Source organism: Oryzias latipes, chromosome 14 (genome assembly GCF_053564925.1).
Source record: "Oryzias latipes strain Hd-rR chromosome 14, Olatipes_Hd-rR_3.1".
Taxonomy (NCBI): Eukaryota; Metazoa; Chordata; class Actinopteri; order Beloniformes; family Adrianichthyidae; genus Oryzias; species Oryzias latipes.
The window spans coordinates 11,266,179-11,388,939 of NC_136250.1; the positions used below are offsets into that span (position 1 = coordinate 11,266,179).

Sequence of the window (122,761 nt, forward strand, 5' to 3'; positions counted from 1 at the left end):
CTGGAAACCTGTGGCTGACAGTTGAAATACAGAAATACCCCTTTGTTACTAAAATAGTCTCAAAGCCATTGTGTTCACCTTCGAAAGGGTAAATTAGACTCAAATAAGTACCGGTAGATATCTAGAATATACCTATAGGACTCCGTTCGTCCCTCTCATACATTTTTATTATTTGTATATTTATCTTGAAATAGCACAGTCCTTTCCCTCTGATAAAGGTAACATTTTATGCACTGGTTGAGAAAACAGTATGTCAATGTCTGATCTCTCACCCTAATCCTTAACTTCTAAAAACTATACAGTGTGGGACTATGTAGTCCCCTGGATTTTAAAAGCAATTCAGACACAATACTCACTACTTTTATTTTTTTTAATAAACAATGAATATGACTTCATCTATCTCAAGAAGTGAAAATCTAATTAATGTGCGTTTTGTGATGACTATTTATTCACTGTGTTCTGAAGATGAAAACATTGCTTTATTCAAAAAGTACATTTAAGTAATTTTTTTGCAAAACTTGTTCAAACGCAATGCATTGTGGTCTAAATGTGGCCAATCTAGTGAGCATCATGCACACTGGTTTTTTGCAGAGACTTCAGGGAAATTTCTAGGACACTCAATTTTAGAATTGTGGATTCAGACAGCACTACAAAATGGCAAACACACTATATAGTGCACTATGAAGTGAGTAGTGAAGGAATTTGGATACAGCCTATGGCTTTTAGAACACAGGCCTTTTTTGGGGGACACTTTCTATTTTTTTTAGCTCTTGTGTGCTGAATTTGCTTATCAGGTATTTGCAGTTTTTTTTTCTCTTTTGAGTAAACAGCTAAGCGTAAACATGCTGCTGCATGCAAAGCAGCAGTGGTAGTAAAAAATATATTTTTTTTTATTTTTGCAGAACTTTACTGCTTGAGCCAATTGTAAACTTTTCGTATGGTATATTTCAGTGGTTTTCCCACACCACTGTTACCTCAGTAACTTTTCACACCACCAAAACGGAAAATAAACGGGTGCTTTTGAAGCTGTGCATTTATGAATGACTGTGCAGTCTTGTTGTTAGGTTTTATGAGATTCAACAGATGGTGAGCTTCACATCAAGGTTCAAGGAAACCCAAGAGAACAGGAGGAAGGCTGCTTCTGCAGCACAGCAAACAAGCACCCTCTCCTCCTGTGAAATGTAACAGGCGTGCTATTCCGATGAAAGCATCAAGTTGGCAGTGACATCTCCTTTTGTAGCATGTCCCCTCTGTCCCTCTGCCTTCCCTCCTTGCATTTTTTCCTCTTTCCCATCACTCCGTCTTATTCTCTCGCAAGTCTTTTAACAATGAATTGGCCTGATCCCTTAATAGGGTGCATGTCTCTTTCTTCCAGTTAAGTAGAAACACATTGACAGGCTAATCTATTCAAAGGCTTCTGAAGCTGAATGTTGGTCACCCTTTTTCGGAGTCGCACCAGTTTTTTGTCAACATCATGATTATATAACCCTCAGGTTTTCAGAAGCCCCATTCTCTCCTGGGTGCATCCGTGGGAGTTATGACATATTTTAGATTCTTTTTACTCTCATTCTCTCTTAGTGAATACTGGGTAATTAAAAATGATCGTTTTTTTATGAAAGCTTCTTAAAAGATGCAGTGAGTACAATTTTTCAAGACAAGGGAGAGCATTCATTCAGTCATTCATATTAGCAAATGCTATGGAATTGCTGATTTAGCTCCACTGACTTTTATGTCCCAAACTTGTTTCTCTGTAGGGAAAAAAATGCAAATATATCATTTCCAGTTAAGTACATCTTATGTGTTTTTTTGTGCTTTTTTTAGTGATTGTCTATAAGTACAGATTTGAATTATCTTTAAAAAAAAACATTTTGTAGATACCTAGCCCGATAAAACGATTCATTCGGCTCTGATTTTCACAGTCACATAGTAATGTTCAGTACTGCTCCTCTAATTGGAGCTGGTTGCTCACTCTCACTCCTTCATCATTTCTGTTTCTTCTTAGTGACATTCCCCAGTTTGCTGAGGCTCTAGACTCAGAGTTTAAACTCTAACAGTCTCTGTGAAAGCTTTATGACAGCTTTGGGCCGCACTCTCTGTTACATCATCTGTTGTTTATAGATTTATTTCTAATTCTCTACAATCTTCTGTTAGTTTAATTGTAACGCAACATTTTGTGGTAGATTTTTTTTTGTCTTTTAAAGCTTCTTTTAACATTTCAAGGATTTTTATTTTTCAGGAGCTATTTTTCTGAAATGTAAAAAAACAAAATAAAATGCTTTGACACTCTGTCCTTATGTATGTTCATATTTGGGATGTGGGCCACTTTGTTCATTTTAGTTGCTGTGTCTCGTAAAAGGCATTTTTTTTAGGTGGCACTGTCAGTCATCTGTGTTTCTCTCGCCTACATTCATGGTGGCAGGGTTTAATTAAGGCATATTTACACTGACAGGTCATATCTGCACCAAAATACAATTTCATGGCCGATCTGTTTCAGTTCGACAAGTGCAAAAGGCTCACCTGAACTCTGGGTGAGGGCTAAACAAGCAATCTGTGGTCTCAGTTTACTTGAAGATGAACTAACGTGGGCTTTGCTTCCATGTGAGTGCTCTGTGGACTTTTCAAAGCATGAGCAGAAAAATGAAGGAGCGAAAAGGTAACCCAAAGAAAAGCACAAATCACAGAATAGTTGGAAATGCCTTGATCAAAGTACCAGCGGTAAACAAAACTTTTTTCCCCCTACTGTATACCTAAGGTAATTTTAATGTAACCATTGGGGTTAAATGAGTGTTAGAGTGTATTTATTTGAACTCCTGTAGTCTATTTTTATTTCTTATTTTATTTGTCTATTTTTGAGCTTAGGCTGACAGAGGAGAAAGGTAGCGATTTGGGCATAGTAGGTGGAAAAACTAAATAAAGCAGAATAAATGAATGAAGACCAAGGGAAGTCCTCCTCTTTAAACTGATGCACGCTGGCAGGAATCTTAAAATCATGGCCCAGGGTTACAGATTATCAGGTTGCCCAACCAAGGCAAAGGGGGTAAAAACCCCCACAGCCTCCCGAGCCTGAACAGAAAATCCCCTCTATCTTTTTTTGAGGACCCCGGGGATCTGCACACTTGAAATCTAGGCTCTTGTAAATTAAAAAGGCGCCCACTGCAATGGAGTTTTACATGCCCTTCAACTTAGTTTGAGGTGATAAACAAGAGCCATCCCCAGGCACCTAACACCTGACCCACATCAGTGCTGAAAAGTGGCCAGCGGGGGTGATGGGAGGTGCCACATAGATGGGAGAAATGGACTGGTGGAAGGCCAGGGGTTAGCAGGTAAAGAATAATGAGAACAGATAGTAGTGCTTTAGCTGCTTGATACTCTTTAGCACAGGCCTGATTTTCACACCTGCAGGCTGTTGTCCACCACTTCTGGTGTCAAAGATAAAGACTGTTCAAGGCTTCTGCACCCAAAGACACATTTTCCTTTTTGGAGCATTTATCTCCTTTCCTAGTGAGAGCTTTTATTTTTCACAAATGAGCAGCTGTTGGAACTGCACACATTTTGTGGTGATTCGGTTCACTTCAGTTCTTCAGACGCCTCTGAAAGTGCTGCTTGGAAAACCAAACGAAGATTTCCAATGCATCAGAATAACCAATTCGAACCTAATCAAAACCTGCCCGAGTTGGTTTTCTGAAAAAAATAAATTAAAAAAAACTGCTGCATTGTCTGTTTTATCTCACTGTATTGCTTACATCATCTTTTTCTTCCTTTTCTTCATGGCTGCCTCTTTCTTTTCACAGGAAAGCATCACCAACATCCCCTGTGGCCAAGTAGTTCAGGGTTTCTGTCACCACAAAGAATCATTCAAGTACGTTTTGTTCAATCTCCAACAAGCAGTCATGTTCTCATTTTTATTTTTTTAGGTCTATTGTAGACTTTAAATGCAGATACCTGCCATGTTGCTATGGAGCGTGTTCCTTCTGTGATGTTTTTTTTCTCTCTCAGGTACACATTTGTTATCTCAATTAGCTTGCTTGATATCCAATCGAAATCGTTTTTCTGATCAAACTGCTTGACTTTGTGACCTTCAAAGGTCTGTAAGCTTTTCTCTTGAGCTTAAACAGTTAAAATGGTCCAGATTAATTAATTTTGCTCAAGCATGTTGGAGTGAAAAACTGCAGATTGATAAATGTTTCTGCAGAACTTCAGAGTTAGTAAAATAGATTCCAAATCTATCTTATTTGCACATGACTACTGCGTATGTGAAATATAAACAAAAAGCATGCTTCCCCTGCAGTCTTGTCTGGTGTTGTAGACTTTACCCTCCATTGCTCTAAGCTAGTTCTTGTGCTGCTATGATAAGTGCTCCATTTGTGTCTGCCAACCCTTTCCAGCCCCTGGAAGAAAGAAATGGTACATGCCACACAGGGGCTTGTGCTTATGTCCTCCTTATACTTTTCTTCTTAAAGTTCTGCTTTTTAGACTTTTGTTTAACATTCAGACTTGAGAAACAACACTTTTAAAATTAGAGTTTTCATTGGGAAGACATACATGTATTTTATAATTTGGGAGAAACCTTTAGGAGCTTTCAGATGCTACATTCACACCGGCCTCTGCAACACATGTCTAAAAGCGCCTTCAAGAACCCGGGTCAAGCGCATTCTAGAACATGTGACCCAGGCCCGGTGTGAATGTAGCATCAATGTCATTGGCTTCTATCTTCTCCAGTTGCTATGGTGATTCAGTCTAAAATCGATGAGTATATTACTTAGATTTTGTTCAACTTTAGACTTTATAGACTTTGATGTTGTGGTTAACTTATAAAGAGGAGCACGGTTGTTTCAGTTTGTAGTTTGTGTTGCCTTCTCTGATACTTCTTTCAATTCCTGTCTGGGCTCCACTCAAGAATTTAAACATTTAGCTTCTCTTCTTAATATTCCCGGTTTCTAACCAGTTTGTTAATGCTTTCTATTGATTTTCCATGCATTGATTTAAGGAAGTATCTTAGCTTCTGAAACAATTTGACCCTTCATATTTGAAACTCTCACTTGAAGATCTGGCACTGTCTGACCACTTCATGTTCTGGTGGATTGCTGTTTTAGATTTAGCTTATTCTCTTTGACTCTTGCTAATGTTTTCAGACTGTGTTTTTCAACCTTTTTGTGCCAAGGAACAAAAAATCTCACATCACACTGACAACTGAAAATTAAAAAGAAATTAAAAAAAAAAATTCTGTAGTCTGTATTAAGAACATAGTCATTCTTACCAAAGAGTCTATCTGATCTTTCATGTTCTACGTTCTGTGAAACTTAGGGCTGTTAGGTTGAACACAGAGCTGATATCCTGGCAATGGTAAATGTTTTTTCGACCGATTGGATAAAACGTAGTAATTTCCCCCATCACACGTGACCATCTCTTACGGCACCCTGGTTAAAAAACCCTAATATAGGCAAGAGCTCCAAGTGTTCGGTAGGTTGTAGAGGTTTTTGGAGCTTTCTACATTTTTTTCTCTCTGTGAGGGCTACTGATGTTTTTCTCAGTGAGGGACAGTGTATGGGTTCTTGAGATGCTTATCGTCTTTCAGGAACTGGCAGTGGAGGACCCAAAATGCAGGAGACCAGGCTTGGTGACAGAAAATAAAACATTTAATAAACAAACTGAAAAATGACAAAATCCTGGGGAGCAACAAAAAGGTGATAAAGTAGAAAAGAGCAGATGATCTGACAAGGATGAACAGAAACAAGACACTTAAATAGACAATTAACTGAACTGAAGACAGCTATGGATCATAAACCAAAAACTTGAACAACAAAACCAAACCAAACCACAGAATCCCTACAAGTTTTTCCTTTTTGTTAGATGATTTTTCTTGTAGACCTATGTTTCTTATATCAAAATCTACAATAACTTTATTAGTTGTTCTATTTTAAACTCCAGTAATTTCTTTGCTACTTTAAATTTATTTATAAAGTTTTATTTAATTCAAATTGTTGTGAATATTTTCAAATTGTTGTGAATATTTGATATTATTAGTGAGTAAGCAGCTCCTCTATAGAAAATACAAACGGCAGCAGGTTTACACTGCCTAACCTTTTTCTGAACCCTAAAAGGAAAATAAAAATGAAGAATGCTACAGAAAGCACGTTCTGTCCAAACACATCCTGCAGTACAATACGTAATGACCACAAATGGGGACATTTTAACTGTGCACCCTTTATTTCTCTGCTGACATGTTCCAAAAGCACAGCAGCTATCTATGAATCTATAGCAGCTAAATTTAACTTTTTTTTTTTACTTTCCAGTTTCACTAATGGTCAATGAGCATTTGGGTCAAAAGAAAAAATTGATGTCTTAAGGAAGGCTTGAAGTCTCACACTCCTCTAAAAGGTGATGAGGAAGCATGTTCTTACACGCTCTTTTAGAGTTTCTCTGTGTAATTTGAGCTCAAAAAAAGTCACCCAAGAACATTTAATCGCTCTCAAAGCACTTTAGTGAATTTATACTGAAAGAGCACATTGCATTTATTTTGAATCCACAGCTGTCCTTCTAGGTGGCATGACCTGCCACTTAAATTGGATGCATCATTTTTTGCTTTCAGAAGCAATTTCATTATAACATTGCCAAGACATACATTAGTAACAACTATTGTGTTTTCTTCATTTTTGTTAAGAATGTAACAGTGTGACTTTGTTTGTGGCAGTTTTTAATTAAAATAAATATTTCTGTATACCTACTTTTGCACGGTTGAGGGCACTGGTATAATCCATCACACCCACAAGAAGTGCCATCAAGAAAGGCAGCTTTTTCAGTTTTATTGCAGTATGAGATTTGGCTTTAATTCATTTTACATCTCCATCTCCGCGTAGCCAAAACGGTGCACTTACTGTCAAGCGTTTAAGCATGGGAAATGAAACATTTCTCACCGTGTGTCATCTTGAAAGGGGGATTTTCCCCAAAGAAAACTGTCATATATATGCCACAGTGGGTAAAAACATGTAGTTATAATCTTGGCAGTTTAATTGTCATATCTAGCTTTTTTTCCCGAGCCTTCTAGCATTTATTTCTAATCATTTAGGGTTAGAAAGAAGCGACTGCAGCTGTCAGTTGCTGTTACATGCGCATGGTTGCTCTTTAGTACCTGGTCATTTTTAATAATTGCATAAAATAACATTACTATTAGGTACCAACATTACAATGACAGAATACTTACAAACCTGACTATGTTGTCACATGTTATTGACTAAGTTATCATATCTACACAATGGAATTAACCAGTTTGTCTCACATGTCACACCTATAACGGCCCTTATCTCACAGAAAGCTGTCTCTCGTGAGTAAAACAGCTTGGACAAAGGAGAAATTAGTTATTAGATCGATTCTATCAAAAATGTCTTGTCACAAATAACATAGGTCTCTTTAAGTACTGGACTGACTTCTTGTGGCAGTAAGAAGTCTAGAAAACTTTCAATCATGTGAAAGAGCTCAACTGTTGGCTTGCTTTTATGCTCACAGCTATCAAATTGTTTGTAGCTGCTTGTATAAGTCAGTCTAAAAGGGACAATTTGTGAAAACAAATGTGTTTTTTCTGTGGTTTGTTTTTTTAAACCAGTACTTCAATAGCAGTCTCATAAGAATTGGCAGACTGTGTGACCACAAGAGCAATACTAGCAATGTAATACAATCAATACAATCTCTTATCAGAAAAGAATCACTCAATTGCTACAATTTTTTAGCTTCATGAAACACATGTTAAGTAAAATGAATATTAGGCTTTACTGACCATATTTAAACCACAACAAAATCTGATTTAAACCGACAAGCCTGTTTTATCCATTTGTGCATTAAACACAGACTTATAAAGACAAATTCGTTAGCCTTGGCATGGATCACCCCCATTAATTCGAGTTTAATGAGGTTTCTTGCATCCTCTCTTTTTATTTTTATTAAAGGAAAGAGCCAAAGGCCGCTACATTTAGAAGTTACTAATGGGTGGTTTATTAAACTGCGAGCTTAAGAACTCCATTAATTTTGAGCATTTGTAATTAACAGGATTTAAGAAAAGAAAACATCACAAACCATAGAAATAAACATCAAAACACAGCTCGATGTACTACTATTGATTTTAATTGTACAGTGTCATAGTATAGAGGGCAATTAAATGTCAAAGAAATATATCTGTTTTGAACTAACTTTAGGATAAAAATGAATAAATGTCAGTAAATACGTTTTCTTGGACTGCAAAGTGTTTTTGAAACATCTTTTTATCATTGTTAGTCCTTTTCCTTTGAACGATTTTTTTTTAAATATGTGGGACAAATAAAGTAGTGAAAACATGTGTTTTTTGTTGTTTTTCATTTTTTTTTCTTCATTACAGTGAAGATAATACATATCCAGTCTTTCGTCTTGTGCCTTTGCAATTTGAGAAATTAAAATCTACAAAAGAAAAAAAAAAAAATCATGCTGGATTGGATGGATTAGATTTGCATGTATCTATACTTTTTAATTAACTTACAAAACTCCCAAATGACCATACTTTAACTTAAGCACAAAATATTACATTTAAGAAAACAATTTACAATTTAAAAGGACATTAATATTTCTTTTTAGAATGTGGAGTTTCAGTGTTCTCTGGCATTCTCACACTCTGAAACATTTACATTGGGATGATTGCTGATTCTTAATCTGCCATAGGGGCGTGCATGCATGGTTGGTTTTGTCATTTACTGTTGAATGGGGCTGTGATGGAAAAGTGATCTGATCAGGGTTTACCCTGTTTCTCTCCAGATCTCAGCTGGACGAGCTCTTCCTCATGTGACCCTGTGTGATGGCTACAGAACAATTTCGAACCCAGACACTGGAACCCGGAAGAAACAGAGGAGGACGAGCATGGCAGGTAAGTAGATTTAATGGACAGGTAAGTTAGACGAGCGTGAGCAGGATTCGTGGATATCACTACACATGAGGCAGACTTTGGTGGCGTCACTGGTGGGTTCCTCCGCAGGTCCTGAAAGAAGTTGTCGTCGGCAGTGGAGATCCGGGGACAGGAGAAACAGCAGAGGCTCGAGGTGTGTCTAGAGCAGTGTTTTTCAACCTTTTCTGAGCCACGGCACACTTTAACCTTAAAAAAAATCCCGCGGCACACCAGCATCCAAAAATTTAAAAAAAGAAGGAGAAACTCATAGTCTGTATTGATCTACAGCCCCTCCACAATCTCACATGCATTTTTGAGATAATTGTTGCAGAAAAAGCTGGAAACTGCAGCTGTTTTTTTCTAAAAGATTCAATAAAAGTTAAGTTAGAAGATTTAAAAATAGTCTATGTGTGTTCGTTGGTTTCATGACGTCTAACGACAGACCTCCTTGTGCCCTGTCACTCTCACAACCCAATGCATCATGGGAGATGTAGTGCATAAAACGGCCGGAGATCGGTTTTCGGAGCTTCATTGTTTTGTTCACTTGTTCCACGGTCTGATACCGGATTCTGTGGAAAGCTACACCGCTAAAGACGAGCTTTAGCTGGTATTTTTGTTAGAACTGAGCGACTTTACGAGCTAAATCGGGACAAGGAAGTGAAGACTTTAACCACTTCTGATTGGTCAGACTGATGACATGTGATTAAGCCCCTCAAGAATGATTGGTGGAGACAGTCAAAGGGACGGGACTTTTCCCAAATACAGCCGGAGCTGCAGCTGAATCGCGGTACGGTCATTCTTATCAAAATGTCTTTAATAAAATAAAATAAACGCAAAGAAAAAGTATTTTACGATCTTTTATATTCCTAACTCCTCAGTGTTTTATCAGGGCCTGTTTGGATGAACACAGAGCTGGAATCCTGGAGATGGGAAATGTTTTTAGATCAGTTAATGAGGGCAATTTTCCACGGCACACTTGACCATCTCCCACGGCACACTAGTGTGCCGCGGCACACTGGTTGAAAAACACTGGTCTAGAGGAGTAGGCAGAATGAGGGTTCCGGGCTGAGGCTGATTCAGGCGACCACTTGTGGCTATGGATTCCTGGGGGTGAGTAGACAGAGAGATTAGGCGCAGGCTAGGCGTAACGAGAGAATAAAGAACTTGACTTAGAGACCAAATATGCACCATCAGGGGCAACAGACTGGTGAAGAATACTCATCCTGGAGCTCCTTATGAAGGCAGGTGATGAGATGAGGTAAGTGGTTGCAGCTGGGCTGAATCAGGAGCCAAGCGGAGAGGAAAGGGGGAGGAGTCTGACAGAGGCACCATATCACCCTGACCAGAGGGAAAGCCAGTATAAATAAAGGTTAGAGGACATCTGAAGGAAAATGTTATTTTTGTTTGTTTTGTGACAGTTAGTCTAAAGAAAAAGAGTGTAAAAGGAGGATGAAATGAACCAACATACTCCAGTTACTGTGTACTGCTGCACCTAGTGTGTGCACATGCATCAGTGAGGTTTACACACGTGTGCCTTAATCATCTATATGTGTGTGTTGGGTTGGATGTCAGATCTTCTCACTTTTTTGGAAAATAATGTGTGAACATCTGTGCACCAAGAGAGCCAACAATGTTGCCTCCTGCTTCACTTCTATCAATAAGGGTGACGGAATGAGGAGTTTTAAGTTCTTTTTGGGAACAAACACAGCAGAATGGAAAAGTCGAGATACTCAACTTCCCAAAAACAAGCAGCAAAATGCAATGTGCTGTCCTGCTACACGCATTGTGCAGACCCAGACCAACAGTTTGGTATAGCTAAGTGGAATCCTCTGTGTTTTCTTCTCTATACAACTTCTCACCTCTTTTTATCTAAAATACAACTATTGATTTCTGTGATTGCCATTGTTTCAGCTTTCTGTCTGCCTGTCGATTCAGGCAGCAATCCATTTTAAGCATCCTTTATGTTTCAGTCACTGAAAAAGGATTTACGGCAATCCCACATCCTGAAAAAGAGTCACTGCATCAACGTATATCACAAAAAACGTAATTAACTCCATTCCTTTCTGGAAGGTTTGATTTTTTTTAAATCCCACCATAAGTTTCACGTTTAAAACTATAATGAGAGAAGTCAGTCATACTCATTTTGTCATTCAGAAAATGGGCACATTAAATAGATTTTCTTAGTCTGGCCATTATTAGATAAACGAGTTACTGAATGCAGCAATGACATGGGCATTAATGAAGGGTATAGACAAGTGGTACAGTTGAAGAAGACACCCATAATAATTTATCATCAATAGGTATTTAAAGCCCTCATAGAGCTTTAAATACCCAGGCACTTTTTTGATTGAAAACATTGGTTTCACATATAAAGATCCTGTCTCTCATCCATCCATCGCTCCACTCATTAGGAGCAGGGAAGTATTTCAAATAGAGATGCCGGGTCTTTCCTCTTCCCAGCCACTTCCTCCACCTCCATAGAACTCCAGAGGAGTTTCCAGAACAGCCAGGAGATGTAGTCTCCCCTCTGGCTCTTCCTTGGAGGGTCTCTGCCTGGTGCAACATGCCTGGAACACCTTCCCAGGGAGGCAGCCAGGATTTCTCCCCTGTGGACCCACCGCCTGCAGGAGAGCTCTTGAGGGGCTGGTGTAATGTGGCTTGGAGAACAGTCAAATGCCTTGGTGGTCAAACCCTTGGTCATAGTAATGGAGGAATTGTTTTTTTATAAAAAAAAGGGGGAACTATGATGCCATTTTACATATTGAAGCTTGGCCAAAGTTCAATCATGTGGAAACTGATTGTAGATTTGCTCATATCAGTCAGGAGAAGCCAGCTGAGGTTGTTAGGACATTTGGTGAGATTACAAAATACGCAACTTTCTTTCACATCATGACTTGCAGAAACAGCAATGCATAAAAGTCCCTCCTGGCTTTATTAGTATATTAGTATCCCCTCCATTAAGTTCTGGATATGGTAACTGACAAAAAGAAGAATCTGAGCATCTTTATGCAGTGACCTTCACTTGAATAAACTGTAAAATATTGATGGATGGATCTTTAATCTGGATTTGAAAAACAGAAATTGCAAGGAAAAAAACAGTTTTTTGTATATTGCTTTTCTGTTTGTTGTATTTGTTTTTTTTCTAAAAAATGTTTTCAATAAATCAAACAGGGTTAACGTGTTCTTTGAGCTGTTTTAACCCTGACTTTTTTAATTTCACTGAAAACATCGCTTGTGCACGCCTGGTGCACATGATGTTGAAGGGACTAAACACTGCTCCGTTCAAAAAGAAGAAGCCAGCACCCTTGTATGCTAGCAGACTTTGAAACCTAACCTTTCTGATGTTCAGCACTCAACCTTCTGTTACTTTCTTTGCAGAAAAATAATTGGACTAGAGTACGGCCAAATACACATCTGTTGTTTTCAAAATCATTAGACAGTGTACTTCTATCCACTTGGACTATGTAAAAAAGAAAGTAGATTTTTGGTGCAATCATTTCTTTGGATTCTTGTGCATGGAAAAGGGCCAAAAATTGTGATATTCCTATATAGAGATTTAGCTCATCTCAAAGGATTGCAGTGAACTAATTCAACATAATCATTTGTAACTTTTATTTGTACCTGTTTCTTACTTATTCTAGCTCCTTTTATGAGTCTGTTCTCTGTTTTACTGCAAACACAAAAGGCAATTTACATCTGTGTAATGATGTTTATTTTTTATGGCAAAATCCTGTTTGGCAGCACTGTTAAGATTTTATAAAATGAAGCGTATCCACTTTGACAAAAGCAATTAGAACAAATTCTGGCTGGTAATGCTGACAAGGTTAAGGGATTTGTTCAGCTTTTTCTAAAATTGATCCAATCATTGTTTTAATTTGTCTTAATGTGACAAAGATTTAAATAGTCGTTTGTCTATTTTCTAAAAGAAAATATTACAAATGCTAATTTTTACCAAATTGAGGGGATATTTTTTTTAAGTTGGACTTGAGCACAAACTTGGGTAAACACCTAACAGTTGTGTACTACAGAATCATCTTTTTTCAGTAACAAGCGTTTCATAGTTCTACTAGTTTTGTAGATTGTGGTATTTAAAGGAATTCTAATTTCTTTTGAGTCAGTCTTTAGTGCAAACTGAAACAGTATTTGCTTTACATTTCATACATGAACATTCATTTTATAACACAAACCACATTGAGATTATTGATGAAAGAAGCTGATTTTGGAAATCACATGATTTTAATTGCTGCACATGGTTTTACACGCACAATTACTCTTTTATGACACACTGGTCATTTTGTTCTTTTTGTTAAAATTCTGAAATTTGGCCAACAGATGTCTCTAATTTTAACGTGTCAAATATGACTCAAACCCTGAACCATTTCAACACAAATTTATTCATTTTGGTTCTGTGGTTCACAAAGCTTTGGTTTCTCCATCACTAACTAAACCTGTCAGTACTGGTGGTGTTGGACTCAATATGCAGGGGACCAGGCTTGGGGGCAAAAACTTAAACATTTAGTAAATAAACTTGAACATAACAAACCCATGGTGAAATAGTAATGTGACAAAGCACATGACCTGACTTTGAAGAAATGAAAACTAGGCACTTAAATACACTGAGGATCATCAACTCAAACCAAGACAGCTGTGGATAATTGGCAAACTAAACCAGGCAGAGGGAAAACAGCAAAAAGAACATGACCAAAAAACAAAGTCCCTCAAACCTCACAAAAACATTACAAATTCTTTAGGCAAAGGACTAACAAAAGTGGGACAAGAGCTCTACTATTTATCAGTTAAGACCATAGTCTTCAAAAATGTTGAGGTTACTAATTAACAAAAACTCAACGTGATTAGTGACTGATTAGTCACTACTAGTGACTACAACTATGGGGAATAAAAAAAGAAAGTACATAAGCTGACAAAATCCAACAAACCAAACATTTTATTTTCCTGTTCAGTCTGAGTTTTTGGACATGAAAGAAAGCAGGCCACACCCACACAGCATCACACAGTGATTACTAGGGGTGTAACGGTACACGTAGTTGGACCGAACAGTTTCGGTATGGCAATTTCGATTCAGTTCACATTTGTACCGTTTCGGTCTTCATCCCCCCCCCCCCCCCCCCAAATGTATTAACTTTGCGCCGAGGCAGAACTGATGTTAACCATGAGTTTCCGGCGAGACGCTCAACGGTGTCTGCGCTTGTGCACGTTTAGGAAAGAGGGCAAGGGTGTGTGTGTGTGTGAGCGCACGTTCAGGGTGTGCTGCTCAGTCTGGTTCTTTTATCAACCAGACTGAGCCGCTCTGGAGGCTCTGAGGGTCTGAACGGGGAAGTGAACCCTGAAGGAAGACCCGCCTTCGGCGGAGAGGATCTCCCCTTCATTTTCCGACCACAGTCAGAAACATCATTGCAGGAGGATTTGGATTTGTTTGGATGAAAGAAAAAGAAAATTGGATGAGTTGAATGCTGTGTTTCGACATTTTAATGTTACACGAAGATAGCATATGCCACAGGTTACATATCTAATCTGTTAACGCAACTAAAACGGCATCACCCAACTGTAAAAATCGGGTCTACAAGAAAACAAATGTGCAAGTTAAAATGTTGTTTTTTTTCGGGCCAGTGTTAAGTATCCAAAGTTTTTGGTTCCTCACAGCTAATAGTTGTATTATTTTATTTAGCAGATCACCTACATAGGTTATTTTCTTTATTGTTATATAAAACCAAATGCATTTTGCAAGAAATTTATTTCTGCCTTTTTTGTACCGAAAAAATACAGAAAATGTATCGAAACAAGCCCTATGAAATTCTGAACCGAACCGAATTGAGATTTTAGTGTACCCTTACACCCCTATGGCGATTACTAAGCCCTTTCAAAATAGCCATTAGGGGCAATTTCTAGTCATTATTCAAGTTATATTTATCAACTTGAATGTCAGTAGCAATTTTTTATCATGGAAAATAGCATTGTACAAGAGTTCATGACAATGGAATTACACACAAAAAAGGTTGAATAGACAAATGGCCCCTTGTATTTTATAGCAAATGATCCATTTCTGCAGACAAAGAGATTTTTTTCTTTTTCAGCCCAAACCCTTCTGAAAGTTTCATGTAACTTGACTGAGTACTTTTTTGTTGTTGTCTAAGTTTCAAATGCAAACAGTATTTACTTTGGCTGACTGTAACGTGTGGCATTAGCGTGTGCAGTGATGCAAGTCATGACAAGTTATGGCAGCATTTATATTCTTATTTCATGTCAACTCAAGGTAATTTTCTTTTTTTATAATACGTTGAAACATACCAGTAGTCTCAGTTGACCCGTGAGGGAATTAACCAACGCATGATGCACTGGAAATACTAAAAAACATTCGGGTGCGCTTTAAGAGGTTGTTAAAGTTGATTTTTTTTTACACAAGTGTGTAAAAAAAGTGAGCTGATGTGGTGCTGCAAGCTACTGTATTTGTAAAGTCCCTGAGGTGAACTGAAACATCCAGATTTAATCACTTCTTTTGTGTCTTCACTGAGAAATACAGTAGCTTTAAATTTTATGGTTCCTGGTCCTGCCTTTATACTTCCACCTTATGGACTGCATATCCAAGACAGGTTCTGGCATTCCAATGATTTTTGATTGATGAACAATATCCAGCAGACTGGCTTGTTCTCTGCTCATGATCAGAAAGACACGCGCTCTCCATCTCACCCATCACTGACAGAATGAGTGTGCTGAGAGCTGGATGGCATTGAAATGAGAATGCAACCATCAGATTCTGAAAGAGCAATTTGAACAAATGTGGACGTCAGTGTCATTAAGCCTTGCGGTCTGCCCAGTGCGGATGCGGCCCCAGCAAATGAGATGATGGACATAATGATGCTGAATGGAAGTTTGAATGCAAATTACTGCATTCATCAGAAGAGAATGAAATTCATCTTCAACAGTCAGACCTCAAGATGTATAAATACACATCAATCCTTTCTTTGGTGGGGTTTTTGAAACAAACCAGACTTTGTGTGTGTGTGTGTGTTTGAGTGTGTGCTTTTGTGCATTGGCAAATGTAAAAAGAACTCCACAAAAATTCTATTTTTGGCATTTTTATAATTTTTTGTTGCATTTTTTTGTTATGATAGGAGACAAATATAAAGAATATAAGCTTAAAATTGCACTATGTGGTAGTTCTTTTTCAAATTGTAGTGAATCAGAAGCAGACAAAAAATATCTTTGGAAAAAGAACGTATTTTTTGCATGAAAAATACACAAGGCGGGCCACAGGCTGCCAGCTCTGCTCCATTCTGATGCATCCACTTGTCGACAAATAGATTTGTGTACGTCTTCTTTTTTCTCGTCTGGATCTAGCTCAAAATTGTACGGCTGGACAGCTCCAATACTGTTCACCATTTTTGTTGCACTGGTAATGGGCTGGGAGTGTTAGGGGCTGTAAGCTAGCAGGAGAGCATATAAACAGAGAGCTCTAAGAAGTAACAGGGAGGGTAAGGGGGGTTTACTCTATGTCAGTGGTTCGCCCAGAGGCGAGTTTGTAATGAACTACTGCCGCAGTGCAGAAAAAAGGTGTGACGAGAAAAACAACTTTGACTAGTGAGACTAGTGAGAACACATTACTTGACCAAAGTACAACATACTGAGTCACTGGACATCGAACCATTTCCAGTGGGTGAGTAGATGTGGTCTCCCAGGGTTTTACAGCATGGAACCTGTGCACTGCTTTCAGCCTACGCTCTCGTAAAGGCAGAGTGAGAACATGGGTGGGAGGGATTTTTGCTCTTTCTTTTGTTTCAGAAACCACAAACATCACAAGAACTTTATGATGAAGCCAGATCATCCTTAAAATGCACAGGCAGCAAATTTTATGTTTATAATTACATCTACATGTGCCTTCATTTCACCATATTTATCAAAATGTGTTGTTTCAGGTTAGGATTTTTGGTTTTTACTAATTCCTCAATAAATCAACGTATTAACATATTTTATTGGTTACAAGTATCGGAACTTCCTTGAGAATAATCTGTTTACAACCTTCACAAAACCTCCGCAGCTCTGACATTTTCACTGTGTTCTTAATCACTCCATTATAGTCTGCTGTTCTTGCCTTCTCATACTGGAAACATACTCTATATTTTTCAGTAAGTGATATAAATTCCAAAGAATATACCCCCATGTCACTAATATGATTATATGTATTTAATTTGTGCATGTATCTTTAACACATTTTAAAATTTATACTCCTTCTTATAACAGTTCATAAATGCAGACATGTGATACACATTGCTTCTCACACTGATTTCCTGACAATATATATGTCATAAACACCGTAGCGTACCTTCCTCAATAACAGCCTGCTGGACCATAGTTTATGTAACAAGTGTTGAGCCTAATGTTGACATAGCCACTCAAAACTGGTCAGCAAACTATGAAGTTTGAAAAAGTGAACTATCCCGACAAATTCTTAAAAGTTAGGGTTTCTTTTTTGATAGGGTCAAGCACATATTCATATTTTTTTTTTACCTTTCCGCATTTTTAGCATTATATATTTTAGTAACTTAAATAATAGTAAGCAGATAGAACAAGCTGTGAGCTCAAAGTAATTTCTTTTATTCACAGAAGAATCATGTAAATGTTGAGTTTGTTCGGTTTCCGTTTTCTTGTTTTTTTTTGTTGCTCCGGTTTTAAACACCATCATTTAATAATCTTGTAGTTTTTCCTAAAGGAAATGTTTTAATACTTTTTGATTCAAATACTAAAATTTGGCAAAAACTACAACTTTACATTAAAGCCAGCGAGTGTGAATTAGAACTGACTGATTCCACCCCCTGGCGTTACAAATATGAAGAGCACGCTGGCGCCAAAAAAACAAAATCTCATAGGCTTTTATAGATAAATATACAGATGTTAATCAGTCATCATATTTATCAGAATAACCACTCTTGTTCTGCTTTTAACATGTCTTGCTTATCCTTATGTATTTTTTCCCTTTTTGTAGTGCAAATTATTCAGTGGTAGGATGTTGACTTCCAACAAGCACACTCCTGGTTGCCATAGAACAATGAGACAGACTTGAACCAATCACTGCTTACTGACGTCATCTGGCTCCAACATGGCGGCTACTGTGTCACTGCAAAATGGCAACTGAATTGACTTTATTTCATTGGAGCCTGAAGTAAGTCATTTTCTATAGATGATGTCACACTCGCTCATTCCGTGTCTTTAGTACAGTCAATGGTAAAAACTCAAAAATTATTGAAGTTTCAGGTTTAGCTTGAGCAAAGTGTAAATCAATAAGATAAGGAAAGGAGAACTTTGGGATATTTTCAATCTCACATTCGTGTCTAGACAGAGCTATTCATCTAATGATTGGTTCTTGGTGTGTATGCCCAACTCTTTCATCCTTAAATTCCTTTGTGGTGCCTATGCTTTTCAGAAGAATGTCTAGAACCTGTATTTTGGTCAGTAGTTTAACCCAGTGTTTGCTTCATTTTCCTTAATTTACTGGACTCTGCTCCTAAATGTAAAGACACATTTGTCATTTTCAGACAATGAGGGGAAACTCATCTCCATGGTTACCACATGCAAAGGTAATGCAAAAAGCTGGCTGGCATTCAATCTTTGAGCAGTCGTAATTGTATGATCTGACCGTCTGTCTCGGCTTGCCTCCAGTGACGCCAGGTATGGATGCAGAAGTGTGTGAAAGGACGCCAACGGTTTGCCTCGTAACAACATTTATTTAGCCATGTCCTTTAGATTTACAACAGCTTCAAATTTCTTGAACGAAAGGTTAATTATTGGATTTCTATGCTCCTTCACGGTGACAATTCACGACTCTTGACAAGTGTTCTCGTGGAAACACGGTGTTTCCAAGAATCTCCTTCCCCTATGTTATTATTAGTCATCCCAGAGGGCATGTGGCATATAGTACAAGCACATTAAGTCAAAACACTTGCTTCTTTTGCACCACAAGAGCTTTTTTTCTTTAATTGGAATAGAGAACAACAACACATTCTGCATATTTAATGATGTTAACAAAGCATTAATGATAATAGCAGCAAGGCCTTGGGGCATGGGGAATATCCTAAGCACTTTCAGGTTGCCGCAGAAACCACAGCTGGTACTTCAACCAAAAAAAAGCTAAACCTAATTCTATGGAAATATGTTAAGATGCCAGGAGGAAAGCACAAACCTGCAACACTGTCACAAGTTCAGAAATGAAGCAGACAGTATACCAATTAAATAAAAAAGGCAGCTAAAAGAAGATCAAATTTAAAACAAAAAGCGTTAATTCCGTATATATAACAAATCAAGTGAAGGTAAGATGGAAAATACACCAACAGATGCTGCAGATTCAGACAGATGGCTGTACAAGAATCTGTTGTGACTAATACTTTAAAACTTCTAATATTTGATCACCGGTTTTCATCTGAGAGTTAAACAGCTTAACTCTTTATTTATACCAAACCTTTTGTGCAAAAACTGTTAGTTTTCAGAGTAAAGAGGTTTTGGGGGGAGTCTCCGGTTGTTTGTTACAATTAGCATGCTTTATCTTTACAAACTAATGAGTAGAAAAAGGAACAAACAGGCCATGATTGTCATGGAGAGTTTCCAGCTATGACTGTTTTAGGTGCTTTATGTAACATCGGGCACGAGTGGTTCATTTAGGTAGTCCTTTTGTTTTCCTGTTTTGCTGCGATTTCTGACAAAACACATTCGTTATTGTTCTGCATGAAACCACAGAAACTAATATTTGAAACACGAGAGGGATGTCTCATTCTCTACATCCCAAACCTGAGACCTTGCATCGCATCACCCTTTTCTTTTAATTCATAATCATCTGACGGGCATCACAGGGCTTTAAATACAGAGAAGGGAATGGGTGTAGTTAGTCTCTTCTCTGCTCATTATTGTCTTTTTCCTTAGCAATTATAGAGGTGGAACAAATGTTCTTACAGATTCTTGCTACTGGTAAATTGGATTTTCTTTAGGAAATGTGCAAGCACAGAATCAGAAAAAGTCCTTTAGGCAATAACGATTAAAAAAAACAAAACTAAAATGATGAGTAAAGTTGTCTTTAGCTAATCTAAAATGCTGAATGCCAGATTCATGCATTTCACAGATATTTCTGTGCAAACTTACAAAACCTCATTAATTAAATGATTTCAATCTTTTTTTGTGTTTAAGAAAATTGACAAATTAACCCGACTCAGGAGGTGTGCTTTGCTAAAATTTGGAAAGACAACAGCAAATTCAGTAATGAAAGTTTACCCCAAAACAAATATATTAAAACTTTTATTTTACATAGCTTTATAATTATGGCATGACAGGAAAGAAATGTCTGCTTGCTTAGTTAAGGGGAGTGTTTTGGGTTTTTTCAGTGGTTACGCATCATGATGAATGACTTTCCTTTTTATTTCTTTGCCAAAGTAAACAAAAAAAAGGCTGCATTGAAAATTAAATTAGATATGGACAAGATAGACTAACACATTTGTTAACTGAGTTAACATGCTCATGTAAAAGAACTGTTGCCCAGAATAGGACGTGGTTCATTTATATTACAGCCAAACAGACATGGTGGCAGACTGCCTTTTCTTGGCTCCAGGATCAGCGCTGCTGCCTTTTTCTTTAGGCATATTGGCACACTTCACTTTATTTACTCATTTTCTCCTTTAAATTGTATTTAGCAGTAACCACTGAGTAAGATAAATATCATTTGGTAGTTGTCAGGGTCGTTCAGTTGAGAGAACTGCAATTTGTAGTGAAAAATCAGGAAATCCTAAACCCTTTCAGGGTTATTTTTCCAACCATTTTAGAACGACATTAACACAAACAGTTCAGGAATCAAACCCCACACACTGGCTTTGCATTGTTTAATTTATTTCAGGGGTTCAATGGGTTTCTGTTGGGGTTAGACTATTATTAGAGAGCCCATGATCTGTCTTGTTGGTTAAATAAGTCTCAAAATGGTTTTAGTGGTGTTTAGAGGTTTGCTCATAATGTTTCAATTTGAAGTACATGTCGAACTAATCTCTGTAAAAGATTCATGGAAACTATCCGCAGAAGGTTGCTCAAGCAGATGTGTGAGTAAAGTGTTGTAAACATACATAGAACAAATTAAAATTGAATTCACTTGGTGCATTTCATCTTATCACCACACTGGTTTGATGTGGACTTCACACCACGCTCCCTTCATCCGTTCCATCGTCAGATCTCCTTACAGCCCATAGATCGTTGACAATCAGTACAATTTATCGATCTAACACTTGAGCTGATGCTCACATCCACAGCACAACAGATAAACTGCGAGACCCAAAAATAAAAAGAAATAAAATTTAAAAAAAAGCATGCCCAACCACACCAGATGGCAAGAACTATACTTTGTTGTTGCACTCTTTTGACCGTGGAGTCTTATGGTTAAAGTTCCAATAGTTGTCATACACTTAACTGGAGAAATTTGAGACATTTTAGTGGTCATCCAACCCAAAATGCTGAGGGTCAAGAAGGGAACAACTTTTTTGAACCGCAGATCTGATTCAACTGTAGATTCAAACCCACAATCTTTCTTAGTTTCAGGGCAGACACTCCACCATTAGACCAATAAACTGGCACTCTGCCAAACTATAACTTAAATTGCTGTTTGGAAGTCAAGTGTCATATCGACTTCTCCACAATCCAGGGACAGTAAAAGTCCCTTATTTTACAGATTAGACTTCGTCTGGGATTGTTTTGAACCAGACTTGGTCCTGTAACTTTTTAAGTGGAACACCAAACCAATTTTTTAAATAGACAAACCAGTGAAGAGTATATTTTATACAAGACACGAGACATGCACCAATAGCAAAATAAAGTAGCAGCAAAACACAGACATTGCTCGACAGGTTTAAATTAGTTCTACATTACTAAAATACAGTAGGTTTTGAATAATAATCATTGCTCCAACATGGTTAGACATTTTGAACCCATTTTAACATTTAAAATAAACTATTTAGTATTTATGGTGAAAACAACAAACAAGTTAAAATAATAAACCCCACAAAGAATTAAGATAAGCTAATAAGTCATTTTGACAAGTGACGATGATCAAGAGACATAAGATTCAAACATTGGCAGTACAGTATAAAATATGAGAACAAAATGAGATAGTTTTTAAAAAAAGAGAGAAAAAAATAATGAAAGTCAATGCCTGCTGACCATGAAAGGCAGAATTAATCAGCAGGGAGTCTGGAGGTGATCGAAGCTCTACAGCTGAATAAAGCAAACTGAGATTGGGAGTTGAAGGAATGACCAGCCAGAGAGGATCAGAGATGTTTCTGAGTATGGAGAAAAACTTAAGTTAAATCAAGCCGTAATGATGAATTTGTTACATTTATTGCGTTTATGCTGATTAAATATACAAAGGCATTGGTATAAAAATAAAAGAAAAACACGAGCATTGACAGAATTTAATACCACCATCATCTTTGTCTTTGGATTGAAGATGAAAGCTCAAGGAGAAATCAAACTTCCCACGGAAGCACTGCAGACAAGATTCAAAGAGAAAGTTGTCTTGGGATGAGGCAACAGCCCAAATCACAGTGTGAACACCTTCCCCTTAAAGTAACCGAAAAGTCATGAGAAAAAGTATTTTAGTTTGTAGCATACACAACACTGCAATGTATTTTGAGACCTTGTGTCATACATTTTCACGCAAAATAAAAATAAAAACTTGTATATACAGACAACGTTCAGGTCTTATAAGATGAGGTTACAACAGTTAGGGGGCAAAAATGAACACAATCAGCTCAACAGAATCATTGCGGAAATACAAGTTGATGGTAATCAGGAGTAAAATAAAAACATGTGGCCTCATGATTGTGTTTGACAAAAGAATGTTCCAATGTGTCTGGTTCTATGGAAGATGCAATGAGGTCCACACACATTATAGATGAGTAAAAAATGGACTTTAAACCGTTCATTATAACCATCATTACTAAGTGCATGACTTGCACATTATTTTTCTACAAGACTCAACTAGTGTAAATGTGTTTTTTTTATACTTAGGACTGATTTGTAGACATTACTAAATACTGTACTTTTACATCTTGACACAGGATTTGATGCACATCTGATGTAATACGCTTCTCCATTTCTGTTTGCTCACAATGTTCAGTGTAGGCATTTCAAAATGTTAACAGCCTTATCCATCACTTCACTGTGAGGCAACACAAAAAACACACAGTCTCAGCTCTCTTCTGCGCAATAAGATTTCAGTTCTTTACTAAGCAAATCTGTTCATTTTAGTCAAACATTTTTCCTGGGTCTTCTGCAGCGGAAAGTCTCTATAATTTCCCATGAGCACTTTTGCCCTTTAAGCCGGATTCAGCTAAACAATTAATCTATAGCAAATGTATCCAACTTATCTGTCCAATCTGGTGCTGGTATTTTTATAATTTCGCATTATTTCCAACAACCAAGATATTTTTAGTTTATAACCATTAAAATAAGATGAAACTGTCCACTATGATGCCTTTTTGGTATTTGATTTGGCCATTTAACCATTGATGTTTTGTTTGTTACTTTGAACAAATACTTACTAATTGCCCACGTTGCTAAATTTGATCCAAAATAAGCCTTGGATTTGCTTTATTTGCAGCTGTCTTAGGCTTTGTGAAATAGCACACTAGTGTTTAATTTAAAGGCGCTTCCCTTCCTCCAAGCATTCCTATGCCTTTAACTGACAATGTCATGACAGCATAACAGCGTAGAGTCCAGCAAGCAAAACCTGCCCAGAAACTGAAATATTTAATGCGTCAGCCTTTTCTGCCACAAACGTGTAGGTGTAATTTATCCTTACCTGTACACAGAAATGCTCCTATAACACTACTTTCAGGTGTGTCCAAATTCTTTCTTAAAGGTTTTAAGTTAAAAAAAAAGAAATTCCTTTCCATTCCATTAAATGTTCATTTAGTTTTTGAACAAAATAATCCTTTCTTTGTTTATTTTTTGTTTAATATCTGCCCTGCAAAAACAGATCCCCTAGAAATAAGTCAATTTTTTTTATAATTTGAAAGATTTTCTTTAAGGGGTGAAAGTAAATCTGTCAATGAGGTGAGAAAAATGGTCTTGCCATTATTTTAAGAAACAATTCTATTCACTAAAACCTTTGTTCTCAAAGATTCTCAAAGATTATTTTGCTATTGAAAATCTTTCTTGATAAGATAATGTTTCTTGTATAACGCAAATTTTTCTTAAAATACAAGTCTTTTTACTTTCTAGACTCCGTTTTTGCTGTGTGAGATAAAAAGCATAATATGAAGGCATTTCTATGTTACAATTGAGACTCATTTAGGCTTTTACATAATTCTTGGTTTGAATTAGAATGGATTAGATGAAAAAACTCATGCAGGTTTTTCCACATACAGCGAGATTCAAAGCATTCCCTGCAAGACAACTGCCCACTGAGCAGTTCCTCGTTCATTACTCAGATCATCAGGTTTCAAAATGCAGCGTACAATTTCACAGCACAAACACACGCCGACACAGCAGCCATGCCGTGTTTTGGACACAGCACAGATTTTCCTCTTCTAAATATAGACACCATGACTACATCTGAAAAACACAAGCTAAAGGATATCGGGATGAAATAATTGGACTCTAATTGCTGCTTAAGCTCTCATCATGTGAGAAATGCTAAAGTCAAAACAAGACACAAACACATTTGATGAACACGTATCTTTTCTGCACAATTTTAATGCATAAACATGAGAGGTAGGGATTCTGAAATCTGAAAGGTTAAAAAAATGAAAAAAGCATTTGTATTACAGATAGAGGCAAGGAAAAATAATCCAACCAAAATCTGAAAAATACTTCTGCAGCAACGTCGAACTACAATCCAATACATGAAAGGATCTATTTAAATGAAATAAAGAAAATATACTTAAAGAGTAATACATAAAAAAAAATAAGATCAAAAATCAATGCTGAAACTAAAAGTTTCTGAAACTAAAAGTTATTGAAACACTTTTAATGACTGAAACAAAAGAAGCCTGATGCAAAAAAATGGCAAGAAGAAAATTCAATTTTTGAGGATAAACTATGTAAAAAACAATTTTAAAAAAGAAAGATAAAAATGAAACACTGCAAAGAAAAAAATCCACCTTGGAGAGAACAAAACGATTGTTTTCCATTTTCAACAAGAGGGTAAAATATTTTTCCTGTTCACATCAGTCATGTTTTGCTTTTGTAATAACTCTGAGACTGCTGAGCATGATGGCGCTATTTGCATCGATTGTGAAATTCTGCATGATTCTGAGTGACCTTTGAAGAATACAAGAAGGGGCGGAGTACCAGCAGGGCCCTCGCCTCAGCTATTATCCTTCTCTGTGATGAAAGGCAGCTTAACCCTGAGAACAGCCTTCAATCTTGCTTTTTTGGGGGAGGACAAAGAGAGACAGATGATAAACGGCAAATTGGATGAAAATTTTTGGCGAGATGAGCAGAAACAAGGACAAAGAGTTCCTCTGAAATCATAGTTGCACGCAAATGTTTTAGAAGGCACAAGCTGAGAGAGAAAAGTGGCACTGATGGTGGAAGAGTTAGCGTGGGTTTAAATGAGAAAGCATCCACATTTTCAGGTTGTTAAGGTTGACTGTGAAGCAGTCAAACCTACAATTATGTTTTATTTGTTAGAAGAGCAGACATTTAAACACGGTGTTGTAGGAAGTATTGCTTCTAAATGCACCTTTTCTGAAAAAACAATTCAGACATGCATTATACAAAAGCACTCTAAAACAACATTACAGCATTTAACAAAATAGTATATATTATTTTCTGTTTAAGTCACGTTAAGTTTTATTATCAGATATTCTGTGACACGCTTGCAAAAAGCCTCTTAGAGATATTAAAAGAACTAATTGGTCAAATAAATTATCAACTGTGCATCAGCTAAAAAGCTTTATTTACCTTTTTTTCATTTACTGTGGAGCTACAAGGAACAGACTTCAATTCTTTTACTTTATAGTTTACACAAGGTAGAATATTTTGTAAGGCTTTTGGCCTCCTGCTGTCTTGAGAAAATTGAATCAATCTGACAGAATTTTTTTGGGAATTTTTACTTTGTCACCAAACTAAAATCTTTAAAATAACATTTTGTGGTTTGCATTTGCCATTTTGCTTTAATAACAATCACCATGGCTTTTTTTTCTTATTAACAAACTGTTTTCCATTTCTCCATTTCACATCTTCAGGTCCTAATGCATCCTTTCCACTGCCTTGTAGATATTTTGATTTGAATTTATAGTATCACCAATCCAAGGATGCAACAATTTCATTTTATTATGTACAATGACAAGAAAGGCTTCTTCTTCTTCAAGCTCCATCCCAGCAATATCTGATACTTTCAGAATGAAAAGTGTAATTAAAATAAAGGCTTGTGTGCTTTTAGCTGTTGCCCTTTAATGTGCTTCTGTCTTAATGTCACTTTGACATCTCTATGCTCTATGGGGTGTCAACATGTCAAAGAATGACATTCTCATGGAGATTTATAGTTATGCTTAGCATGACAAATAAGGGTTATTTTACCAATTAATGGTTATTCTAAGAGGAACTCACAAAAAGTTTAATTATAAATGAATTATTATTGTATATAAAAACAGTTTTCACTTTCTCCCTGAGCCATGAATTGTACTATGTCTCTTAATGTCAGGCTCAGTTAAACCAAATAATGGACAAATGACACATAAATGCATAAACATTAAAATAATCCATGTGTTTTTGAGGTAATGTATTTTCACTCCAGAGTGTCCCCGGCAGTCACTTTTCAGCACACACCAAATGTATTTTTAAAGATTGAAAGCAAATGTTTTAAGTTGCTGATCCAATGAAGTTGTCAAGTGGTGGAGGACTGTATGGCAGAGAACAGAAGAAGTTAGCTCAAGAGAAGCAAATCCAATAAAATTTTAAAAATATTAATAAATTGACGACGTTTACTTAGAATTACAAGTTCAAAAAAAGCATATTTTGAATAATGTATTTTGAGTAAATTTAACATATGGCTTTGAAACAAAGATTTATTTTTTTATTTCATTTATTTACCTTAACCTAACCAAGGAAGTCCTATTGAGATTAAAAATCTCTTTTTCAAAGGAGCCCTGGGGGTGAAGTGGGAGTCACTCATAAACAGACACACCAAAGGACAATCAACGATTGAATTCGTAAAACTATTTAAAACATCCAGAAACAGTAAAATACTAAAACAAGATTTTTTTTATATCAAAGTTTTTTCTACATCTGTTATTTCCTTTACTTTATGTTTTTGTGACGGAAAAAAAAATGCAAATGTTGCAAATGCATTATAGTGGTGTTAAGTGCTTTGAACAGTTTGTAATAATAATGACAAACAGAAAATAGTGAGAAAACAAGATTGTAGCATGTAAGAACAAATATTTTTAATGAAAATTGAGGGTTAGAAAAAAATGAAATTAGTAAATAGATAAGTCTACATGTGAAATGTCATAATATGTTTTGAAAGTAAGTTTTAATATTATTTTTGTCTTAAAAAACATAGTTCTGTGTTATGATGGAAATGATAGTTCCCTCTGAAAGTTGCACTGGAATAAGTGTTTTAAAAGGTTTTCTATTCTGGTTCGAATTATAATCACTATTAGGAGGAGAATATCCAAATGTTTAAAAAAATGTGTTTAGAAATTTTCCGGGCCATATTTGACTTTAGTTGAGGGCTGACAGATGAAACTTTACATTGACTTATATAACATTTTTACATAAAGAAAATAAAACATTTTTTTATAGTTTTCTTTTTTTTAAAGACCGATTTCCAGTAAATTTGGTTACTATCTAACAGAGATTTGCAGGATTGTGTGTTGTCAATTTTCATGTGTGCGAGAGAGAAAACAGATGCGACGTGATGTAATCATATAGAAATTTGGGTACCGGTACTAAATGCATCAGTGGTTCACATTTAGCTCTGAAGATATCCTTCTTCCTTTAGGCCCACTGGGGACTTGTAAATCTAAATAAATCTGTCAATAATATTAATTGGAGTTTCAATAACACACCTTTTGTGAGTGTTTCTACAAAATTTTACCTTGAGAAGCATCTGGACATGGTTTGGCAGAGCTGCAGTGGCGCTTTACTTCTCTTGCACTTTGAATGTTAAAACAGGCTCGACTCAGTCTCTGATTCAACTAATTACGGCTCAGTATGCAGCGGATTATGCAAAATAAGTAAACATTAGAAGAGTGACGGGGGGGCAACCTCCTGAGGTGTAAACTTCCCTGGTTTTCAAATTTTATAATTCATTATAAATTAAAGGGACATTCGGATTTTCAGATCAAAATATTGCAATTGCTTGATATAAGTTACAATTTTTTGGCACAATACTGTCAGATACTGTCAATACTTGCAAGGAGGTTGGAGAAACATTTTTAAAACGTAGTAAGAAACTAATGGGTAATTATAAACTCAACACATTTGAGTATTTTCAAACCTCGAGGTGATGGTTTGATTTCAAAATGTCTTTTTTGCCCACACAAAAGCTCATTTTTCCAGCAAAGCTGACAAGTGTTTACAGATTAAAAATTTTCTGTAACAAATTCTCTAAAGAAAGCATTTTAAGCATGCACCTCCACACCCCCATTTCATGAAAGGATGATGAGTTTTTTACTCAACAAACTCAACTGTACGGGGATGTGACAGTGAGGCTGCGAGGGTTGTCTCCGCAGCAGTAACTGAGCTGCGGAACAGAAACGATAGCAATAGAGGGAATTATTCATGTTCTGGAGGCTGCTGTTTTCAGATTTTAACAAACTATGAAGTATTATTTGGGTCACCATCTCCTGCGTATTTGGTAACCTCTTGTTCCTGTGGTTATACTTAATCAGATGACACATTACGATAAATCTACTTTTGACAGCAGTACAGCAGAAAAAGCAACAGTTCAAGAGGGCATCAGAGGGTTTTTTTTTATCATGGCATCAATCATTCCATCCGGAGTCGTGGTTTTTTCATGTCCGTGCTTTTACTTTGAAGACAATAAAATGAGAAGCTTTTCAATAAGACAGCTGTTTAAAACTTCTGCAATGTCGACACATGAACCCAAACCTTTTTAGCTTTCATGTGAAATCATGATTAGTATTATTTGGAAAATTGAAAGAAATTAGGGAGAGTGGGTCACGAAAATCAAGCAAGTGTATTCGTGAGTGGTTTGTGTGAGAACGTAACAGTGCAATGCTGCAAAGTTCACCACAGCTGAAGGTCACGCCGCTCTAAAAACACTATCTTTCAAAAGCTTTCATTCAAAGTATAACACAATAATACAAAAGCTAAATGTCAAGAAATGCCAAGTCATCTGGCTCCCTCCAAAAATGAAGTTTTCTCAGGTTTCTGCATCTTATAAATATGTGGATGACAACTTTAAATATTTGTAAATATCAAATATTAGTTGACATTTTTAATCTAAGATCCTCTAGTGTGAGATGATCGAATGTGGCTCAAAAAAGCTGTAGCAATCAAATCTGAACAGACCTAAAGGGAAGAAAAAAAATAACATTAAAAGTTGTGTCACATAGGGGTCTTATCTGTCACAGTGACAGCACAGGGATGTGAAGCATGGAAAATAATCTTGGAAAACTACAAATCTTATATTCCTTCAGAACACAACAACTTGAAAATATGTCAATATCTCTTCTGATCAGCTAATACAAACATCTCATCAGAAACCTTAGGAATCATTAGACAGACAGTCTATGCTTCTGACTTAGACTGCCTCCATTTACAGCTGTTTAATGGTAAAATAACATCATCATTTGAGAGGTTTTACTGTTAGAATCTGATGCATTTAAATGTATTTAACAAAAAAAAAAGAAAACTCAAATACTGACTACTCAATAGGAGTATTTACTTTTTTACATTTTTTATCAAGTTTTGCATAGTTCACTTTCAGGTTTCAAGCTACATTCACACCACCCTTCCGCCACAATGAAAACTATACTAATGATGGTGGGGGCCATTCCAGCCTCAACAACTGATGTGAATGTCAAATTTACCAGTGAGTTCAAAAACCACTGAGAATTAATCTGTTTCTAGTTGTATTTAGAAACACATTGGTCCCAGGATTGGTCCCAGGGATCAATCATGGGGCCCCTTTTGTTTAACCTCTACATGCTGCCACCAGGTCAGTAAATTCGCAGTAATAACATATCTTATCACAACTATGCAGACGATACTCAGATCTATGTGTCACTGACAGCAGGTGAATATTGGCCAGTGGATTCACTCAGTTGTTGTATCCGACAGATCAGTGCGTGGATACAAAACAACTTTCTCCAGCTAAACTCAGACAAGACTAAAGTCATCGTCTTTGGTCCACAGAAACATAGAGAAAGTGTCAGCAGTTACCTTCACTCTCTGAAAAGCTTCAAATCAAGTCAGAAGCCTAGGGGTAATCAACGAACCTGAACTTTAACAGCCATGTCAAGTCAGTAACATCGGCAGCATTTTACCATCTGAAAAACATTGCCAAAATCAAAAAAATTGTGTCAAAGCCAGACCTGGAGATAATTATTCATAAATTTGTCTCCAGTAGGTTAGATTACTGTAACGGCCTGCTCACTGGCTTCCCCAAACAAACTGTACATCCAGAACGCTGCTGCTCGAGTCCTGACTATAGAACCAGGAAGTACCATCACATCAGTCCTGTCCTCAGGTCTCTGCACTGGCTTCCTGTAGCTCAAAGAATAGACTTTAAAGCAGCTCTGCTTGTTTACAAATCTCTCCATGGCCTTGCACCAAAGTACATCTCTGACATGCTGGTGCCATATGAACCACTTTGGGCTCTGAGGATCTCAAGGACCAGCCTCCTGCGGGTGCCCAGAGTCAGGACGAAACAAGGGGAATCAGCGTTTCAATCTTATGCTGCTAAAAGCTGCAAATCTTATGCTGCTAAAAGCTGCATAAGCTGAGGTTGTGAAACAGGCCTCTACTGTGTTAAAGGTTCAAATCCAGACTCAAAACATTCTTGTTTAGCCGTGTATATAACTGAAGGGTCCTTATCGACACCTCTTTTCATCTACTTTTCTCTTTCCTTTCTTTTAAAGTAAATTTTTTAAATATTTTGTATGTTTAAAATCTTTGCACTGTTATGTAATGTGATTTTAATGCATTTTCCTGTTTTGTGAAGCACTTTGAATTACTTTCTGTATGATTTGTGCTTTACAAATAAACTGGCCTTGCCTTGCCTTAAAAAAGTCTAATTTTTCTCAGTTAAAATTTTTGCACTGGACCTTTTACCAACAAACCATTTTAGCAAAGCCCTTTACTGTTTTACAATTTTATTATCCAACTGAAGAAAATGTTTTCATCTCAGTTATTATTGTATTTGAAGGTGATTATGACTACATTGGAAAATTGATTCTGCTCCTATTTTCCCCTTCCATCTTCTTTTTACTTGTGTACCTCACATTTGTACAGTATTGCTTAAAGTTTGCAAGTAATTGTATCCCACACAGTTTTGGAGAGAAGAGACCAGTAAATTTTATATTTTTTTCTTTTAATGCATGCACGGAACATTTTAAATATTCAAAATAAAAGTCTTGAATCTTTTTCTTTGCAAGGACCTTCACTCCAGGGAGGACTGGCAGATGTCTTAAATCTTTTTCACATGTGAATAATCTTTTTCTCTCAGAGGTGGCAGACTGAACTTTCTTTGACTGAGGGGGTATTCTATTAAAATGAGTGTTGAGGCCCTTTCTAAATGCTTAATTTTAGCAACCTGTCACATCAGGGATTCACATAATGCTGTTTTCTTGGCCAGAACTTGCCCTCAAACCTTTTGTCAACAAGATGTATCAAACCTTTAAAGCAAAAAGCTCCCGTAAACCACAATCAAGGACAAAGACAGAATCTTTTTTAATGCTATTTTTCATGTTTAAGGAAAGAAAGACCTGATGAATAACTTTTGAATGCTTTGTCACAACTGTGTCTCTTCTTTCTGTTGCCTGAATCATGCTGTGGATTGTTTTTTTACTTTAAGCACAAAAACACATGCAGCTTTACATGGGACAACATTCTCATAAAGTACTGCATAAGGTTGTGAATTCTGTCCTGCCTTGTTATTTTCCTGGGTTTGAAGATTCTCTACATAAAATATTCTTCCTCATTTAAATTTTTTTTCTGGGGTATCTAAACAACTAAGATCTCAGAAGTGGGTCTTCACTGTGAGTCTGTGTCATGAGTCTGTTACCATCCTCTCTGCGTGCTTTAATTACACTGCATGTTTCTGTACGTTTTTTTTCTTCCTAAAGCCACTTATCTAAACTGTACTTCTCATAATTCATAACTAAAGCAGGCTCGGGATTTCATCTATCCATCTATCCACTCATTCTTAGTTACTCACAGTTTTTCACTGTGCAAGAGAATAGGAGTTAAAATTGACAAGTTTAATTGAGATGTTTTAGAATGTACATATAGTCTTTGTCAGTCCTGTGCCAACTCTTAAGACACACTCCATTTGTAAACACATGGAGCAGTATTTGAGCTCTTTCACTTACTGAAATCAATGATTCTTAATCTTTATAACATCAGAAAGGAACTAGTTCCTAAAATTATTCAGATTTAACCAGATGCTACATTTGGATGACCAACTCAAATTATATTGTTAAACTATTGGTGTATCCCTTCTGGGGTTGCCACACCAAAAAATTATTCACTGTTTTGTGCATGGGGGTTTGGCAGAGATGTTTGGATGGGTTGAGATGCCCCTTCTTACGCAACGCTGTACTTTATCCGGGCTTGTGACCAGCACAGCAAAATCCAGATTTGGGTCCCCCATGGCTACATAGGTAGGCTTAAGGGTCTTGCCAGAGGACCCACACTGGATGAAGCTCATGGCGTTTTGGGAAACAAACCCTGATTCCCCATTTGCCAGGTCTACACGCAGCCAACTGAGCCATCCAGCCACCACTCATCAGAAAAAAAAGAGAAAAAAAACTACAAAGAAAAGCAGTGTCATTTGAAAAATAACATTTTAAACACATTATTTGATTTGATTTGAAATTGTTTATTTCAAGCAATTAAGTAGAAATTATACACAAAAGCAATATAATCATCAGTTATACATTCATACAGTAACTAATCAAACTTAAGATAATTAGACATATTAATAAATATTGCTTGAAAGGGAGTGGAAGGAAGCAAACTTATATAATTCCACCCCGTTATACTATAACCATTTTATTACATGATTTATCAATATCCGGTTCCTAGGTTTTATCAGACAGAATTAAGAATCATAAGGTATTGATAAAGCACATGCCAAAGATGAATTACTTAAGTATTACGTGAAAAATAACTATTTTAGAAATCAACATGGCAAATGCAGATCAGTCATCTAAAATATATGCAGATTATGTTACTTATAAAAGTCCTTCATATGATTAAAACATAGTACTATATCAGTAAAGTAGACAACACTGTTTCAGGAATTTTTATAGCAAAATTTCATCAAGTATTAAAAGTTAAAAACATGTGCAAAATTATGCTACATTAGGAAAGATTTTTGAATCAATTTATCAATTTTTGGAGCAAGTGAAGTAATATCATTAAAAGGCAATCAATTTAACAATTTTCAATAAGTGATTAAGCATTTGTTTTACTTTTTTTAAATTTTTTTGTATTTTTAGTTTTTTATAATAAAGTAATGCTGTAAGGGAAAAATAAAAAGGGTCCATAATCTGTCGATTGTCCAAGGTTGGTATTATTTTTTTACAGTGTACAAAAAAATAACTTAACTCAGTTTCACTTATGTTTAAAGCATTGTTCAGGTATTATTACGTTGTAACAACAACAATAATAATAATAACCATAAAGAAATTAATTCATTGTGCACTCGTTCTTTGAGTGCGCTTTTTTGTTGTCCTTTACGGTAACTTCAGTCATTGCTGCTACCGATACGGATGCCTGTCTGGAAAAACGGAGGGTTGTTTCTTATTTTCTTCTTTTTTAAATTTCTTCTTTAAAAAAACATATATGAAATGACCATAAACGTGTAAAATAAAATAAAGGGACAGAAACATTTTAAAACTAAAAACTGACAGAGATGACGTGTACGTCCGGGTCCTTCAGACTTCCGGGTGTCGGTATAGGTGGTGAAGGGACTTGCTCGTTCAAAAAATGTTAGTTTTACCTGGCTTTAGTGGGATTTTCTTTTAGCAAATACATTTAAAAAGCAACAATATTCACTGTAATGGTAACAGCGCTGTTTTCATTTCGTTGTTAGGTCCAAAGTAACGTTTAAAATCACGCTGACGTCGGACCCCCGGCTGCCATACAAAGTGTGAGTACAACACACACACAGACAGACACCACCTCACCAGTCACAATTTAAATTTCCGTTTAAAATAAAGGCGGAATTCAAACATTTCCTTTTGAATCTGCGGTATTTTGAAGCGCCTATAAAGATGATGCAAAAAATGCGCGGCGATCTAATGTGTTGCAAAAGATCGAGGATAATAATTCACCGGTTTAACATGATGTGGCCATAATAACTGACCTTTTCAGCTTTATAAGACAGTTATCCTTGTGTATTTTTATTTTCAGAGGTGTGTTCACGGTTAAATAATGTAGATTGAGGTTTTTGAGTACTATACTTTATTGTAGGGTTTACTTCTGACCTTTCAATTTTATTTGGAAATTTATTTAGCAGACGGTTAAAAATTGATAACCAAAAAAACAAAAGTGCAGAATAATCCCTCTTATTGGGGGTGTTCATTATGACACAGATTTTTGTAATAACCTGCAAAGCCAGTGACTAAATTCAGTGGTTATAAAAAAAAAATCAAAAGTTCAACTAATCTGTTTTCAGGCCAATCTATTAGCTTCATGTCTGGGAAGAGTTCTACATCAGTGCATTCTATGTTTTATTGTTGCTTTCTTGTGTTTATGCACTCATTTTAAATTCATCATCAGTCTAAGAGCCTTTATTTTCTTTGGCACTTGCTAGATTTTTAGAGAAGTACAAACCAGATGGATTTAATAATCAGAATGGGATTATAGAAATTCACCTCTTTTTCCAATCACCCTTACATTCAGTAGATTGACATTTTGCATGTATTAGTGGAAATGTGACTATTTGGAAAGTCTGTTTATGACTATGAGTAATTATTCTGTCAAAATGACATCTTTGTTCATTCTGCTTTGTATTCTAATCAATGTATTTCTTCTATATTTTGTCATTTTTTTATTGCAGTATTCACTTGTGTTTAATGCTGGGAAGAAATCAAATAAATTGATCTATTTAAGTTTGAGAGCCGTTATAACTGCATTATCATTAGTGGATGTATAACTATGGAATTGTACCTTTCACTTTTTTATTTTTATCTTTCAAAAGTTTAATTATCTCAGGTTTTAAATGTAGGTAGAAGGGAGATTGATATATATTGTTGGTGTTCTTTAGTTTTTTGTTTTGTTTTGATTGCTTAAAAAAAACAGTTGCAAATACACGTTGACTCCAAGCCAGATATTTTGATAAAATACTTTGATAAAATATAACATCTAATAATTGATGTAGGATGCTTTTTATTTTTACTATTGTATTATACTTTAAATATAATATAATATAATATTTTCAGTTGTCTTGAAACTGATGCCAAATGGATAGTTATTGTTGCCTCACTTGGGATCTATTTGGTTGAACATTGTCTTTTTTTGTGACTGATAAATATAGTTTTGCTCTTCTCTCTACTTCATGACTCCACCTTTCCACCCAAATGTCCTGGTATTACTATATGTTCTCATATTTTTACTGTTTTCAACTAATTTCTTTATTTATTTTTAATTTTTTAAGGGGTTTACTCCTTATTTTGGCACTTTCTCCTCTGGGGAAGCAGCCAACATAAAAGTACATTGAGTTTATCACATAATTCAAGTTACATATGGATTTATATTCTCCTAATAGTAAGTTAATGTTCCCTCACTTTTCTCTGTCTTCCGATTCTCTGTATGGTAATCAGCATTAATGGAATGCTGCACAGCTGCACATCTGGGGGCTCTTTTAGTGTAACTGGCTGAAACGTTTAGAACACTGTGTGCTTTTTAATCAAGAACGAAGACACCGGCCGGGGACAGTAATTGCTTTTACTCAAGTCCATTAAAAGCTCAGGACAAAACGCAAGGAGAGGGAATATCAAGGAACCACTTCTTATTCCCTAAAGTTATTCCCCACATTTATTTATGTTGTTTTTTGTTTTTCTCCAGATTAAGTGTTCCAGAAAGTACGCCATTCACTGCAGTATTGAAGTTTGCCGCTGAGGAGGTAATCTCTCCGACTTTTGCTTAAAAACAAAAGACAGATTTTTACCAGAATAAATGAATGACATCAACGTTTCTATGTTTTTAAGTTATGCGGAAAAAAAATCTCTGTAGCAATAATATATTTTCTAGAAAACGGAGTATTAGAGTTGCCGTAAAAATAAACACATTTATGAGAATAAGGTCCTAAAATTATCGGAAAATGTTGTATTTTATTACAAGAATAAAGTTGTAAAATTATGAGAAAAAAAAAGTTTAAAAAAATTAGAATAAAGTCATAATTTCACAAGTTATAGGTTGAGAATCTTCAAATTAAAGTTATAAATTTATGAGTCAAAAGTCTGTTTACTAGAAAGAAACTAGGCAGTTACTTTAGCTTTGGTTTCACACACAAGGAAATGTTTAGTATTTCAGTGAGTCAACGTTTTATTATAAGTATAAGGACATTGAAAAGAATTTGCAGAAAAGCTGCACCGCTTCAGACGAAGATTCTTGACCCACAAGGAGTGGATTTCTAGCCACTCATGCCGTGGAAGATATAGATGCAGAGGTCCAAATGCATTATGGCACATGGATTCCTATGATGAACCGATGGCATCGCCATAAACGGCTGCATTCATGCATTTGATCAGCAAGTGATGCAGATGAGGGAAGGATTTTCTGAAAAGCATGGCCTTTCCCATGTAAAATCATGTCTTTTTTTTCACAGCTTTACAGCTTTATTCTCGTATTTCAATGTATTTTTTTTTGTCTGTCATGGTGGCACTAACACTCATCGTATTTCTGCGACCCAAAACTTCATTCATTATTAAGAGTAATGTATGAGTGAGCAGTATTGCCTGAAAATCCCTAATGAATATCAAAAACCAGCAGCTGCTGAGACAGGCAGGATGTTCTTCTGGTTCAGCTCTGAAACGGCAGCTTTTCCTTTCAGATCAATTGGGAAGTTCTGCTCTTTAGAAGCAATCTGGAGCTAGAACCACAAGTCCTGCTGTAGTTAATTATGATGTTCATTGGAATTGTTTTTTTCTTAATGTTCAGATCAGCTGATTTGCTGCAAAGAATTGAATGCCACTGTCATAAGACTCGACCCAATGGATAGATTGAACAGTGAAATGACAGCATTGAGTGACAGGATCATTCAGAGCCCCCTCCCTGATTGAACTGTATCTTCTGTCTGCTGGCTGTGCTTCCAGGCACTTCTTTCCTAACCTTATCTGTCTGCTGGCAGACTGCTCCATCCATCATTCCTCCTATAAATCCCACCAGCCCCGCATCCTCCCTCTGTTGAACACTAAAGTAGGACATGTACCGTAACCATGCTCAAGGATTTTTCAGCCCAAATTTCAAGCATGTCTGTGTTTCCCTGGGGCTCCCAGAAGTGTTGCTAGTGTGAGTCTGCTTGTGAGTGCCCTTGGGATTGGTTTTTTTTTTGCGCTTAACACGTGTGACAGTTGGCAGACAAAACTCTGGAAATCCAATCTGTTGCCTTTTTCTGTCAATAAATGTCAGCAACTTGGAATCTGAAAGCACAACAGCTCGAAAACCTTCAACTTTTCCTCCAAACGGTCAGAAATCTGTCTTTAGCAGTTTTCATGTTTTCCCGTTGCTTTCATGCTAAAGGAATTAGATCGACTTGTCATCTGATGTTCTTGGAGTCAATATAAATCAGAACATTGTTGAAAGACAATCTGAATAATTGTGATTCCCTTCACAGTTCAAAGTGCCAGCAGCAACAAGTGCAGTTATAACAAATGGTGAGTTTGAGAAAAGATCTTTTCTACCAGCAAACAAGTGATGGGAATGTAAAAAAGACATCAACTGCTAAGCATGGCAGACATTTCATCAGGACTGTAGATGGAAAATAACTCAATTTGGCCCAAAGAAGCTCTTCTAATATGAGATTAATGTATTTGTACGTCCATAACAAATAAACATTATTATTATTTTGCGCCGGAAAGTATCTTTACATTTAAATAGTATGTTGTCAAGCTTCACATTCCTTTTAATTGTTCCCAATTCTTCAGACTGCAGTCAATTCTTGAGGTGATTGATAAAAAAATAAAAATAGAAAAGTCTACACAATTATTTCTGTTATTAGACTTGTCATCAATTATAGTTGAAGGCAGGGATTGTTCAGCTTTTCTGTATCGGAAGTCTCACTGATTGAGTTTAGCTGATACAGCGGAGAAATCAGTCAGTTGAATCAAATCTGCTCAGATTTCTGCAATGCAATGCACTCCATCTAAATCAACATAGCTGTATATAAACACTCCTGGTAAACAACTCCAGATTGTGTGTTTAATTTAAAACAAATCTTCATTATTTGATCCCTGTGCTTTGTGTTCATGCAGTAACAGGTGGTTAGAAAGCAGGAGAAAGCCTCAGCATGGCATCAAGTAATGCTGGAAAACAGTGTTCCCTCGGAGGAGATTCATTGACGAGGTCTACAGCCAATCAAAAAACAAAACAAAACCAAAAAATCCACAGAACAGCTAGACTGCAAAAGGTGAACTGTCATTTAGCGAGGGAACACTGTGTGTTATGTGGGGCCTACATGTTCTCTCATTGTTTACATTTGGCCCAATGATGTAAAACAGAGCAGACGGGCAGCTTCAATCTTCTACTTTCTATCACTTTATAGCTCAAATTTCCATCTCATTGTTCTAAAGTAACACAAAATAGTAGTTCTTTAAATGAAGTCCCTTTGTCGTCTTAACAAAAAGGCAGCAGAGTGTGCTTTTAGTCAAATGTTTAGAATAAAGCGGCCGTTTCTTCTCTGGTAACTTTTAAAAGCTGTTTTGAGTGAAAAGGAATTAATTGAGCCGTGGCGGTTTCATTTCCTCTTTTTTCTAATCTAAAATAAAAAACAACAACTTCCTGATAAACTGTTTATTATGCTGTGATTCAGATTTATTGTCCTATTTCTGGTTAGTACAATTATGTAATTATCCTATTATACTAGTTATTTCAAGAATTGTTTAAGTTATGTAGTGAAAAAATGTGAAGACTCTCATATAAATGTTAACACTGACTTAAAATAACCTTCATCTAAAAATGATACGACATTCAGCTGAAGTTATTTGACAATGACAATATAAACTGACTTTTGTTTTTGATTTTTCTTTTTACCAACTATAGTTCTTATCACAGAAACACCTATTAGTGCTGAGACATTTGTATTCTAGCTATTTTCCTCCTTTCTCTTCCGTTTGTGTGCATGTCTGTTTTTTGAGTCATCTGGTTCTTTCATGGTTTGTTCTGCAGATGGAATAGGGATCAACCCCGCTCAAACTGCAGGTAAGCTCTCATCCTATTATCCACTCCTTCCCTACATCAATGCTTATTTTTATGCATTTAAATAATAATGCCGAATATCAAAATTAACTACAGGCCTAATATTTATAACATTTTGCATGGTTTTTTATCATTTCTTATTTAAAGGAAATTTGCGATTGTATTCATTTGTGATTAAAAAGAAATCAATGAAAGGTCATTTTTAAAATTGCTTTGGAATGATTGGAACTCTGACCAAAGAAGAAGAAAAAAAGTTTGTTCTAAATGTTTATCCCAAGACATAAAGGCAATAGATGTGGTTTGGATGCAAATGTTCGTAATAATAAACAACAAACATACTGACTCTTTAGCCCACTCTGTTCAGTGTGTTTGGGATGAATTGGCTTTTTAAATGTCATCTTAGTCTACTGGGTTGTAAAGGACACAGCAGACAAACAACAGAAATGCTATTATTTATTGATCACAAATGAAGCTGCAGAGAGCAGAAAATAATGAGCAAACACTGAGGATTCCCTCAACGCTCTTGCAGGATTTGAGGTAGGCGCCTTAGAGCAGCTGCAGAAAATCATCAGCCCTTAATGAATTCAAATTTAGCACGTGTGGAAAATGCTGGAAAAGGAAGCGTTGACTGTTTTTTGGGCTGGGAGTGTTGGTTTTTACCAAACAATTATGGAAAAGCTCATTTTGGGACATGAATGTAAAAAACTATGAAAATAGGGGGAAAATATATTAATGTTTCAATGAAATAAAGTTTAAAGTAAAACATTCCATCTATGTAACTACCTAAAATACAAAAAAAATATAATACAAAATATGAGCCATAACCCTACAGGGCCGTGACCGTACAGTTAGAACAACACTGAAGTGGTTGATTGTTTGTCAGGAGAAAAGAAATTCCACTTCAGGGCCATGTCAGTTATTTAGAAGATAGAGACGCGGAATGAGCATCATTTAGCGCGGAAATGCAGAGGTGAGGATTTGACAGGATCTGGGGCATTTTCTGTTGCTGAGTCACCTCAAGCTCCACTGTGGGAGTTTTTGGAGGCAAATGTGAAGCCATCTGTCCACCAGCTCCTCCTTCGTCACATCTAGGGAACATAGCAGGCCAGTAATGCAGAACCCACCAGAACGCCTGCTAAAGAAGACCCCAACACAAGTCAAGCAGCCTTAGGAGAGCAGTTCAGAAATGTCTAAAACCTTCAGGCAGTTTGGAATGTTGACCAATGTGCCTTGTAGTTCATAAAAAAGCTAGTTATTTGTTTGATTTTTGAAGTGATAAATAATCTTTTTAATTTTTTCTGCGTAAATGATAATTTAAAAAATACCCTTTTGCGACTTGGAAAAGTAATTCAACAATGACTAAAAGTATTTTATCTTTTTACACATGATAAAAAATAAATAAATACATTAAATAATGTGTCTAAATATCGGCTCAATATAAAACTTCTTACCAATATATTTTAAAAGTCCACTTGGATCCTGATTGCCATCTGTCCCATTTCAGTAAAAAGTTTGTTAAAACTTGAGTCTGAAAACAATTTTCTTTTCAAAAACATTCCAAATTTGGAAGCATTCCCATTCATGAGACAGTATCTGTGTTTGCTGACTCATTAAAAGACAAAAGAATATTAAAGCCTGAAGACACATTTTTTAATATCGAGTCAAATTATCAGATTTCTGACTGACAACGCATGAGAGGATCTCGTACTTTGTTAGAATTCGTTAGGTTTGATTATTTATACAGGATTTGAATATTTCATTGTATCCCTTTTTATTTGAATTCACTCTTCTGTGCAAGTCATTTCTCATACATATATATAAAGAAAGTTATAGGCATTGTATCTCTGTTTTTACCACAATAGGCTCAGTTCTCTTAATGCATCAGTTTTTTTGTTGCTGCATCTTTATGATGCTTTGATGTGCCGCTCTACAGTCTTTTTTCTGGACCATGTGAATGACACCACACCCACCAAAATAGAGGAGCTGAAGGCCTCATTTAGAACAATCCTGGATCATCAACATACCTTTGCTGAACTAATTCATGCAAAGAAAACTTCTGTCAGGGATTGAATGTTGTTAAATCTGAATTGAATTTTGGGTTTTTAATCATGTTTTGGTTGTAATCATTAAAATGGAAAATAAAGCACTTGAAAACTGTCTGCATGTAATTAAATAAATGTAACTTTTTACATAGATTTATTGACAAATATAAACTGTGATGCTATTTTTTGTTTTATGATTTACTCGTGTAAAAACAAACTGTCAGGTAAGTCGACATGTTTTGGCTCATGTGTTATTTTTCTAAAAGCAGATCTTTTATTTTGGTGCTCTGTCCTGTGTTGCAGGGAATGTGTTTCTGAAGCACGGCTCCGAGCTGCGCCTCATTCCCAGAGACAGAGTGGGAGGACAAGGAGACTGACTTATGCTTTTTTTTTTTTTTTTTCTCCTGCTTTTTCTCGTTGACGTTCAAATGACTCACACAGCAGAAGCGTAGAACACTTGAGGTCCGGGAAACACCTCGGGTGTCATATTTATTATTTGGCCCACAGCTGACAGTGACTCACGAAAGAACATGTATCATTAGACATAATGAAGGCCCACATGCATCCTCATTGTAAGTCCAGCCCACTAGTTTAGAATAACATTGGAAGAAATACTAAGATGCTGACTGATAACGGTAACAGCATGTGACCCAGTGGATTCACTGACATTACAAAGTCAACAGTAGCTTTTGGAACCATGTAAATGTTAATTCATTTTCATTATGATCACAGTGTAATTATATATTTTTCTTTTTTGTAAAAATGAAATATAAATGGATTAAAAAAATAAAGTGCTGAATATACTTTCATGAATAATTGCATTTGTTGGCAGCAGCAATGTTGTTTGTCATTTAAAAAAATACATTTTTTTGTTGTTTTGTTTTGTTCTTTTAAGTCAAATAAATCATAGATCTGTGCTGAACGTGTGCTCTGGACCCGATCAAATAAAAGTAACATCTGAAACATCTGTCTCCTAAACCATAGCTCTTTGCTGCCCCCTGTTGGGCTATTTACGAACATGCATTTCTGGTCATGTTATGTGGCATGATTTTGATGTGATGTCAAACATTAAAACTGAAAGTCCAGCAATTTTTCAAATATATATATATATATAGTGACTATTTATATCTTGATAGAAGTTTGTAAACCTGACAATTACTCATAATGCAGAATACGTCACCAAGTGGATGATAAATAGCTTTTTGTTGTGGCAATTAGGAAATCCAGACTGTTTTCTGCGTCGATGCTTATATATACTAAAACAATCTAAATTCACGTCTTTATTTCTAACTAAAACAACAAATTAAAAAAAACATTTTTTTTCTCAGATATCATGTTAGCAGTCATTCATTCTAGAATTGGTTCTCATTTTCTTCCCTAAGAAAAAAGAAAATCTGTACCCTGATAAAAAAAAATGGAGCAGAGAATAATTAGATGTTTATCTTGTGCTGGAAGACCCAGAGCTGGGATGCGTACTTGGATGAAGGAGGGAGCAGGATCATCTTGAATGGATTTTTTTCTTCATTTTTTTAATCAGTCACTGCAGGGTGTATTTGCCATAAATTTCCTTTTGTAATGGATAGATACCACAGAGAACTGTGAGAACAGATCTGGCCTCTCCGTGCATGGCTGAAGATCTGCTGCTGGTCAGGAACGGCTTCTTTACGGCAGGATTTCTCCCCAAGACAGGATTTGACACTTAAATGTTTGTGTTACATATTTGCTTTTATAGCACAAACATTTAAGTGAAGTGGCAGTATTAAAATTTTCTGAGGATGAATTCTGTTTTTCCTTCATTTATTTATTTGAAAAAATATGGATTTGCTATTTAAAACACAAGAGTTTCATTTTTAGCACAGTGTAGAAACTCCTGCTAATCTAGTACAGAAAGAATAATTACATTTTAAAAAAGTTTAAAGACCGCCTCAGGAGAAAATTGTGCTTTGGGTGTTTTTAACATGTTCTGGTGGTATTTTTCTGTTAATAGAGATCAAATATAAAGAAAATAAAGCTGAACATTGTATTTCTGAGTATTTATTTAAATTCTTGTGAAGCAGGAACAGACGAAAAATGCTGTTTGAAAAAGATATTTGTGACGTAGCCATGGGCTCCCTGCCCCGAGCTCTCAGCAACGGGGAGGGGAATGGGGGCGGGGTTACTCCTCGCCCTCAACTTGGAGGCTAATTTCTAATGAAACTATTGGCACTCTGCAGTAACTGTCCTAGAAAACAACAGGTTTTATTTTATTTTATTTTGAGTCAAAACAGAATAATCACATTTAAAAGACTGTTAAACTTTTAAAAGACTTCAAAATATGATCAGAGTGAGCCTTTAACAATTTGACACAAGACTAACTTTATAGCCAGTGATTTGTTTTTCTTACAGTTTTTATTTTATTTGCAAAATATATGAAACATCACTTAGATGCTTGGTTGGTCTGCAGAAACTTTGAAGGGTTTGTATTTAGCATCTTCTACATTTTGCTTTTAACACTAAAAGTGGTTTAGTGACAGCAGCAAAGTGTGCGTTTTTCTATTTTTTGTTAGAAGATGGCAGATCTCTGTTCATGAAACTTAACGTGAGAAAGAGAAGTTGAACAAAGTCAAGCCTCTGTTAAATGACTTTTACATTGGGTCCTCTGTTTGCCCCCAACTCTTAGCCCCCACTGCTTTATGAATGTCATGTTCAGCATGCACCTTGGCCTTCCATTAAAACCAGCCAATCTAAAATGAGATCTGGTTATCCTTCACAGACTTAGTGATAAGCCCACCGCTGCAGCCTCAGGCCGAAGAGCCAGAGAAAGAAATGGAGCACAGAGAGGAAAAATGGCCTTCCACCGACAACCTCTGCCACTAATTTTCTCTGTTCCTTCACACATCAGTCGCTCAGAAACATGCAGCACTTGTGTATGCACAAGCTGTGCAAGCGATATCCCAAAGGAGGAGGGCTTCAATTATCACATGTACACCAAAATGTTTCACCTTCTGAATTTTGATCAGTCGTTAATGGTGTTAAAATTAACTCTGCATATTTAAAAAACTAAAGGAAATAAATCTGCAGGCGTTTAATTAGTTAAAAAGATAATTTGGGAACTTGTGTTATCTTATCTTAATGGAGATTTTATCTGATATACATTATGTTTAGATTCAGTAATTTTATTTCTACAATCTTATTAGAAACTGCTTGTATCATTTTAATTATGCCAGAATTTTTAACTTAAATCTCAAACACATAAGAACTACTCATCAGTGCAATACCTCTATTTACTATAATTATAATTTACTATAACACTAATAATCATTACCTATTTTTATTCATCAATTTGAATATAGAGACAGTATGTTTTACTTTTTTTGGAAATCTGATGTGTTTGACAAAATCTGCAGCCAAACTGAATGCTCTTACATTGAACAATGATTAATATGAGAATTAATGAGTCCAGATATTAGTGTGTTTAGTCTATAAAATTAAGTGTCAACTTGAAATTCTCCCTTTAAAAATGAAGCAAAAGGGATGTTATCTATTGGAGCCATGGAGCTGATGAGTAATAATGACCCTTTACTGTTAATTCTTTTGCCCAATGCCACATTCTTATCTTAATTAATAATGATCTGTATAAAACAGATGCTCTGTGACAAATCCATTCAATTACTAATTCATTAAGGTTTAGATTTAAAGCTACTATTTTTTAGCTTTGCGTTGTAATTGGCTGATAAAACAAGATAATAAATACATTTGAATATTTTTACAAACAAGCTAGTAAAAATGGGATGGGGATTGTTTGGTTTTAGACCAATTTGTTCCTGTAAATACTATCAGAAACTCAAAAATGGGGACAAAAGAACATATGAAAGGAATTTTAAAAAGAAACAAACCACTGAAGGACAGAAAGGACTCACTAAAGGATACAATTGTTCATTAAATTTATCAAGGCGTGAAACATGTTTTTGACTTTTCTCATTGTGTAAGTTCAAGTATGATGAATCGTTTAACTCACAAGTGTTTTGTAAAATTCAACTTGAAGCTGCAGGTTCAAAACAAAAGGAAAAACTTTTTTTCACTTATCCAGCAACAGCGTTTAGCCTTGATTGTACTGTGAGTCTGTGCTCACACAGCACAGATATAATTCAAAGGCTTCAGGGTAGATTTTTACCCTCCTGCCTGAATGGATCTAAGGGTTATCCCTGATTTTTTTCCTGAAAGGCTTCTTTACTCTTCTCTTCTTTTGCTGAAGAATTGCTGTGGAAAATGAATTAAACTCCCTGTGAGATTGCTTCTTTTTTGTGTACTTTGTTGTCTCTGAATTTGTTTACTCATAATAGTTAAAGGTCCTTAAAGTACAATGCAATTTTAAAAAAAAATGTTTCAGAACAGTGAAGCAGCATTGTTGCCTCACAGCAAGCAGGGTCCAGTTCAAGTCCCAGCTGGGACCTTTGTGTGGAGATTACACGTGTACCTTGTGCATGTGTGGGTTTTTTCTGCACACAGGCTTCCTCAAACAGTCCAAAAACGTGCTTCATAGGTGAATTGATACCTCATAAATTGTCCTTATATGAATGGACATGTGGTTGTGGTATAGGTACCGGATGTTCTCGGGTTGCCGGATGTTCTCGGGGTTCTTCAGGGTCCTTCAAATGAGTTATATCACTAGAGGAGACATCACGTGGTTCCTCATGGGAGGAGAGCACCGCCATCTTGGTGAGGTCAAGTTTTGAAGACCAAACCACTTTTATAACATATAATAAAGAGCTCTGTTTTTGCTTTCAATCACTTCATTATATGAAAAAGAAGAATGGCTTGAAATTGCTTAGTTTTGTTCAGAAATACAAACTTCACGAGTACCCCTAACTACTTAGATTTTTTCTATGTTCCTTTATTTTATTTTACTTATGTTTTTATTTATTTGTGTGTTATGTTCATTGTTTCTTTTTTCCCCTCTATTCTTTATTTTCTATGTCAATATGTTATATTTGGCAATGGTGACTGATCTTCGAGGCAATATTGATTACATCGTTATTGTTTGTTGTTAACGTTAATGTCATTGTTAATGTATGATACTGCAATTGTCAATAAAGTTTTTTTTTAAAAACTTAGCGACATTAACTCATTGGTCGTGGCAACTTACAGCCAATCAAATAGTGTGACGTCATCATTGGTCGAAGGACCCCGAAGGACCCCGAGAACATTCGGCAACCTGAGAACATCCGGTACCCACAGTGGCCCTGCAACAGACTGGCAACCTTTCCAGGGTGTACCCTGCCTTCACCCAACAGCGGTAGCCCTGTAACCCCGTAAGGCAGGGGTGGTCAAACTCATTTTCACTGAGGGCCACATCAGCATAGTGGCTGTCCTCATAGGGCCAGATATAACTTATACATGTCGTTAAATGTAATGAAAAATAAATGTAACTACTCCTTAATGTTAAATAACTCATTTATTTACCGTATTTTCTGGACTATAAGTCGCCCTTTTTTTCATAGTTTGGCAAGGGGTGCGACTTATACTCCGCAGCGACTTATATTAGAAATAAATTGAAATAAATACATTGTTAACCCTCCTGTTATGTTCATTTGTGAGGAACAGAGATGATGTTCCTGGGTCAATTTGATGTATGAGGTATGTTAAGTGTTAAGAGTATGTTAAGTGACTCAGAGAATCAGCAAACCTTTTTTTACAGTAAGATCTTGAAGGCTAACAACATAATATTCTATTTTCCAATGATTTCATAGATTCAGAAATGCAATAAAAATTACAACTGTTTCTACAAATACAGGATGAAAACAGAGAATTATTTGCCATTGATGAAAGGAATAAATAAATAAGTATGAGAAAGAATTACTGTGAAGTTATGAGATAAACAGTCTGTTGTGTCATATGAGTTTGTGCAAGTTATTATATCTTGGTCTCAGATTTTGTCAAATACATTTCCCGTCAAAATGCGACTTATAGTCCAGTGCGACTTATCTGTGTTTTTTTCTACTTTATAATGCATTTTTGGGCTGGTGCGACTTATACTCAGCAGCGACTTATAGTCTGGAAAATACGGTATTTATTATAACTTTTTAAAGTGACAATTACAGTTGCATAGAAAACATATTTTTGCTTGTTACTCTATCATAAATCCTTTTAAAAAAGTCCTAATTTAAAGTTGCCCAATCCGATATTTCAAGTCAAAATCCCCCTAGAAATGACTAAATACACACCAATTTTTGCTTTTTATTTTAAGAAATTTAAAAACTTTCATGCACTCATAAAATGACATGGCGGGCCACATTTGGCCCTGAGTGTGACACATGAGGGATCAAACGGAATCAGAAAATGGATGAAACTATATCACGAGAAAACAAAGTTTTTTTTATTAAAGTTCATAACTGTAGGCTACAGTTAATTACCTTTCCCAAATACATTGAAATTGTAGCTTAAACAATGTTTTTTTTGTGAAAGCTCTCAATTAGTTCAATATTTTACTTATCATTAGTCAGATCTTAATAATACTATTATGCTTTTAAAAGCAAACAAGCAAATCATTGTTACATAAAATGTTTTTAAGTTAGATATGTTTTATCTTTTTAGTAACAGAAATCAAGATAAGCAAAATTGTGTGTAAAGCCTTATTTTTGATCTAATATTCAAATTTTTTTCTGACTTTAAACGTTTCACATTGTATGAGATAATGTGCTCAAGTTTGACCTGGTGAGATTAAACTACATTTGTTAGCAAAGATAACTTTTATTTTTATTTTTTTTAAGGGGACCCTATCGACTGGACAGCCTTGTTGGGTGTCAGGCGTCCAACCTGTTAAAATGACTTCAGCTCAGTTAGGTTTTGCAGAATACTGATTCACTTTTACCACCAGAGAGCAGTAGCATATAAAGAAATCAGAAAGTGTTGCTTCTTTTTTCCTGTAACTAAGTTATGCTGCATTTGATCAATTAAAAATGAATTTGTTTATTTCACTTGAGGCAGAGATACCTCAAGAGACAAATACTAACCCCAAAAATTAATTTAGTTTACCCTTTTTTGTATCAATTCATTTTAACAACCAAAGTACTGTGTTGTACTTCATTTTCCCTTATGGTTCTCAAACATTTAACAGTGAAGATTTTGTTTTATAAATGTAAAAAGACTTATGACTTTCTTAAAATCCTATTTTGATCCATTAAAGAATTGACCTTAACAGTTCAAAACTGCTAAATATTTTCATGCACACAGCTGCAGCAGCCAATAAGCTGCTTTCCAGGCTGAGTGCTTTTTGCTCTTGTAGCAGACTGGCTCCACATTAAAATCATTTCCTTTGTAAAATCACATGAAATAGGAAGCAGGTCTTTAAAGTTCACGGACAAACAAACCACCTTTCTTCTGTCTTCAAACTAAAAGCCTGAGCAGTGTGATTCAACAACAAAGCACTTTTGAAAAGGATAGTCATGAACGAAAAAGCAATTTATCAAAAAACAGATAAAGAGAGAGGGTTGAAAATTGTTTTACTATAAGAGTCAGGCTTCTTCTTGCTTCTCGGGATTGAGGCAAGACCAAAACAATGACAGCTATTTTCTATATTAGCAAAGGTGTTCTGTAATTGATGATAACATTCCTTTATTTTATATCTGACAGCAAAAAGGAAACAAAGACAGTGTTGTCTGTGATGAAACTGAAGTATGGGAGACGCAGGAACAAACTGGGAGCTTCTGCAGACAGTAAACATTAACCTGAATGGCACTTTGTGTAAACTCACACAGTCATTGTGCTGATGATTACAGAGCAGCACTGATGCTAACGTTCCTGTCTTCCTGAATGCCTGCATTTCCACCACTGTAACACGGGAACAAAGACAGACCAGATGTGAATCCTTGTGCGCACTTGTGTGAGTGTTTGTGTACAAATTGCCACGTATAGGTGACTTCCCTTTACATTTCCAGCTGACCTGAGCAAAATGTAATTTCAGGTTGTGGGAGAAACATAACCAGTGGTTTTTGCATGTGCAGGAATTGCTTTCATCTGTGTGTCCCGTCGGGAAGAAACTGTGGAGATAGTGAAGACAGAGCAGAGAGTGACAGGATGCCTGCCTCTTTCATTAGGATTGACTGCAGAAAGCAGAAGTGCAGCAGCTGTGTGATGTATGCAGATGGAAAATCTGTCTGAGACTTTGCTGGTGTTAAACCTGTTCAAAATGTTAAACGTTTTCTGACATTACTTTTTGAATATAGTTTTCCTCGCTGACCGAGGATACACTTGGTAAAAAAAAAGCTGTAACAAGAAGAAGGGAAAACAACACCTAAAAGATATGTATATGAAAGAAAAGAATGACTGCATCATTACAAATGTGTAATGTAATGGTAATTAATGTATTGTTAAATTGAATCTTTGCTCTTGTGTATTATTAGATAACTTTGTTATGTATTCATTATGTCGTTTTTACTTGCTCACTCTTGTCCAGAGCTCAGAGAAAGTTCTGTTGTAGGTTGCAAACAGTGCAGGTCCTTGGGCAAGACCCTTTACACTATTGCTTACCTATTAAGCCATGGTGAAGGGTACACACACACACACACACACGAAAATATATATATCCAAAAAATGATACACACCTAATTCTAGAAAATAATCTTTTTGGTTTGTTTTATTATAAACAAAGTACATTTTATATTGATTTTACATGTCATACATACATTTATCAAATCTAACTCTAATGAACTCAACCCGCATGTTGGTTAGTTGTTTGTGATGATTTACATAACCATCAGAACAGATCTGTACCAGAATCAGCCTTAGTGTGTGTAAACCCTGCCAGACAGTAAGGTGTAAAAGTGTTTTGTCATGGTGTCTGTGTGTGTGTGTGCATGTATAGCATGTTTACACTGCAGTTGGGGTTTAGAATGCTCAAGGATCACCTGTTTTGCTTTGTTTGTAGTTATTTGGGGATTTTTTTTTTTTCAACGGCACTGTAGGCTTTTTATCCCTCTTCATACCCAGAGGCGGTAAAAACTCAGCAGAGCAGGAAGGACAGGTGGTGGTTCAATCCCTGGTTTACTTTGCTTTGTCTGGACGCTTAACAATACATTATGATTACGTCTACCAAAGATTCAGTGAAATACGAATTCCTTAAACGGTCAAATTAAATAAAAAAAGGCTAAATAAGAACTCATTTTGTGATTAAAGGTGAAGAATATTCAAGCAGCTTTAATATGCCAGTTTTATTAACCTTCTTTCAAGTTCTCGATAACTGATGTGTAAAAAAATGTTTTTCTGTGACTGAATAATTCGTTTCGACTTTTTTTCTTTATTATTTGGCGCTTAGCCCATTTCAATCTGATGTTTTTACAAAAGCAGGAGCATATTAAGTGACTTTTTTTTCTCTCTCCACTTTTTGGCATTGATGTCAGGATTTTATGCAAATGCAACAATTTTCCAGAAACCTGACCCTCACCCTGTCATTAGCTGACAGTGGGAATCTTTCAGTGAGCCATTCACACTCAAACACCAAATCTCCAAGCGCTGCCTTATCACAGCAGCACAGCTGCTGAACAGAAGGAACCCCATCTTCTGCAGTGTGTAAATGTGCCAGAAATATGAGGCTGAAGCATCAAAACTTTCCTGTTAAATGATAAAAATCGGCTGCAGATTTTAGCAATTTTTAGTGTTAATGAGTCATATTGGAACAGACCATCACCATCAGATATCTGTATTTGGGGCAGTTGAACTGACCTTTCCTATCTATTTTCTCTGGATTTATTGTGGGAACGGAGCACAGTGGTGTGAAGTTCCAGGTGAAAATGCATGGGAGTCTCTAATTTTGTCAAACTAATCATGATCTTTGTGTCCTTGCTTTGTTCTGCCTCACACGCCCCGTTTGTCCTTACACTTTGGGATTCAGTATAATCTGCTTAATGGATTCCCACAGTGCACATCCAACGTGCATGGATCTGAGTGGCTTCTGTCGTATGAAGGCACAAAAAGATTGTGTTTGTACAAAGAAAGTTAATGACAGATGGAAAAAACCAAGGTTGCCTTTTACTTTGAAATCAAAGGCACTAAAATCCTGTAATCATCTGGCATTTTAATGAAGCTGGTGGAGACTTAAGCACGAAAGGTAATCATAGGAAGTATTTTCTAAACCTTGGGCTGAGTAAACATTTAGAAGAGTCAAGGCTGTCTACTTTGTGAGAAAACATTTTAAATCAGGGTTTTAAGACATTTTACCTTTATAGCAATATCAAATTTATAAAAGGGAATACAAGAAATACATAAAGGTGATCTTAATTACTTTTTTTCAAAATGATTTATTAGTCTGATGCTCATACTGGGTGTGCTTCCACAGTGCTTCAATAAAGTTGTAGATTTTTAGACCTACTTGTCTGTTATTAATGGTTGCCATTGTTGAAGCACTTGACTGGCACAGTTACCAAAGCAACAGCACATTTGGATTTACAGATGCTGATTAAAGTTGCTGTAATAAAGTCAAAGGGCAGAAACACCATCTTTTCAAATGTCATTTTTCATAGTACATAAAAAATAAAATAGACAAATTGTTGCAAACTATTTTAAAGTCCCAGTCCAATAAATATTTTTATCTGTTCTAAGACCATTCGCAGTGGTCTTTTAATTATGATGTTTTTAGCCCTCGTTAGTTATGTTGTTTTTGTTGCCAGAATTATTGCAGCGGAGTAAGCCTGCCCACACATCCCATAACTCTTTTGTTAACACTTTCTTTAGACACAGACCCTCATACCACCAACCAACCAATACCGCTACAACAAAAATTGTGAGCAACATTGGAGCTATCCAAGTCAGTTCTTAGTCAGATGCCAGCTAAGACAATAAAAACCAAAACGTATATGGATCAATGTGTCTGCAAACCTATGCACTGAAATGGAGCGGAGCGGGGAGCTTGTGCCCCGCCGATTGAAAATTTTACGTCACAGCTAAAAATATTTTCCAATGGCATCTTTTCATCTGCACAACAATTTGAATAAAAAAAACCTCAGAAATGCAATTTTACGCTTAATTGTCTTTATATATGCCCTCCATCATGAGAAAAAAATGCCACAAGAATGTGTTAAAACAACAAAAACATTGCAGTGGGCCTTTAAGTGTTGATGAATATTCTTACTTTTAATTAGCCAATCACATGGCAGCAACTCAATACATTTAAGCATGTAGACATGGTCAAGGGGATCTGCTGCAGTTCAAACGAAGCATCAAAATGGAAAGGAAAGGTGATTTAAGCGACTGAACGTGGCTTGGTGTTGGTACCTGATGACTTCTAAGGATTTCAGAAACTGCTGATCCACTTGGACTTTCACCCACAACCATCTCTAGGGTTTACAGAGAACAGTCTGAAAAAAAAGAGAAAATATCCAGTGAGCGGCAGTTCTGTGGGCGGAAATGCCTTGTTGATGCCAGAGGTCAGAGGTGAATGGTCAGACTGGTTCAAGCTAGTAGAAGAGCAACAGTAACTCTAATAACCACTGCTCACAACCAAAGTCTACAGAAAAGCATCTCTGAACACACAACACGTCGAACCTTGAGGCATATGGGCTACAGCAACAGAAGACGACACTGAAGATTGGAAAACAGTTGCTTGGTCTGGAGATTCTGGATTTCTGCTGTGATATTCGGATGGTAGGGTCAGAATTTGACGTCAGCAACATGAAAGAGTGGATCCATCCTGCCTTTTATCAACAGTTCAGTCTGGTGGTGGTGGTATAATGGTGTGGGGGATATTTTCTTGCCACACTTTGGTGCCCCTTAGTACCAACTGAGCAGTGTTACAATGCCACAGCCTACTTGAGTATTGTTGCTGACCATGTTCATCCCTTTATGACCACAGTGTAACCATCTTCTGAAGGCTACTTCCAGCAGGATAACACACCATGTCATAAAGCTGGAATCATCTCAGACTGGTTTCTTGAACATGACAGTGAGTTCACTGGACTCAAATGGTCTTCACAGTCACCAGGTCTCAAGCTAATAGAGAACTTTTGGGATGTGGAATGGGAGATTGGCATTATGGATGAGCAGCCGCCAAATCTGCAGTAATTGGGTGATGCTGTCATGTCAATATGGACCAAACTCCCAGTACTTTGTTGAATCTATGCCACCCATAACAAAGGCAGGCAGTTCTGAAGACAAAAGGGGTTCCAACCTAGAAACTAAGCTCACCTCCTCTCAAAATTGCTTCGACATCAGTAAACACAACCAGAATTTATCTACCGGCGCTCTGGATTATAAAACAAACTGTCGTTTTTGGAAAAAAAAAATGTTTTTAAGTGTGCCTTATGGTGCAGGAAATACAGTAAATACAAACATTTTTACCGTTTGGTATTGGATTGTTTTAGCATATAAGCAGATAATTTGCCTTTCTTACTTTACTTTACTGAAGATTAGTTTTTTTTTTCTTATCTGAGTCATAGCTGCCTCCAAACACAGCTAAAAGAAAGACACAGAAAAATGCATTTATGAATAAGAAATAAGCAGCTAAGAGAGTGGCTGTCTGCAAGAAACAGCAAATAAAGTTATCATAAACCAACAACACATGAAATAATGACAGAGTCTCTTAAATCATTAGTTTTTGTTGTATATTTCTTGTGCTGTGTTTTGTGGTCAGACTATTCTTAAGTTAAGCATTCATATGTATGTACTCAGGAAGAAAAATAAAATCAGAATAAAGAACAAGAATATAACGGGCGACTATTGTTAAATTATAATGATCTGCGTATATTCCTCTTTTTTCTCCAGAAGTGGGGTGACGCTTAATTTTCGTTCCCATCTCCAACTTCAGCAATGAATGGAACAAAAAAAAAAAACATGCAAGTTTTTTATTTTTTCTCTTTCCACGTTAGCTTTGTTCTTGTTTCTGCTCAAACAAATGTCTCAGGCCTCAACAGTTTTGATAGCTGCTTTTTCCATTGATGTATTATTACAACATAATTGTGTTTTCCTATACTTCTTATAGGTCCAATACCCACCAGACAGCCGGCTTGTCAGAAAAATCAATAACTTTCTGCAGTTTTTAATTTAAAAGTGTCACTATTATTCAGCGGATACTGATTTAGCTTTCAATGTGTTGGGGGGTGGCAAAATATCATAAAAATCTGATTCTACAATGTTGTGTTTAGGATAATGATTGCATTGGTAACTGTTTTGTCAAACATAACAAAAGAGGAGCCACAGAGGAGACTTTTACTGCCTTTTCAAAGCCGGCTTTTTGGATGTAAATTATTTTTTTAGTATTTTATAAAAACCTATAAAGGTGAAATGTAAGAACAACTCATTTGGTATGACGGTTTTCGTTGACAAATATAGCATTGTTTTTGTCTTTTTTCTCCCTTTTTCAGGAAAACCCAGACCAGGAGAAAGTAGGTGAGTGATGTGCAGCCTCCAACAAATTCATCTCCTCCTCTTATCCCCTCCTCCTTGTGACTGCCAACATCGCTGTCCACTGGCGACATTTCTGTGGGGAAAAAAAAGCTTCAAAATCCTCCAATATATGCAGAGATGGGCGGCAGCGCTTCCATGCAGCGTTTTCCGAGTGTCTTAAGTTAAAACTCGTGCGTGCTGCTTCTGCTGAGCATGTCCGGCGGAGCGCAGATGGATCACGCCAGTCACCGTGCATGCGTTCCGCTCCATCCCAACACTTTGGGATTTTTATTTTAATGCATTTCTTGTGCAGACACGGGATTTTTTTCTCCAGCAGCACCTCGGCAGGTTGTCAGTGAAGATGTTGCTTCGCGGACTTCTTTTCTTGTGCTTTTCCGTAACAGGTATTGTTCTCGCGCAGCGCGACAGCTCCGGATTATTTTACGCACTCAGATCAGAGCTATCAGAAGATGCGATCTTGGTGGCCAACAACGGATTGCGAGTGCCTTTCGGGAGGTCTGTTTTCATCGACCCTATAAATGATTTGGTGATCCAGACGCAGCCGGGGGACCGGTGCAGCATCACCGTCCTGGATAATGATCCGCTCTCGCAGAGACCGGGACACCTCTCTCCAAAAAAGTTTCCCTGTGATTTCGGTCCCAGAGATGTGACATACTTTCACTACGGCTCCAGAAGTCCAGCTAAAGACAGAGTGAGGCTGCAGCTCAGGTATGACACACAAACTGAAACCATAATCATCCCGTTTATGATGGAGGTTGACGTCCTTTTTACGCAGCTGGAGTTACTCACCAAAAACATGCCTCTCACCGTTGTGAGGCTTCAAGGGATCAGCAATCCCATTGATAAGAAGATTTTAGAGTTTACCTATGACAGAGACTCCTTTAAATGTGAGGTGGGACTCTTTTCCAGCGAGAGCTCACTGCCTAGATATGGAAAACTCCTGGATGGGGGGAAACTTTCCACCATGACAGACTGTGATGAGATCACTCAAGCTGGCATCCGCTATCAGCACACCTTTAACCACAAATCTCCAAATAAGGATTACATTCCCATGGTTGTAGAGCTGCATGATAAGGAGGACAACTTAGTAAAGCAGGAGTGTTTTCATCTCATGGTCCGTATTAAGGAAGGAGAGGAAAACACTCCTCCTAAACCCAGCTTTGCTTCCATGATGATGTTGGAGGTGAGCCAGTTTGTGATGACGGCTGTCACACCTGACATGCTCGCCGCTGAGGATGCAGAGTCAGACCCGGAAGAGCTTATTTTCAACATAACCTCCTCCTTATCTTATGAGGAGGGCTACATAGTCAGTACTGATGACAGGAACCTCCCAATCACATCCTTCTACCAGAGAGACCTGCGTGACCTGAAAATAGCGTATGTGCCACCTTCTCTGGACTCAGACACAGAGAGGATTTTCCAGCTTGAGTTTGAGGTGGTTGACACTGAAGGAGCCGTCTCAGATCCCTTTGCTTTTATGATTGTTGTGAAGCCGATGAACACACTGGCCCCCATTGTGACTCGCAACACAGGCCAGCTGCTGTATGAGGGGCAGTCCCGGCCCCTCATTAGCTCCCACAACTTGGAGATCAGCGATGAGGACAACCTAGATGCTGTCACCATCACAGTTGTGGACGGGCTGCGGCATGGGGACCTCTTAGTTCTCGGTTCACACAGCAAGTTCTTCACATCTGCCGACCTTACAACAGGGATTGTCTTGTACCAGCATGACGGAAGCGACACATATAGCGACAATATTGTCTTTAAAATGACAGATGGGAAAAATGAGGTGGAATTCCTGTTCCCCATCACGATTGTTCCCACTGATGACGAGCCACCGATTATCAATGCCAACACTGGTCTGGTGCTCTTCAGAAATGAAATGGTGCCTTTATCTCCTCACATGCTCAGTGCTGCTGACATAGACTCTGAGGACTCAACCATTAAATTCACCATTGTTCCGCCTTTTTCCACAATTGGCACAGTGCTGCTACGACAGTCGGATGCCCCAGAAGACCCATCTTCGTGGAAATTCAATACAGAAGATGAGGTGTATGAGAAGGAGGTGTCAGAGTGGCTTCAGAAAGACATCATAGATGGAAAGCTGTTTTACAGACACACAGGGCCTCACAGCTCCGGCACGGTCACAGATCAGTTTGTGTTCACTGTTCAGGATGACAACGACCCCCCTAACCTATCAGGCGAAAACTCATTCATTATCCGAGTCTTACCGGTTGATGATGTACCCCCTGAGTTATTCCCTGGTACCACCCTGCAGATGACTGTCGAGGAGTACAAGGTCACCCACTTTAGCAAAGAAGTGTTGCGCTACACCGATTTGGACTCTGAGGACCGTGACCTCAAATACACGGTTATCCAGCCCCCAATGGATACGGATGAAAATAACCCCATTACGTTTGGTTCTTTGGTTTTGACGGACAACCCTGACATTAAAGTGACAGAATTCACACAAGCTCAAGTCAACCACCATAAGCTATCCTATGCCCCCCCAGATGTTGAGTTGGGAATCACAGCCCATGTTGTGCAATTCCGTTACACAGTTGAAGACACAGCTGGAAACAGCGCTGAAGGCGCCTTTACCATCTACCTGCAGCCTGTCAACAACAAGCCCCCCCAGATTACAAACACTGGCTTTGGTGTGTTTGAACGAGGGATGCATATAATCACCCAAGCAGAACTGGATGCTGTAGACCTTGATACAAAAAGTGAGGAAATAACCTTTACTCTGAGCCAGCCCCCTAAGCACGGCCATATTCAGTTTGCATTTTCAGACTTGGATAAAAAAGGAGCTTTCAGACTTGCAGATATCTCAAATGGAAAGATATCGTACATGCATAATGGAGAGGAGACAGTGAATGATGGATTTCTGTTGGATGTCAGTGACGGGATTCATGTGGTAACTGTGACAGTCAAAGTTCACGTAAAGCCAGTTGATGATGAAACTCCAATAGTCACCCTACCCGCGGGAACCGTCGGCTCTCGAATAGATGTGCTGGAAAATGGTGCCACAGAAATCACAACTGATGTGATTCAAGGACATGACGATGACACAGATGACCTCCAGCTGACGTTCATTGTGGAAGATCCTCCATCCTTGGGTGAAATATTGGTCAAAGGATTGCCTGCCACTAGATTTACCCAAGCTGACGTTATTAATGGGGTGGTTGTATATGCACACACTAGTGGGGAGATAGGTCTCAACATCCTGCAAGATGGATTCAATTTGACCCTAACAGACATGTCTGATGATTGGACTGTAGGTGGCAATAAAGTCAGCGGAGTCCATGTTCGAGTCACTATTCTTCCTGTAGATAATCAGGCCCCCCAGGTCGGGATTGGAATACAATTCAGTGTCATTGAAGGAGAGAAATATGCCATCAGCCCAGAACATGTGAATGCTGAAGATAAGGACACCCCATCAGATGATATCCTTTGCACCATCATTGTTCAGCCCACTGCAGGTTACCTGGAAAATATATCTCCTGCCCCAGGCTCAGAAAAGTCAAGGTCAGGAACAGCCATCAGTGCTTTTACCATCAGAGACATCAGGGATGGGAGTATTTACTATGTGCAAAGCATTCACAAAGGAGTAGAGCCTGTGGAGGATAGGTTCACGCTAAGGTGCACAGATGGCATAAACTTTTCTGAAAATCACATCTTCCCAATTGTTATTATCCCTGCAAATGATGAAAAACCAGAGATTTACTTGAGGGAAATCGTCTTAATGGAGGGGATGAACATTGTCATAGACACACCAATTTTAAATGGAGCTGATGTTGACGTTCCATCTGAAGAACTTGTATTTATAATTTCCAAACCTCCCAAACATGGCACAATTTTAAACCAGCTATCCACAGGCTCAGTTCTAGTGACTAATTTCACTTTAGAACAGATCAAAGAAGCCTCAAGTATTATTTATGAACACGATGACTCAGAGGTAAGTGAAGATAGTTTTGAAGTCATTCTGACAGATGGAAAGTACTCTGTGCAGAAAACAGCCATGGTTATGATCATTCCAGTGGATGATGAGACCCCTAGGATGTCTATCAATGATGGCCTTGAAGTAAACATTGGAGAAACAAAAGAGATTAACAACAAAGTGCTGAAAGCAACTGATTTAGATTCAGATGACAGCACACTGTCATTTATCGTTCGTTTTGGGCCAAGTCAAGGTCACCTTCAAAGAAAAACCTCATCTGGGTCTCTGGAGAATGTCACACTCGGCATGAATTTCACACAAGCTGAAATCGATGCTGGTCTTGTGCTTTACACACACAACGGACAAGAGGGGATTCGAGACCTCATCAAATTTGATGTGACCGATGGCATCAATTCACTCATTGATCGTTACTTTTACATCACTGTTGGAAGCATTGACATGGTTTTTCCTGATGTGGTTAGTAAAGGTGTCTCTCTGAAAGAAGGTGGTAGAGTGACTTTGACCACAGACCTTCTCAGCACCTCTGACATCAACAGTCCGGATGAGAACTTGGTCTTCACTGTCACTCGGGCCCCTGTTAGAGGCCATCTGGAGTGCACGGATACTCCTGGGATGCCCATTGTGTTGTTTTCCCAGCTCCAATTGGCTGGAAGTAAGATTTTTTACGTCCACACTTCAGACGATGAGGTCAAAATGGATAGTTTTGAGTTTGAAGTCACCGATGGCTACAACCCGGTTTTCAGAACCTTTAGAATCTCTATAGTTGATGTTGATAACAAGAAACCCGTCTTGACCATAAAAAGTCTAGTTGTGACGGAAGGACAACTTAAGTTGATCACACCATTCGAGCTGAATGCTGAAGACCAGGACACAAACGAGAAGATGATCAGATTTACCGTCACCCAACTGCCAATTCATGGCAAACTTCTGTTCAACAAATCAACACCTGTCGCCAGCTTCACCAAACAAGACCTTAATGAGAATCTCATCAGCTACAAACACGATGGAACTGAATCATCAGAGGACTCTATTTCCTTCACCATCACCGATGGCACACACACAGACTTCTTTGTTTTCCCTGACACAGTTTATGAGACCAGACGCCCTCAAACGATGAAGATCACTATTGTAGCTGTCGATAATGGGGTCCCCCAGATTGTGGTGAACAAAGGTGCGCTCACGCTAAAGATTTTGACCACAGGTCACCTGGGATTACCCATCAGTCCCAAAGTACTGAGGGCAGAAGACAGAGATAGCAGACCGGCGTCACTGCTTTTCCACATCACTACTCAACCCAAACATGGATATGTTGTTAATCTGGGGCATGGAAACAACTCTGTGGACACATTTAGTCAAGGTAAGATGAAAACAAACCCTTCACTAAACTTTAAATGTGTTATCTACATTCTAATATCAAACTTACTATTTCATTCTTTTAATCAGCCTAGGTTTCTTAAACAAATTTGGACAATTTGAAGCAATATTTGTCAAATCGGCTAATTACGGCATTATACATAGAAAATAAATGGTCCTATCAGAGCTGCAAAACACCATTCTGATAGTTTTTAATTACACTTTCTGTGATCTAATAATTACATTTCTTTCAAGTGTGATTTGATACAGAAAACCAGTAAGTTGCAATCAAATGTTCACACTAAGGTTCTTTTGAAATCATACCTTTTCTGCTATATACAGTAAGAGGCACATGCCTGGGAATTTCAGTAGGTAGTATAAGGCTCTGATTTAGATGTACCTAACATATCAAATTATAAATACTCATCCAAAGTCTGAGGCTGATGTTTTGTAGACATTAAAGATAAATAATTGATCGTTCGGCATCTCAGAGGAAATGTTCCCATCTGATGTTCAGTACCAAGCTCTTGTTAAATGAAGCGAAACAAAGGTTGAGGATTGTGTGAAAAGGTTGAAGTGACATTCAAGTTGTGGAACATTCTAAGGTTAAGACAATAATGTTGCCTGAAAAATTTATGGAGGAAAGTAAGACCTTGAAAAAAAGGTCTAACAGACTTGATTATCAACATAAAAAGGAAAGCTTTGCCCACTATTTATGAATTTCAACACATTGTTGAAGGAGTGCCTGTTATGCTTACTGATACAGCAGGGAGAATTGAGACTTAAATGCCTCTGATTGTGGCTTAAAGCGAAGTAATCATCACGCTGAGGCAATTAAAGCAACAAGTAAGGAAATTCACCTTCTTGTGCACCAGCTTGGTGTAAGCACAGACATGGGCTGAGGAGTTGGAGTGAGAAATAGCTCTTAAGCCTGCGGGAGGTAGACACTTCTGACAGTCACTGCTCGACTCCAGCCTTTGAAACAAAAAAAGGGCAAAGATGAGACAAGAGTGCTGAAGGAAGGAGAGGCAAGCGAGTGCAGGAAAGGGGGAAGAGACTGCATGGGAAGTGGAGGGGGTAGTTGACTTGAGAAAACATTGAGGAAAGACTCTTTGGAGGTTGAGTCAGAAGGAGCAAACAGGCTCGTCAGAGGACTCAGTCAGGTGAAAAAGACAACCCTTTTCTCTTTATTTACTCGTCCTGTTTCCAGGGCACATCCCAGGAGGCCTTCTCTTTAAATATTGAATGAACATTGTGCCCTCCATTCACAGTTTTGGCTTTATATTTTGAAGGTCTTCCAGTTCGAGTCTGTGCCACAGACCAGGTCCTTCCACCTACAACACCTACAAAAATCTTTCTGAATACAGAAAACACCCAGGAAAAAAACACTTTATGACAGAAATAGAGGGGCAATAATCAGGGAAAGTGCAGTAGCAGAAGGCCACATGTAGCATGAGAATAAAGTCCCAGCCAGGAGTCAAGGCTTTATACTTTTATGAACTTCCTTCTTGTGACATCTATTATTCAAGGAGGTGGTTTGCAGAGGCCAAGCCCTCTCACACTGTTGATGATTTTTTTTGTCCAGAACTGTAATCGATGTTGGCTGAGAATGTTTTTAAAAAAAGGGTTAAAAAAAAACAAGCACAAGCCTGTAATCCAAAGATGTTAGGGAAACAGATGTGTACTACAATCCTGTGTTTAACATTCCTGCCCCGTCTGTCATTTAAAGAACCATCATCACCTGTTTTTTGAGACTGATGACATGAACAGTTGTTGCTCCCAACATTTCATTAATTTTTATTAAGTGTTTTTGTTAACTCTGAATGTAGCAAAAATGACTTGGGTTGTCTGATGGATTACAGAAGGGTTTTTTTCTGGTGAAAAATTGTTCAAACTGAGTGCTGATAGCAAGGAGAGAGTGTATTGTAGTAGGGACATGCTGCTACTGTGGTTGAAGTGGGACAGCTTCCATCTTTGAAAAGCTATTTGACAGAGAGGAGTGTTTGAACAAGCCATAAAGCAGTAATACAACTTCAAAGTTTCTTTGAGGCTATTTCTGTAGTGAGCATGAAACGTCACATGAAGGGTTTTTAAATCCCCAAATGCAAATCCTGACAAGGACAAATCTGTCCTGCATACAATTTAAAACGCATCCACCAGTTTGTTTTAACTTGTCATCATGCCTGACTTCGCATTGACTTCAGAAAGCAGTCAAAATGGCCGGCATTTGTCTTCTTCAATGAATGAATGTGAAAAATTCGATTTTTATAAAACGGTCTTTTTGTCTTAGTTTTGTATGCATTCCATCTAATTTGTATTGTTTCCAATATATTGCATGATTTTAAGTTAGCAGATGAAAAACTAAAGTTATATTTGTTTTACAGCCGACATTGATGACCTGCACATCTGCTATGTATTGCGGAATGAAGAAAACGCAACATCTGATGTCTTCTATTTCTCTGTCGAGGATAAAGGTGAGCTAAAACCCTTCTCACATTTGCTAAGTCTCATGTTTCCACATCTAATGTTTGTAATGTTGTCACTGTGGCTCAGACAATTCAGTTTTTTGTAAACTTAATAGACTTGAAAGTCAGATGTCAGCCACTTCTTTCCAGCTCAAAAGGATATTAATTATGTAAATTACACCAAGCAGGTTTAATAAACAGATCAGTGAAGTGTAATTGAGTATTTTGCACAGATTTTTTATTTTTCCATTTGGGATTTAAACATGAAATGATCTGTCACTCAAAGCTCTTGTGATGAAAGGCATGTATTCTGAGAAATGTGCAGGTCTATTTTCCATAAATCTTGGCTGCAAATAATGCTATGTTGGATTCATTTACTTGGGAAAGGATAAGATGTCTACCTCATGCAAAACAAAAAACAAAAAAAAGGAAAACAGCCTTCCTGATTGCAATAATAACACACAGCATTTTTTTTACGGTTCAAAGAATAAACGAGATGACCTGTAACGTATGTAAATGTGACAGCAGGACCTGTCAGATTGCATTAACGCTAAATTCTGTAATGCAGCAGTCAAGACTTTCACAGAGCTTATATGTCAGCCCAGCTCTGCTAATGCATTCCTGTTTTTAAGTGGAATGCATCTCTGAACTGAGACAGTAATTTTACTCGAGCTAATTAAATGATGACTACTTGTCAGTCTGGTGTTAGGGTTGGACTGAGGGACAGATTAGAGGTGATGGCATCTTATATATGTATGTATGTATGTATGTATATATATATATATATATATATATATATATATATATATATATATATATATATATATATATATATATATATATATATATATATATTTGCAGTTGGGTTGCATCATGGTAGCGCAGTGGTTAGTGCTCTTGCCTAGCAAGAAACAGAACACCAATGTGGGACCTTTCTGTGTGGAGTTTGCATGTTCTCCACCGCCCAGAAACATTATTTATATGTTAATTGGTTACTCTAAATTGTCCATGTGTGTGATTGTGGCCCTGCGACAGACTGGCGAACCGTCCAGGGTGTCCCCTGCCTTCGCCAGCAAGTGGCCGGGATAGGCTCCAGCAGCCCCGTGATCCCGAAAGGGATTAAATGGAGTAGAAGATGAATTGATAAATAGACTTGCAGTTGTTGAAAAAAGTACCAAATGTGTATCACAAGTTTCCATTTTAGAAGAAGTAAATAACTATATTACATTAATATTCTTGATTTTTATTTTCTTTTTGATGAAAACCACAGTTAAAGCCTATGTAAAAGTGGTGCACATTTATGCCAACAATTCCCCACATACACGAGGAATATAAGCACTGAGGGATTGCTGCAGGCGAAAGGGTGGCCAAGCCTCCAGCAGAAGGAGATGTTTGATATTTAGGACCCCAGGCAGCATCTGCAGTAATGAGAGCCCTGAGCGTTGGGGCTGGGCAGACCTCTGAGGGAGCCACTGGTAATTATGCGGCCCTATTACAGGCTCATCTGCAAGGAAAGAGCGTCAGAAGGAACCTTTTCTAACAGGTTAAGACCAGCCGGGGTCTCTATATTTAACTCAAATTGGCTGAAGCGCAGTATCTTTCTCAGGCTTTTGTTTGGCTTTGGGATCATCAGAAACACATGGCAATGAACAATACAAACTGCAGCGGAGATTGAGAAATGACTGGAAACTATTCATAATGAAATTGCTTAAAGATTTTGGCGATTATTTGAAGTGATAACAAAAACTGTTATGTAAAAAAAGAGGTCTTTAAATTTGAAACACAAAAAAGAAAAGAAAGTAATTTAACTCCTATAACTTTTAGAACATTCATGGATTTGGCAAATTAAATGTATTTCTTAATTCAAACCATATACGGTATATATTAATCTGTGTCCATGATCTCTGCATCTACTGCAACAACAGGTAACATTTTACATTTTACATTGTACATTTTATTTTGAGGTATTTCCAGCAGACACTGATCAGCTGCATTTTAATGTTCATAATGACATTGAGTTTTACATAAAAATTGGATTTCTTCAGGCTTTTCTAAAATCTGTGCTTCCATGTATTTCACTGAAATACTTATTTCCCGGAATAATAAAGAGCAAATCAGTAGTTGCTTTAACTCTGTCATTTTGATTTTTTATTTGAAAGTCATAATTTTTACATGGCTGGTTTAGCTCAAGCTGCGCCTTTTGGACAGACGATGTGACATTAAGCTTTAGCTATTTTTTTATTAATATTTAAAGGAAGTTAATTGAGAAAAAGAAGTGAAAAGTAATTTAAAACTAAGTAACTAACTAACTCAGCTGATCTTTATTGTGTAGCAGCGGACCATTTTTTTAATTTTTTTTATTTTATTTTATTTTTTTTAGTTCCTGCTCTTCCCACTGTAAATATGAATACCTAATTGTTAAAGCAGTAGCAGCAGTAGTAATTCGTGCTCACAAACACACACGAGTCAAGCTTCCTCATTAACTTATTTTTATCCTGTTTTTCCGCAAATTCTCATTACACCTGATTCATAATCTATCCATATCTTTCTTGATAAGAAAAAAAACTCTGTCCCAAACTCTGTTTACAAGGTGACCTAAGTAACATTAACATAGAATCCAACAAGGCACACATGGTTCTCACCGCTATATGTATTGCAAAGAAAACTATCCTCCTAAACTGGAAATTTAAAAATAATCTAACATTAATCACTACAGAAACCTCACGTCAGACCATATTAGTTTAGAGATAAAGTCCACTTCCTCTACACATTATCTGTCGACTTCAGACTCTCCCTGGTCCCAGCTGATTAGTCACATCAGCTAGTAGGGGTGGGATGGTGATGGGTTGAGCTGGGTTCTGGCTGGTCCGGTGGGCTGGGGAAGGATTAGGGGGCCTGGCCCCCGGGGTCAAAGATGCATCCACAGCAGAGGGATACAGGAGTTAATTTATTGCATTTATTTTTGGGTTTCTCTGGGCAAAGGGCTTAATTTATTTATTCTCACTTTACTTAATTATTTTACCTATTTTTTAATTATTATTATTATTTGTATTAATTAACTTATTTTATTTATTTATTTATTTTCTCTTTCTTCTTATTTTTTCTGGGGGGGGAGGCCCTGGGAGGGGGAGCGGGGGCGTAGTGCTAGTCCCTTAGAAAGGTCAGGGGTATGAGTGGAGGTGCTGGACCTTCTGCCCCTCAGGTGCGTCGCTGGGCCCCTTCCTTGCTGACTGTCTCTCTGCGCTGGCGCTGTCCCGGTTTCTATTTGCGGCTGGCTGGACTCCCTCTGGTTTCCCAGTCGCCCTGGGAGGTGAGGTGCGTACTGCGGCTGGCTGGGGGCCAGTCGCTCAGGGGGAGCCTTCTTCCCCCGTTGTGCCCATCAGCCTGCTCCTTCCCGCTCCCACCCAAAAAATTTTGCAAACATACACATAGGGCCCTGGGAATCGGACGGGTGAGATATGCTGGCGGGGCTGGCCGGGAGTAACTCTCTTTGGGGCAACGTCGGCACCGGCCCTCCACTTTTACTCGCATATTAGACACCTTGATTCATGTAGGCCCAAGATTCTAGGGTCTGGCGAGGAGGGGTTGAGGAACGTGTTGGGTGAGGGGGCTGTATAGGGTAGTGTTGTGTGGGGGGAGGTAGGGGTGGCGCTGTGGTTGCGTCGTAATCTTTGGGCTACTTGGGTCGGACACCAGGGCTGGCCTGCGGTGACGAGGCTCCGGCTGGGTGGTGGGCTGCTCCTGGGCCCTCTGGGACCTGGCCTCATCCCGGTCCCACCGGGCGCTTGGTGTCCAGCGCCCGGTGACCCCAATGGCTGCTGCTCTGTACGGCGGAGCACGCTTGTCATGTGGCCTGGGGGTCCTGACACTGGGCTCGCCTATGCCTCCCGGTGTCGGATGGGCCCCTGTAGGGGGGCCTCCTCTGCACCTGGCTGACCCCCCTGAATCATTTTAACCATGTAAATATTTTTTTAGAAACTTTAAAGGAGGGTGTTTTGTGGCTGGACTATAAAAAAGAAAAAGCATTTCAGAAAGAGAAAGCAATTTTCAAAAACCAAAACGAGATGTTAAAAAACAAAATACAATGAAAAACTGTAATGGGATATCGCTGATTGGGGAGGACATTTGTACATCATTTCAACTGAAAGTATTTTGGAATGAAGCGATGTTGGATACAATCATCCCTCAGCGATGTCCCATAGTACCAACCTTTTGTGGTTTCTCATTGTGTTTTGTTTTTTAACATTTTATTTAGATTTCTGGAAATTACTTTTGTTTTCCGAAATGTTTTTTGGATTTCTGATATTTTGTTTTGTTTTCTGAAATATATTGCTGTTTTTTAAACATGTGTTTTGTTTTTTTTATTGTCATTTTTATGAGTATTTTGTTAATGAATTTGCACTTCAGGGCCACCATACCTTAAAAAAAGACGCAAATGTATAAGTTCAGGTAGCTGTGACAGATTCAAAGGGGGTGGGGTCAATCTGGGAGGCGTCAATGCCAACCTGCAAATAAAACAAACCAAAAAGAAAAAGAATTAAGACTCAAGCAATGATCAAAGTCAGCAGATATTTCAGGTTTTAGGTCACATCCTTTGAAGGACATGTCTCAGGGGAATCTAACATTTTCTGTAAAACATTGAGCACAGATGAAATTTTACATAGTTGAATTCAGCAAAAAATTTACTTCTTCCCTGGCTTGAGGAGCAAATTCCCTTTGTCTTTATAGAGTGAAGACTTGACTATCACTCACTTCTCTTAAGTCACAGCTCTCCCATTTTCATCCTCTTCATCGCCTTCCTGTCAGTTTGAGATCTTTGTTCTTTGTGATTTATTCATTTCCCTACAATGTGCAACATCTGCGTTCATACTATAGTTTGTCCTTTAGTGTTATTTTTGTCTGTCTGGCAGTCAATCTGTATCCTTTATCCTCTTGAGATTCAGCCTTAAGGTTGCTATCTCATTAATTTCAGTGTGGTGGTTTATTATGACAGGAATCGACTCACTCCCAGTTAACAGTTTCAGGTTTTGCTGCCTTCCGTTATCAATTTGTCAGAGTGCTGATGGATCTCTCATTTGTAAGATGCTATACAATCTGCAATGCTCTCTATTATACACATTTGGTCCTTACCTTGAGTGAAGGAGCGAACCCCCTTCGATTCGGTATTCCCCGAGCTTGACAGATGATGTGTGAAATGTGAACATTGGAGTATGACCAAAGAACCTTCTGATCTTAGGAAAGCAATGAAATCAAATGTTAGGATTTACATTTTTGACATTGTGAATACACTGCACCCAACTATTGGTATCAAATCTGTTTTTTATTTTTATATCATCTAGTCCATTACCCTGTTTTCCTTCTAATTTATAACCTCATCTTCTTATGTAAAATGTATATTCAATGATGAAACAAAACTAAGTTTACCCAAAAAAATCATTCTCACCATAGCAATTTCCTTTAATCTGCTTTTTATTTAGATTTATTTATGAAGGTTCTGCACTTCAAAGCACACCTCATGTACAGTCTTTACTCAGACCACATCTTCATCTTCAAAGTACACAGTGGATAAAAGCTCCTTTTTCTGCTGCTTCAAAGCCACTACTTTCAAACTATTGGCTTAAATGTAGATGCTGTGTAAATAAGTCAAGTCCAGATTTAGCCAGCCCCACTATGGGGTGCAGGCATTGACAGTAATAACAATGGATGAGTAGGTGTGATGTCACCCATAGAGAATCCCTTACCTCCAGCTTTGCAAAATTAGGTCAAATCCCTCACTATTGCCTTCTGATAAGGGCGAAACCAGTCGACATTGTTTGGTCCGAGTCGCTCTGAGTCAACGTATCTGTGACAGTGGCAACAGTAGTTGCCATGGATACGTTGACTCCGAGCAATCGGCTAATCTCAGTTGACTGGTTTCAACATGGCGGCGCCTGTATCACAAAGCAATGCTCCTTCCAATTTGGAAACAAGGGGTTTAGCCGTCGATTGTTTTTACAGTCAATGGGTGCAGGTAGAAAATCGTGGGGAGGGGCCAAGTTTGGGTGTGCTGAGAATTTGGGGTGTCATATGCTTCCTAGCCCTTAAATGCTTAGAAAACCATCCTGTCACCAAAATATTTCTATCTATCTATCTTCTTCTTTAATCTTTTTAATATGACTTGTAAGTGTTTATTGGGCTTGGGACGGGCACAGGACACAGGTTTGTGCCCTGTTGAGGCTGCATTTTTCCTTTTTTTTCTTTTTTTGTCTGTCTATTTGTTCATCTGTCTGCCCATCCATCTTTACATTTTTTTGTCTTATATTTCAGCTTTTGAGAATTTTTTGTTGCTGTTGCTTTTCTGTTTGTTTTTTATTTCTTTTCTGAATTTTTTTTTTTTTTTTTTGGGGGGGGGGGGGGGGGGGGTCACCGCATTTGCTTCCCCATGACCACATCCGGCCTTGAAATAATTCAAGTTGAAATGGGTGCTTTGTGGCAGAAACTGGACACATCATCTAACAAACTGCAAGCAGAGAGGAGAACTGAAAAATGAGATGTCCCAAAATGTCCCAAGCTGTATTGCGCTCACGTACCTTTAAAATATTGTATAGAAGGCACAGTGAGAAGCTAGAAATGACATCCCTGCTGAAGTTCTACCTCCTACAGGACAGAAAATGCTTTTGGTTGTCGATCAGCATTCACACATACTGTGCATGCTGCCGCTTCGGCACAGATAAAGGCAAATGTGCTCACAGATGTAGAGTGTCTCACACAAGTACACACAAACACATGGAGGCTGCTTCTCTGTCCCAGAGCGTTCTTGCCTTCAGCTATGCCCAGGGTCAGAAATATCTGTCTTTGCAGGAATCATTGAAAAACCTCAGGATATTAGGTGCAACTCAAAAACTTCAAAGGAGAGAACCCCAGCTGTCACTTTCTTATGGTTTCATGTGCAATGTTGCTTCAGGTGTTTCTGCAGCACAGCCGTGCCTTGTGGCTACAGGATGCAGGCGAGGAAATGATGAAGTTTAAGGTATTAATGTCAGGAAAAATTCCGTTTTGGTGCACTGATAACTTTTCTTCCGGTGAAATGTCAACCTAAATGCCTTAAGAAAAAAAAAGGAGAAACAAACAAGCAACATGCATTCATTGGATTTTACTATTCATTCATTAATTCCTTCTCCATTTTTTAAAGCTCTCAGCAGAGTAGCCAGAACACTTCAGTCAAAATAAGGTAACATGATTTGAAGCTGCAAAAAAAAAAAAAAAATAGTTTGAACCATTTCTGCCAAGTGGTTGATTTTCTGGATTCCTGTTGAAGCTAAAATGGCCTGTTTTGGTGGAGGGCAAATCAAAGTAATTTGTTTTTCTGGAGTTTTCTCTGGGAGAGATCATTGAGATGGTTGGCTGCATAAATCCGTTTGTTTGCCACTGGAATCTGGGGATTCAAACACAAAGGAGAACCAAAGACAGATGGAGGCATGAGGGAGAAGACCACACCACTCTAGCTGCAGCAGGAGAAAATGCTGTGCAGGAACAGCTTTGCTGTTCTGGGAGGAGTGTCACTTTATGTTAATCCTCATAGTTGAAAAAATAAAAACAAACACAACTGTTTTCATCTGTTTCTTTTCAAACTGTTTCAGTTTAAGATCTAACATTTCGTTATCAAAAACAGCACAAGCAGGGATGTTGGCACTGTAACACACGCCTGCAATCACACAACATTTGACACCGGTTTCACACGCTCACTCCATATCTGTGCCTGATAGTTCACCTTTATGTATGCACTGCTGCTTTTGCTCTTTGTGTTTACTGCAGAGCCATAAAAAATGCAATTTCAGGGGATCTGCACTAAACATTTGATGTGACAATTCTGAGATCTCTGTCTCTGGCAGATTTTTTTCTTTGCAAGCTGGTAACATTTGATAAGCTATGAAAGCGAAACAGATTTTTTTTCCGGGCAGTTTTATTTTTTTATGGTATTATGGCAAAACTACAAACTGAAAACCTAACAAAATATGTAGGCTCTGTGTAGTGCGGAGCTCACTTATATGCAAACCTAGCTGGAGATAGAGCTTGTTAAGTGCTTGCACAGGCTGTTAATTTGAAAATATGATATAGTTATAGATAGATAGATAGATAGATAGATAGATAGATAGATAGATAGATAGATAGATAGATAGATAGATAGATAGATAGATAGATAGATAGATAGATAGATAGATAGATAGATAGATAGATAGATAGATAGATAGATAGATAGATAGATAGATAGATAGATAGATAGATAGATAGATAGATAGATAGATAGATAGATAGATAGATAGATAGATAGATAGATAGATAGATAGATAGATAGATATGGACTAGATAGAGAAATGCAGTTGGGTGGTGACAAAGAGAGGCAAGGTACAGTCCACACAGGAGGGATCTCACTCCGAGAAGGAACAATAGCAGACATTCCGGACAGTTACAAGTACCTTGGAATTCCACGGGCAAACGGCAACCTGGAACAGGCAACAAGGAAAGCTGCAACAGCCAAATACCTCCAACAAGTAAGGCAAGTCCTGGGAAGCCAGCTCAATAACAATAACAAGAACTCAAGAACAAGACCCAGACAATGAACAGTTACACACTGCCAGTTATCAGATACGGAATAATACGATGGCCAAAGAAAGAGATACAGACCACGGATGTCAAGAAGCTCCTCACCATGCATGGAGGGTTCCATCCCAAATCCACCACCATGAGACTGTATGCTAGCCGTAAGGAAGGTGGCAGAGGAATTGTGAGCGTGGAAGCCACTATCCAGGATGAAACATCCAAGATGCATGAATACATTAAACTCAAAGCCCAAACTGACAGTGTGCTCAGTGAATGTCTCAGGCAATGGAGAGCAGAGGATGCTTTCCTGGAGGACATATCCTCAGAGAAGGACAGACCCCTGCATGGGATGTACCACCGGACCATAACTGAAGTGGTTGATATTAAGAAGTCCTACCAATGGCTAGAAAGGGCTGGCCTACAGGACAGCACTGAAGCGCTCATCCTGGCAGCTCAGGAACAACCCCTGAGCACCAGAGCCATAGAGGCTCAGATCTACCACACCAGAAAAGACCCAAGGTGTAGACTTAAGAGGTCCAGCACATAACTGCAGGGTGTGAGATGATAGCAGGGAAAGCATACATGGGGTGCCACAATCAAGTGGCTGGACTAATATACAGGCACATATGTGCAGAATATGGAATGGAAAGTTTCTTATTGCCAGAACAGACCCGATCCAATCAAGATAATTAGCTGAGATTTTAGGGAAAACAAAAGCAGAAGAGTGGCCCCTCAAGGACTGCAGCATGGCACCGCGGGTCCAATCAGACATTCAACTGTGAAATGGGGTCTTGACTCTCTGTGTCTCCTTTTTCTTCCTTTTTTGTGGGGAAGCAAAGAGCAGTTTTACTCTTTTTTTAATGCTTAATTATTTGAATTTGTACAGATTTCATGTTATTTATCTCTTCAACATGTTTTTTTTACTTCTGTCTTTTCTGCTTTTACATGTGTTAAAACACATTCAATTCAGAAATATAAAAATGATTGCTTTTACAGTTCATTCTCTGCACAAACAGATGAAATACTATTTGATCACAATCAAAGATACATTTTGTAAAAGCACTCCTTGAGGCAAGAAAAAAAATTCAAACATGCTTAGTTTTGTTATGATAGGGTTAATAACTTAGGCACAAAATCTTGCCTTTCTGTCTTATTTGTATTCTATCCTACTGAGCAGAAATGTAAGACTTTTTGAAATTGTCTGAAGACTAACAAAATACTGATGAGGGCTAGAGAATCATTATTCCAAGATTGGAATAAGATTGGACTAAAGGTTCTGCCCTCCGAGCTAAAAAAAAAAAGGTTCTATTGGGATATTATTTAACAATGCAGACATGAGACAGTAATAATCTCTTCTAGACGTTGATAATGAGAAAGGTCTCTTAAAGTTATTAGGGTCAGATGAATGAGGTACCAATGCTGTAACACTCAGACCTGCATCAAAACAAAAGACTTGCAAGTCTTTTGTTTTGATGTCTCATTAGATTATTCTTGTTCAGGCAAAGACTGCCTTTTTTTGCTTAGAATTTCAGTGTCTTTATAGAAAAACCTTTGAATGAAGAATAAAAGGTGTAGGTCATTGTGAGACCCGATTTGAAGAAGGAAAAAAAAGATGATGTTCGGTGGGAAAAAGGTGCAGTAGTGACATTGGTTTGTCTCTTTTCATTTCAGTGTTTATCAATAGCATCTGATACCAAAGATTCTCTCTTAAGGCCTTTCAAAATGGAATTTAGAAAAGAACATTGCTTTCTTTTGTCAAACTAAATCAAAAGCTGTTTGCTGAAAAAAAATGTTAATGGATAATTTCCGCAAACTGGAAACCATTCATCCCAAGGGAGAGGGTTGGATGAGTTTTTTACTTGGCTAGTCCATGTTATTTTTGCAGGTGGGTCAGTTTATTTGAGCTATCGACTGATATGAGAACGGGACTGAGTGACCCCCCCACCCCCACCCCCCCCACCCCCCGCAAACCAAACAGGAAGTACCCACTGGCTCCAAGAAGCCAAAATCCCACAAACTACTGAGAAATACATAGCTATTACTCGGTTATTATATTTGTCATAATAACCAGTCTTGCTCTGCTACCCTTTTAAAAAAAATTCTTGTTAATCCTAATTTTTGTCCTGATTTTTTTTCTATATTGGTTATTTAGTTGTGCAATCAGATGCATCAATATTAGTATGTGGTCTCACGACAAACGTTTGAAATGTTGGATGAACAGATTCTCCCAAGGCCATTTTCAAGTGACAGGGATGTGGAATTCCAACAAGCCCATCCTGGATTGGCTAGAGTGGTTCCCATAGAAACAATGACTCAGCCCGACTTGAACCAAACACTGCTTACTGATGTTATCTTGCTCCAACATGGCGGTGTCCAAATAGCGAAAAAGTGGCGACTGAATTGACTTTATTTTGAAGTAAGTCATTTTCTGTGGGGGATGTCACTCTCACTTGGTCCAATTGAACTTTGCTTCAAGTTACTTGCAAGTGAGCCTTGGTGCAGTTTAGCCAGTGTGAAAAAAGGTGAAGTGAACAAAATGTGCAAGTGGACCAAAGACGATTAGGATTGTGAGCTTTGAGTTTGAAGAAGCTAAAAATAAGGATGTATTTCTAAAGGCGTGTAACCCTTTAACACCAGAGATGTCACCAGCGACACCTAAGTAACTCGTGCCTTTTGACATATCGTAAATCTTTGACCATTTACACCATCAACGAGAAAAAACAGCTGATTCTAATGCAGAAAAAAGCAGCTTTTTTTAGCGGCTTTGCACCGATATCCAACACATTACTAATGTAAAGGGTTGGATAACAGCACAAAGCCACTTTTCTCTGTGACAGATTTAAGTTGATTGCGTTAACACTTCACTACCGTAGTGTTCAGTGCAAGGCTGTTTTTCTCTTCTTTAGAATCCACTAGAATTAGTAGTAGAACCATAGTTGAAAAAACATAAACACAGGGAATGCTGCTCTGTTATAAACCTCTTAAGACCTGCGTGGACTTCTTATTTTGGTTTATATTACCACAGAATTTAATTCTGCTTAACCTGGTCTTTGTGACTAAGTGTGAAGTGGGTAAGCTCAAATTTGAACCTGTTTCTTTAGTGATTAAAGGGCTAATTATGTTTTTTACAAAATTAGGACTGAATTTGCAAAGAAAAAAAACGCACAGAAATTCAAATGAAAGCTGGAAAAGGGAAAATCATTCAATGTTTTTTTTTAAGTTGAAAAAAAGAGAAAATCTCAGGGTTAAATAAAACGCATGTTTTAAATGTAATATTTCCATCCAGTTATATTCACTCTCAAGAGTGCAGTTTGAAAGCAGCATAAAGTTGTGCACATTTTGTGTTTGTTTTCTTTCCTTTAGAAATTGTGCAAATTTTGCTGAAGTAAAAATCAACCAAAGATGAAACTTTCTTTCTTGAGTAAAACAAAGAATTTCCCTATTTACTTTTAGAAGAAAGCATCTGCAATAAAGAAAGAGAAAAATTTTCCAGTTTTACACTTAAGAAGCAGTTTAGTCTTTAGTCTCGCAGCTTCTTCACAGCAAGAAATCTCAACACATTACTATGCAGTTAGGTCACACGTCTTCTGATATTGAGGCTTTTTAGTTCTAAAGTAATCCTATCTGACAGCTCAGCTCTTAGAGATTAGCGTGTAAAGTATATCCTTTATGACAAACCAACATTAAAATGTCAGCACTGAAGCATCCAAAAGTTTCTCCCTGCATGGTTTTCTCAGAAAACACTGTTCCTTGAAAATGTTAGACAGAAGTAATGATCCTTTTATTTTGTCAAGATAAAAAAACAATGCCTGTGTGCTGACTTCTGTTGTTAAAGTCCTTGAAGGGGGAGCGAAGTGTATTTAGCTCTGTTGACCATAATTTCAAAGCTCCTTTTTTGTCTGGTCAGCTCATGTGAGAGGGCTTTTATCCTTTTATAGGACTGGAGGATGAGACACTGTAAAGCCTACTGTTTCAGATCCCTGTTGTCTGTTCACTGAGAGGTCACGCAAAAACGTGTAAATGCTAAAAAGCACCCACAATAAGGTTTTCAGGCATTTTTTTGCAGCCTTTACTGTGTGAGAGCTGGACTGAAAGTCAAAGTTGCAGACAGAGTGGAATTGGAAATGTGTGCATTTAGTATTTTTGCTTGTTAAGTGAAGCCTGAACTTAGCCTGCAGGCTTTCTGGAGAATAGAGCAGCTCTGATTATATTAGCTGTGTCCTCACCTCAGCATGTTATAGCTATGTTTGCCAAGCTGGAAAGTGCTGAACTTTTCACCTTTGCTGCATTTTAGCACCATGTCTGCAAACCATGTTAGTTTCCTCCTGACAGAGAGTCCCGCTGTGTGGTGCGCTACATTTGAAGATGGATGGGTATCATCTTTACTCTTTATTAGGGATTAGTGACAAAAACTATACTCCTGTTTGTTGCACAGTGGTCCATTTGAACAACACAGCAGCCCCTCTTCTGGATGTAGCCCCTACTTGATGATAAAAATGCAAAAACACACAGTTTGAAGCTTTTAAAGGGGCATCATTACATTTTTAAAATGTGTGAAATTGATCCCAATGGAGGTTTCTAAAATAAAAAATCAAGTTTAGGTTTTTAAAGCTTACATGAATGTGGTGCAGTTCATCTTTGCTTGGCCAGACAAGAAAACAACACAATTTTTGTTTAGTTAGTTTTGGACGTGTTTCTTCTGTGATATATTTACTACCACACACTTTCACCCCTGAGGGTATTGTGTACACCCAAAGCATCATTTTCAAAACATCATTTTTAACAGCTTATTAACTATTGAGGTGTTTTGTAAGCTTAGCTTTGGAAAAAATATAATATCTGGTTAGTAACACTAGCTGGTTGGCATAGCTGACACCACTTGAAGAGCGGAAGGAAAGAGAACACAATCCACCTCAACTGATCACAGAGCAGACTAACAAGGACTTACATGCAAGCATAACAAACCTTTTTGCTTCTTTATAAAATATTCTGAAGGCAAACGTGCTGTGAACATTTGGCCCGCATGCTGTCAATAATTAAAAGGCTTCATCTTCATCCAGTTTTCTGTGAACCTTTTGCTTCACACATTATTCCCCTGTGTCATTTTCCAGCTACAACTGAACCACTGGGACATGCAAGTTTTTGTGTGAAACCTTTTTTAATGACCAACGTGGTTTTTGTTTTTCTGCTTTTTATTGAAATTTCAGGCGGAAACAAGCTTAAGGATCAGCAGTTCCGTCTGGACTGGGCCTGGATCTCTCTGGAGAAAGAGTACTATGTGGTGGATGAGGAGGACAAACACCTGGATGTGGTGCTCAGACGCAGAGGCTACCTCGGAGAGACGTCTTTCATTGGTTAGTTTGTGTGTTCCCGTCTCACTTCTTGGACAGAACTAGGAGGCAACAACAATAACACAAGGTGGCAGAAAGGTCTGCCAGGTAACAACTGAAACCACTCAGGGGAAATACACTGAAGGAGCAGCAGGTGATGTGATGACACTGGACAGGTGTGAATATTAAACAAAGAGCAATGCTGAACAGAAAAAACAAAATAAAGAAAAAAAGCAGCTTAACATACCAACAAAAAAAAAAGATTTAGATTTTTTTACTACCATAAATGTTGTTAATAACTCCCAAACTGTGATTGACTTCACATGGTTTCCATGCCTCATTTCAAAGTAGTTCAAGCTTAACTGTTTCTTTGCAAATTTTCAAAGATTTTCATAATAATTCAGTTAACTTAATAAAATAAATGGGATTTTCTTTGACATAAAATCTGCTAATTTGGTTGAACAAATGTATTTTTTTGACTGAATTAACTGTTATTCAATGAAGTCATTTTTCAGTTCTGTCTAACAATGTTATATATTTTCACGCGTGCAAATGATGATTTCCATTTTAGGAAAAAAAAAACGCAATTATATTTTTGTCTTCAAATTTTATAATCCATTTATAATTAAAGTAAGAATTTGGCAGCTACGAGCCTTTAAAGAAATGTTTTTATCTGTAGTTACTGACATAAAAAAAAAAATCTGCATAAAAACGTCCAAAAGCACAAAAAGATAAAGATAAGCTGTAATTTGCACATTTGTTCAGTTCACCTCAAATAAATCCTAACTTAAAAACAAAACGCCTCAAATTTTGACAGAATCACGTCAAGAAAATCAGTGTTGCACAAAGTATTTTCTGTGGACTGTAATTAAAATTGATTGACTTTATCTGTGAACAAATGTGCACATAAATCTTTTTCAAAAAATTATTGACCTTCTCTAAATATCCTTATTTTTTTCTTTTATTCTAATTATGCATGGGCGTTTAATGCAAAACTGCTTTTTAATTGTATAACATCAGTTCAGATAGATAATATAAAGCTGTGTCAAGTTTAAAGTCCCACTCTGATCATCTTTTAATTTATTTTCAAAGTGTTCCCAGTGATCGTGCCATTTTTCTAGCCAAAATCAATACACTTGTGTCATTTTCTAGTACATAGTTTCTACGGAGCGATGGTAGTTTAATAGAAATTCACCTCTGATTTGTGGACGGGACCGTTGATACGGAGAAACCCCAGCCCCCCCTTCCCTTTCTCACTGCCAAGCGCATTCTGTTCATATGTTCTTCCACTAGCTTATAGTCCCTCACAAATGGTGAACAATATTGGGGCTATCCAGCCTAGAGTTTTAGCCAGATGCCATCTCTAAAGAGGAAAATGAAGACGTAAATTGATTTATTTGTCTGCAAGTCGATGCTTCAAAATGGAGCAGAGCAGGGAGCTTATGGCTCGCTTAGCATATTTTCTACGACACAAATAGGCCATTTTTCAAACAGCATTTTTTCGTCTGCTCCTGTTTTACAATGATTTGAAAAGAAAAACTCACAAATACAAGTTTAGGCTTAACTTTCTTTATATACAGGATGTCCTTTATGTTCAAAAAGAAATGCAACAAGAATATATATACAACATATCAAAAACACAATTTTCATCAGAGTGGCTCTTTAGAACTTTTAAAAGGCTAAATAAGCCTTCTTCTTCTGAAAAAATCAGAATCAGAATCAGAATTACTTTATTGATCCCACACGTGGGAAATTTGTTTCTTTACCTTCGCAAAATCCACATATGATGAGAACTTAATTGCATAATGTAATTTACATGCATCTCAAGCATAATGACTGTACATCGTTCATCATGGACTTCAGATCCATCATGGCAATTTTCTCATAATTGCAAAAAAGAAAAATCCTGGATGATTCAAACCAAAGTCCCCACTCCCCCCCCCCCCCCCCCCCCGCACACACACATATTTTTTCAATTCACTGTGTCAAAGGCAGCAGTCAAATCTGAAAGAACTTAAATGGCAGAATCATCAGTCAGTTCTTGAGAGCAAGTCATTAAAAACCTTTAAAAGTGCAGACTCAGTGCTGTGAAAGGCTTTTTAATAACCATACCGAGATACATCAAATTATGTCATGTGCATCTAGGGTGATTTGGATTATCCTGTTTTATTAAAAAATGACCAACTAAAGCGTGTACATGTGACACATAAAGTCTCTCTGCTGAAATTGCCTAAAGTAACTTACAAGCCTGAGGAAACATTTTTCAGAATCATCTGCTTTTTTCTGAGGGCTTATTGAAGGTCGCTGTCTTCACTGCACCCAAGATTCAATCATCAAAGAACACAGGAAAATAAATGTAATTTGTGCCAGTGCTGACAACTGTGACTGGACACTTTAGAGCTTATTATGGGTAAAATGCCAAAGCTGAAAATGTGCTGCTGCCTTTTGCTTTACTCTCCAATCCCGTCACTTGCGCGGATGGCAATGCCATTCTCACCGCTAAGCTTTCAGCCCAGCAGATGTTGGCGATTAGGTGTTGGAGAAAACAGCGCAGCATGTTTTTGTGCTTATGTCTGAGTGTTTGTGAAAGCCGGAAGGTTTAAAGGATGATGAGAGTGTCAGCCCTGAATGCCTCTCTTGCCTCGCTGACTTTGTCATGCTCCAGCTGCTTTGCTTAGGGAGAAGCAGCCGCTGTTAGCAGCCATGGCTCTGTCCCACCTCTCACCATCGACCTGATCCCAGTTAATCAGGTGCAGACATGACAGTGCAGCAGTTTATCTTGGATTTATGTACTTGTCTGTGTGCTGGTGATTTATGTGTCTGATTCATCTTGGAAGGTTTTTGTGTCTATGTGTTTAGTGCATAGGACATGATGTGTTCTGACTAATCTCTTCATGCAATTCATGTGTGTGCACTTGGATTTCTCTGAACATGCACATCTACTTTGTGTGAATTTCACGGTGTGATGTTACTTGGTGCAATAAGATCGAAGATGGAGGGATATGTGTTGACATTTTAAAATTAACCCCAGTCCATGATTTGTGCTTTTGTTATACAAAAATCTCAATTGGAAGGTGTGTTGTTAACTTCCACCATGTTTATTTATCTTATTTTAATTTTACTATAAAAAACTAAGGGCAGTTTTCACCCAAAGATTAAGAAGACATTTTACAACATTAGATTTTAATATGTCATTTAAAACGGTGACTGATTTTTACCTGGAGCTAAACAAAATGGCAATTTTCTCAACAGTCCATTAGAAATTCACCTCCGAGATGTGGGCGGTAGCCTACTCTTGTCTCAGGGTGAGCGTTCTCTCATTTCCCAATGTCCCTTTGTTTACACTCCCTTCCACTGACTTGTAGCCCCTTCACAATCTCAACCTACCATTAAAAAAAATTGTGACAGATATTGCAGCTTTACATTTCTGAGCCAGATTGAAGGCAGAAATGAAGAAATATGGATTATAGGTCAACAAGTGGATGCATCGGAATAGAGCAGAGTCGAGTGCTTATGGCTGTAGTTTGTAGATTTTAAGAACAACTAAAAGCTGTTTTAAATGGCTTTTTTTCATCTGCTTTTGATTCACAACAATTTATAAAAAGCAATACATAGAAATGCAGTTTAAATCGTAATTTTCTTTATATATGTCCTCTATTGTAAGAAAAATGTCACAAGAACAAATTATGAACAACAAAAACATGGTTTTCATTGGAATGGGTCTTTAAGCTAATTAATTTATCTATTTTCATAGATTTATTGTCAAAATTTTTCCAACTGACTAATTGAGAATTCATTTCAGAAATAGAGAAATATATATATATATATATATATATATATACCGGTATATAAAAAAAGAAAATTTGACTAAATCCCAGTATCATAAATATAAATGGGATAAACTTTTAGTTAAACTTAAATGATGTTGTTTTGGAAATGGATCAGTATTGAATTCACCTCTTGATATATTTTTGTAATGCTATAACTTCACATCTTCAAATCATCACTTGATAAATCAACCAATAACCTTTTTTCTGTAGTTTGCAAATGAAGAATGCAAATGAGTATCTACAAAGATCACTATCACAAGAAAACAAAAAATGGTAAAAAAAAAGAAAAAGAAAAAAAAAGGTTCTGAAATGTGTGCAGGCAGATGGATAGATTACTGCAGATGAAGCAGGGAGTGTGTCAGGGATGGAAAAGCCAAAGGACTGCTGCCGCTGTTGCAGGGGTTATCTGACGAAAGCTTGTGCTGTGGCAGGTAACACTTAAGAAGAGCCTTTACTTATAGTCCATCACAGCAGGACAGCTGCAGCAGTGGGATCAGTCAGGGGGGAAACACAGACAAAGAAGCAAAGGTTTAAAGAAGCCCTCACAAAGCAGGTGTTACTCAGAGCACAGTGGAAAAAAATCTTCTGGATTACACTACTCTCTTCCACTGCTGCAGCTTTTGCTCCTGACAAAGAACTCTTTAAAACTAGTTGTCTTTAACAATCTCTGTGCACCTCAAATATCAATAAAGCTCTCATTCTTCAAGGGTTGAGTGTCCTCGAACCTCACCTGCAAATAGAGTTCTGTCACTTTCTTCACTTTACCCCCACCCTCCAACACCCAACCCTCTGATTTGTCTGCCCACTTAATCTGTCTCCTCTCCTCTGGCTGTCACCTGCACTCTTTCCTCACCTCATCTCGCTCCGGCAAAGACCTTTTTCACCTCACCTGTTTTTACTCATTTAAGACTGTGCCCTTCTTCCTGCTTCATTACCGCCTTTTCGGTCTCTGCAGGAGCTTCAGTCCAACACTTTATATCTTTTGTCTCACACCTACACCACCTATACTCCTTATAGGTGGTATAGGTGTGAGAAAAACTAAGTCTTTTGTTTTATTTTTTATTATTTTCTCCTATGTCTTTTAGTTGTTCTGCGCTGCGGTTAATCTCTGTCCATTTGTTAATTTATTTTTTTTAATTTAATGGGATTATGTAGGAGGCATTACAGGTACAAAATGAAATTCTTACAATTTAGTAAATAAATAATCTGAGAAACAACTGAATGAATACCTGCTTACATTTCCAGGTGATTTATTAATTATGTTCATGCATTAAATATCCACCCCATCTTTTGACCTGTTGTAAAAACATTCTCATTGGTCGTTTAATTATGATTATACCATGGTCCTGTCCTGTCCTGTGGGGGGGCGTTCTGGGGGGGAGGGGGGGCCCATTATTAGTACGGGTCGGGGGGGCTAGCGGGTCGGGGTCTCCGCTGAGGCAATCAGTGGTTGCCTCGGCCGGTTGGCCTCCTCGGTCCCGTCGAGGCCTGACCAGAGCTCTTCTAGGGCCGGCGTCTGGGGGTGGGGGCCTGGGCTTGCTCCGGGGGGGGGCGACGCTTTCTGGCTCCTCTCTCTCTGTGTGGGGTGGGTGGTGCCGGGCCTGGGGTGTCGGCGCCTCCGGGGGTGGGCCCCTGGGCTGGGTGGCCCTGGCCCCTTTGCTGGGGGTGGGCTGGGGGACGGCTGTTTGACCACCGGCGGACAGTCTACCAGCTGTCCCCAACTTACCCCCTTCCTTATATAACCTCATATTAGGGTGAGGGGGTGGGGGGTCTAGCCTGCGATGCGCCTTGGGGGGGGGGCTACTTGGGAGTGGCCCCCCTCCTATGGTTGCCGTATGGAGTGGGCCCCCCCTCTTTCGGTTTTATTTGCACCTTAGACATGTAGGGTCCTTGGTAGGGGGGGTGCTTGGACATCACTGCAAGCAAGCAGCAGATGTCCTCCTGGCACCCTACCCGCCAATTTTAACCGCACCTTAGACATTTAGGGCCCCTTGGTGTGGAGGGTGAGGGGACATCACTGTGAGTAATCAGGAGATGTCCCCTTAGTGCCCTACTCGCCAATTTTAACTGCACCCCCCTTAGTACACACACCCCTCCCCCTTCAATATATACATTCAAACATAAACACACACACATGCACACAAACACCCTCTCAAACACCCATACACGCACACACATTTTACAAGGAAGGTGGGACCTGGGTCCATCTGTCCCCTACCCCTTCCCTGGTGGGGGGTGCGGGCCCCTTGGCGATGGCGGCCGTGTCCCTTGGGTGCCGGCTCCCTGGGCCCGGCGGTGCTCTCTCCGCACGGTGGGGGGGTTCATATTACACCTGAGCCGGGGGTGTTCGTGTCCCTGGGGGGTGGGTCCTGGTCCTTGCCCCTGGGCGCTGGGCCCCGCCAAACTTCCAACATGGCCGAGCCTGGTCGGGCCATATTTATAACATCCCTTGTGGGCCGCCCTTTTTTCCCCGGGGTTCCCCCCTCCTGGGCGGGGGCGGCGGGCCCCTGCCTTGCTCCTACCTGGACCAACCGTGGGCCGGGTGGGTGGCTGCCTGGAGTGCGGAGCGGGTCTCCCTTGGGGGGTCCTGGCTCGTACCTGGGGTCGGGGCGGGGGGATGCCCGGAACTCCTGGGTGGTGGTGGGGTGCTCGTCTGGGGCTGTGGGCGTCCCTCTCCGGTGGGGCCCTGCGTTGGGCTCTTCCGGCGCGGCGGGGGGCTGCTTTCCTGGCTGGGCTGGGGCGGCGCTCTCTTTCCCTCTGCGCCTCCCTGCTCTCTGGCTCTGGGGGCCTCGCGGCGGTCCTGCTGGCCCTGGCCTGGGTGGCGGTCTTGGTCGCCCGGGGGGCGGTTGTTCCCTGCCTGTTCCCGTGTGGCGTTGGGGGGGCTCCGGCTGCCGCTGCTGCTGCGGCGGGGGTATGGGTGTGGGGGTGGCTGGGCGCTCCTCCTCCTTTTCACATTCCACCATCCATTTTAGAAGAACATAAACACTCACCTGAGCACAGGTGTTAGCTCACCTTTGCACTAATAGTTTGCATGATTGAATGAATGAAAGATTTCACACTAGTTGGTTTAAAGGCATAGGTATGCGTTCGTGAACACTATCTGTTTTGTGTGCATGTTGACATGTGGACATTTTTGCGGCTAGCAGGTGTGTTGATAATATTTGAGTGTGTGTGAACAGGCCCCGCCCTTTTTGTACTACATTTGAACCGTACCGTAACGATAAACAACCAGTAAACCTGTCTGCTCTATGCTGCTTCATGGTCTTACCCCCCTTCCCCTCCTATTATCACCCTCCTACCCCCCCCCTCTCTCTAACGTCCCTCTCTCTTCTTCCCCTCTTTCCTTTTCCGTCCGGTCCAACACCAAAGATTTTCAAACATGATTGAAATTAATAAATTTTGGCCTCAATTACAAAAGGGGTTTATTCAGACATACCTTTGGTTTGTCTGAAGATGAATAACCCCTCTTGTTAAAATAAAATATGTCCAACACAAGAGGCCCTCAGCTCTCATCTGTTTGCCTAGCTGTTGGACAGGACAAGTTAAAAAAAAAAAAAAAAAAAAAAAAAAAAAAATGATTATACCATGGTCCGGGTGAATACTCGATTCTGATTGGCTGCTGGGTATGCGTTAAAACCTGATAACCGCACGGTGAAAAAAGAAGTTCCGGTCGGCTAGCTTAAATGATTTGTATCACTGCGCCGGCTTCTGTAAAACAACCTTTTGCTTCATCATCTGGGCAAAAACAAGCGGTAAGCGATTAACTTTCCCTCTGACTTGATGCTTTATTCAACCCATCGGGACGATCAGCATATATATATCGCCGAATCTTGACTGCAGCGGTGGTGCTGCGCGACGCGGACTATATGTTACGTGATGCGGCGTACATATAGTACGCTGTTTATGATAAAAGTGATACAAATCGGAAAAAAAAAAACAAGAATTAAGGACTAAAGCCTGGTTAATATGTATTGCTTTTGTAAGTGACCATGGTATAAGTGGGTTAATGGCCTTCGAAGTGTGCGGTTACTACTTTTTAACGCACTTCGCGGAAGCAACCGTCCGACGCGAAGTGCGTTAAAAAGTAGTAACCGCACACTTCGAAGGCCATTAACCCTTACTTAAGCACTTTTTAGCTGAAATATAAAACCTGTATCATTTTTGAGGACATAGTTTCTGCAGAGGGGCAGGAGTTCTCTAGAAATTCAGATCTGAGTTGTGGGTGGGGCTGTTGGTGTAGAGCAACCCTTCCCCCCTTTCCTGTCATCAATAACTGAACCATCCATTTACACTCTTCCACTAGCTTACAGCCCTTCACTCCCCCAACCTAACATTACAGGTGCAAGAAAAATGACGAGCAATATTGAAGCTATCCAGTCGTACAGTTCTGATCCAGATTCCATCTCGGACGACGAAACAAAGACGTACATGGATCTAGTTGTCTGCAAGTGGATGCATGAGAATGGAGCGGAGCAGGGAGCTTGTCACCTGCCCAATGTGTATTAATTTCATAGCAAATAAGGTCTTTTTTGAACAGCATTTTTCAATATGAACAAAGAAATAATCAAAATAAATTAGATTAAATACCCAGTTAATGTAACTAAAAGCTTGAAGATCACTCATAGTGCAACCTTACTGAATGTCGGCCATAGAATTTTGTTCATCCCTACAATAATTCATTTGGTTGTGATGCACCATATTAAAGCCAGCAATCACTCTCCTTTAAAAAGTTGGATGCTGCTTGATTTTTACTTAGTTAACTAAGTTAATATTTGAAGATTATCTTGTATTAGTATTTTAATCTTATTTTAATATTTTGTCTTGTTTTGTACCAGTCAGACATTTTTTTCACAAAACATGACCCAGGTTAAACAAGTAAGACCACTAAGTGAAGGAACAAGCAAACCCAGGGTTGTAATGAGTGAACCTCCATTAGTGTAGCCTCTACTTTCACAGGAAAAGCTTTCAACATCCCCCAGAGAAGTAGTTTTCTTATGTTACATTAGAGCTATGCTGAGAAATACTAAAGGTTGAGGGCTTCAGGGACTTGCGTGCTTGCTTTTAATGTAACAAACGAATAAATTTAAACTAGGTGCAACATTATTACTTGTGCAGTGTGTATTAATATGTCATAGTGTCTTTTGGAATATTCTATCTTAAATGAATGTGTTATGGGGATTTTCCCCAATGATATATGCCCTAGTAATTCTTCTCTAAATCCTCTAATGGCCAAAGTTTTTCAACCCATTTGTTCACATAAAGAATTGTTTTTGATAAAGTTATACTATTTTACAGATTTACACATTATCCATTGCTAATTAAATTTAATAGAATTTTCTATGAATAAATAAGCAAAATTAGCTCCTAGTTCTTTTTCATTCTAAACTTACTGTATGTCACTGCAGGTCTACATGTTGTGTGTTAAGTAAAAAAGTTTAAATGTTATTTTTTGACATGTTTCCTCACACTCTGATGAAAATGTATTCTGAATTCTCTTCATTGGTGAGAAAGCAAAAGCATTGCTGTTAGGATTTAGGTAAAAAGCTACATTCACTGCACAGCCCTCATGATGAGTCAGATGCTCTAACATCATCTTTGTGTCCATTATGAATTTACTAACTCAGCAAGTGTAACATGTATCTGAGCCTGTCACACCTTCAATGCACTCAAAATAGCAAGTCTAAGTTCAGCAGCCTCTTCATCCATGATTCCTGCCTCAGTCACCATCACTAAAGCAGCTCTAGCACCTCATGTGATTGAGCTTTACTTTTTCCTGTTTAACATAAAAATTCAAAGCTGTACATTTAAAGATGAGATGTAAAAAAAAGCACCATATTGTAATTGTGACCGTAAAAAACGATTGTCTTCTAAATTCCAGGTTGCTTTGCTGTCGCTGAAAATCATCCAAAGTTGAAATTCGGTGCCAAGTTTTTGCTTGGCACGGTGTGAACATTGAAAGAACAGAGCTTTATTCCAAAGTCATTAAATCAAAATGGTTTGTGCAAATGAAGATAATCACTGAAGGTCCTCACAGAATCATGAACGCGCAAAAAAAGGCGCCATTGCCGTCTTTGCTGCAGTTTATTTTCAGATTACATTGTGCATACAATGCTCAGAGTGTGTGTTGAAGACCGAGTGCATACGATCCCATCTGCATATGTTAGCTGCCTTCTGTTTTCTCTGTTTGTGCAGGATATTTGAAAACCAAAAATACAAATCCCTTCTATGAACACACACAAGCTGTTTGGCACAACTGCATGTTCCTTGTTCTAATGCAACGCAGAATGAGTGTCATGAAAATCATAATTCTAGTTACTTCATCATGCAAACTTTGTGCCTTTGAACAGAATATATCATTTAGCATGAGGAGAGTGACATGAAAAGACCTTAAAATGAAATAATGAATGTTTGAAAAAAAAAGGATGAAATTTAAGCAAACAAAAAGGGAAAAGTGTGGATCTAGCCCTTGAGAAATGTCGGTTATAGCAAATCCATCTTAACAGGGTAGAATGTGCTTATTTAAAAGCTGCAATCACAAATTTGTTTCACACATTCCTGGGGCTCTGCAAGTGATCAGTGAAAAGAAATGGATGTAACACCAATTTTCCCACCACTCCAGACAATGTTAAGGGGTGTAAAAATCCTTTTTTTCCCATGTTTCTTCTTCATGTCTGTCTCTCACTCTCTCATTGTCTTCTTCTTCCCTTCTTCATCTTTTGTTATTTATTCATTCTTTGATTGAGTTTTTTCCCCCCACTTGTTTGCTCACTTTTCCTTGTATTTCTCAGGCATTGGCACCCAGGATGGCAGTGCAAAGAAGAACGAGGACTTCAAAGGGAAGTTGCAGAAGCAGGTGCAGTTCAACCCGGGACAGACCAAAGCCACGTGGCGTGTGCGGATTCTGGCTGATGGAAAATACGAGCAGGCAGAAACCTTTCAGATTTTGCTATCGGAGCCAGTGATGGGAGTGATGGAGTTCCCTGTCGTGGCAACAGTGGAAATCCTGGATCCTAAAGATGGTCAGTACTGATAATACTCACTGTGTCCTAGATTCAGAGTGCAATTACAAGCGCCATGTGTTTACAGTGAGTTTGAAGTTTGTGCAGCAACAGCCTCTGAAAGTTTCTGTCGCTGTTGGAGGTTTGTGAGGAGATGGGCAAATCCTTCATCCTTGCGGAATGTTAATCCTTCAGATTAACACATTCTAGGGGTGTGACGATTAATCGACTAAATTGATGTTACGATTTATATTCCTAACAGCCAACCAGATAGACCAGTCTAAGGCACCCAAAGCGATATAAAATTGTTTTAAAATAAAATAAATTACAACAGAGTACAACAAAGTACAACAGAGCCAGCTTTATTTTTGGGATTTTCAAGAGTCAGGATTTGTTTGACCATTTTTTGTGTTGCCCTTTTGCAGTTATTTCAGAGAACGACATCAACTGTGTCTGGTAATATTTTGATCAGTTCGTTTTGTCATGAAAACAGACAAACTAGCTCATTATTTTCGGATGACGGCTGGATCATTTGTTACCCTGAGAAATTAAACAAAACTTAAAAACACTTTTAAATGTTGCTAATCTTCTCAAATGATAGTCGCTCATTTGAAAGTTGTTTCTGACAGACAATCTAAGCACAATTTCCCTCTGACTTAGAACACGATTTAAGTCATAAATGACAACTGCTACGTTGTTTCTCCAAATAAGGAAAAATGTTTTTCAATTTTTTTTAAATTTTTCATATCTTCTGTACATGTTGTCTATATTAGAGACTAAGAAGCAAGTTTAACAACATTACTTTGGGTGTTCTTGAGAATTTGAACATTTTATTCTTTGCACCACCTTTGGTATACCAAAGAAATTTTTCTTTAAATAGAATTAGATTTAGTATTAATTAGAAAATCATATTTGATCAAATAAAGAACTTGACTATCATAAAACATGACCTTTTTCTTTATCATACTAATAAACTTAAACAAATGACGGTTTATTTTTTTTTTTGTTTTCTTGAAACGCACTTTGAAAAAAGCTAAACAATTGTGATTTATTTTAACTTATAGAATGTTGGTACTTTTAGACACACAAACTATAGAGGAAATACGTAAGACATTTGAAACAAAGGAAACTAGTATTTCTTTAATTTCAAACAAAGATTTTCAATGTTATATTTATTATTGTCAGTATGGCACTTTCTCTAAAGCAGGGCAAACGCTGTCAGTGCATTCAGCCCGATTGCGAATTGTTAGTTGTAATATGTAACTTGCAGATTCATGCTCAAAACAATTTAAAAGAATGGGATTGTCAGCACAACTTTGAGGTTAATTAAGTGTAATTTGAGTCGCTCAAGGCTGCCTTCACCATCTTTGTGTTTGATTGTTGGCTTCAAAAATCAGAAAAGTTAGTTGAAGATAAAAAAACTGAGAGGGGGGTGTTTCCTTATTTGGAGAAACAACGTAGCAGTTGTCATTTATGACTTAAGTCGTGTTCTAAGTCAGAGGGAAATTGTGCTTAGATTGTCTGTCAGAAACAACTTTGAAATAAGCGACTATAATTTGAGAAGATTAGCAACAAGTCTTTTACTTCCCTGGAGTTTGAGCCATGGTTTGCAGACACCGCACTGTTTCCAAAGCAAATGAAAGACCCTCTCCCTGTCAAATTTTCTTTTTCTTAAAAAATAATCTTTCGGCATCACCCTGTTTTTATCGCTATTTCTAGAGTTGTGAGTGTGTGTCCCAGCAAAACCTTGATATTTGAAAATGTGGCCCGGCTCCATCGGTTATACATTTTCAGAAAACCCGCTTATATGAAAATTATGAAACGTCCTTGTTAAGGCTGTGGCCGCATTTAGTTTTTTTTTTTTTTTTTGTTCAACTAAATTACATTTTATCTGATCTGCTCCTTTTTTTAAACCTTATTTAGACATGTCATTTTGCATGGAAGTACAATTTCAATCATTTTAAATTAGGCATTTAAAACATGAAAAGGAATTATTGGGGGAAAAAGTGAAAAGTTCTGTCACAGATCCTGTTTTTAAATGACTGTGTTTTTAAATGGCTGCCGTGGTGCAGCGTTAGGGCGGTCGACCCATGATCGTAAGAATGCAGGTTCAATACTCGCCTTGCACGCCCATGAGTCGAAGTGTCCCTGGGGCAAGACACTGAACCCCACCTTGCTTCTGGTGGTAGGTTGGCGCCAGTGTTCGGCAGCGGAGCCACTGTGGCTGTAAAGCGCATTGGGCCTTCGAAAGAGGGTAGAAAAGCGCTATATAAGTATACAGAGAATTAAATACCTTTTTATTTACCTTTTCACAAAGCTAGCCATGTCCATCAATGGAAGCATTTTTCTTCTAACGCTGCATTTCCCCGTTTTCGTCTTATTTAAACGTTGCTACATTCCAAGGTTTTGTTGTCTTTTTCTGAGATCTGAAATAATAATAATGTGTCATTGAGAAATCCCACAAGCATGCTGCCCTTGTTCCATCAAGGTTAGAGATAGCTTTCTGCAGCTTTTACATTTAGTTTTTCTTTGCATCACCTCCCACTTCAATGATTCTTGTAAATAATCAGAGATCGACAGCAACAGTGGCTCTCGTCCCTGTCTTTTTTTTCATTTTTTCTCCATGCTCCATCTCTTTCAGGATTCTCCTGCTTCATTTTCCAGACTCCCCTGTGGGGTAATTATGATGTGTGCGGAGGGCAGGGACTGGTTTGTTTTCTGTCATCTCCAGGGACAGTCTAATGTGACAGAGACGTGCCAGTCTGTACTCTAATGGGCTAGTAGGCTTAAGCTGTGCCTGTGGCATAAGCTGTACTGTATCTAATGGTGAAAACTGGATTTATGCGGCTCTTTAGCTCAGCTGAACATTTCCACCCTAGAAGACAAATCATCCTGGTTCATATTAACTTTAGAGAGAGAGGCTGGACTGTTGAACTTTAACCTAAAGTAGTGAAAACTTGCGCTGATGTCACTGGAATTTCAATTGTGATGTCTGTGTAAACACCTACGGCTGTTCTGTCTTCCTTTTTTCAGATAGACGCTAAAATAAATAAATCCAAAGTATTTGCTGTGGCCTGTAAGCTTTCCACTTACAGAAGTTTATGACTCTATCTGAGCACAGTGCTGACTAAAGACAGTGGTGACAACCTGCTGTTTAGCTTTATGCTTCCAGAAGCATCTTATTCCCAGAGCAGCCTATAGATCTTTCTTGGCATCCCTCGGGCAGTGACCCCATACGTCAGTAAAGCTGTTACTGCATCACAGTTAGCATCAAGGTCATTCCATCAATATAAAAAACAACATTTTTATCCCTAATATGTTTTCTGTCCAAACCGAAAGGCCATGAGCAGTTAGAGCATGATGCTTTAATAAAAAACAGCTTTGTCTTTGTTACTGTGATGGTGAATCAGCTTTTTTTTACTGGAATATTTTTTTGTTAAATAAATATTTCACCTTTATTATACCATAATCCCTAAAAAAACAGTTTGAAAATGTTTAACATGCAGGTTTCAAACATAAAACCATTTTTCAATGGATTATGAATGTAAATATTAATAATTGAGAGTGGCTAGGAGGAAAAATAACAAACTTTGTTTTCTTTTTGCCAAACAAAATTCAGATCATATCCTTGTATTTCCCTCGTCAACATTCCCTCTTTGAAGTATGCACTATTTCCCTTTCTTCCTGAATGTTTAAAGGTGTTGCGCTTGACCCATGCGAAAGAAAAGTTTGCTTTCAAAAACCTTCAGTGGAATAAGTGGTAGCAGAGCAGAAATGGTGGGAATGAGATGTGAAGCGTGTTAGATGAAGTGTGCAGGATTGTGCAGAGAGAGAGCAGGAGATCAGTGTGCAGGAGTGTGTTTGGGCACAGAATGGGTAAGAAGGAGCTGCATCCTTCTCTGAACCTCGAATCCCCCATCAACATCTCAAAAGACCCCACCGCCATCAGCCCTCATCCCGCCTGTCTGCTTCTCGCCCCCTGGGGAACCACAGATAGTAGGTTGTGGCAAAAAGGTGAATTGATGGAAAGGACAGAAGATTGAGTGAAAGGAGAGCCATTCGAGGAGTGTTGTTTCAAGAGCAAAAAAATAGTGTGAACTCCTGCTGTTTTGTGAGATTGACCTATACTACATGTTAAAGTTATTTTCTCAAAGAGTCTTTGCAGGTGATCACCTCTTTTTTATGCGTTATCTCCTATAATTATGAGCCATTTTGTGGAGAATTTTCATGCTGCCTTAAATTGAAAATATTGTGGGCAAAGAGATTCAATTCCTAAATGTGCACCGTGCACAGAGCATTTGTCTTAAAGCCATGTCACACAGCTGCTACATGAATTTTGCAGATATTGTGCAGATGAAAGTTGAATATACGTGGAGAAAGTAAAAAAATTTGGGGTCTTTTCACAGATATATTACGAATGAACCACGTTAAAACCACGGAAGAAGTACAAATAAATCATGTAAATCAATGTAGAGCATGAACCGTATGTGATTACTGCACTGTTTATATGTGTTTCATTAGTGTTTTGTGCATCGTTTATGTAATTTGAATGCGATAAATGCTCCGCCTACGGCATATAAATGTTGTACATCGGTGATACATGTGTCAAAAGTCCATTAGACATACGTGAAACAGTCGTGGAAAGCCTTGCATCTCCCAAAAATGATGCACAATTCCTTAAGATTAACATAATAATTGCGTATAAATGATGTAAACTATGTCTAACCTGCGTAAGTCTCAACAGAAAAAAAAATGTAAACAGTTCAAAACCAAAATAACGTAAAAAGCCTTCGAGCTAAACCATCGACGGATATCTGAACACATCGACGAATGACAAACGCAAGAAACACTACTTTATAATAATTCATACCATGCACGTATCAAATACCTAATTTCATATGTGGAAAATGCACAAAATGAACGAAGTGGCTGTGTGACATGGCCTTTAGGAAGAAATGTGAACATACAAAAACAGAAAACCTGAAGTAACACCCAGTTCACTTTGTTGATATTTTTCTATTTAATCCCAACCCAAATTGGTAATTGCAAATTGCATAATAATAAATTATTTCCTTAAAAGTTCCTAATTGCAGTTTCTTTTAATTCAAAAGCTGCTGTCAAGAAACAACGAGAAGAGAAGGAGGGAAATAAGTGAGTGGTTGACCCATCTGTGTAGAACAGATAAGTGAAAGTCTCTGGTGAGCTCCCCTGTGTAATGAAATAAGAGACCTGGGAGTGTTATTGTCTGCCACACAGCATGACAAAAAATAACTTCCTGAAGAACACCTCCAGTCAAATAAGACCAGAAAGTGTGACATAGAGTTTTATTTTTAAATATGAACGAGAAAGCTTCAAAATCACCTCCTCAATAGATAAAAATACAGTCCTATATTTCTGCTCAATAATGAACCCATCCATCCTATAAGGTCCAAAACTCTTTGACTTTTTTTCAAATTCATAGAGTAAAGCATTGCCTCCACTTCTTTCTCCTCCAATCAGAGTCGAGCGTATTCTTCCCTGAACAAGTCCACTTGGTGGAGGAAGACGTTGGCGAGTTATTCATCCCAGTGCACCGCAGTGGAGACGTCAGCGAGGAGCTTATGGTGATATGCCACACACAGCAAGGTATGGATGAATCATTTTGCTCCTCTGGAGCCACACTTGCATAAATTCAGATATTTTTACTGTAGACCAAGAAAGACTGTTGACAAAGTTGGTAATAACAATTTGCTCCTGTTATTGTGCAAAATGACCACAATAATTGATATTAAATATTAAGAAAAGGTGGCTTAAAAGGTATTTTTCAGTTTTCAAATCCCTACCTGGTGAACATCTGCTAGAAGTGGTGCACAAGATCTTGGCAGACTCCATTGTAATTAGATTTAAAGTTATAGTTTTACCATTTTTAGCCAAAAAAAAAAAGAAATTTCATCTCTGGAAGACAGTTTGTGGGTGGGACTGTTGAGGACCCCACCCCTCTCCCAGTCACCCTAACTGAGTGCTCTGTTTACAAGCTCTCCTGCTTGTTTAAAGTCCCTCACAACCCTAACCTAATATTACCGGTGCAACAAAAATGTCGAGCAACATTGGAGCTATTCAGCCATATAGTTTGAGGCAAATGCTGGCTCAGATGAGGAAAGGAAGATGTACATGATTCTAGTCATACCAGTAGAGGCATTGGAACTGAGCGGAGCAGGGAGCTAGTGTCCCGCCCATTCTATTTGTGACATCACAACTACAACCTTTTTCCAACTGTATTCTTTTGTCTACTCCTGATTCACAACAATTTAAATAAAGAAATACTCAAAAATGCAATTGTAAGCATTATTTCCTTTATATTTGTCCTCCATCAGAAAAAGGCCACATGAACATATTAAAACACTAACAACAAAATTTTCATCCGAGCAGGTCTTTAACGTTTTTGGATATTTTTTGATTTTTATCTTTTCATTTTTTTCCAACTCTTTCTTTTCCTTTATTCCTTTAAAGGTTCTGCTAAAGGAACCATCCCCACCACTGTTCTTTCCTATTCTGACTACATCTCGCGTCCAGAGGAGCACAGCAGCCTCCTTCGTTTTGACAGGGGGGAGAGGGAAAAGCTGTGCCGCGTCGTGATCATCGACGACTCTCTATATGAAGGAGAAGAGAGTTTTAACCTGACTCTGTCTATGCCTGTCGGAGGTCGTCTGGGAAAACACTACACAACAACTAAAGTCAACATTGTCGAAGATTTGGATGATGGTAAGACCTGCAAATGATAAGCTTTCATTGATTTGTTTTTCCTAACTTAGAGTCCAGATCCCCTTTACACATCTTATGGCACTGCCTTTTTGTTAGGTGTTATTTATACCTTTGGAAAAGTCTTGAAACCAAATTCACTTTTTATGCTTAAATCAAACTCCCAATCCCCTTTTTTGTCCTAAACTTTGCTTCTGCTTATGTGCACACCTCGCACATGACCAAGGTTAAGCTGCTTATATAATAGAATTTTTCCATATTCTGTTGTTCTGAAAGGGACTGTTTGATGCGACAGAGTATTAGGGCCACCATAAAAAATACATATGTCAATTAGTAAATAACTATTTTTTGATTAGTCGATTAGTCAACGTTTATTGTTTACATGAGGTGATGTGCTTTTTTTTTGTTGTTGTTTTTTTTACAAAAGGTGATAGCGTTCGCGTCATGTATGGTACTGCTAATGCTTGGCATATGGTGCATTCACAGAAATTAAAATTTTACATGTATAGTTCATGAATTTAAATTTCACCTTATATATGATAAAACGTTCTAGGTCCCAGATAAGCTATATGTTAGCACATAAAAAAGACATCATTGGCTCACAAGCTATAGGGTTCCTGATGCCTGCACTAAATCATTGTCTAAACTTCCCATAGAAATAGTAAACAAAATTTTTTTTTATGAAGATGTGTTTTACTTTTGCAATTAGTGAACAGTAAAATATTCAACAATAATTTTTCCTCCATTAGTTTGCAAAAGTGATTTAGGTGGTAGCACTCAATCATGTCTTTAAATCCATGCTCTTCAACCATTGACAGATGGTCTCATTCCTTTTAGAAATACTGTACGTTAAGGATGCTCTGTGAAGGTTTTGCGCCCATCTCTGATGTGCACAGGCTCCTTCCCAGTCAACAGTCAGTGGTGCAGACCAGGTCTTCAGGCTTCATCCAGAACACCCATGATCTTGGTCACTATGCAAGTTTTAAGTCCAGTCGTGAACTCTATGCACAAATCGGATGTTCATTGATCACGAACTGACAGTCCACGCTGAATCGTACCAACGAAGCAACGCAGCACTGTGACTTGGATTTAGTAGTGACGCGTCAGTGGCGTCCGCTTCAAACACAGAAGTATAAACCATTGTATACATAATCACGAAGGACACATTATTATCTGACCTCGTCCACCGAGCCTCTTCCTATTGTAGATGTCGGACGAGCGATAATAAACAGTAACTACACAAAAGAAGGAGAATCTTCTCCCTGTCGTTAACATTTATGCCCTTTAGGGGTCACCGGGCTGCCGGAGTCTATCCCGGCCACCCTGGACAAGTCGCCAGTTTTTTCGCAGGGTCGCAGTGTCCACAATCACACACCCACATTCACACCTAGGAACAATTTAGATTAACCAATGAAGCATGTTTTTGGACGGTGGGAGGAAGCCGGAGTCCCCGGAGAAAACCCACGCATGGAGAACATGGAAATGCCACACTGAAAGGTCCCTCATTAATGTTCTGGTTCGGGCCCCCCCCTGCCGGGTCTTGAACTGGGGGCCTTCTTGCTGTGAGGCAAGAACGCTAACCACTGCCCCACCATTTGCCTCTTAAATGTATCATTTTAATTTTGAAAATTTGCAATTTATAGCTTTTAAAATTATAACTTTATTCTCATAACATATTACATATGGGTAGAAGAATAATCTTTGTGATCCTGTTGGGAAATACCTATTTAAATCTGCAGGTGTCCTCCTTCGTAGTTCACTCGTCTGCATGGATTAACTCTAAACTTTGTTCCGACAAACTTATACCATTTCTGTGCTGAGCATATTCAAATCTGAAATTTAGGACAGTAAAGGTCAAGCTGTTTTTATCTTTATTTGTTTTGCACGTAAAAAAAACAGCACGTCATACATTTTTCAAATGCAGAACAAGCAGGCGAAATGCAGACAGCGTACACGGTGTATCAATCATTTATTTTATTTCCATTTCATTGTTATTCACTAGAAACAGACCTCATTACTTGTAATAGCCTGTGTTCAGTGAGTGTCTATATTTAGATGTCACATTATGCAGAAATCTATACCGAAAAGAAGAAAAACATTATGGACATATTTCGGCAGAGACAAGAAAAATTCTGTATCCTTTTTCCTCACACTGGTTTTGACAAATTTGAAAAGACATAAAAAAAATCCAATAAAAGATATTTATGTTGCTGCAAAATTGATCATTTGAAAAGTGGGGAAATTCAGGTGCTCTACGGTTTGGGGGTTTTGTTTTTGGGGAGCTTTTCAAAGGTTGTTGGACCCTTGATCTGTTAAAGCTTCACATCATTTTTGGGTCTCTCTCTGTCAGCTTTCCAGAAGGGTTTTAAAGCCTGTTTGTCACAAGTGGGTTGCACAAACTTGTGACATGTTATCAAGAATTGTTTATATGGTTGACCTTTACTGATATTTACCATTTATTTTGCTGACAAGTTGTGGTATTGGATCTGTCTTGTAGTTTACACAGTACTGTCTGCTCCAATTGCAGCAGAGGGATGTTTTTACATGCATTATGCACCTTTTTTTTTAACTTATAATTGCAAATAAATAGATAAAATGTACAACACAACGTATGCACAATAACTCAACAAAATTGGTCAAATGCTCTCAAGGGATGATAGATCTGGGCTGTAGACATTTCAGAGATCCTTTATTAACTCTTGCAGAATGTTATTTGACATTGTCTTGTGGAAAGGTCAGTGCTTTCTTTCTTGGGTTAAATTTTTGATAGAATGAGATGTAAGTTAATTTATTTTAATGGTTAAAATAAAGTGGAATGAAAAGTGAAAGTAAAAAAGAAAAAACTTGAAATGAAGACGGGACTATAAAAGTTTGCTTCTTCCCACTCCCTTTCGAGGAATTAAATAAACTGTATTTGATACATGCATTCGTGAGACCACTATCACATTAGAATGATCAAAACTTTTCTTAAAACCTATATGCTCATGTTTTCTGTCCTGCAGTGCATCAACATTCCACTAGGGGCAGTAAAAGGGTTTTCCTGCTCATTTCAAAATTCCATGACACCTCAAAAACACATTTTGGCAGGAATGGTTTTGCTAATTTTCCTAACTTTACCAGTAAAAATACTAAATCTTTTAGTATTCATTTTAAAATGACTACTTATTGTATTGAAACAATGCAAACTGTGTTGCTAATTGTGCTAGACCAAACAGTATAAGCCAAGTACAAGGCAAGGACAAATTCTTTTTTTTTTAATTTACATTTATTTTTCAAAAACATCTAAATGGACAAAAATGGGCCCTTAAAGAGGTTAATCATCATCAGCAGCAGCAGCAGCAGCAGCAGCAGCAGCAGCAGCAGAAGCCTGTCACGCCACTGCTGGTCATCTTACGGTTTTGGGCACTCTGGGTCCACGTGCTGCCTGCCTTCTGCTCGATGTCATCTCTCCATCTTTTCTTCGGTGTTCCCCTTCCTCTCTTCCTGTCCCACGGAGTCCATTCTGTTGTTTTCTTAGCCCATTCGTGGTTCTTCATTCGGGCTACATGTCCTGCCCACTTGCCTTTGGCTTCAATCACTTTCTCGATGACATCCTTTCCCCCTGTTCTTGATCTTAAGTCTTCGTTCCTGACCTTATCTCTCCTCGTAACACCCAGCATTGATCGTTCCATGCTCCTCTGGGTGATTGCCAGTTTCTCTCTTTGGCTTAAAGAGGTTAAAGTAAAAAAATAACTGAAACTTTAAATTTAACAGAGGAGGACAACTTAACCAACTGAACAGACAAACAAACTTACTTAAACTGATCTGGCTAACTAGAAACACAAGGGAACCTATATAGTGGCTCATCAGACCAACTAGACACACAAGGGGGAACTGAAAAAGACTCGGACAAGCTAAAAAAAAATACGGCGAAAAAACAAAGTTAATGTCCATTCTATGGTAAATTAACGTACCAAATGAATTAAGCTAATGAACATCAAATAGAAGCTACAGCAAAGCAATATTCAATGCAAAAAGAGTTTTTCTCCCCCGGGCAATGGTTCAGTCCAATTAGCTGCCTGCTGAATATAAGGCCTCTGCTGACTGGCATGCTTTCTTGTGTCAGGCCTGACTTGATGGCAGCAGTAACAATGGTCCCTTCAACAACTTTAAAACTTTAAAAAACACAACATTGAACAATGAAAATAGATTGAAATAAAGTGTAAAATATTTGTTCATAAATTGTATTTTTAAACCAAACAAAAGTGTGTTTTTTTACGCGTTATATTTAAAAAAAAAAAGACATCTAAAGGTGTGTGCACAATGTAAAGTGAGAAATGATATGTGGGGTGTGGTGCAGGAAGTTACTGTCCTGATGTATGCAGCACAGGCAGCCTTTACAATAATTAAGTCGTCATAATAGAGTTACACCAAGTTCAAAATGTGCGGATCAAATTTTAGACAGTGGATAAATAAGGTGCTTTTTTTAACACTCATGTCAATATATTTGCTTCTTAAACTAACATTGTTCTGCGCAAAAACTTACCAAATCCCCCAAAGTATCATAATTGATGGTATCTATATCTCGTTCGTTTCAAAAAATGTGTTTCAAAAATATGTAAATTTTCTGTCAATTCTTCAAAAGATTGGACTTTGCACAGTTAAAGAGGTAACAAGAACATCCTTTTTAGTATTTGCTGAGAACATGGATGTGTGTGTCCTTGCAGTCAAAACAGCGAGTGACAGAAGTTGCATCAATAGAACTATTTTCAGGCTTCAAGCTAAGATTCAACTTTGACATTTTAGTCGGATTTATTGATGCAAAGATGGAGTAATATGATATGATCTATAGAGCGGAGGTGAATATAAGTCGATGGCTTCATATGGGATGACATGATTCCTGGAAAGCAGCTAACAAAAAAAAGATGATGTTAGAGCTGAACAGATGCAACATGATTTGAACAATTCTGGCAGTAACAAGACTTAACTGTGTTAACAACCTCATAGCAAATTACCATCTTATTATTAGTGTCATGAAATCCATAAAAGAGATGATGCAGACTTAATTGGAGGGTTATATCGATGATGTCCGACCTGTCACCGAAAAGACAGGCTGTCACACCCACAGCAAAACATTGAAAGAGAGAGGCAGAGACAGCTGGGGAAACACACTGACAGCAACATGTCCGGCTGTCTTGAAAGGTATTGTTAGCATCTTAAAAAATAAAAATATCTGAAATGTCATAGGTAGAATGTGCTCCAGAACTGTGGGAGATTCTATCAAGGCAAAGCGAAGATGGAAAATGGATAATATATTCATTGAGTGCAACAGTGAGTTGAATTGAATATTTTCAAAACTCTGTTTGTATTTACATTTGGCCAAGTACCCTATCTGCACCAAGTAGAAAACATGTTAAACCCACAATTTATATTGTGAGCCTCTATGAGCTTAAGATTCATAATATTTTAGATTTAAAATCAGAAAAATGCATCCATTGTTATACTACACTACATCAATGATATTAATAGCCTCTGAAGATGATCATACAGTAAACTATTTAAATCATCCAAGCATGTCTAATTTTATGTGTTTTAATGAATTTAAGTGTCTAGGCTTGTACCTTTACCTTAGATGACTTCCAATATTCCTGTTTAGTAGGTCTTTCATTTTTTATATCAACGCTTAGACTTTTTATTTAGAGGGAACCAAAACCAAGCTGGAGATTAGATAAATAAGACCAAGCTATTGGCTGGGATAGGCTCCCGCAGCCCCGTGACCCCGAAAGGGAAAAACGGTATAGAAAATTAATGAAAAATAAAAGACCAAGCAATTCAATTTAAAAGTGGTAGCGTATAGGTCAGATTGACTCCATTTGTGATAAAACAAATGTGTCAAGACAGAAATAATCAACCCTTAAAACTTGAAGTTGTTGGGGCGAATTTTTGATTGTGTTTTTTTTTCCATATCCTGTTTTGCAGCATCAAGACGAATGTTTATGAGATTTTCCCTACCCATACAGGCTTTAAACTCTATCAAAGTGAAGGGGAGAAAAGCTCTTTCTGACTATTAAGTGTCACTGCTTGTGCTCTCCAAAGCCTTAATATTCTTTGCCCCAAGTCAAAGCACTTTGTCTTACCCTTTCTATCTTAACTACCCGCAGCTTTTGCTTCCATCCCAGACAATCTTCCTCTTGGATAAAAAAAGGTTTAAAGATGTCTGCTTGACCTACTATTTTATCTGTCAGCCTGCATGGTGCTCTGCTGGCTACATGATTTGACTCAAAGTGATAGTTGCCATCTTTTTGCACCCTGGATGGATAGGGGGACAATGAAGTTGAATAATCAAGCACTGAGATGTAACCAAATCCTTTTATTTTTTGTCCGGAAAAATAATATTGTTTTTTTTTTCCTGTTAAATAAGAAAAACATGTTTCTGAATGCATAGCATAGTGTTTATTTATAAGTTACATACTCAAAAAAAAATCTGTGAACAATGACAAATCATTTTTCACTCATATTTTAAGTTTTGAAAATTTTAAAGGAAAATAAATTACTATTTGAAAAAGAAACTTTAGAAAAATAACATTATAATGTGAAATGAAACCCAAATTTAAATTCCATATGCAAAAAAACATTTAAATACATATACCGTATTTTCCGGACTATAAGTCGCCCTTTTTTCATAGTTTGGCAAGGGGTGCGACTTATACTCCGCAGCGACTTATATTAGAAATAAATTGAAATAAATACATTGTTAACCCTCCTGTTATGTTCATTTGTGAGGAACAGAGATGATGTTCCTGGGTCAATTTGATGTATGAAGTATGTTAAGTATTAAGAGTATGTTAAGTGACTCAGAGAATCAGCAAACTTTTTTTACAGTAAGATCTTGAAGGCTAACAACATAATATTCTATTTTCCAATGATTTCATAGATTCAGAAATGCAATAAAATGACAACTGTTTCTACAAATACAGGATGAAAACAGAGTATTAGTTGGCCAATGATGCTTCATGAAAGGAATAAATTCATAAGTATGAGAAAGAATTACTGTGAAATTATGAGATAAACAGTCTGCTATGATTGTGTCATATGAGGTTGTGAAAGTTATTAGTTCTTGGTCACAGATTTTGTCAAATACATTTCCTGTCAAAATGCGACTTATAGTCCAGTGCGACTTATCTGTGTTTTTTTCTACTTTAAAATGCATTTTTGGGCTGGTGCGACTTATAGTCCGGAAAATACGGTACATATCTATCTATCTATCTATCTATCTATCTATCTATCTATCTATCTATCTATCTATCTATCTATCTATCTATCTATCTATCTATCTATCTATCTATCTATCTATCTATCTATCTATCTATCTATCTATCTATCTATCTATCTATCTATCTATCTATCTATCTATCTATCTATCTATCTATCTATCTATCTATCTATCTATCTATCTATCTATCTATCTATCTATCTATCTATCTATCTATCTATCTATCTATCTATCTATCTATCTATCTATCTATCTATCTATCTATCTATCTATCTATCTATCTATCTATCTATCTATCTATCTATCTATCTATCTATCTATCTATCTATCTATCTATCTATCTATCTATCTATCTATCTATCTATCTATCTATCTATCTATCTATCTATCTATCTATCTATCTATCTATCTATCTATCTATCTATCTATCTATCTATCTATCTCTTTAGATTTTGAACTTTTGAGCTATTTGTTTTTTTTACCTCCTTTTTTTTTTGCAAATTAAACACATATCTTGTGTATTTTTTTACTGTGAATTCTCCTTCTTGATTGAACTGAAAGCCTTAAAATCGTTTCCCTACCTTTGACCCATGCGTTTCAAATTTGTGTTTTCATGCTCACTTGAGGCAATTTTCCTTTCAACAGTAAGAGTCCCACTCCAGAGAACAGCTGAGAACGCTCTGAAAAACTGTACTTAAGGTTGTGGTTGACACAAATGCTTATAGACACCCACGCAGTAGTAATTATCACAATTTGTTTTTACACCCTCCCCAGCCCTCACACTCACATCCAAAGTGCTAAAGCAGAGGCAGGACCCCAGTGGGCAAAGAGGATGCACTTCTCATTCATTACTCATCACTAAGCTGCCTCATGTGCCATCAAGTCAGCCGCAAATAAGCCAAGTGTGAATGTAGATGTGCCTATTTGCAATCAAGAATAGGAATTTTTTTTTACATGGATGGGAGGTTTTTCATGCAAAACCATTCTGGATAACATGTCTGAAACCCACAACTGTGGTTCGTTATAATAAATATACCTGTAAGGACTGCACATGTTTACTAATGCATTAGGTCAGCTGTCATTAGCAACCACAATGTGTTTATCCTGCCTACGCATCTGTTTTTCTTTTTTGCGCGTGTGTGTATCCAGTCCTAAATTTCCATTGTGTGTAGGAGGGTAAGGAAGAAGAAGAGTAGGAAAAAAGCAAATTGAGCATGAGAATGATACTGATATCGCCTAATACTGCCAGTGGATATTGAAATGCCACAATTCATCATCAAAAACCAAATTGTGTAAAACCATTAAACCGAAATTGTGGCGAAAGTGAATAATCGCATCCCTGCTGCATACCAGTATGTTTTTGTTCAAAGTGTCAAATTATTTTTGTGTTAAATTTATAAAGGATTTTGTATTTATTCTTTTAATACATTACACCAAGCCAACTGAAAGTTTTTTCTTCATTGTTACCTACTTATTAGCAAATTAAAAAAGGATATTTTTGGTTTTTACGTAGGCTATTTTGTTTTGTAATACACAAACCGAAAAAAAACCGTTACCCAGAAATTGTGGTTTGAAGTGAACCGAAGTAAAAGTGAATCGTTATATCCCTAGTAAACGCACAACAGCATGTGATTCACTTTAGACTTTATTGCCATCGTCCAAAAAAAGGCGAATTGAAGCAACGGTTCATTTCAGAGTTCTACATGCAAACATACTACTGCTACTTCCCTCTTACTAATACTACTACTGACAACAGTGTTAATAATAAGGATGTTTTAAATGAGCAAAGCAGTTTGCTCTTTGAAGGACGCCGGGTGGTCCTTGCTCGTGCTTCCTCCTCTGAGGGCAGGAGATTAAAAGATGAACAGACCCACCATCCAGGATGAAGCGGCTGAGATCCTGCAGTGCATCAGAAAGATGGCCCGCAGCAACGAACTGCTAAGTGAACGCCGCAGGCAGTAGAAAAACCAAAAAAAAAAAAAGAGAGGTGGCTGATATTGAAAGACTTATCACTGTCTGGAAAACAGACAGTACAGAGGGACTGAAAGGGTATGTGTGTGTTTATGATAGGTGAAATAAAAGTTTGTAGACAGATATATCTTTGGACTGTTGAGATTTTGTTTTTATCTTCAACGTTGAAAGTCAGTGCTATTTTTGGCAACACACCAGAGAAAGAAAAAGCTTCAAAAAGAAAAGATTTCGAAAGTTTTTATTTTTTGGGGGGGGTGTTGACAGGGGGCTTTTTAGAACCAGTCGAATATACAACCGCCTTCAATTTACTGCCTCAGAAAGCAATCCCTGTTCAAACAAGCCTCTAGGTGATTTTCCTGCCATGCTGCTCAACATTCAGAGAGAGAGACACACAGAAACACACCGAAAGCGGCTTCCATCTGAACTAACTAGTGCTGTTTGTTAGAAGTGCTTATTTCTTCTGTACACAATTTATGCGACTTATCTTAGCCTCTTTGTTTGGTTTGGAGAGTGTACATTTACAGTTTTTCTTAGTCGGTTTAGTACAATTCTCAGATCAGAATGAAATTCCCAAAACTATTTGTTCAATCTTCACATCATGATGTCACTTGTGCACATCATATAAGCCGTTTCTCACTTCTTTGAACAAGTTGCAATTGCTTTTGGTACATCCATGCAAATGATTATGTACAATTCTCTGCTCTTTGCTACATTATCAATTGTTTATGTCATGTTGATCAAAATGTATTATATAGTTCACTGTGCAATAGTCTTACTCCTCAAAACACCTAGTCATTAGTTCATCGTATAAGTCATTAACTGCAAAATGGTTGACCAAGTTGTCATAATGTGACAAACATATTTCGCTGCATTGCAAGAGAGGATATTCGCTGTGATGTGGATGAGAATTTGTGGCCTAACATACAAGACCGACAAGAGGTGTAGGAAGACCACACCAATTCCTACTGCACTGCCTGTACTGTTGGACAGAATATTGTCCTATCTTTTTTCCCTTTGTGTTACTGTTGGCAGTGGGTTTTTTCTATGTTGGTATGACATGGTCTGTCAACAAATTACAATATGAACAATAAAAGTGTAAATGTGATTCTTGTCCAGTCTCTTGCAATCAAACAAAAAAGGTGTAACTTCCATTTTACAATAATTGTCATCAAAACTTTAGCCATAGTTTACATCAGAACCTCCCTCTAAAGTACACAGTTATATTGACAACATGACTAAGTCATTTGACTGTCTTGTTCGTAGACAATGACACAAGGACTTGACATTCTGATGGCACTGACATGTTCAATGACATAAAGACTTAGTTTTGAGAGATGAACTAAAGATTTTGAGCAAGTTACAAGCTTTTGCAAGAAATCCATAGTGTTTTGCTGTTTGTACAAATTGTTTTGAGAAATGCACACACGTATTTGCAAACTTCAATTCTGATCTAAGAATTGTACTAAAGCGACTGAGAAAAACTGTAAGTGAGCAAAACAGTTTTTTTGAAAGAAACAAAGCCTTACAGTTTGGCCGACTAAAAGAGCAGAAAAGGTGGCGCTTCCCTACAGTTTTTTTCAGAAAAATGCACTGCGATATTAAGACTTCTGGCTTTATAGATGCTTCATGTTATTATATGTTTGGCTGGAGGTTCAACTCCTTGGCACCACAGTTACTGTGTCCTAAGGCATGACCCTTGACCTGACTTATAGCCATGTTCGATTCATCCAATTGATTTACCTTGTTATTTTGTTTCTCAGCTCCTGTGTTTTACTTTGGAGAGGCAGAGTATTATGCAGACGAGAGTGATGGATACGTGGAAGTCAAAGTGTGGAGGACAGGAACTGATCTGTCCAAGGCTGGTACTGTGACGGTCCACTCTCGCAAAACAGAGCCTGCCTCTGCAGAAGGTATGTTTTTGTTTCTAAATCAGAATCATATTTACAATTCATCCTCAAAATGCATTTTAGTGCCCCCAAGCATATTTGTTTCTTCCAAAATTTCTTCTCATTGTTTGTCCTCCCCAGCTGGTTCTGACTATGTGGGCTTGAGTCACAACTTAGACTTTGCCCCGGGTGTCAGCATGCAGACGTTCAGGGTGTTCATTCTGGACGACCTTGGACAGCCAGAGCTGGAGGGGACTGAAAGATTTGAGTTAGTCCTGCGACTGCCACTCAATGGTATCCTGGGAGAACCTGGAAAGGCAACAGTCTTCATCAATGACTCAGTGTCAGACTGTAAGAGAAAACGCTTCAACACAAAGTTTTCACATCTTTGTCACTGCATGTGATAAGAAAAAAGAATGATAACAACTCAGCTCAACCACCAATCAGTCACCTATCAATTTACATCACCAGGGTTATTCATTCCAAGGGATGAAAACAAACACACATGAAAAAAAAAACATTTAAATAGCTGTCAGAAGGGATTGAATTCCATAAAAATTCAGGTGTAGGACACAAAAGAGAACATTCCAGCTTTCTGTAAAGTCCAGAAACTGAGATGATGTGTGTATATATATACACATATGTATATAGAAAATGTTTTTGTATATATATATATATATATATTTTTTTTCTTTTCTTTTGTCAAATAAAAAAATCGTCAGAAACTAAAAAATAAAATAAAAAGCATTTCATAAAACTTAACAACAGGATCAACAATATAAAATTAAAAAAAGATTTAAACAAAATAAAAAATGGGATTATGAGACATCACTGATTAGAAGATGGAGTTTAAGCCTTGAATAATCAGGTGGGTAAAGGCTTGATTTAGCAAATACCAAAATTTTAAGAGCCTGTGGGCATTAGATTAATGAAATATTGTCTATCAGAAGATACTGCCATTCCAAAAACTTCCAATTATAAACCAATGTCATCATCCAATCAGTGATGGCCCATAATTCCTACCTTTTTCTTGATTCTTATTTTGTTTCATTTTTTTAACATTTGATTTGGATTTTTTTGAACAACTTTTGTTTTCCAAAACAATTTCGCTTTTTTTTTTTTTTTACTATTTTTTTTTAGTTTTTTTTTAATTATGTGTTGGTTTCTGGAATTTTAATTTTTAACTGCAAAGTTGCCTTTTAACCTTTTGTTTTGCTATTTTGAATTGTCGTGAGCTGTATGTTTTTGTGTTGATATTAAATAATAATATTTGCACTTGAAAATAGAAAAGTACTAATTAGTACATCTACAAACTCCAATGCTCTTTACAGTTCTCCTTCAAAAGCTCTGCTTTTAATTATCACAATATTCCTAATAATTATAATTATAACTTTTTTTGGCCAACAGTACCAAAGGTCCAGTTCCGCAAACCTCTTTACACAGGAGAGGAGAGCGACGGCCTCATCACAGCAATGGTGTATCGCAGCGGAGACATCCGGCACAAGTCCTCTGTGCGCTGTTACACCCGTCAGGGCTCTGCTCAGGTCGCCTCTGACTTTGATGAGCGGCCCAACACGGACGCATCTGTCATCAGTTTCCTACCAGGTACTTTTGTGATCACACTTGTGCATCACACTTGTTTGTCACTCATTTTAGTTTTCACACCTTTTTGTTAAATGAATGGCTCCAGCAGGAAATTTCAGGTTCTTGTCAGACATTTTTGTGCCCAAAAAACACATTTTATTTCTTTTGACACCCTTCATGTTTCTATTTACATTGTTAATTAACAATGACTTTAATGAGTTTAAACAACTTTTTATAATATAAGAATTTCTATGCAAAAATTAGTTTTAGTTTTTTCCTTTTTATTTCACACATTGCCATCTCTTTTCACTTCTTAGGCGAGGTGGAGAAACCATGTGTTCTGACATTGGTGGACGACACGCTCTATGAGGAAGGAGAGGAGCTGCGGCTGGTTTTGGGGAGCCCGAGGAGCAGCTCACAGTTTGGAGCATCAGTGGGGGCTCCGAATGAAACTCTAGTGAAAATAAAAGACACGGCAGACAGTGAGTGAGACGAAAGAGGGGTGATGGAGGGAAATATACATGTATTTGTTTAAAAACAAACACAAAATGCAGTTAGTGTTTGAATAATTCATGCAGAGGTATCTGAAACTCACGGGTTTAGGAACCTGAGGACATGTTCTTTAATTCATGACGTCTCCCAGAGTGAATATTAAAATGTTCTGCCTGCTCTCTGGTAATGTGCGTTTTGTCCTGCTGTCTTCTCTTTCTACCTGTAGAACCCATCATTCGTTTTCTAGAAACCAAGTTCAGCGTAAGTGAACCAAAGGAAGCTGGAGCTGTTGCAATTGTTAGGGTCCCTGTGGTACGAATGGGTGACACTTCAAAAGTGTCCGTGGTTCGTGTTCACACCAAAGACGGATCTGCTGTCTCGGGAGAGGATTACTACCCCGTGTCTCAAGGTAAAGCTGGCAGATGGCATTCCAGGTTCTGCTCAGATTATTGGAAAATCTAGCAAATTAGCAAAAAGGTTGATAGAATTGTATCATTAAATTTCACATTAGTTAAAAATAAAGGGTTGAAGACCCACTCCAATGAAAACCATGTTTTTGGTGTTTTCAACATGTTCTTGTGGCATTTTTCTCACAATGGAGGGCAAAGACAATTTAGGTCAAAATTGCATTTCTGATGATTTCTTTATTGAAATTGTTGTGAATCAGGAGCAGATGAAAAATGCAGTCGGAAAACTTTTGTAGGTGTGATGAAAATGTTACTACGGCAAATCACAAGCTCCCTGATCTGTTCCATTCTGATGCTTCCACTTGCAGACAAATATATCGATCTTTGTTCTGCTCATCTGATCTGGCATCTGACTCAAAACTGTACTGATAATGTTAGGTTGGGGGTTTGAGGGGCTGTAAGCACGTACACAGATGGAAGATGGGAAGGTGATGGGCTTACTCCACCACCAGTCCTGCCCACAACTCAGAGGCAAACTTTTAACTTTTAATGACCTCCAGAAACGATGTCCTAACATGCAACAGGTTGTTTTTTTTTATTTGGGGTAAAAAGGCATAATCATAAAAAGACCACTGGGTACGCTTTTAAAATAGATTAAAAGCTGATCGGAGTGGGGCTGTATAACAAAAACAACTATTCTCTGAAAGTCATAAATTTGGCCAAAGAGATTTTTTTTTTTCCCGTAAAAAAAAGGTCTTGGTTTCTGATATCCTTTTGCTTTAAAAAGGTCATTTAAGTTTTCCTGCTCTTTTTATCTTTCCAGCTTTCAGAAAAGTGAACTCCTGTACTTTAATGTCCATCTTAGACCATTTCAAGTCACACATTTACACCAGTTTTAAATTGTATAGAGATGAAACTCCCATTGTGTTTATAAACACCTTTGAACTGCATGTAACTTATGCAAAACTCCGTAGAACGCTTTGCAAATAGACGTGCCACCTTTGGTTATCATACAAATAGAAACCTACAATGCTTCAGACGGGAAGTGCCTCGTGGGCTGATACCTCAAGAAATCACTCTGTAATCTATTTCAGCTTTTTATTTTCTGAGTGTAAACTTGACTGCAGCAATAAATTTTGTCCTAATGGTACCTATTTCCCATGTTGTATAAGTGTCATCCACGCAAAGATAAATTCAACCATTTGGCTTGCATTTATAGCTGTAATTTGATGGCACTTTTTGGTTCATAGTATAATGAGTTGCTTATAAATCAACTTCTTTGTCTGTGTTTTTCCAGACATTGAATTCAGACAAGGGGATAAGCAGCATGTCGTGCAGGTGGAGGTGCTGTTTGATGGAGTGAGGGAAATGAGGGAAGCCTTCACCCTCCATCTTAAGCCTGATGACAACATGGTGGCTGAAACAGAGGTCAGATATGTCCAAAAGAGCAATTGTATAGTCAACCAGATCATCTTTTTAATTAAGTTTTTGATATGTGTGTCATCTCACTATCCAGCAGTCAGTAATTTTCATCAGTTTTTCTTTCAAACAGATGACTAAAGTAATAGTGTACATTGAGGAGTCCAACAGCATGGCTGATGTCACCTTCCCATCGTTGCCTCATGTTGTGTCGTTGCTTCATTACGATGATGTTGCTCGGACACCACACAACCTGCAGCCACCAGCCGGATATCCAGTCATCTGTGTCACAGTGAGTCATACCATGATCTAGCGAGCCCTAGAGTTCCATGCACTGAACATAGCGGTTAACGAACTGTCTCAGTGACATACGTTCATTGTATCAGTCCGTTTTTTTTCAGGCAGCAGAATCTAATTAGTCTTTATAGCTCAAGAGAGACACTTTCTCTCATTCAAACTCATGGATGTTCACAAGGTGTTATCAGCTCCTGACATGACTGCTCAAACTGTATTTGTGTTTTTTTTCTGTTTATAAGACATACGAATGGTAAGAGACTGCAGAAGATATGTGTTTTTTTGTTTTTGGTGCAGTGTGGTCAGCCGTGTGGGAGGCTCGCTGAGGAGATAGTTCCCATACAAGTCATGAATGCTGTTCCAGAATGCTCAATGTCAAGAGGTTTAATAGCTCGTGTTATCTGCTGATTATAAAAAAGATGACTAATTTTGGGGATATAGCTCACAAAAATATCTGTACTATCTTAGTTGTCATGTTCTTGGTTTAATTCTCACTCCATGTCACCATCTGTCCTCTGACATTTGCAGTATCTTTCCAATCTCCCTGCTGTCCATGCTTTCCCCACCCACTCCTGCTGTGTTCTCTTTCACTCCTCCAGGCGTGCAACACAAAATATCCAGACTACGACAAGACAGGTTCTATCTGTGTCAGCGAGCACATCAATAACACCTTGACCCGCTACCGCTGGCTCATCAGTGCCCCAGCTGGTCCCGATGGCGTCACCAGTCCCATGAGGGAGGTGGACTTTGACACGTTCTTTACTTCCTCCAAGATAATCACACTGGACTCAGTTTACTTCCAGGCGGGCTCCAGGGTCCAGTGTGCTGCCAGAGCTGTTAATTCTGATGGGGATGAGGGCTTAGAGCTCAGCAGCCCTATTGCCGTCATAAGCATGGAGGAAGGTGAGGACTAAATGTTCTGGAAAGTAAATGAGACTCAAAGTGTGACAATTTGGGTTTTTAGGGATGCAGAAAAAAACGTAATAAATACTCAGACTTTACATTTAAGGTTTTATTTTTAACATGAAAAATGTCATTTAAAAAAAGTCCAAATGGCCAATGTATGTGCAAGCATTGCCTGACAAAACACAGACCAGGAGAATTGTGTGTAATAATCAACTGAAGTGCATGTGTGGGATCTTGAGACTTTCTTCACGCTGTGAGATCCACATACAGTAGATCCAAAAATACATGCTGCATTTACCTACTGGTAAGCAGAAAGGCCATATTAACATGGCTTTCTTGGAAAAATGAACAGTTTTGCTGTCCTGCTAATTCAAGGTAAAGTTAACATTTCCTTAGATCATTTGCGAAAAATAAATATTTAGAGGACATAAATCCAAATGTGGTCGGTTGAGTAAAATGAAAAAGGGTTCCTTTCTTACTGTTAACATAAGCACAATTAAGCAATAATTAGCTACTAAATAAAGTGTTAACAGCCACTTTTATTTGTTACTTTGCATTACTTAGTGTATTATTCAATGCAGTAGTTAACAAGCATGTTGATGCATACATAATGCTAATCACTTGTATAGGGACATTTTTTATTATGACTTTGTGATTCATGAAGCTGTTCACCTTTCTGCATATCCCTTTAGGGGGCACCACAGTGAATCAGCTTTCACTGATTTGCACAGGTGGTTTGTCAGAGATTTTCACACCTGGCACAATCCTGTATTTTATCCAGGCTGGGGACCGGCACAGAGAGACCCACACTTGGGCCCACTTGTAGCCACATAGTTAGGCAGTAACGCAATGGGTCATGCTCAAGGACCCACACTGGATGAAACTTATCGCGCCTTGAATCGTGCTTTGACTTCCCATCTACCAGTCCTGCTCTCAACCAACTGAGTTATCTAGCCGCCACCTCTGTAATCCATTACTTTTTGCTAACGCATTAAAAATAATACACTTATGACTACAACAATACAGTTATTACTGCAAATTAATGCACTGGCAGGACTTTGTTTTATAGATAATTAATGCTTAAAATGACATTAATTAACATTAATAAAGGGACCCTCATTTTAAAGTGTGAACAATAAGGTGGACTCCAGAGCTAAAATGACCATAGCTTAGAAAATCTAAATGAAAAAAAGTGAAAAAGATATACAGTGTTCCCCACTTATTCGAATTTCAATATTCGCGGTTTCACATGTTTGCACATTCTTTTTCCACTCACGTGATTCATCCAGTTCATCGCAAAAAGTTTGTGCCCCTGCATAGAGAAATGTTATCAGCTGACTCCTGAAGCAGCTGGAAAATATCCTGATACGTTGATCCCGTTCATCCGTTGAATGAATGATGGATGAAACTGGTCTCTACTGGAGGAAGATGCACTGTAGCACTTAACTGATGAAGGAGGAAGCACTGGCTCCTGTTTTCAAGGCACAGAGAGACAGAGTGACACTCCTAATATGTGTTATAAAGTATGCCACAGTACACTCTATTGCTTTGAACAAAAAACAAACTATTATGTTGGGCAATAGTCCAACGTTCTTTTTATAAAAGGGTTTTTGAAGAGTAAGGATCGGTAACGGACATTCTTCAGCCATGGGGGTGGGGGGTGGTTCTCTGTATTCAGGAGTTCTGCGTATTCCCGGGTGTCTCTGGTCCTTAACCCCCACAAATATGAGGGGGAATACTGTATTTTTCCAATACAGATGTTTGAATAGGTGCCTTGCTTTATAGAGCAAGTTATGACAAGTTAAAAATCAAACTCAGGCACAAAGCAGCTTTGCATATCTGCATTTCTTTTTACAGTTTCTGCAAAAATCCTTCAAAAATGAATGTTAAAAATCTGTTTTGGAACATGATTGTGGTTTAAATGTTTTCCCATCACATCCTTAACATATTTAATGTTCAAATATTGGCGTTTGCTTCTTTGTAAAACAGTAAATATTGACATATCTTGCTCCTTATGGACTTTTTGTGAAGTAAAAAACTCAGACAATGGTGATATGTTTAGAAATCTTCTTGTTTGTGCTACTTTTTCCAAAATGATGAGAGTCCAGAATCCCTCCCACAATTGTGCTGCTCAAATAAATTAATTAATCTCTACATTTTTACACTTTCATTTCAAGTGATTGGCTGCTTTGGAAAGACATTTAAAGTCATGTTTTGCCCAGCAAACATCCAAAATGAATCATTCTAATCTTTATGTCTTCCTTCTCTAATTAGGTTCTACTACAGGGCTTATGAAAAAAAATATTTATAAGATTTTTGCTTGGAGTAATAGATGGTGTTCTGGGTTACATCAGTATGCATAAATAAATAAAAATCCTAATCGGTTCACATTATTTAGACCACTTTTGTAGCTAAAGGGTTGTACTTCCTTTAGGTACCTTTTAATGTAGAAACATGCATCATATTTTAAAAGATTTGGAAAACAGAAAGTGCATCATTTTTACTTCTATCAGTAGCCTGAGAATAAGCTATAATCCACCGCGGCTACAAGCTGTGCTCTGACAACAGGTCAAAACTATCACTCACTTCTCAAAATGGAAAAAAAAATGAAAACTTTCTTTTTTGCTGTTGCTATGCAATCATTTATGCTGCTCTCATTCCACCTACACATCCTGAATTCAACAAGTTCAGACTTGCTCTCACTGGGTGGTCTGAAGGAATTCCATATGGAATTCCCAACTGCACTCATTATGTGGAAAAACATCCTGTTGTACAGAAGGTAAAATTGTTATCACCTCTTTTGTAGGAATGAAGAAACACTAGTATTATATCTCATTTATTGTCAAATCTGTGCGTTCTGTCTCAAAAAGGCATGTGTCAACCACGGAAGATGGGAACTGTTGGTGCTGAACCTTTCTCTGCCAAATTGCGCTACACTGGAGCAGACGACCCGAAGCACCCCAACCTCATCAAAGTGACTGTCACTATGCCTCACATCGATGGTAGGTTGGAGATGGAGGTAGGCCTCATTTCACACATGAGGGAAAATTTGATTTAGTGTGCCTAATATTCCCGTCTCACATCCTCAGGAGGCTGGAAGTCAGAATGAATCAAACCCTGCCTCAGAAAATCCAAAGCACAGACCCTTTTAACATTCTCGTCTTGTTGTTTCTTCTAAGTTTTGTTTAACTTTTAATGAATTTTTGCCCACTTCTTTCTGTTTTTATATGGCTGGGTTTTTTCCCTGAATCTTCTTGTCTCTATGTGTTAAAATCGTTGCCCGTGCGGTCTCTCTGCCTCGCAGGTATGCTTCCTGTAATCTCCACTCGGCCTCTGGTGAATTTTGACCTGACTCTCAGTCCTGATGGAACCCGCGTTGGAAACCACCGCTGCTCCAACTTGCTTGATTTCAGCGAGGTCACCACAGGTCACGGCTTCATCACTGCTTCAACTCGCAACCCTGAGAGCATGGGAGATTCGGCGCCCTATCAGTTCAGCAGTGCTCTGAGGGGCAACAGCACTCTGCGTTTTTACAGGAACCTCAACCTGGAAGCCTGTCTGTGGGAGTTTTCCAGCTACTTCCACATGTCTGAGCTGCTCACTGACTGTGGCGGGACCATCGGGACAGATGGACAGGTGTGTGTGAATCTTTAGAATTCCACTCAGACTGTTTGACTTTGTCAAAACAGAGCTGTGTTTGCCAGAGTGTACTATTGTGTGTTTGTTTACAGCTATTTCAGGGAGTTCACACAGACAGAGCGGCACCATCCCTGTTTTATGTCCCATTCACTCTCTGTTTGTCCACTATTAGCTTGGGATGGACAGCATTTAGCGTGTAGTTTATGCTTAACACACACACGGATGTTAAGTATTTCCAGTCAGACTGGCTGTATTTCTACCCTCAACTAGTCAGCATAAAAGCTGGGATTTACTTGAAAGCCATGAAATGCAGTGAAAGGAAAGTCACTTTAAATGGAGTCTTAGATGCCCACACCAATACCATTTTAAATATTTCTGCAACTGCAGGAGTCATATAGTCCCTGGAAACTGAAGCATTATGACCAACTATGACTAAGATCCTCACAAACTGCTATTCTTCTTCTGCTGTTGCATTATTGCAGCTGATGCTGCAAGTGTCTTGCATTGGGAATTTGAACCACATTACTTTCTTTCTTTTCCTGCTGCTTTTTTTTCATTCCTCCATCTCTTAATATATTGGCTTATTTTTGCTGAAAAATGCACAAAAAGAAAATCATTGGTAGATAAACAAAAAAAAACAAAAAAGAAATACTTGCACACATTGCAGTCATTATCTGCTGCCTTGCATTTCTACCACGGTCCATGATGTTACAAACTCTGACTAATTATGTTGCTATGATTTTTTTTTTTACCTTGTAAAAAAAAAACCAAAGACTTCTCTGCTTTTGGCTTATTTAGGCTTTTCTACATTAATATTATTGTTAACTTAATGCTTGACATTTGTTTAGACTTTTTTTGTCACCTTACACCTTATGTATAAAAAAATAAAATATTAAATATTATTATTACAATAGAAATATTAGGGTAAGAAGAGAAACTGAAAAATTCTTGTCAGATGGAGGTTAATTGAATCTAAAATTGTTTATTACTGCATCATTTTACCATTTTTTTCATTTCCTTTGACCCCTCATTTAATTTTTAAAAAGCTATGTAAAGTGTAATAGATCTAATTTGAAAACTCGATTGACAAATTTAATAAATTGTATCTAGATAGATTATAATTTACATTGGTCTCACAAAGGTATCTAAAAACATGTTGGTGAACAGCTCCACCTAGCTGTTGCCTAGTAGAACTATTTGGAACTCGGTGCAAATAAAGAAAACGGAAAAAAATGTAAAAAACTTTACAATGTTGTCATCATATTATTTTATTCAACAGTTAGACTTTTTTTTTTACTTTTTATTTAAATGAATAATGCTTGATGAAAACATTAAGTCTACTAAACTTATAGAAACCCATACTTTTCTGTTAACTTTTACAAGATTTTCAGGGTTTTGGCCCAACTGAGTGGGAGTAGAGTTCACTCATCCTGTGGGGGAGAACACTGAGTTCATCTTCTCCACTGTTAGCTACAGCTTTTTAAGATGCCATCACTCTTTCTAACAATGAAAAAAAAATGTTACAGATTTTTCCATACATAGGATCTTTTTCAAGTTTTACATTCTGTAAATAATATCTGAACACAACATTAGCCTAACCAAATACGTGAGCCAGGACATCTGCGTGTAACTTCTTGCATTTTTTTGCATTTCTTCATGTCTTCACTCCTTGCAGGTTCTGAACCTGGTTCAGTCGTACGTGACCCTGCGTGTGCCCCTTTATGTGTCATACGTGTTCCACTCACCAGTGGGTACCGGCGGATGGCAGCACTTTGATCTGCAATCTGAGCTGCGTCTCACCTTTGTTTATGATACTGCCATTCTCTGGAAAGACGGTATTGGCAGTCCCCCACAAGCAGAACTACAGGGTAATGTGTCACTTCAGAAAGATTACTGTGATTCATGTAGCAAAAAAAGAAAAAAGACAATGGCAGGTGTCCTTCTTTTAGGTTCTTTGTTTCCCACAAGCATGCGCATCAACAAGCAGGGACGTTTGGTGGTAAACTTCCGCACCAAGGCTCATTTTAGGGGTCTGTTTGTTCAGTCTCACTCCCCAGGTCGAATCAAAAGATCTGGTAAGGGAGACAGATGTCTTATTTTGTTTTGTTCAATCCCGAAAGAATTTAATAAAAAAAACATCTTTTATTTCAATTTTAACATTACTTCCTAACTTTTAGTGTCCTCGCTGTCCATGGTGATGAGTGTGGACAACCCTGGCTTAACCATTAACCTCACATTGGTCAGGAGTGAGCCGACCTACAACCAACCTGTGCAGCAATGGATCTTCATCTCTGACTTTGCTGTGAGAATACAAGAAGATTTTCTTGGATACAAAACCCATCGTTACAGACGCTAATTTAATTTACGCTTTTGTTTTGTGTTCCACACAGGTGAGAGACTATTCTGGGACATACACAGTAAAGCTGATCCCGTGTACTACAGCTCAGACTATAGAGTATTCTGTCCCCCCCATCTGCAGTCCCAGAGAACCCATCTCCTTTGACCTCAACATTAGGTTCCAGCAGGTGAGGCGGTAGGAGTTGCATGGATGAGGTTCTTCTTAAGGAAAAGCAAATATTGTGTCTCTTTCTTTGCCTGTATTCTTCATTAGGTGAGTGACCCAGTTGCAGTGGAATTCAGTTTGAACACTCAGATGTTCCTTTTGTCCAAGAGGAGCCTGTGGCTTTCTGATGGATCCACAAACTTTGGTCAAGAGAGTGATGTAGCCTTTTCTGAGGGTGAGATGTTGTTTTCTACAATTGTACTGTTTTTTTTCCCACTGTCAACATTTTGCTGCTTATTATTTTGCCAGTAAAATTATTATATAATTTTGCAAATCTTTTTTTGTTTTTGTCTTACTGCTTCCTACTTATTTTATAATGTTGTCCAGTAAATAAATAAATAAGAAAATGTAAAGCTAGAGAATCAAATTAAAATATTTTATTGAGTTGCTCTATGTCTAGATTTCGAAAATATTATACAAAACTATTGCGCTGACCTTCTGACCTTTCACTACATAACTAATATAACATGAATATAAACTAACCAGCTGTAAGGCAATTTCTTCCATCTCCAGGGATTATATTAGTGTTTTCTTTACTAGCCAACCTATATGGCAGTTGTTGCACCGCTAATGTTAGGTTGGGGTCAATGAATTAAATCGCCAGAGGAGACATCACGTGATTCCTCATGGGAGGAGAGCACCGCCATCTTGGTGAGGTCAAGTCACTGCTGCAGTGTATGCATGTGAACACATTTTTTGCAAAATGCCAGTTCATTGTGCGGGTATCTATATAAATTATGTATATAATATATTATATATATATATATATATATATATATATTATAAAAGCTACTTAGATGCCACTAAAGGCAATAGAAAGCATTGTCATTTGGGTGGCGACGACCTCACCAAGATTGCGTCGCGCTCCGCCACCGGAGGCCACGCTTCTCAAGCGGGCATGTCTCCTCTAGTGATATAACTCATTGGTTGGGGTTGTGAGGGGCTGTAAGCTAGTGGGAGAAAGTGTAATCAGATGTATGAAGCGAAGTAGAGGTGGGCTTACTCAGCGCCAACGGTCTCACCCACAACTCAGAGGTGAATTTCTAATGAAATACTCCCACTCTGCTGAAACTATTCTAGAAAATGACACAATTTTTTGTAAATTTTGTCTAAAAATTGCATAGTAATAATTAAAAGACCACTGGGAACACTTTCTAAAATTGATCAAAAGATTTAAATTTTGGCATGATTTGGCAACATGACCTACATAAGATAAAAATACTGTATAAACATGCAGCATTTTAAAAATACAAATGGGTTATTAGGTTATGGTTGAAGTCTCTTTTATGGTCTCTGATAACCTCAGCCTGTCTGTGATGACCCACCAGGATGTCAAGGGAGAACTTAGCCATACACCATGAACAGATGAACAGGAGATTTATTAAAAATGCATGGGCGAATGGAAGTGTTAATGCCTTTTTCACCTTTTCAGGCGATACGATATATGGTCGTGTCATGGTGGATCCTGTGCAGAATCTGGGAGATTCATTCTTCTGCAGCATAGAAAAGGTGTTCCTGTGCACCGGTGCTGATGGATATGTGCCCAAGTATAACCCAACCAATTTTGAATTTGGATGCCTGGCTGACTCCCCATCACTGCTTTATAGGTTTAAGATCCTTGTGAGTATAATAAAATGCAAGCAGCCACAGGTAGTGCTCCAGCATGGGTTTGAGCCGGCAGCTTCCACACAGAACATGCACAATGCACACCACGAAAAAGGGGCACCACAGCAACCACGAACGATCCACCAGGAGGGCCTTTACATGGCTCCGGTCGCTGCTCCTCAGGTGGTGGTGGTGCTGGTGCAGGTAATGTGGATGTCCCTGTCCCTGTCACTGGTGGTGCTCTGGGAGCTTGCCTGCCGGACTCTGAACAATTAAATTCCATAAAGTGGGGAGAATGTTTTTTCACTGTCTTTCTTTTCTTCCCCTTTTTAGGATAAGGCTCAGCCAGAAACTCAGGCTCTTGTATTTGGTGAAATCGGTTTTAATGCTGTGCTGGCGGTGGACGATCCATCCGCTCTGTCTCTTGTCAGACAACCTGGTTCAGATGGCTTTAGATTAGATTCATCTGCCATGTTCCAGGTTTGTGTAGCTCACAAATTACTCACCTTTAAAGAGTACTTTTACCCTGTTTAAGGTATAATGCATGATTAGTTACATTTCAGTGCAAATTACGTTTCAATTTCACTGTAAAGTTATAAAAAATGCTTTATATTTCCAATTAGTCTTTGTTTTCTCTTCAGGTTGCTGCAGGTCGTGAATGGTACATACATACCATTTATACAGTTCGCTCAAAAGATGCTGTCAGCAGGGGCATCGGGAAGCGGAGCCTGGAGTACCACTCCTTCGTTTCCACAACCGACAGCCGAGCTTTGTCAGCCAGGCCAGAAGCTCCTCGCAAAAGAAGGTCAGCTGGAGATGCAATCCCTGCAGTCGCTGAAGATATTGGCATAGACAATAGCCGGGGCACCAACATCATGCACATCTTTTTGGACCGCACCAAGAGGAAATCCAGGGTGTCAGACGAACTCTTTGCTGGTGGGTTAGAACCTGACGAGCTGAATGCGGATGACACAGAGGAGGGTCTGCTGACTGTGGTGGGGGGTCTGGTCGGGGTGCTGCTAACTGTCCTCATCATTGTCATCATCACACTCATACTGAGATCCAAACAGAAAGATTGGAAGGAAGGGGGAAGGGGAGGGGTGCAAAAGGTGGTAAAGGGATCTGTCAGCACGGAGCCTATGCTTGTGGTGAGGATGCAGGACTGTCACAACAGCTCAGAGGTCTGAGCTGTGAACGCATAGATGGACAGATGAACACACGGGACAGCCTTTTTTGGCAAAACGGGGGTCTTTTTACCTGCATTGAATAAATCAATACTTAAAAATATGTTGATTAATGTCCCATTTCAATGGGATTGTTGTAACATGACATATTTTAAGTGCAACACTTTTAACTACCCTTTAGTTTATTTTAATTTTTTATTTTTTTTTAATTAGCCATGATGCCATTAGCAGTACATTCCTTTTGTTTCCTACTTACTTTAGGGAGTGAAAGTGCCTGAAGAAACCATTTTATTTCAGGCTACTATATTTGCCAAAAGAAGCTAGAGAAAGTTCATGCTTAAACTTAAAGGGACACTTCACCTCAATAAGAACACTTTTACCTTTCTTATTAGTAGTAGTTTGAAAAACAGTGTGTCCAGCCACAACAGATTGTTCTTGCTGTCTGCAATGTATTTCTAGAACTGCTTTAGACAATATCTTTGCTACCTTTAGAAACATGCCCGGCCTAACAGAGCTTAATGTAATTTTCTACTCTCATTCTTTGATTAATAAAAAAAAAAATTTCATATTTTTTCCCCCCTAAGTTTTCCCCCTTTTTTTTTTTGCTAAATATTATTTTGTTGTTCATTCTGGGGTGAAGTGTGCCTTAAAGTAATTAAATTTGGGTAAAAAAGCCTATTTCGATTTTCAGAAACTTGAAATAGTAAAAAACAAAGTAAAATAAATAATAATAATAATAATTGTAATATAATAATAAAGAATATAGCACAAATACCCTTCGCAAAAAGTAGCCTATTTAGGTGTACTGCTAGTACACTCACTGAAAATGTGGCAGTATACCTGAAGTTTACTTTTTACACACTATCTATAGTTAAACTGTTCAAATTTAGTCTGTAGAAGTATTCAGTTGGTACACTCCCTACACTACACATACATGGTCTATGGTATTCTTGCTAAACTTATACTAAAGTAAATAAACTTCAAATGTACTACTTTTTGCGAAGAATATTTTCTCATCTGTGAAGTCAAGTGCATCTATCAGCACATCAAAACAAATGGCCAGTTCTTTCTTTCACCAGCTAAGCAGTTCACCGTTAAGCTTTATTTTTCATTTTTGGTTCCCATGTCGACCACACTCTGTTTAAATGTTTTGCTTCTCAGTCATAATGATTATTTATAGCATACACTGATTTTTTTCCCTCCCATAGCTCTTTAGTTTTCATTGTTTTACTTTGTTTTAAGTGTTACTGGACTTTCTGTAATATTCATTCTCAATATCGTTGATCCACAGATGTTTCTGGTATTTCTTAGAACTAGACAGGCATTAATGTTACTTGATGAAGAAAAACACTGTTTGAGATATTGTTGCAACCCTTCTCGAAGGTTATTATAACATTGAAAGAAAGGTGAGTGTATTGTAACACAATCTTATTGTTGACTATGTGGGGGGAAAATGTCCTTCATAATCACCTTTTTTGTTGAATACGTCTTTCTTCACATCCAGCAGGTTTTCTCAAATTGTGTTCTTTTAGGCTTTTCCAGTCACTAGTGTTGTGCACCACTTCAGTGACTTATGTGTTTAGATGAACAATAGGGATACAAGATCTGTTTACCAATCACCTGTGAAGAAAATCAAATTTGATCCACTTGATATAATGTTATCTTGTGAGTGATAGAATATAATTTTCCTTTAAATGGGTATGTTTTACTCTTCTGACACTGTTTCAATCAGTATTTCTAAATGCTTCTTTTACCATTGTGCTGTTAGTTTTGATCATAACTATTTTCATATATTTATTAAGTTAAACCGATGATGAGTTGAAACCACTTGAGGGATCGGTCACGTTTTGATTGTATAAATGTCAGCGGAACTGAAACGAAGCCATCTTTTGGTTTTGTAGCACCGATGAATTTTGTCATTTTTGCGTCTCACATCACATGCCACTACAAGCTATGCAATGTAATGTATACTTCATAGCCAGTTATCCCCATTTATATAAAATTTTCAGCACAATAAAACTTTATATACACACTGTGTGCATTTTATATTGTAGTTTTTATTAATATGTTTTGAAATAAATAATGTTTTCTTGTCATTTGCTGTTAATTTATATATATATTTAGGAAAATATTTACTTTGCATGAACAGAGAACTTTTAATCTAATTTTAATTTGTTTGTTTTTACTTCCCATTTGTAAAAAACAAAAAATTGGGTCTAACTTTCAAAAATCGACATTTGGGATTAAAAATGGAGCAAAAATAACTAAGTTGTTGAACAAAAACTGAATTTTCTTTTCTTTGTCAATACAATCATATTTACGGAAGAGGATTAGGGCCATGGACCAAAAAAAAAGGGCATAGAAAATTATGACTTTAACCTCAGACTTATGCGCTACAGGCGCATGATGCGATATTGAATATTAGAGGATGTAAATAATGGAACTGTATTTTTTGTTGACAGCCATCTATACAAGTCTTCCCATTTTTTTTTATTTTTTTTTTACAAAATTGCAATCATAAAACAGATGCTTTTACGTTTCACTGTCATTTCTACATATTTGCCATACATTATCTTGAATGTTGAACCTTAAATGCAGAAATTCTTTACATGGATAAATTTTTTATTGTTTTGAAATGGATCCTTCTTTCATTTTTGGCAGAAGGGGAAATGAAAAAAAAAAGATCTAATATTACAAGTATAAAAAAAATTGGGGACAGAGCTTTTCTTCTAATAGGTAGAGACAATAGTTTAGATGTCAGGGATGCTCTAAGAAAATATTACTGCACATCAACCCTTGTGCTGTCTTAGATGACCCCACCCTTACATTGATGTGTTCTCCCCACCATGACAAAGGTGGATAAAGGTGGAAAGATTTCATGTAATCCATGGACACCAGTGAAGATCACAAATCATTAAAGAAAAAAGGTTCAGAGCACTGTCTAGTGGGTCTAGATGACCCAACTCCCAATGGTAAAGTGCCTAGGATAGCACAAGGGTTACAGCTTAGAAACAGACATCATAGTACTGTAGTAAGTTTATGGGCTATCATCTGGACTTAATGTTAGGACACAGTTTTTAGAGTCTTCATAGAAACAGACATTATCAACAAACAAGGATGTGAGTTGATGTCAAATCAAGAAATGTATATGCTTTAATCAATTGGGTTAAATTTGGAGAAATTGCCTCAATAACTAGAATATTCATGTAAACTCCAAATGATACTAAGTTTTAAATTTTGTGTGATTAAGAAATGTTCCACCACTTTCATCAGTTTAACAATGACCCATACTCCAAATTTTATTAAATATAACATCAGTTTGCTTGCTTCCTCTTTGGTATGATGTCGTGAAATTTTACTTTGGTTTTGTTTGTTTTATTTAAAAA

General features: G+C 37.9%; 2 protein-coding genes and 2 long non-coding RNA genes across 4 annotated transcripts; 3 read left to right on the forward strand and 1 right to left on the reverse strand.

Annotated features, from left to right (window-relative positions):
* The first annotated feature begins 3,789 nt into the window (after positions 1–3,789).
* LOC144983804 (uncharacterized) lies at positions 3,790–9,302 on the forward strand. The gene is made up of 2 exons (XR_013647625.1): positions 3,790–3,859; positions 8,776–9,302. It is a non-coding gene; the product is annotated as an uncharacterized LOC144983804 (long non-coding RNA).
* A 24,527-nt stretch (positions 9,303–33,829) lies between these two features.
* On the forward strand, positions 33,830–42,360 carry ufm1 (ubiquitin-fold modifier 1). The gene is made up of 6 exons (XM_023962653.2): positions 33,830–34,071; positions 34,176–34,232; positions 36,152–36,209; positions 37,923–37,962; positions 39,473–39,505; positions 41,848–42,360. Coding segments are annotated over exons 1-6 (264 nt in total). The 5' UTR covers positions 33,830–34,069; the 3' UTR covers positions 41,922–42,360.
* Positions 42,361–55,053: 12,693 nt separating this feature from the next.
* On the forward strand, positions 55,054–121,408 carry frem2a (FRAS1 related extracellular matrix 2a). The gene is made up of 24 exons (XM_004076299.5): positions 55,054–60,236; positions 62,617–62,706; positions 76,485–76,631; positions 87,226–87,456; positions 92,935–93,060; positions 93,925–94,176; positions 105,157–105,306; positions 105,424–105,633; positions 106,690–106,887; positions 107,184–107,348; positions 107,585–107,767; positions 109,063–109,193; positions 109,318–109,476; positions 110,078–110,381; positions 113,255–113,386; positions 113,689–114,020; positions 115,699–115,891; positions 115,973–116,098; positions 116,201–116,325; positions 116,414–116,548; positions 116,635–116,761; positions 118,019–118,206; positions 118,525–118,671; positions 118,833–121,408. The coding sequence occupies exons 1-24, from the start codon at positions 55,259–55,261 to the stop codon at positions 119,376–119,378; spliced, it is 9,375 nt and encodes a 3,124-aa protein (XP_004076347.2). The 5' UTR covers positions 55,054–55,258; the 3' UTR covers positions 119,379–121,408.
* On the reverse strand, positions 61,107–67,930 carry LOC144983794 (uncharacterized). Its single transcript, XR_013647603.1, has 3 exons — positions 67,828–67,930; positions 67,116–67,202; positions 61,107–61,207 (listed from the first exon to the last, which is right to left on the reverse strand). It is a non-coding gene; the product is annotated as an uncharacterized LOC144983794 (long non-coding RNA).
* Positions 121,409–122,761: the final 1,353 nt, after the last annotated feature.

What these genes read in the sequence shown, in the direction of transcription:
- frem2a (XM_004076299.5), top strand. Translation starts at nt 55,259, where the DNA reads ATGTTGCTTCGCGGACTTCTTTTCTTGTGCTTTTCCGTAACAGGTATT. An exon ending in AATAAAAGACACGGCAGACA is followed by an intron (nt 107,349 to 107,584) that starts GTGAGTGAGACG and finishes TTCTACCTGTAG; the next exon opens with AACCCATCATTCGTTTTCTA. An exon ending in AGGTCGAATCAAAAGATCTG is followed by an intron (nt 116,099 to 116,200) that starts GTAAGGGAGACA and finishes CCTAACTTTTAG; the next exon opens with TGTCCTCGCTGTCCATGGTG.
- ufm1 (XM_023962653.2), top strand. An exon ending in AAGTGCAGTTATAACAAATG is followed by an intron (nt 37,963 to 39,472) that starts GTGAGTTTGAGA and finishes TTTGTTCTGCAG; the next exon opens with ATGGAATAGGGATCAACCCC. An exon ending in CAACCCCGCTCAAACTGCAG is followed by an intron (nt 39,506 to 41,847) that starts GTAAGCTCTCAT and finishes CCTGTGTTGCAG; the next exon opens with GGAATGTGTTTCTGAAGCAC.